The 144,179-nt window shown below is 37.5% G+C and overlaps 5 protein-coding genes and 2 pseudogenes across 9 annotated transcripts; 4 read left to right on the top strand and 3 right to left on the bottom strand.

Moving 5' to 3' along the window:
• LOC114285458 (glutamate receptor 2.7-like) overlaps positions 1 to 191 on the top strand; it is a 2,037-nt pseudogene extending 1,846 nt beyond the window's left edge.
• A 61,443-nt stretch (positions 192 to 61,634) lies between these two features.
• Positions 61,635 to 70,834, top strand: LOC114285450 (glutamate receptor 2.7). Its single transcript, XM_028228501.2, has 5 exons — positions 61,635 to 62,032; positions 67,487 to 68,820; positions 68,907 to 69,219; positions 69,592 to 69,986; positions 70,064 to 70,834. Exons 1-5 carry the CDS (start codon positions 61,747 to 61,749, stop codon positions 70,742 to 70,744), a joined length of 3,009 nt encoding a protein of 1,002 aa, XP_028084302.2. The 5' UTR covers positions 61,635 to 61,746; the 3' UTR covers positions 70,745 to 70,834.
• Positions 70,835 to 71,359: 525 nt separating this feature from the next.
• Positions 71,360 to 78,642, bottom strand: LOC114285449 (histidine kinase 5-like; annotated as a pseudogene). The gene is made up of 12 exons (XR_014348146.1): positions 77,674 to 78,642; positions 77,348 to 77,404; positions 76,765 to 77,142; positions 76,374 to 76,467; positions 76,080 to 76,286; positions 75,499 to 75,629; positions 75,073 to 75,122; positions 74,085 to 74,449; positions 73,877 to 73,980; positions 72,591 to 73,406; positions 71,936 to 72,100; positions 71,360 to 71,617 (listed from the first exon to the last, which is right to left on the bottom strand). The product of XR_014348146.1 is annotated as a histidine kinase 5-like (transcript).
• A 13,330-nt stretch (positions 78,643 to 91,972) lies between these two features.
• LOC114285456 (WRKY transcription factor 22) lies at positions 91,973 to 92,554 on the top strand. Its single transcript, XM_028228509.1, has one exon. It carries the CDS (start codon positions 91,973 to 91,975, stop codon positions 92,552 to 92,554), a length of 582 nt encoding a protein of 193 aa, XP_028084310.1.
• A 760-nt stretch (positions 92,555 to 93,314) lies between these two features.
• LOC114285448 (ubiquitin carboxyl-terminal hydrolase 18) lies at positions 93,315 to 105,867 on the bottom strand. The gene is made up of 11 exons (XM_028228500.2): positions 105,020 to 105,867; positions 100,733 to 100,916; positions 100,550 to 100,638; positions 100,319 to 100,404; positions 100,066 to 100,228; positions 99,352 to 99,475; positions 98,170 to 98,327; positions 97,614 to 97,698; positions 97,003 to 97,215; positions 96,402 to 96,463; positions 93,315 to 95,114 (listed from the first exon to the last, which is right to left on the bottom strand). The coding sequence occupies exons 1-11, from the start codon at positions 105,310 to 105,312 to the stop codon at positions 93,917 to 93,919; spliced, it is 2,655 nt and encodes an 884-aa protein (XP_028084301.1). The 5' UTR covers positions 105,313 to 105,867; the 3' UTR covers positions 93,315 to 93,916.
• Positions 105,868 to 119,457: 13,590 nt separating this feature from the next.
• On the top strand, positions 119,458 to 127,680 carry LOC114285447 (B3 domain-containing protein REM7). 4 transcript variants are annotated; one of them, XM_028228496.2, is made up of 8 exons: positions 119,468 to 119,610; positions 121,928 to 123,144; positions 124,796 to 125,141; positions 125,374 to 125,510; positions 125,610 to 125,847; positions 126,058 to 126,191; positions 126,305 to 126,551; positions 127,441 to 127,680. In XM_028228496.2, exons 2-8 carry the CDS (start codon positions 123,031 to 123,033, stop codon positions 127,485 to 127,487), a joined length of 1,263 nt encoding a protein of 420 aa, XP_028084297.2. In that variant the 5' UTR covers positions 119,468 to 119,610; positions 121,928 to 123,030; the 3' UTR covers positions 127,488 to 127,680. The 4 variants fall into 4 exon arrangements, 3 of the variants coding, with proteins under 3 accessions (XP_028084300.1, XP_028084297.2, XP_028084299.1); XM_028228498.2 differs by lacking the exons at positions 119,468 to 119,610; positions 121,928 to 123,144 and adding an exon at positions 124,194 to 124,401; XR_014348137.1 differs by lacking the exons at positions 125,374 to 125,510; positions 125,610 to 125,847; positions 126,058 to 126,191; positions 126,305 to 126,551; positions 127,441 to 127,680 and adding an exon at positions 121,575 to 121,705 and having other exon boundaries at positions 119,479 to 119,610; positions 124,796 to 125,292.
• A 463-nt stretch (positions 127,681 to 128,143) lies between these two features.
• On the bottom strand, positions 128,144 to 133,080 carry LOC114285446 (putative cyclic nucleotide-gated ion channel 14). Its single transcript, XM_028228494.2, has 7 exons — positions 132,588 to 133,080; positions 131,936 to 132,503; positions 131,021 to 131,233; positions 130,626 to 130,927; positions 129,828 to 129,939; positions 129,289 to 129,525; positions 128,144 to 129,164 (listed from the first exon to the last, which is right to left on the bottom strand). Exons 1-7 carry the CDS (start codon positions 132,614 to 132,616, stop codon positions 128,433 to 128,435), a joined length of 2,193 nt encoding a protein of 730 aa, XP_028084295.1. The 5' UTR covers positions 132,617 to 133,080; the 3' UTR covers positions 128,144 to 128,432.
• Positions 133,081 to 144,179: the final 11,099 nt, after the last annotated feature.

Here is a 144,179-nt window from a genome sequence, read left to right as displayed (position 1 = left end):
CGACTTCTTCAAATCATACAGATGGGAATTTTACTTCTTTTGGAGGAACTCCTTCCCGTGAATATGGAGATCCAATTTTGCAAAGGCAGAGAGCACAAGAGGTGGTGCCAGACATTGAACTTGCTAATCCAATTCAGGATATACAGCAAGTTCTGTGTCCACAAATGAAAACCACTGATGTTAATGTGTGATGATGGCATTGCCATATCTGATTGTATATTAATGTTGTAGTTGTACCTATGCATTCTGATTAAAATATAGTTAATAACCAAATTGATCTGTGTCTCTAAAACGTATATGCATCAAAATTAACGCCACTTGTCTAGAAAAGTAGAACTCGCTTTTTGGGTCAAGTTATTCTCAAATTACAACCTCGGCCCTTTTCAAACCCTTTATATATACGGGCCCATAATGATCCTTTTACATTTCAGTCCCCAAAACAACTATTTCTGGATAAACTCATACAGCTATTTTTGGATAAACTCAATAAAAGACAAATGCTAAATTAAATTGGTTATAATTATCAAATCGATCTAATTTTTTGTATAAATAAAATACACAAAGTATCTGATAAAAAAACAATTCAGATATCTGTTATGAGCCTCACAAACCCAAACAATACCCTCCTCCAATCCAGTTTATGGATAGGAGAAATCCACCTCCTTTTAGGACATTGTAATATAACACATTTCCATTAGAGAATTAAATTAAAGGAAAGATATGTAACACCATTATGATTGATCATAAGCATGACAATTTACAAACAATAATGACTCAAACATTCATTTTCAACATAAAAAGTATATTCAAAATTTATACTATGGAGATATATTTTCTGAGTACAAACACTTGGCCGAGGTGACACCGACGTGTCAGTCGAGGTGCCACGTGTCCTGATCAAAACGCCGAGGTGATCTCGACTAGGCCAAGGTTATCTCTGAAGATATCAGAATCCGGGATAAGCGGATAAGACACAAGAGTCCTAGAATGAGGAAGAACTTCAAGATGGATAAGGATAACACTCTTAGGGAGTTTATCTTTATCTCTTGGAGAGTCCAAGATAAGCACTGAGCAGAAGTCCATTAAAGCTAGGTTTCTATGGGGACTGGGATTGAATTAGCTATAAAAGAAAGGCACCCCCGATGGGTCTAAGGTACGCAATTTATATTCTGAATAGTGAGTTAAGCACTATTGATTATCTTTGAGAGATATACTGACTTGATCGTCAGAGTGCCCCCGGGTCGACGAACCACCGCCGGATTCTTCTCTTTCTGTTGTAGGTCAGCCAGGTGTCATCTATTCTGCCAGTACTCTCCAACTAATTACTAAGTTGGTAGTGTGGTCAGAAAATCACTCATACAATTTGGCGCCGTCTGTGGGAAAGAAAGGAGAATAGATGGCCAACGACAGACAGAAGGAGAAGGTTGGGGATACCACTCCTACTGGGAGTGGGAGACCTGGTGACGTTGACGTCGATGAGGACAATTGCAACAAAGACCAGAATCACGGAATGAAAGACATCGGCCAAGAAGGTGACGTACAAAAGAAAGCAGATCAAAGCGGATACTACAACGAAAGTAACCTCCAGGTATGGAAAGATAAATGCCTGCGGAGGAATGAAGAGGTGAAAGAGATGGCAAACAAGTTGGCGGACCTGCAATCGGTCGTCAACTTCATGATGCAAAACAACGTCATGCAGCCACCATTCCTGCTGCAGGACATGCTGATTCCAGCGGCCAACACCCAAAAAGAAGGACAGAAATCTATCCCTGCAGTCCCCCAGCATGCTAGGGGTGAAAGACATTCTCATCGGCCTTCAAGGGAGGTCAGGCGAGGAGAGCCAAGAAGGGAAAAATCTCGAAGGACACATCGCACCAAGGAGGCAGACCCCAAAGAACATCGTCATGTTCAAAGGCAGGAGTTGTGCTTCGATGCGACCAATGGAGAGAGGTCAAAAAGGGCTCACAACGAAGCTAAAAGTAGTGCACCTATAAGACTGAAATCAGGAGACAGCCGAGCTCCTGGCCGGACCAAAGAGGACTTAAGAGATTACCTCAAGAGGAAGCAAGATCATGCCGAGGTAACCTTGACTATTAAACCGAGAACATCATTCTCGGTAAAGCTACACAAAGTTGAGGTCTCGAAGAGATTCAGCATGCCGAGGTTCCAGCTATACGATGGGAAGTCGGACCCCAACTTTCACGTCGGATTATACCTGAGCACGATGGCGTTATACACTGGGAACGAGCCGTTGCTCTGCAAAGTGTTCCCCTCATCATTCGAGGAGATTGCATCGGATTGGTTTCACAAATTGCCGAAAGGAAGTGTGAAAACCTGGGAAGGCCTGGCCGAGATGTTCGTGACTAGGTTTGTGACAAACAAATTACAGCCCTTGAGGGTAGACGCCCTAATGGCTCTGAAGATTGGCGAGGACGAAAGCCTGAGGGGCTACGCCAAGAGGTATTATGAGGTGTTCAACCGAATAGCAGAATGCAACCAGGAAGTGGCCATCGTGTCATTTAAAAACGACTTGAAAGATGGCTGCCTACTCCAAAAATCACTGGCAAAGACATTGCCAAAAAGCATGAAAGAGCTCATGGCCAGAATCAAGAAATATGCTAGAGCCGAGGAAAATACGCCAGGAACAACGGCGATAAAGTAAGAAAAAGGAAACGGCTCGCCGAAGCGAGGCCGAGGTAACAACGGATCTAACAAGCAAGAGGTAGGACTAAGGGCTGCACAGGCAGTCACAACTGTGTTCCGGATCCCCATTCACAAAGTCTTGGATAAAATCCAAACCCAACCCTATTTCAGAACATCAGCAAGGGTACCAGGAGAGTTTATGGGACGAAGCATTGGTAAGCATTGTGCTTACCATAATGAAGATAGGCATATGACCCACGGTTGCAGAGCCCTGAAGTCACACCTGGAAGACCTGGTAAGGCAAGGCCATTTGAGGGACCTTGTAGATGAGGCCAGGACAAGAGAAGAGCAGGCAAAACTGCCTCAGGCACCGGCAGCTCCACCTCCCCCAGCACAGCAACTGCAGGCAGGCGGACCTCGGGTGATTAATGTAATTCACTCGAAGGTCAACGAAAACGAAATACGAGGGGAGACCCAGAAGGTGAGGCACTTGCAGCATGTGTACCATGTCGGGGAAAAGAGACATTGGGCAGATGAGTACCAAGGACCAGTAGTGTCCTTTACTGAAACCGACCTGGAGATGGTCCAGTATCCGCACAAAGATGCCTTGGTAGTATCCCTCCAGGTTGGGGAGTGTCAAGTGAAGCGCATCCTCAGCGACCAAGGCAGCTCTTGTGACATCATGTATGTCCAATGTTACAAGGAACTGGGCCTTCACCCTGATGATATGGAGCAATCCAACGGCCCGATGGTCGGGTTCAATGGAACACTGACATGGCCACTGGGCGCAACAAGCTTGGAGGTGCAGGCTGGCACCAAGAAGATAAAGAAAGAGTTCACCGTGATCGACACGCCCTCCCCTTACAATATTATCTTGGGAAGGCCATGGTTGCATGCAATGGGAGTTGTTCCCTCAACATTGCATCAACTATTACGGTTCCCAACAGAGCATGGGATAGAGGAGGTCAAAGGAGATCAGCTGCAGGCAGAGAACTGCACCATGGCAGCAATGAAATCCACCTGCAGCATACGAGAACCACAGAAGGCAGAGATCGAAGATGAGGACGTGGAAGTCCTAGAGGATGTCAGGAAGGAGCCAGCCGAGAAGAGTGAAGAAGCACTAAAGAAAATCATCGTCCAAGAGGGGGATGAAGAACGCTTCTTTCTTCTCGGCTCGGGCTTAGCCGAAGAAGAGGAAAAAGAATTAGAAGCTTTCTTGAGAGAAAATATTGAGGTGTTTGTTGGGACGCCTTACAAAATGCCTGGCATTGACCCCGAGGTCACTTACCATAAACTGAACGTTGATAGGTCGGCAAAACTCGTAATCCAACGAGTAAGAAGACCGACGTTGATGCACGTCGAAGCAGTGAAAGAGGAAGTAGACAGACTTCTGGAGGCCAGGGCCATTTGAGAGGTAAATTAGCCGACATGGCTATCAAATACAGTGGTGGTGAAGAAAAAGAATGGTAAGTGGAGAGTCTACGTGGACTTTACCAGCCTGAACAAAACCTGTCCCAAAGACAGCTTTCCTCTATCCAAGATTGACCAACTGGTAGACGCCACTTCAGGGCATGGAAGGATGAGTTTCCTGGATGCTTACAGGGGGTACCATCAGATAGCCATGTACCCCCCAGATGAAGAGAAGAGTGCGTTTATCACTCCCAAAGGGTTGTACTGCTACAAAGTGATGCCTTTTGGGTTGAAAAATGCAGGAGCAACTTACCAAAGACTGGTAACCAAGATGTTCAAACACCTGATTGGCGGAATGGTGGAAGTTTACATCGATGACATGGTCATGAAGACCAAGGAACCTGAAGGTCATCTGGTCGACCTAAAAGCAGTCTTTGACATCCTTAAAACATATCGGCTCCAACTCAATGCATCGAAGTGTGCATTTAGAGTGAGATTTGGAAAGTTTTTGGGATACCTGGTGACTAGAAGGGGCATTGAGGCCAGCCCAGATCAGATTAAGGCCATCCTGGAATTAAAGAGCCCGACGTCGGCAAAATAGGCACAAATGTTGACTAAAAGGGCCGCAGCCCTAAATAGGTTCATAAACAGAAGCTCAGACAAATGCAAACCTTTCTTTAACTTAGTGAAGAAAGCCACAGACTTCTTATGGATCGAGGAGTGCGAAGCCGCCTTGGTCGACTTGAAAAAGTATCTAACCACGGCTCCAGTTCTCTCAAATCCAGAACCTGGAGAGGAGTTGTTTTTGTACTTAGCAGTTTCATAACACAAAGTAAGCGCGGTGGTAATCCAAGAAGAAAAAAGGGAGCAAAGGGTTGTTTACTATGTAAGCAAAACCCTGGCCGATGCAGAAACGAGGTATCTACCCTTAGAGAAATTGACACTGGCTTTAGTAATGGCTTCAAAGAAGCTGAACCATTACTTCCAGGCCCATAAAATTGTGGTGCTAACTGAACACCCCTTGAAGTCCTTGCTGCAACAAGGAGACCTGACAAGAAGAATAGCCAGACAGGCAGTCGCCTTGGGCCAATATGACCTGGAGTACAGACCCAGAACAGCAATCAAAGGCCAAGTTTTGGCCAACTTCGTGGCGGAGTTCACACCAGAATCCATCAAACATCGGGCTCTGTTGAGCCAAGGTGAACGATGCCTAAACAAGCAAAGAAGAGCCCAGCCAATGGCAAAAGAACAAAGGAAATAAGAAAAACTCAAACCCTGCAGCATTTACATCAGCGACTCTTTTCGACTGTTTGTTGATGGGAGTTCAAACCGACAAGGAGCAGGGGCAGGAGTAGTACTGATATCCCCAGATGGGCAGGTACTAGAACAATCGATTCGTTTGGGCTTCAAAGCCTCAAACAATGAAGCAGAGTATAAAGCACTCATCGCAGGACTGAAACTGGCAGCAGCAGTACAAGCAGATGAGGTAATAGTCTTTTGTGACTCACAACTTATAGTCAACCAGACAACGGGAGAGTTTGTAGCCCGAGATGAAAGCATGTCGGCCAACGTAAAAGAGGTCATCAGGTTAGCGGCCTTGTTTCAAAACTGCCGACTACTTCAGGTTAGCCAAGATGATAACAGTCACACCGATGCATTGGCCAACCTAGCTAGTGCAGTACAACCTGGAAAAGCAAGGACAATAATGGTTGACTATTTGTCAGGCCCGAGCATCGAACCACTGACCACAGAGCGTGAAGTAATATGTGTGGACATGGGACCAAGCTGGATGGATGCAATAGCAGCATTCCTAAAAGAAGGAAGATTGCCAGATGATCACAAAGAGACGCACAAGATCAAATTGAAGTCGGCAAGGTTCAGTCTGACAACAAAGCGACATCTCTACAGAAGATCCTTCACTGGACCCCTTTTGAGGTGTGTACATCCTTTACAAGTTGAAGGTTTTTTATATGAAATTCATGAAGGAATATGTGGAAGCCACGTTGGGGGCAGATCACTTGCCTATAGGGCCATTACCCAGGGGTATTGGTGGCCCTACATGCAGAAAGATGCAGAAGCCTATGTGAAGAAGTGTGAAAAGTGCCAAAGGTTTGCACCTCTAATACACTAACCAGTAGCAAACCTGAACCCAGTATCCATTCCTTGGCCGTTTGCCCAATAGGGCATGGATCTTGTTGAACAACTCCCCCAAGCAACTGGACAAAGGAAGTACCTGCTGGTGGCAACAGATTACTTCACCAAGTGGATAAAAGCTGAACCCCTTGCCAAGATTCGAGATATGGATGTAAAGAGCTTCATATGGAAAAACATCATCACCCAGTTTGGGATTCCAAAAGCAATAGTTGCAGACAATGGAACGCAATTTGACAATAAACTAATCAAGAGCTTCTGTGCAAAGTTTAAATCAAGAATTACTTTTCAACCCCAAGCTTTTCCCAAAGCAATAGACAAGCAGAAGCATCCAACAAAGTGATCTTGGATGGGATAAAGAAGACGCTCCAAGAAGCAAAAGGAAAGTGGGTGGATGAATTGCCCAATGTACTCTGGGCATATCGGACTACGCCGAGAAGACTAACAGGGAAATCCCCCTTTGCCATGTCTTATGGCACAGAAGCCATCATTCCACTGGAGGTCGGCATCCCAGGGAGCAGAAAACGGGACTAGCGATATACTCTTAGCCCGAGATCTGGATTTTCTAGAAAAAAGAAGAGAAAGAGCTGCAATTCAGCTCACAGCATACCAGCAGCAGCTCGCCAGAGCTTATAACAAGAAGGTCAACCCAAGGGAGTTTCAAATCGGTGACCTCGTCTTGAGAAAAGTCGCCAACAACAAAAAAGATCCTAGAGAGGGGAAGCTTGGCCCAAATTGGGAAGGATTCTCCCTACAGAATCATCTCGGTACTAGGAAATGGGGCATATCGGCTTGAAGATAATGAGGGCAAAGAGTTGCCAAGGCTTTGGAACACTTGCAATTTGAAATTTTTCTATCATTAGAATTTTTGGTTCTTTTGTCATTTGCCGAAGTAAATAAATAAAGTTTTAGCTTGTTTATTTGTTTATACACTTGTGACTGATAAAAATACATAACGTTGTTTCTGGAATACATGTATAATGAGAACCCAAGTGGAACTTAGATTCACATTAGGGGGCAGAGAAAAGAAAAATGGTTTTAACGCTTGTTAAAACTTTAGAAAAGTTTACAAGTTGAGGTTAAACCGAGATCATGTTTAACACTTGTTGAAACTTGAGGAAAGTTTACAAGTTGAAGTTAAACCGAGATCATGTTTAACGCTTATTGAAACTTGAGAAAAGTTTACAAGTTGAGGTTAAACCGAGATCATGTGTAACACTTGTTGAAACTTGAGAAAAGTTTACAAGTTGAAGTTAAACCGAGATCATGTTTAACACTTGTTGAAACTTGAGAAAAGTTTACAAGTTGAAATTAAACCGAGATCATGTTTAACACTTGTTGAAATTTGAGAAAAGTTTACAAGTTGAAGTTAAACCGAAATCATGTTTAACACATGTTTAAACTTGAGAAAAGTTTACAAGATAAAGTTAAACCAAGGTAAAACACTTGTTGAAATTTTATGAAGAAATTTACAAGTTGAAACCAAGGGTGTGCCAAGAGAGGTACTTAGGTATTTGCCAAGGTAAATTATCAATTTGTATAACCAGGGCGTGTCACCCCAAGAAGGTTACACAAGACTGAAGTGTATATTAAAGATATGCAAAATATTCTAAGTGTGGAATCAAACAAGGGCAGTAAAGAGAAGACAAAGATACAAGCAGGAAAGTTGTATTAACGTTCAAAAGAAGGCATGTCGGCCAAAGCTTACAAATTGTTCCAAAAATAAGAAAAACAAAAGTACAAAATACAAAGGAAAAAAACATCAAAATTAAGACTCCTCAGCAACAGCAGATGGTTGGTTCAAACGACTGCTGGGAAGACATTTCGGCAGCCTTCTCGGCCGCAAGCTTGGCATCGATTTCTTGAAGGGTTTGATCGAGGCTCTTGTCGGCGAGACGCACGTCCGAAGATGCCTTCTCAAGTATAGCATCCTTGGGCACCTCCTCACTCTCCTCATCCTGAGTTAAGTCCAGGACTTGCTCATTTGGAGTAGGGGACTTGGCCCCAGCAGCCTCCGTTGACTTCCTCACCAGAACCTCCTCCTCAGACTTAGAATCGTCGTCGAATTGGCTTGGAGTTGGGGGGAATGGCAAAGGAAGGACGTCGGTGTTCCTGAAGGGGAAGTCATCAGGGATTTCGAGCTTTTTAAGTAAAGACATCCAACCAAGGGTAAAACCCTTATTGCATGCCTGCTTTACTTATTTTTCGTAATCCGCCGTGACATCGGTCACCCCCTCATTATACCCCTTCTCGTCTGCGGCCTTGACTTCAGCCTCTTTTATTGCCAGAACATCCTGAAGTTCTTTCTGGGCCTGGGACATCTTTTCCTCGGCCTCTCCTTTTTGGGCCTCGAGAACCTTCCTAATAGCCTTAGCAGATTCTGCCTTTTCTTCGGCGACATTTTGAGCTTTGATAGCAACCTCAGCTTGATCCTCCAAGGTCTTCATTTTTTATTGCAAGTTTTTATTAGTCTTTTGCAGACTAGCAACCTCCCTCTTTTTGTTGGCCAGCTCCTTCTAGTTCTCAAAAGATTGTACTGAGAAGGAGTAGGCATACTGGATTGCCTGAGAGAAAATTAAACGAAGCAGAAGTTATTACAAAATTTGCTAAAGTATAAAAAATAAAAAATAATAAAAAAAAGTTACCAAATAAAGACACTTACTTGAACGGAGCGCTGGAGCATCAAAGCATAGTTTTCATATTCGCTCAGCTCGGCGTTTCGGTCGAGATCGCCGAGAAGAAGCAGAGCGGTACTAAGGGCAACACCGACATTAATGTCATCAACGCTATCGCCAGCCCTAACTGGCTTGTCCTCCAGTACGATTTTGGGGGCCCAGGGGGCATCATACTTTAGGGACCCCGAGGTAGTTGCAGATGATGACCCCGGTCTTTTTGATCTGGTGGATTCGGATGGTTGTGTTTCAGCAGACCTCTTCTCGGGGACAGAGGTGGTCTTCTCACTCTCAGCCAATTTGGAAATTGGCAAGGTGTCCTCAGAGTCAATCTGAGTCACCGTTGCCTTTGGCTGGCCTTTCTTTATCCTTTTTTGCTTTGGCTTTGGAAGCTGGGTTGGTGCTGGTTGAGCATCAACTGAATCAGGAATATTGGCCAAAAGATCCTTAGCGACTGCTTTTTGGCGGCCCATTTCAGCAGCAAAAACTGTTCGGCATCGTCGACGGCGTTGGGATATTGGGATCAGATATAGAGCCGAGGTAGACGGCTGCTCAGCTGGATCAGAGGTCGATCCTTGATCTGGCCGAGATGAGGAGACAGCTTGAGGAGTTGTGGCAGAAGGAGGTGACTGGCTCTTCTTCTTCTTCTTTGGGACGTCGGGCAGCGCCGATTTGTAAGTTGGGATGAAATTGAGTACCAGAGGGGCTCTCCGTTTGTGAACTGACAGATCCAAAAGTTTCCTCAAGTCTTTGCTGGAAAGAAAGACTGACGGAAGCCCTTTGGTGGCTGAGGAAGAGCTGCAAGAAAAACAGACATTAGAAACAAACAAAGTATTGAAGACTTTAAAAAAACAAGCTAGCACGAACACAGGGCTCTTACCATTGCCCTCTACAAAAACTGATCGAGGAAGAGGGTAGAGATGGAGGTCCTCGTCTGGAGCGAACTCCCAGTTCCCCGAGGTAATGAAATAGTCATCCTCAGCTCCCTTGTTAGAGTCAGGGAGGTCGGCGACAATTTTGTACTCTGTGGACCTCGGCTTGAGGTAGTAAACGTAGCCCGTATCTTTTTTGAGGCCACACATGGTGTAGCAGTATTGGATATCGGCTAAGGTAACCCTAGCGCTTTCTTGCTTGGCTAAGGCAATTATGCCATTAATGACTCGGTAGAAGTTGATGGCAAGCTGCATCGGGTTCAACTTATAATAATGAAATATCTCACGGAAAAGGGTATTGAATGGGAGCCGAAGTCTGCACTCGATAAAGGCTACAACGGGAAAGGGCATAGAATCAGTTGTGGGCATGATAGAGTTATCTTCCCCAGCCAACCTTAGATGAACGTCGGCCGGGATGTCGAACTCTCTCCTAAAGTGCTCTAACTTTGTCGGGGTGTCAACCCTATACTTCCACATACCTATGATATCGGCTTAACTAGAAAGAGTTGAAATTCAGAAAGGAATGTTTTGGAGGGTTTTAGGGACCTCGGCTAAAAGCTAAAAATATACAAAATCAGTGGGAAATCGTTTTAGTTTTTTCTAAGAATCGTAGGTTTTACAAACAAATCCCAAAACCTAGATCTATGGAAACGAGCATTGAAGGCACGAATCTGGAAAAATCACAGAGAAACAAGAAAAGCAAGAATGTGTTTTAGAATCAAGAACACTGTGGCAGAATGAGCGCAAAAGTGTAAAGCCAAGAACAGTAGCAAAAGTGCAGGAAAATCGTGGGCAGTGCATGTATTCAAAACATGAGCAAAGCAAAGTCATGAAATAGACATACTCAGATACATGATTCATAAATCGAATGTTTGAGCAAAGCAGTAATGGCAACGAGTAATGGAGAGCATCAAAAACTGAAACTAGGAGAAACAGTAAACTCACCGAAGAAAAGAAGCCGGTATAGAGTTCGCCGAAGTCAGACGAACGGCAGCAGCAGAAAAGATTAGCAAGAACCTCGCCGGAGGAGGTGGACGGCGCAAGTTGCAGAGCTTTAGAAGCTTGAGCAATGGAGGATTTGGAAGAAAAAGCTAAAGAGAGAGAAAGCCTCAGAAACGATAAAAAAAAAGTGAAAGGATGGAAGAGGGGGAAAAGTTTTGTTAAAACTTGAAACGGCGGCAAAGTAAAATTAAGGAGCCTGGAAAGATGGATTTGTCAGACGGTGCATGCAAGCGCGAGACGACTTACAAGCGCGTGTGGAGTACGATCCAGTAAGGAGAAAACACGTGGCTAAAACGGTTGAGTTATTATGCTTGACAGCTCATATGCATGAATGAGCTCATGGAATTCTTGTTCTTTAAAAAAACAGACACGTCGGCCTGTATAATAATCTCGGCTGAGAAATTTTAAGCCGACGTGCTAGAATCAAGCAAAGATATAGGTTCCATCACCTCAGGATGCAGAGGTAATAGAACCTAGGGGGCAGTTGTGGGGATATATTTTCTGAGTACAAACACTTGGCCGAGGTGACACTGACGTGTCAGCCGAGGTGCCACGTGTCCTGATCATAACGCCGAGGTGATCTTGGCTAGGCCGAGGTTATCTCCGAAGATATCGGAATCCGGGATAAGCGGATAAGACACAAGAGTCCTAGAATTATGAAGAACTTCAGGATGGATAAGGATAACACTCTTAGGGAGTTTATCTGTATCTCTTGGAGAGTCCAGTAGGGGTGTACACGGTCCGGATTGGTTCGGTTCTGAGAAAATCCAAGAACCGAACCAATCCTAACGGTTCTGTGATTTTGAGAACCAGACCAGACCGTTACACTTGTAAAACCGAACCAGAACCAAACCGAAAAAACGGTTCGGTTTCGGTTTGGTTTACGGTTCCAAAAATTTCTATTTACAAGAATAATTTATTAATATTAGCAAAATAATTATTCAAACTAATTACATTTAACTCATGATTAAAACTAATAATATAATGGCATTACTTAATATTACATATATATACCATCCTAATATCATTAAAATTATAAAAAATCAATTAATAAAAATAAAACTTGATATTATATCTATATTTTTTATTTTATTTTTTTAAATTCGGTTCGGTTCGGTTTGAACCGCGGTTTTTTCATAAAATCCATTAACCGAACCGTTTTTACGGTTCTTATATTTCTTAATCCGTAACCGAACCAATTCTTAATAGAACCGAACCAAACCGTATAATTCGGTCTGGTTCGGTCCGGATTACCGGTTTGAACGGATTTTTGAACAGCCCTAGAGTCCAGGATAAGCACTGAGCAGAAGTCCATTAAAGTTAGGTTTCTATGGGGACTAGGATTGAATTAGCTATAAAAGAAAGGCACCCCCGATGGGTCTAAGGTACGCAATTTATATTCTGAATAGTGAGTTAAGCACTATTGATTATCTTTGAGAGATATACTGACTTGATCGTCGGAGTGCCCCCGAATCGACGAGCCACCGCCAGAATCTTCTCTTTTTGTTGCAGGTCAGCCAGGTGTCATCTATTCTGCCAGTACTCTCCAACTGATTACTGAGTTAGCAGTGTGGTTAGAAAATCACTCACACATATACATTTTAATAAAACATAAAAAGTTAATCCTTATAATATTAGTATAAGGATTGACTATAAAATTAGAGAATTAAATTAAAGGAAAGATATGTAACACCATTATGATTTATCATAAGCATGACATGTCATGAAAGAGATCCAAGCCGACCTAAAAAGCTTTTCAAAACAATCCAAAGGAAAAAGACATTGTTATTATTAATATATTATTAGTGCAACATGAATTTCTACCCACCTAGTCCCTGACTCCAGTGGCGGATTAGTGGGGTTTTGATAATTCTACCAGTACAAATATATATATATAAATTAACTCTTATATATCTTTTATAAAATTAAAATAATGCATTCCTTAAAATTGTCATAGCGCTCCTTTATTAAGGATTTTTTTTTTAATTACAAAGATTCTTACTAAAATGAATCATTCTACCATATATTCTCTAAAAAAGTGTATCATATATAAGTTATGATATTTCATATTGTTGATATCAGAAAGTGTTATAATTAAATCATTTTCAATTATAACTAAAATGACCACAATAGATAATAACCAAACACCATCTCTTCGGTCATAATCTAAAAATAATTTTAATAAGTTATAATTAAGTCATAACTAATATCATAATGAGTCATAATCAATAATTATAACCAAAATAATAACCATAAGAAGCCAAATATAAGTTACAACTGACACCACGATGAGTCATAATTAATACCATAGTATGTCGTAACCAAAGACCGCCAAGATCATAACTGTGACATATAATACACACTTTATTTGTGATGTGTTTTATAAATAAAAAAAATTACTAAAATATATCATTTCTATCTCAACTTATTTTCTTTTATAATTTTCCAATTTACCTATAATAGTTACTCTCCTATATTTTTATAATTAAATATTTTCTAATTATCAATCAATCATCTTCTTAACACATCACTAAATTTAGAAAGTGAGTCTAATTTTTAAACTTAAATAGCAATATTCTTATTCAAATGGACTCATAATATTTAAGTTTAATAATATTTTATTGTTGTTTATTATAAATAAAAAAAATTAATATTATCTTTAATTTGTGTCCTCTTTGCTGAATTCATGCGTCGGCCACTGCACCCTCCGCCTAAATAATGATCATTTAAGCACTTTTAAAAGCAAACCAAAAAAGATGGCAAAGTAAGGCCTCGTTTGGGAACAGACTAATTTAGTAATTTTTTGGTTATTTGGTTAAAAAAGTAGGTAAAAAAAACTTGTATGTTTGGGATGACTTTTTGGCTAATTACAAAAAGATGTGCAAAAAGTAGAGAGAAAAGAGAATCTTTGACTTTTTGGTATGAGTTGTTGACTTTTTGATTAATTTAGTAACTTTTTGGCTAATTGGCTAAAATAGCCTCTTGCCAAACGAGGCCTAAATGTCTCATCCTTATATTATTTTTGTGTTCTATCCCTCCGTCCAATCATATGTGATATAATTTTAAATGTACACCACATTTTATTTTGAGGGTATCTATTTCATTTTTATATTCCTTATTTTTGTTTTTTTATAAGATCTCATTTGACAATAAGTTATTTTAGTAATTTTTTGATTTTTTATTAAAAAATATATATAAATAAAATAAAGAGAGTGATGCGACAACTTATAGTGATTTTTTAACTAAAATAGTTACTCCCCAAATAAGACCTAAGTAGGAGCAAGAGAGAAAGAATTGGTCAACATGGCTCGGAGATTGGTTTTATGCCAAGTTCCTGGAAATGAAATACCACTTAAAAATAAGAATTAGAAAACTGAAGTTTCAAGTTGAATTATAGTTAGTCGTACATCATCTTTGTTACTCAAAGAACTCCTTGACCGATCATCCCTATATTAAGCCTGTTTGGTAGAGCTTATAAGTTACTTATTTCAACTTTTAACTTAATTTAAGTTAAAATGTTGTGTTTGATGCAACTTAAGTTAACTAGTTTATAGTTTAAATTAAGTTATTTCTCAATTTATCTCAAAAACTGGTCAGGGGGTGCTTAAGTTTTCGACTTAAGCGCACAGGTGGTGTGGAGGGGCTAAAATTACTTAAATGCCCTCATCAATACCCAAATTTTAATATTAATATTAATTAAAAAATAAAAAAATTGTATATTTCTGAAAAAAAAGAAAAAAATCAATATTAATTAAAAAATAAATATTAATTCGTTTTAATTATTAATAAATTCATATTTTATATTTTTATATTAATTAAAAAATAAAAAAATTTATATTTCTGAAGAAAAAGAAAAAAATCAATATTAATTAAAAAATAAATATTAATTGGTATTAATTATTAATAAATTCATATTTTATATTTTATATTAATTAAAAAATAAAAAATTGTATATTTTTTAAAAAAAGAAAAAATCAATATTAATTAAAAAAATCAATATTAATTGGTATTAATTATTAATAAATTAATATTGTATACTTTGTAATGAATTAATTATTGATTGATACTAATTAATAACAATTGTTGATTATTAATATTAATTGATACTAATAAAAATTAATTATTAATATTAATTTATACTAATTAATAATTTTAGTATTAATTGAGACTAATTAAGCCATTAATTGATACTAATTAAGTAATTAATTGATACTAATTAATTTATAATGGAAAAAAATTGTAACAATAATACTTCCATTACATTTTTATCAAATGTATCAATTTTTATATTAATTGATACTAATTAATACTAATTATATTAACTTTTATTAATGAAATAATTTTTTTAAATTAAAACTGAAAAAAAAATGACAAAATAATCATTTTTATATCATATAAGGGCAGAAAAGACAATTATACAGTAAAAAGCTATTTTACAGCTTATTAACCAAATACTACTCTGCTGCTTAAATCCATAATCTCACAACTGCATCAAACAGATTAACGGCTTATATTCACAGCTATAAGCCATAATCTGTTGAGCTATAATCTATAATCACTTTTCCACAGCTCTACCAAACGGGGTCATTATAAGGCTGTTTGGTGCGATAGGTGGTTATATATATATATATATATATATAATTTTGTACTTGAATATTTGATATAGTTTTTACATATAATTTATAAAATAGAAATAATTGAAATAAATTAAAATAATTTTTATTTTTATTGACTAAATATCAACTTAACTTGATAAAATGGTTATTAGCTATGGTGTGGTTGTTGTAGAATTGATTAAAAATATAAGAGACAGCAATAATATCAATAATGTTACTTATATAATAATAGACATGAGATTCAAGACAGAGAATCCAAGTGATTAAGAAATCAGTTAAATTATTTTTAAAAGCAATAAGAATTGTTTTTAAAAGGAATGAGAATTTCATTATTAAGACTAGCAGTAAAATTCATGTGACAAAACTATTCAAGCATTTTATTTCACTATAATTTTCTATGAAAAATTTATAGAAATTCAAATATTGTGAGTCTAATTACTTCTTTTTTTTTAATATATCTTAAATAGTTAACATTTTTCTAAGAATATGACTGTTGGCTACATATTTTGTAAAAGCCAGTTACAGTTCGACACGTGGCATAGTAAGGGTAATAAAGGAAGGTTATTCAAACCTTTAATCCTGATCGTACACGTGGCAATAAATATTGGTCCTCACATGATCTGAGTAACACTAGATCAAATAACGGGATGCAAGATGACGTGTCTTCAACGGTTACTCATATTCAAATTCAGTACAAGAGGGAAGCTCAACTGCCAGTAATGGCGTAATGGAGCTACTTTTAAGGAAGCATGATCAGCGATCATGGAGGAGCAGTTCGACGGATCGAAGTGCAGTTCGAAGGTCATCACTGACGAGTATAAATAGTAGAGCAGCCCCCAGGAAGACGACGGACTCAGATCATACAAACCAGTCATTTACTTCATATATTTTCTTTTCCAGTCATTTACATTTCCATTCTTTAAATACATGTTCTTTAAATACCTGCACTTTAAATACCAGTACTGCACTTCGATTCATAGGAGTAGCTTCAAGTAGATTCAAGTAGATTGCTGTTGTAAACCTCTCTGAGGCTGAGTTCGGACCATTGTAAGTGTTCATTTTTATGAAATACTTCAATTGTTCTTCATATTACTGTTATTTTCTATTAACTTCTCCTAAATCAAGCCACCAGTAAAAGTCCTCTTCATTGAGGCTGAAAAGAACTAAAACACAATCGTCTGATAATTGGTTGGCAATCACAATTTCTGTAAGGACTGATTGATCCTTGCTGGCACGCTCACATTCACAAAAATACCTTTCGAAAAGCCAAAAAGCCAACATATATTTTTGGCACGCCCGGTGGGACTTAATTAAAAATGGCTAGAAGAAGACGACAAGGAGAAAATGAGCGCTTCGAAGAAGGCGTGGAAGGAGAGGTAGAAATACCAAATCCAGAGGATAATGTAGTAACACATCCTGTGGAAACTCCTATATTGTCAGAACCTATGGTCGAACAGACCAGTACTTCTGGACAAGAACCATATGTTCATATTATTGGACAAAACCAAGGAATTGGACCGTCCACTGTGCCATTTATTCAACCAACAAATCCATGGGATGGTTTAGTAAATGCCATGGGACAACAATTAATGAACACAATGGAAAGGTGGGCAACATCCTTTTTGGATCGAATGAATAACCACCAACCAACAAACACAAGACACACGGAGGAAGTCGTAAATGTCCCCCAACAAAGATTGGCTAGAGAAAAACAGCCTATGCAAGTTAATGGACATGCTAATGGTCAAACTAGTACCCAAAACTTTGAAAGACCATCGCCTCAGTCTTGGTATGAACCCATTTCAAGGCCTATAGCAGGCCAAAATGCCTCAGTACTTAATAATGAAGCCACACAAGTTGGTGGATCTGGCCAAGCACAAGAAACTGGCATAAGAGTGGTTACAAATCCCATGTTCGAAGCCATACCTGGCACGAGGGGGTACACTAATCCCTTATTCGAATTTACACCCGGGGGGTTGGAGGGTTTTCCCACAAATGGCAGAGACACAACACCTGTTCCAGCACCTTTTGCAGGTCCTTTCGTGGGTCATGCTCAAAGAGGTTACCCATACCCTCAACAGCAACCTGCATTGCAAGGACAACCAGCTCCAAATTTACCGCCTTATGGACCAAGAGGACCACAAGCACAAGTTTGTCCACCAAATCCTGTGTTTGCCCCTCCAGTAGTGGTTCAGCAGGCACAAAATATGGTCCCTAGAGACCAGATTGCTGATATTGTTAGGGAGATATGTGGACCAATGGCTCGGGGGGTCCAGACTCCCATATACAGAAAACCATACCCAGAATGGGTGGATAGGGTACATGAATACCCGAGGGGGTTTAGGATACCAGATTTTACCCTTTTTTACGGGACTGGAAATCAATCAACGATAGAACATATTGCTAGGTTTGCTGCTCAATGCGGTGAGTTTACTAACCATGACTATATGAAACTGAGATTATTTCCAAATTCCCTAACAGGGGGAGCATTTGTATGGTACATCAACCTTACACCTGGCTCCATTCAAAATTGGCAACAAATGGAAGAGGCATTTCATGCCCAATTCTTCCAATCAGAGCCAGAAGTATCTATGGCAGATTTGGCTAGATTGAGTTAAAGGCCTGAAGAAAAGGCTACTCAGTTTATTGCCAGATTTAAAAGGGCTCGAAATAAATGTAGAGTTATCCTGCCAGAGCCAGAATTCGTCAGATTGGCTCAAAATGGTTTGGAATTCAGGCTTCGAAAGAAGTTTGATTCAACTGAATTCAGAGATTTGGTCGAACTGACCTATAAGGTGTCTCGATATGAAGCATTATTAGAAGAGGAACAAGATCGAAATAATGCATCATATAAGACATATTATAGAGATCCTAATTATGAAATAGATGCAGCAGAGATTGTAGGCAAAGAACCTGTAATCTGTGAAGCATTAATTCATAAGGATACAATTATAGACCAGCAGTTTAAAAAGAAAGACTTTCACAGAAAATACTCTTTCGATTTAACAAAAGCAGATGACATCTTTGATCATTTGCTCGCGGCTAATTTCCTTAAGTTACCTAAAGGAGTAAAACTACCATCTCCAGATGAACTGAAAGGAAAAGTATACTGTAAATGGCATAATTCTTGGTCTCACTCGACTAAAAACTGCATTGTTTTTCGAGACAGGATCCAAGAACAGATTCGAAAGGGAAGTTTGAAGTTCTCAGCTAAAACAGAAAAAGCCATGGGAATTGACAGTGATCCCTTTCCAGAAGTTGGAGAGGCAGCAGCCAATGTCATCACATCAGACTTTCAGAACTTGTCCTTGACAGAATTGGAGGAAGTCAATGTGCAGATGCATGTTGCTAATCAAACCAACATCAAGAAGAATGCTAGAGGCCCACCAGTTATTGAACAAGGTTTCTCGCACCAGAAGGAACACTCTGATGAAGAATCACTGGATGATGATTCTTTAGAAGCAGCGGTGATGCAGAGAATGTGCCCCAGGTGCAGACTCAGTTACAAGTGGTTGAAGGGGCTCCCAACTGATGGGAAGCAATACTACAGGGATGTTCAGAGACGTCCTAAGTCAACCAATGCTTACAACAAAAGGCCGTATCCGGCTAGTGATAGGCAGAGACCACCAGTGGTTGAGCCTATGGTGAACAGAATGCATGACAAAGGCAAGAAGCTCTTGCATGAATCCAGGCCACATAACTATTATAGAGTGGAGAGTAGCCATTCCGAAAGAAAACTGGAGAGAGGTTCAGTTCACAGAATCAGAGCCAGAGATTGGCCCCCTAGGCCAGTTTCACGCAGGACAGAAAATGGTCACCCTTATCGAAGATCTGAATCAGATTCAAAACATGAGGACAAAACCAAGCACTTACCTTCACGGCCAGTTTCGAAGATGGCTTCGAAGGTGGAAAGGGGCAGTTCAGCGTCTGAATCAGCAAGTTCATGGGTACCTGGAGTCCCAGACTGGTTTGTAATGCAAAACAAACCTAGAGAATTGCCTGTTCGAGGAGATGTTGTAAACCAAGGCAGGATGATCAGGCCTCCTATGGTAGCTCCGAATAGCTGGGTGCTGCTTAAACACCCAAAGACGAAGGAACCAGGAATGGTCCCAGTCATCTCAAGGTCACAGAGAAGAAAAATTCAGCGCAGGTACACCCAATACCAGAAAGATCTGAAGGAAAGTGGAGAAAATTCTTCACCAGTCAAAATGGAAGGAAGGAAGAACCCAAAGTCAGACCATGCTCCAAAGCCGGTTCCATAGAGCAAAGTGGTCTGCAGCCGAGAACAATTGGCTAAGGTTCATGCCGAACTAACAGCCAGAGAGAAGTCTAGTCTTGTTGGATTGGAGAAGACTCTGATGGAGACAGATAGCGAGACCGAAGAAGAGAGTAGCGTAAGCCAGAAGAAAGAGGTCGTGGAGGAAGAGATGTTCGAAGCCTTCATGGCTGAGCAAACATTTCTGACTGAAGAACCAGTTGAGAAGGATCCTTCGAATGGATCAGTTAGCAATGAAATACCAGAATGCATCATGCAGGATGTTTCTGAGGGAGTCGACCAAAGTAACCAAAAGGGGGAACAAGTACAGCCAGCCATCCAGTTTGGCTCGTTTCCCCCAGTCTCAGTGAACATGGTACACATACTACCACAGGAATTCCGAGCTGGAGATGAAAACCAAGAGGGGCAGGAAGCTGATCCAGTTCAGATTTCTAGTGAAGACTCGCAAGCAAGCATGGTGCAAGATAACTTCGAAATGGTTACACCGATGGAAGATGAATATGAAAGTGAGGAAGTGGTAAGCATCAATCTATCGTATCCATTCGAGTACCCCTCAGATTCGATGACGCAGCACGTCAGGCCTTTGTACATCAAGGCTTTCTTTGACGGAATACAGCTGAACCGAGTCCTGATAGATAATGGGGCAGCAGTAAACCTACTCCCGAAATCTTCTTTGAAGAAACTAGGAAAAAAGAATCCCAGGTTGATACCAACCAGCACAACCATTGCTGGTTTTGCTGGAGATAAGCAAATGGCTCAGGGGATTCTTCCCATTAATTTAAGTGTGGGAACCAGGGATTGTATGACAGCATTCTTCGTAATCGACAGTAATGCTAAATACAATGCTTTGCTTGGAAGGGATTGGATCCACACTAACAAATGTGTGCCTTCTTCTTTACATCAGAAAATCATGATGGCTCTAGGCAATGGAGAGACAGAGGAAATCGATGCAGATCCTCAACCCTTCATAGCCTGTGCAGACTTTGCGGAGGCTAAATTGTATATTGAGGGAGTAACACCTCTCAGTATACTGATGAAAGATGACAGCTCAGCCGAAGTGACGGCTGATGAGGAGGTGACACACCTGAAGCACTTAGTCCAAAAAGGTGCTGATGAAGAGGTTGTCCTTAGAGATGACAATGATGCCTGGTTATAGGCAAAGAGAGGAACCGCAAGAAGCCAAGTCCTTGGCTTTGATTAAATTTTCAGCATTGGACATGAAAGCAATAGTCCAGAAAGTTCAGGAGCAAGAGAGAGAGGCCATGATAATTGGCCGCAAACAGCAGAAGCAACAGGCTGGAGTCTTGACTCTTGGTAAGTACTGTGCATTGGACATTGAAACAAAAGTCCAGGAGATACAGGAAGAGGAAGCCTTGTGGACAGACTTTGTCTACGAGGAGGAGGACAGAGATATTGAATTGAAGAACCTGGGGGCAGAACCAAGCCTGAAGATCACTTCAAAGGTAGCAGAAACCAGAGGGAGTTTTCATGCACAAGACCCTTTAGAAGAAGTAAATCTAGGGGAAGGTTCTGTACAACAGCCCACTTACGTAAGTACTTGTTTGAATGCTCTAGACAGAAACCAGCTTTTGGTTGTTCTGAAGAAATACAAAGATTGCTTTGCATGGTCTTATAATGAACTACCAGGATTGGACAGGTCATTAGTGGAACATAGGCTCCCTATGAAGCCTAATTTCAGGCCATATAAGCAGAAACCAAGAAGGATGAGTCCAGAAGTAATTCAGAAGGTCAAGGAAGAGATCCTTAGACTCCTCAAGGCAGGTTTTATTAGAACAGCCAGGTATGTCGAGTGGCTATCTAATATTGTGCCTGTAGTCAAGAAGAATGGCAAAATGAGGGTATATATCGATTTCAGAAATTTAAATCTGGCAACTCCCAAAGATGAGTACCCTATGCCTATAGTGGACTTGCTGGTGGACAGTTCAGCAGGTCACCAAGTCTTGTCAATGATGGATGGGCATTCCGGCTACAACCAAATCTGCATTGCAGAGGAAGATATCCACAAGACAGCATTCAGATGTCCTGGGAATATTGGCACCTTTGAGTGGGTTAAAATGCCATTTGGTCTAAAGAATGCTGGAGCTACATACCAAAGAGCCATGAACACTATCTTTCATGATCTTATTGGAGGATATCTGGAATGTTATATTGATGACATTGTAGTTAAATCCCAATCCATGGAAGAGCACCTGTTTCACTTAGAAGCAGCTTTTGAAAGGATGAGGAAGTTCAAATTAAAGCTCAATCCTCTTAAATGTGCTTTTGGTGTATCATCTGGAAATTTCTTGGGTTATGTTGTTCACAAGAAAGGAATACAGATTGATCAGAATAAAGCCAAAGCAATCATTGAAGCCAAACCCCCATCAAGTAAGAAAGAATTACAAAGGTTCCTTGGGCAGGTTAACTTTCTTCGAAGGTTCATTTCTAACACTGCAGGGAAAACTAAAGTATTTTCTTCCTTGTTAAGGCTGAAAGATGAAGAGGAATTTGTGTGGACAGCAGAGCATCAAATTGCTTTCGAAGGTATCAAGGCCTACTTGGCTAATCCTCCAGTGCTAATGCCACCAAAGGGGAACAAGCCCTTGAAGTTGTACATAGCTGCAGCAGAGGATTCATTGGGAGCTTTCTTAGCCCAAGACAATGAAGAAGGCAAGGAGCAAGCTATTTATTACCTTAGTAGGTTTTTAAATTCTTGTGAATGTAAATATTCAGCTGTTGAAAAGCTGTGTCTTGCTTTGTATTTTGCTGCAATAAAATTAAGATATTACCTTTTGCCTACAACTGTCTTGGTAATTGCAACCACAGATTTGGTTAAATATATGTTATCTAGACCAATGTTGAGGGGAAGAATTGGCAAATGGATACTTGCCTTATCAGAATTTCATCTAGAATATGTCCCTCAAAGGGCAGTAAAAGGGCAGGTTTTAGCCAACTTCTTGGCAGATCATCCATCTCAAACTGAGAGCCAGGAGATAATGGAACTTGGTATGACCAGTGTTGAGCCATGGCAAATGTGGTTCGATGGGTCAAAAGCAAATGGGTTAATTGGAATTGGTATTGTAATCAAGTCTCCACAGGGGACAGAAACTACCCATGGTTTTAGAGTGGATGAAGCTACCTGTTCCAATAACCAAGCTGAATATGAAGCCTTAGGCCTCGTTTGGCAAGAGGCTATTTTAGCCAATTAGCCAAAAAGTTACTAAATTAGCCAAAAAGCCAACAACCCATACCAAAAAGTCAAAGATTCTCTTTTCTCTCTACTTTTTGCACATCTTTTCGTAATTAGCCAAAAAGTCATCCCAAACATACAAGTTTTTTTTACCTACCTTTTTAGCCAAATAGCCAAAAAGTTACTAAATTAGCCTGTTCCCAAACGAGGCCTTAATTGTGGGACTAGAGATTCTTATTGGATTACAAGTACATGCAGTTGACATATTTGGAGATTCTCAATTGGTGGTTAACCAAGTGAAAGGAATTTTCAAGTGTCAAAGCATAAGTATCCTACCATATTATGTTGTTGCATTACATTTGCTTTCTCAGTTTCAAATAGCAAATGTAACCCATGTTCCAAGATTCTTGAACAATAGAGCCAATGATGTGGCTCAAAAGGCTTCGAACTTCAAGAGAAGGGATAATACCCAACGGGACATAAGCCAAACAACATATCAGAAATTAATTCAACCTTTGAATAAAAGGAATGTGATCTTGGAAGTCAATCATAATGACTTACAAGAACAAGATTGGAGGCATCCAATAATGCAGTACTTGGCTGGTCCATCTTCGAAGGCCAGTAGAAAAGTTAAATTGCAGTCTATGCAATATATGATATATGGTAATGCTCTCTACAAAAGGGGGGGAGATGGCTTATTATTAGAATGTCTAGGCCCGAAAGAAGCATTAACAGCCATGGCTGAGGTTCATGAAGGCATCTGCGGTGCTCATCAGCCTGGTGTAAAAATGAGATGGTTGCTTCGAAGGCATTCCTATTATTGGCCAACCATCCTTAAAGACTGCATAGAATATGCAAAGGGGTGTCAGGCATGTCAAAAGCATGGCACAATAAGGCACGTGCCCATAACTGACCTACATGCAGTAGTGAAGCCTTGGCCATTTAGAGGTTGGGCCATGGATATGATGGGAAAAATACACCCACCTTCTTCGAAGCATCATTGTTTCATTCTAGTGGCCACTGACTACTTCACTAAATGGGTCGAAGCTAAGCCATACAAGGCTGTAGACCAAACAGAAGTTATTGGTTTTATTAAAGACTTGATCCATAGATTTGGCATCCCGCAAACCATAACAGTTGATAATGGAACTGTGTTTGATGGGAAAATGGTGAAGGCTTTGGTGGCAGAATTTGGAATTAGCCTTGTTAATTCCACACCCTATTATGCACAAGCTAATGGTCAAGCTGAGTCATCCAATAAGTCTTTGAAAAAAGGAATACAAAAGGTTGTGGATGACAATCCCAGGGATTGGCATAACCTATTATTGGATGTTCTGTGGGCATATAGGACCTCACCGAGGTCAAGCACAGGAGTCACTCCCTATGCTTTGGTGTATGGACATGATGCAGTCTTACCAGTAGAGATTAATGTTAAATCTTTGAGAGTAAGATGTCAAGATCAATTGAATCCTGAACAATACCATCAAAGTATGTGCTTAGAATTAGAAGGCATAGATGAAGCCAGAATTTTGGCATTAAATAGCATTCTTTTCCAAAAGAAGAAAGCAGCCAAGAATTATAATAAGAAAGTCAAACACATTGGCTTTGATGAAGGTGATTTGGTATGGAAGACAATACTCCCAATTGGGATTAAAAGCCATAAGTTTGGCAAATGGTCACCTAATTGGGAAGGACCATATCAAATTCATAGGGTTCTGCCTTTTGGAGCATACCATTTAAGAAATTTGAATGGTTATGTACATCCCAAAAAGATTAATGGCAGATATTTAAAACCTTATTTTCCAACCATTTGGGAAACACAAGGGATAGAGTGAACACCATATGCAAAAACACAAGCTTGTTCAAGTAATATTCAAAATGTTGTGCTTTCATAAAGAATTAAGTACATTGTGCCACAAATTGGCCCAAAAATCATTACAATGCTTTAGTTGTTTTTGTACAATAGCTTTCCTATTGCTAAGAGAAGGAAATAATTGAATAGCCGCAGCCATGTCTTCTTTTCGATTAGCCAGCCCTTGATTGGTGATGTGCAGTTTCTTATCAGTTCGAACCAAGGCTTGGTTTACCGCGGCTAACTCCTCTTCGAGCTGAGCTTTCTTCTCCAGAAGTTGGACTCGAAAGTGGGAGGCAGAAGAGTGTTGTTCTTTCAGAGATGATACTTCGGTATGCACTTGAGAAACAAAACTCTGGTCCTTAGCCAGCTTATCATCCGCAGCCTTAGCAGCATGGCAAATGTTGAGATAAAAATCAATAGTAGCTGCAGCCTGAGATAGATGACTTGAGACACTCATGGCAGACTGCTCAGCAATATTACAGCATTGAAGGAACCCATTCCTGATGATTGGCCTTTGTAAAGCCTCGAAGGGGATCCTTGAAAAGGAAGTCAGCAGTTGCAAGCATGTGTCCAAATCTACTGAAGGTACAAAAGGCTTGTTACTGGAGGAAAGAGAACTCTCGAAGATTTCCAATAAGGAGTTAGCCAAGGCTAATGGCTCAGCTTCAGCAGTAGAGGTGGGAGAGGTAGAAGGTATGTCAAAAAGACTAGCTAGTCTTCCTTCAAAAATGTCTACCTCATCCCTTGACATTAAGGGCATAGAGAGTGTTGTGGTGGAAGACGCAAAGGGCTGCATAGGGATGGGAGAAACGGATGGAGTATCTTTGGCAGCCTCTATGGTCTTGGCCACCAGCAAATCAAGAGAAGAGGGACTGGAAGTGGGCATTGGTGATGAACCATGAATTGAAGGGCTACCAGTATCTTCTGTGGAAGAATCAACTGCCATTAGGGATGGAGTAGCAGTTGGAGTCTCTATAAAGGATGGAGAAAGAGCAAGGCTAGAAGGAAAAGTAGATTGAGGAAGGTTACGAGCCAAAAAAGAGAGGTATGGCTTTAATCCAAGAAAAGGAGATGCAGGAATACTGGAGTCTAAAGAAGGTATGACAAATATAGGCTTTTGAAGTGGAAGCACGACTCGAACAACCCTGACATTCTGCATTTGGTCAACCTCAACCGAAATTGTTGAAGGTCTCATTGGAAAGGTGAGTGCAGTAGTTGTCGCTACAAAAGGAGGAAATGCAGAACAATGTTAAACTTCAATACCACAAGCTGACAAAAATAAAAAAAAAATAAAAAAAAATAAAAAATAAAAAACAGCAGAGGTATGAAAGAAATTACTTGTTCCAGAGGCACTGATACTGATGGGAGAGCTGTGGAGAGAATAGTGTCCAGCAGACCGTTGTTTTCTGGCTAGTTCCCTTTGCAATGCATTGGCAGCGGCAGTTCTCTCTCTTAAAATTTGTTGTTGCCGTCTTTTCTCAACCCTTTCAAAGACGACTATGGCTTTGGAATGTTCTTGTTCCACGGCCTTGGCGGCTGCCTCATGAAGGGGATCTTCAACCAAAGCAGTAGTTGAAGCAGTCATTTTTCTTCTCTTTCCTATGGCTTGGGCAATTGTCTCCGAATCAGAATCCTCATCAAAACTGGAAGGGGAGATATCAAACTCAGAAGGAGAGACAGTAATCTTTCTTCTCCTTTTTCTTTGAATTGGCTTTATATGCCCCTCAATTGTTTTCTCAGCCCCTTTAGCCTGAGGTTCGGATCCCTTAAAAATAATCTCCTCCTCTACTTTCCTAATGGTTGTCTCTTCTTGGGGCAAATCAATCGCCTTTTTTCTTCTCATCAAAGGTTCAAGCAGTCTCTGTTTCTTTTGTTTCTGATTACCTTCAACTAAATAAACTTCCATATTACTCACCCACCAACTCTGATATCTCTTCAAAAAGGAGCCGTGAGGTATGAAAGGGATATACTCAAAAGTGGCCAGATCATCCATAAACTTGAAAGCTGCCTCTTCTAGCCTTGACTTTCGAACCTTCAAATCCCTCTTGGTCAGAGTTAGGTTGGTGTTGCTGCAGAGAGGTATTGGAACTCCTTGTGTGAGGCCAAATTGTCTAGCAAATTGAGCAGGACAATAAGGCTCAGCTATGCATTTATAGGCTCTGGGGTTGGTGGTCCCAATAAACAGTTCTCTAGGGATCAGTAGGGAAGCCCACATATCTTTGTGAATAGGCAAGGCACAGAGCCTGTCACTAAGGAAGTGATTCAACCAGGCTGGACCTATGCTAGCTTCGAAGGGACGGAAACGGTGATCAGGAAGAGCAGCTGGTAGTTGATGAAAGAAGGAGAAATAAAAGGAAAAAGTAGCTGGATAGAGAGAAGCATTGGCTAGTCTTATGCCATGAGTGAGAGAGTGTAGCCCAGAAAATTTGAGGCATTTGGATTGTAGTTCAGTAAAGTAGGCAAAGAGCCAAAGCTGAAGGATCCAAAATGGTCCCCCTTGACTAGCATCTAAAGGTTTCTCACAAAAGAGGGAACAAACTCTGTATACATGACCCAGAATGTATGGGGCTAAGGCCACTCTTTTCTGCAAAACCAAGGCTTTGGCAATAGGAGCAAATTCAGGCATGATTCTTTGGGAGGAGGTGCAGAATAAAAATTTGCAAAGCCAATATAATAAAAAGGAAAAGAATTCCCTATCAGTTACGGGACCCACTCTTTTGTTCTCAGCTCTAACAAAATCACTGTAAGATGAATTAAGAGAGGGGAGGGAGAAAGGGACTGCTAAGTCAGGAAAATCTGGTGTTATGAGGGTACCAATGGGAGATACTCCTAATAGATGGCAAATATCAAGAACAGTGGGGGCCATCATCCCACATCTGAATTGAAAGAAATTGAAGACGGGGTTCCAAAAGCACAAAGCAGTAGGAACTAGGAAAGGGTCCTCAGAGATAGTTACCCTAGATAGACGAAGGGCATCGAGGAGGCAGAGCTCCTGGAGATCCAGTGTCTTAGCAGGAATGATCCGATCATACCATTCTTGCCATTCCAGTCTTATCGTGGGCCAGCATCGATGAGGACGATTGCTTTTCCAGTTCTTCCAGTCAAGGCCACCTTCATAAAGGAGACGTTGGTCTTCCAGACGCGGATAAAAGGTTGGGAGCTCAGTAAGGACCTCCTTGAAAATTGGTCCGAGCACGTAGTTCTGCTGCTCATGATGGCGAGGGACGAAGATACGCCCATCGATGGCGCTTTTCTCTCCAGCCTTGTACTTCTCACATTCTGCGTCAATAAGCCTTTTCAAAGCTAAAGATGAGCCTACGCGCTCTGGGGCTGGCACCTTTTGTGAAGAAGAAGCCATTGATGATACACTCTTCAGAAGATGAAGACCAAAGCAAAGAGGAACCAGTAGAGAGAAGGGTTTGTAAAAGGCAAGAGATTTCGGAACACAAAACGAGAGGGTTTTAAAACCTTTGTGTCCGAAATTATACCCCGTAAGTCGTTAAGTACAAAAAGTACGAATGCGAGGAATTTCTTCCAAATTGATAGTTTTGGAGGGAAGAGCTTATTCCGGGGATTGGGGCCAGCTTCGAAATGAAATATTTGGCTTCGAAAACAAGATCTTGGCGTCAGAAAATCAAATAACAACGGCTTCGAAATACATAAGTCAGCTTCGAAGCCTAGTATCTGCTTAAAGGTGCTAAATTGCTTGATTATGGGTCTGTTTAGGAATCAAAGTAACGACCTTCGGAGCAAACCCTAGTATTCTCTGAGTATGAGAAGCGCTGTTCAGAGCATACTACATGCTTAAAAATGCCTGAATACTCAAAGTATTGGTCTACTTCAAAAAATCCAAAGACCCGTTTGAAGGTTATCAGTCAAAATGACTCTTTAAGGAAGAGGGGCACTGTTCGAAACATCCAAGACCAATCATTGGTTTCTGTATGAGCAAGTGGGAATTGCCATAGGTTGCCCTTCGAAGCCAAAAGAGATCAGTTTAAAATTAATTGGCTATATCAACCATGACCATATATTGGTTACAGTTAGTGTTGAAAAAGTAAAGTCATTGAAATCAAAGTACTAAAATAATATCTGCCAGAATTGTCAATTGTACTCCATGAATTGGACAAAACATGATTGGTTCTTTTAGTTCTTCATTAAACAGTTGATTCGAAGGATGAGATTGTTCAATTCGAAGTTATGAGTTAGCTTTTAGAGATGAAAGGAAATAGAGTCAAACAGTGTTGAGTACAGAAAGACTTTGTTTATATTAAAGCCAAGATGATTACATTAAGTAACTCTATCTGGGCACAAATTCAAGCTCATAAAAATAAGGAATAGAATAAATAACAAGGTCATGAAATTTTGTCCAGCAATGGTCAATAAATCTCTGTTCTTTCTTTATTATTTCTTCTATCTCTTCTAAAGTTGATTGCATAAGCTGATGAGCTCTCACTTCATAATAGAGTTCTTCAGCCTTTGCTTCGAAGGCCTCTTCCCTTGATTTTTGTTCCAATTCATCTATAACCAAATCATCCCAGTATTCAGAATCTTTATTCTTGAAGTCATCGAACTCTTTGATAAAATTCTCTGCTTCATATTGGGCATGAATTCGGAGAGATAAGAGTTGATCCAGATTTTGGATGGTGATTTTAGAATTTCGATGCCAGTAGAGGAGCACTGGGAGTTGGTCCAAAAACAAATGAAGCTCTGCTTGGGCAATAGGGTTGAGAACATGACCTCTAGTCAAGATATCACAAGCCCATTGAAAGTTCTTAAGAGGAATGTCATCCTCAAGAACATTGAAGGGCAGATGGGAGAAAGCCGCGAGCAAAAGTTGAGCTTGCTTTCGCTCGGCTGAAGAAGGGGGTGACGGAGGTTGGTAAGGTGGAAAGACTTTGTCCATGGGAAGGGCAAGCCTTAGTTTCTCTGTCCAGGAAAGGATGGGAGAAGGAGAAGGAGAAGATGGTTCTGCTTCAGAAGACGAAGGGGAAGGAGCAGGTGTTTCTATCTCAGAGGATGCAGATGCAGAAGAAGGTGTGGATGCTTCTATTATGGGAGATGGCACGGGAGCAGATGGAACAAAGGCATTAATGTAGTCAAGCCAATCAGAAGAACAAATCTTCGCCTTTTTGGCTAAAAAGGAAGGGGTGTACCCTTGTGCTTCTTCTGGACGCTGGGCAGGGTGCATTATCTTCGTAGGCATGGAAGAAGTATACCAAGCCACAAGCAGATTCTCCTCCAAGCTACGTCGAAGGTCAATGGGCACGTAAGGGTAGACCACTGAGCTTCGAGCGTAGGAGGGAAACTCCAAGGGGTCAGTAAACTCAACAAAATGGTGATTGATTCGCTCCCTTAGATCATAAGTCTCAGGAGTGGACCAGCTTGTCCAGCCAGAAGCTCCAGAGGATGAAGAGGTCACAGTTTCATCCCATGCAGAGGTCTGTGAAGAAGAGTTTCCTAGATCCATATTTGCAACTTGTCGAAGCAAAGGCTCGAGGGTAGTTCGGTCAGAATACAAAGGGAGCTTAGGGGAAGAACTCTTTGTATCTGTAAGTTTGTAAACCAAAGGATTAAAGGCAATGTGTTCATAGTCCAAAGGTTTATAATCTGCAAAAGCCTCCATTACCTGAATATAGGAGGGCGGGTAAAGGTGGCTAATGAATGCGTGGAGGTTCTTTCGAGGGGGAACAACATCACTCAAAGGCTCTTCATATGCTTGATCAATAGAAAGGGAAGTTGATGCAGCCATAGCCTGTTCGAATACTAAGGTATTGGGATGTTCGACGAGTTAATGCAGATGATCTCCAAATAGATGACGGTTGTGTTTCCAGAATATGGACTCCATACACGTTCTGGAAGCGCGGGAAAACTGCAATCCACTAATATCACCAAGTATTGGGTATATTAGTGTGGGGGGTAATGTTGGCTACATATTTTGTAAAAGCCAGTTACAGTTCGACACGTGGCATAGTAAGGGTAATAAAGGAAGGTTATTCAAGCCTTTAATCCTGATCGTACACGTGGCAATAAATATTGGTCCTCACATGATCTGAGTAACACTAGATCAAATAACGGGATGCAAGATGACGTGTCTTCAACGGTTACTCATATTCAAATTCAGTACAAGAGGGAAGCTCAACTGCCAGTAATGGCGTAATGGAGCTACTTTTAAGGAAGCATGATCAGCGATCATGGAGGAGCAGTTCGACGGATCGAAGTGCAGTTCGAAGGTCATCACTGACGAGTATAAATAGCAGAGCAGCCCCCAGGAAGACGACGGACTCAGATCATACAAACCAGTCATTTACTTCATATATTTTCTTTTCCAGTCATTTACATTTCCAGTCTTTAAATACCTATTCTTTAAATACCTGCACTTTAAATACCAGTACTGCACTTCGATTCATAGGAGTAGCTTCAAGTAGATTCAAGTAGATTGCTGTTGTAAACCTCTCTGAGGCTGAGTTCGGACCATTGTAAGTGTTCATTTTTATGAAATACTTCAATTGTTCTTCATATTACTGTTATTTTCTATTAACTTCTCCTAAATCAAGCCACCAGTAAAAGTCCTCTTCATTGAGGCTGAAAAGAACTAAAACACAATCGTCTGATAATTGGTTGGCAATCACAATTTCTGTAAGGACTGATTGATCCTTGCTGGCACGCTCACATTCACAAAAATACCCTTCGAAAAGCCAAAAAGCCAACAATGACATTCTCTGGGAATTGGAGAAATCAGATTTTGATTATTGTTAGAATAGATAACTTGGAATCAACTTCATATTCCAATCAATTCATATCGTATTCATGATGTTCAAAACCATGTTCCTGTCAAACTTATACAAGTCTAGTCATTTTTTAATTGAAATAAAAAAAAACTAAAAAAGGAATTAAATAAGTAAAATGAAAGTAACAACATTCACTATTACACAACCTAAAATAATAAAAATATTAATTTAGTTATTGTGAAGTAAGACTATAAACCAATTAAGTTAAGTTAGTAATATGTTGTTTAAATTTGATTTAAAAATTTAACGAGTTTTAAAATGGGTTAAGAGTATCACTTGTTTAAATAACAAGTTAATTTCAAATGAAATTTTAACGTGCTGGACGAAGTCAAATTCAAATAGTTTAATTTTTTTTATAATGTACATGATAATTAAAAAAGTATTTAAGGTTGAGAAAAAAATTTCTTAGCGAGTTAAAAATAAATTAAACTTAAATAATTTAATTTTCATAATGTGTATAGTACTTTCTCTATGAGATGAAGTTTCTTGACCATTTTTTTTTTTGAAAGTCAATTTTTAGCGTAACAAAGAAGTTTCCTAGAAATGAATTAAGGTATATAACATGGTGTGAGTTATTGATGTGATCAGAAAACCAACGCCAGCTATAAAAAAAATATCTTATACTAATAAGTTTTATTGGCTGAGAATTTTATGAAAAAATCACTGTTCAGTGAAGGTTAGAAAAAAAAAATATTATAAATATCTTATAATTTTTGACTTGCATCTCACAACAAAATCAGTTACACCCCCTAATTTTATCATTTTTAATGTAGATTCATGGATGCCATTTATTCTTAAGTCAATAGTTTGATATGGTCAAGGCAAACTATAACACATGGTATATATACAGACAAATATTATCTTTGAGAGGGTCCAACTGAACCTTCACCTACATTCAATAAGGTTTTTTTTTTTTTTTTTTTTCAGTACATCATTGAGTAAATTTCAAATATTATCTCTTTGAAGTATATAATGAAATTTCAAATCAGTAAAAGTAAGCAAATTATTTTGGAAAAATTATAAATCAGTACAATAATGAAAGAATATTTGAATTTTTATTGTGTGGGTAATTTTCTTACCACACTGCCCGCCTAGTAATCAGCTGGAGAGCACCGGCAGAATAGATGGTTTTAGTAACCTGAAACAGAAAGAAAAAGGCTCCGGCAGTGGCTCTTCCACCCGGGGGCACTCCGACGATCAAGTCAGTATATCTCTCAAAGATAATCAAGTGCTAAACTCACAAGCTTAAGTATAAAACTGTGTACCTTAGACCCATGGGGGTGCCTCTCTTTTATAGTTTACTCAATCCAAGTCCTACTAGAAGCCTGACTTCTATGGACTCCAATTTAATACTTACTTTGGATTCTTCAAGAGATAAAGATAAACTCCCTAAGAACTTTATCCTTATCTTGGCTAAGTCTCCTCTTTGTCCTAGGACTCTTGTCCCTTATCCGCTTATCTCGGATTCCGATATCTTCGGAGATAACCTCGGCAACTCCGAGATCACCTCGGCGTAATTTCCACGACACGTGGCACCTCGGCTGACGCGTCGGCGTCGCCATGCCACGTGTTGGTACCCAAAAAATATATCCCCACAACTGCCCCGTAGGTTCTATTACCTCGGCATTTTGAGGTGATGGAACCTATATCGATATTTCTTTCTATATAGTAGTTCAAAAACTGTTTGGCCGAGATAATTCATTTTCAAGCCGATGTGTTCTCTTCGAAGGACAAGAATCCGAATGAACTCCACCACGCGCATGAGCTGTCATGCACATCTAACCGTTTCCTTTCACGTGCTTTGTCTTCATTGGCCCGTGTCTGTGACGCGCCTGAAAGCTATCTTTCACTCGTCTGCGCCGTCTGACGCGTGAGTTGCTCCAGGCGTAATAAATGCCCTGCTTTTGCTGCCGTTTCAAGTTTTTGATAAAACTTTTCTTTTCCTTTTCCCTTCTTCACTTTTTACATTCTGATTTCTTGCTTTCTCTCTCTCCAAAAGCTCTAGCATTCTTCGAATCTGTCATTGCTCTAAGCCCCAATTTCTGCGACCGTCCTTACTCTTCATTCCTGCGAAGCTTTTGTTACTATTACAACTGTCGTCTGGTCTCGGCGAATATCGCTCCGGCTTCATTTTATCCGGTAAGCAACGGGCCCCCTTACCCTCTTTTTCTAATTCTTGATTGTTTCTGAAGTTTCTTGCTATTACTGTTCTGTTTAAGCGTTATTTGTGAATCATTCACCTGAATGCGTCTTACTTCATGATTTTTTCACATGCCATGAACACTTGCACTGTTTCACTACTGTTCTTGGCCCTTGACCCTTTGTATTCTTCGTGTTCTTGATAGCCCATCCCTGTTCTTGTTTCTGAAACCTCGCTTTTGTTCTCTGTTTTTTGTGTCTTTACCAGATCTGTGCCCTCGATCTTCGTCTTTATAGTTTTAGGTTTGGGATTTGCCTGTAGAACCTTCAATCTTTAGGAAAAACTAAAACAAACCTTACCAGTCCTTACCCAGGTTTTGAAACAGAGGTTCTAGCAACCCTTCTGAAATACCTATCTTCTGAAACAGCCTTCTTTGTTTAGGCCGACGTAATGGGTATGTGGAGACACTGGGTGAACACCCCAACTAAACTTGAATTCTTTAGGCAAGAATTCTCCATTCCTGCCGATGTCCACCTGAAACTGGCTGAAGATAATGACTCTATCATGCCCACGGATAATTCAATGCCTTTTCCTATAGTAGTTTTTACTGAGTGCGGACTCCGGCTTCCACTCAATCCCCTTTTTCGTGAGATTCTTCACTTCTATAAGTTGAACCCCATGCAACTTACCATCAACTCCTATCGAGTGATTAATGGTATCATAGCCCTAACTAGGCAGGAAAATGTTAGGATTACCCTTGCCGATGTACAATACTGTTATACCATGTGCCCCCTTAACCTGAAGGAAAGAGGTTACGTCTACTACCTCAAGCCGAGGTCTACTGAATTCAAAATTGTAGCCGACCTCCCGGACTCCAACAAGGGAGCCGGAGATGACTTTGTCATTGCTTCGGGAAATTGGGAATTTGGTCCAGACGAAGATGTTCACCTCTACCCTCTTCCTCGAACAGTTAAAGAGGGCAAGGGTAAGAGTCCAGCATTAATACTTAGTTATTTCTTGCCCAAGTCTTCAAAACTTTGTCTGTTTCTAATGACTGTTTGCTTGTCCTGCAGATCTTCATCAACCACCAAAAAACTTTCGCCAATCGTACTTCCCAGGAAAAGATTTAAAGAAGCTCCTTGATCTTCCAATCCACAAGCGCAAGGCTCCCCTGCTACTAAATTTTATCCCGACATACAAATCCACACTACCCGACATCCCAAAAAGGAAGAAAAAAAGTCTTTCTCCACCTTCTGCCACAACTCCTTCCATTGCTTCCACATCACGAGCAGACGAAGGATCCACGTCTGACCCAGTCGATCTGCCATCTACTTCAGCCCCATACTTGATCCCAATACCAGAAAGAAAATGTCGGCGACGCCTTGTCAAAACTGTCGAAATGGGTCGCGCAAAGCCAATTGCCCAAAATCTCTTAGCCGACCTTCCGACTGATGCTGATGTTGTACCAACCCAACCAATGCCCCCACCGAAGCCAAGAAGAATCAAGAAGGCCCAGCCTAAGGCCAAGGCTACTGAGGTTGAGGTTGAGGATACTTTGCCTATCTCAAAACTGGCTAAGAGTAAGAAGACTTCTTCTGCTCCTTCAAAAAGGTCTGCCGAGACCCAGCCCTCCGAGTCCACCCAATCAAAGAGGCCGAGGTCTGCCTCAGCTACTACTTCGGGGTCCAAGAAACTCGATGTCCCCTGGGCCCCAACGTTGACTTTGGAGGATAGGCCAATTATGTCGACTGAGAGTGCCGACGACATTAATGTCGGTGTCGCCCTCAGTACTGCTCTTCTTCTTCCAAGCGATCTGGAGCGAAATGCTGGGTACAGCGAGTATGAGAATTATGCGTTAATGCTCCAGCACTCCGTTCAAGTAAGTGTTTCCTGTTTTGTCTTTTCTTTCTGTTGCACACTTAGAAGATTTTCTAACACTTCTGTCTTCTTTCAGGCCATCCAGCACGCCCATTCGTTTTCAATGCAATCTTTTGAAAATCGGCAAAGAGTGGTCGATATGAAGAGGGAGGTTTCTGCCCTCAAAAAGGAGAACAAAACTATTCTGACGAAGATGAAGAAGCTGGAAGATCAGGCCGAGGCTCCCACTAAGACCCAACAGATGGCTGAAGAAAAATAGGAGTCTGCTGAAGCCATAAAAAAAGTTGCCGAGGCCGAGAAAAAAGATGCCGAGGTAAAAAAGGCTCAAGCCGAAAAAGAGCTCGAGCAGGCCCTGGCCACTAAAAACGCCGAAATTACTGAAGCCAATGAAAAAGCTTACGCCCAAGGAATGGCCGATGTCACTGAGGAATACAAACTTCAAGTTAAGCAGGCATGCAACAGGGGCTTTTCCCTTGGTTGGATGGCCCTTGCCAAAAAACTCAACATCCCAAATGACTCGCCGTTGCGCAAGGCTGAAGCTATTCCTCTCCCATTTCCTCCTGTTCCACCTCCAAGTCAGGCTGAAGAAGAATCTGAGTCTGAGTCTGAAGCCGAAGATGAGGATAAGGATGACGGTGATGCTCTAGTAAGGAAGCCCAAGTACGCCGATGAGATCCAATCTCTTCCTCAAGATGATCAAATCCTAGACCTGACTCATGAAGAGGATGAGGAGGTTATTAAGGAGGCAACTCCTGAACAAGCATCATCCGACGTTCCTCCAGCCGAAAAAAATCTTGATGAAACGCTCACAGAGATTGACGCCGAGATTGAAGCAGAAAAGATTGCCGAAGAGGTTCCACCAGAGTCTCCCGAGGTCCCAGCGCCTCCAGCTGTTAATGCTGAAGAATCCTTATTTGAATGTCTTTATTTCCTTGCCTATGTACTCTGTTTTATTTTCCGAACAATGTAAACTTCTTTTTATGGCCGATGTGCCTTCCTTTGTATATAACTGCAATTGTGTGTTTTTTTTTATGGATGCTTCAACCTTTTAATTTCTTTTTGATTTGCTTCTGCATGGTTGTATGCCTTCTATATTTTGCCACCTTTGTGCAATCTCCTCGGGGTTACATACCTCAGGTATAATAACATCAAACTTTATTTCGGCAAGATTCAGACCTGAAAAACTTTTGATAAATTTCAACAAGTGTTTAACATATACAATTTCAATGTTAACTCTGTAAGATTCTTCTCAAGTTTCAACAAGTACGTAATCAGTAATTTCGGTCTAACCTACTTGTAAATTGCTACAAATTTCAACAAGTGTTAACATATACTGTAGACTGTTCTCAAGTTATAACAAGTGTTAAATAATGGTCTACTTGTAAATTGCTGCAAATTTAAACAAGTTGTTTGAACAATATACTTAGCTTTTACTTCAACCTGTAAATTGCTGTAAATTTCGACGGATGATCACTTGTCGGCTTAACATTATCTTGTAAATTGCTACAAATTTCAACAAGTATTAAGCATCTTCTTTGGTTATCAACCTGTTGATTTATAAGTTACAAACTATAACCTCGGCTTCACTTCGACTTGTAAATTGCTGCAAATTTTAACAAGTGAAGTGAAACAGTAATCTCGGCATATCTTCAACTTATAAATTGCTACAAATTTCAACAAGTGAAGATAAGGAATCAGCTTGACTCCAACTTGTAAATTGCTACAAATTTCAACAAGTGAAGACAAGGAATCAGCTTGACTCCAACTTGTAAATTGCTACAAATTTCAACAAGTGAAGACAAGGAATCAGCTTAACTCCAATCTTGTAAATTGCTACAAATTTCAACAAGTGAAGATAAGGAATCAGCTTGACTCCAACTTGTAAATTGCTACAAATTTCAACAAGTGAAGACAAGGAATCAGCTTGACTCCAACTTATAAATTGCTACAAATTTCAACAAGTGAAGACAAGGAATCAGCTTGACTTAACTTCGGTTAAGCATCATCTCGGTTTAATTTCAGTGTAAACATTATCTCGGTTTAACCAACTTGCAAATTGCTATAAATTTCAACAAGTGGTAAACGTATTCTTCTTCTTCCTGTCTTTTTCCTGCCCCGAATGTGAACCTGAGTTCTACTAGGGTTCTCATTATTCATGTCTCCAAAAACATCAGTATGTAATTTTATCAGTCATATGTGTTGAAAGAATTCTTGAAAAAACTTTATTAAAGACATCGGCAAAAAATACTGCACATCTAATGATAGAAGAATTTCAAATTACAAGTGTTCCAAGGTCTTGGCAGTGCTTTGCCCTCGTTATCTTCAAGTCGATAAGCTCCTTTGCCTAATACCGAAGTAATTCTATAGGGTCCTTCCCAGTTTGGGCCAAGCTTGCCCTCTCTGGGATCCTTTTTGTTGCCGACGACTTTTCTTAAGACTAGGTCGCCGACTTGAAAATCTCTTGGATTGACCTTTTTGTTGTAAGTTCTAGCAAGCTGTTACTGGTATACTGCTAGTTGAATTGTAGCTTTTTCTCTTCATTCTTCCAGAAGATCCAGATCTCGGGCTAAGAGTATGTCATTGGTGCCATTCTCTACTCCCTGGGTCCTGATCCCTGGGATGCCGATCTCTAATGGGATGACTGCTTCTGTGCCATAAGCCATGGCAAAAGGGAATTCTCCTGTTGATCTTCTCGGCGTAGTCCGATATGCCCAAAGTACGTTGGGCAATTCGTCTACCCACTTTCCTTTTGCTGCTAGCAGCCTCTTCTTTATTCCATCCAAAATTACTTTGTTGGATGCTTCTGCTTGACCATTACTTTGGGGAAAACTTGGTGTTGAAAAATAGTTCTTGATCTTGAATTTTGCACAAAAGTTCTTGATGAGTTTGCTGTCAAACTGTGTTCCGTTGTCGGCAACTATTGCCCTTGGAATGCCAAATCTGGTGATGATGTTCTTCTATATAAAGTTCTTGACGTCCACATCTCGGATTTTGGCAAGAGGTTCTGCCTCTATCCATTTGGTGAAGTAATCTGTTGCCACCAGCAGGTACTTTCTCTGCCCAGTTGCCTGGGGAAGTTGCCCGACAAGATCCATGCCCCATTGGGCAAACGGCCAAGGGCTGGACACTAGGTTCAGGTCAGCGGCTGGCTGATGTATTAAAGGTGCAAACCTTTGGCATTGTTCACACTTCTTCACGTAGGCTTCAGCATCCTTTTGCATGTAGAGCCACCAATACCCCTGGGTAATGGCCCTGTGGGCTAGTGATCTGCCCCCAGCATGGCTTCCACAAATTCCTTCATGAATTTCATAGAGGAAATCCTCAACCTGCAAAGGGTGTACGCACCTTAAAAGTGGTCCAGTGAAGGACCTTCTGTAGAGATGTCCATCTTCTGTTAGATAGAATCTTGAAGATTTCAATCTAACTTTGTGTGCCTCCTTACGATCTTCTGGCAACTTTCCTTCTTTCAGGAATGCAATAATTGCATCCATCCAGCTTGGCCCCATGTCCACACACATTGCTTGCTGCTTTGTGCTCCCTGGTTCTATGCTTGGGCCCGACATGTAGTCGATCATAATTGTTCTTGTTTTTCCAGTCTGTATTGAACTTGCCAGGTAAGCCAACACGTCGGCGTGGGTGTTGTCATCTCGGCTGACTTGCAGTAGTCGGCAGTTCTGAAATAGGGCTGCCAATCTGATGACCTCTTTTGCATATGCCGACATCCTTCCGTCCCTGGCTGCAAATTCTCCTGTTGATTGGTTAACAATAAGTTGTGAATCACAAAAAACAATTATCTCATCTGCTTCTGCTGCTGCTGCCAGTTTTAGCCCTGCAATTAATGCTTCGTACTCCGCTTCGTTGTTTGAGGCCTTGAACCCCAAACGGATGGATTGTTCTATTATTTCTCCATCTGGAGATATCAGCAGTACTCCTGCCCCCGCTCCTTGACGGTTTGAACTTCCATCGACAAACAGTCTGAATGAATCGCCGATGTAGATGCTGTAAGGTCTGAGTTTTTCCTTCCTTTGCTCTTTTGCCTTTGGCTAGGCTTCTCCTTGCTTGCTGGGATACTGCTCATCTCGGCTCAACGGAGCCCGATGTTCGATGGTTCTGGGTGTGAATTCTGCCACGAAGTCGGCCAAAACTTGGCCCTTTATTGCTGTTCTCGGCCTGAACTCCAGGTCATATTGGCCCAGGGCCACTGCCCATCTTGCTATCCTTCCTGTTAAGTCTCCTTGTTGCAACAAGGACTTCAGTGGGTGCTCTGTTAGGACCACAATCTTGTGCGCCTGAAAATAATGGTTCAACTTCTTTGAAGCCATTACTAAGGCCAACATTAATTTCTCCAGTGGTAGATACCTTGTTTCTGCGCTGGCCAAGGTTTTGCTTACATAGTAAACCGCCTTTTGCTCCCCTTTTTCTTCTCAGATTAGTACTGCACTTACTGCGTGTTCTGACACTGCCAAGTACAAAAACAGTTCTTCCCTTGGTTCTGGATTGGAAAGAACCGGAGTTGTGGTCAAGTACTTCTTTAGGTCGATTAGAGCGGTTTCGCATTCTTCTGTCCACAGAAAGTCTGTGGCTTTTTTCACCAAGTTGAAGAAGGGTCTGCATTTATCTGAGCTTCTGCTGATGAATCTGTTTAGGGCTATGGCCCTTCCAGTAAGCATCTGAACCTGTTTCGCCGACGTCGGGCTCTGCAGCTCTAGGATGGCCTTGATTTGGTCTGGACTCGCCTCAATGCCCTTTCACGTTACCAGATACCCTAAAAACTTGCCTGATCCAACTCCAAATGCGCACTTTGATGCGTTGAGTCGGAGCCGGTATATTTTGAGTATATCAAAGACCTCTTTTAGGTTGGCAAGATGACCCTTAGATTCTTTGGTCTTCACGACCATGTCATCAATGTAGACTTCTACCGTTTTGCCAATCAGGTGCTTGAACATTTTTGTTACTAACCTTTGGTAAGTTGCTCCTGCATTCTTCAACCCAAAAGGAATTACCTTGTAACAGTACAAGCCTTTAGGGGTGATGAACGCAGTTTTCTCCTCGTCTGGTGGGTACATGGCAATCTGGTGGTACCCCCTGTATGCATCCAAAAAACTCATCCTTTCGTGCCCTGAAGTAGCATCTACTAGCTGGTCAATTTTGGGCAGAGGAAAGCTGTCTTTGGGGCAGGCTTTGTTGAGGCTGGTAAAGTCTACACAGGCCCTCCATTTACCGTTCTTCTTTTTCACTACTACTGTGTTGGACAGCCATGTCGGATAGTGAACTTCTCGGATGGCCCTGGCCTCCAGAAGTTTGTCTACTTCTTCTTCTACTGCTTCGACGTGTGTCAACGTCGGTCTTCTGGCTCGTTGAATCACAGGTTTTGCCGACCTGTCGACATTCAGTCTGTGGCAAGTGACCTCGGGGTCAATGCCAGGCATTTCATAAGGTGTCCAAGCGAACACCTCAATGTTGGCTCTCAAAAAATCTTCCAGTTCTTTTTCCTCTTCTTCGACTAAACCTGAACCGAGAAGAAAGAAACGTTCTTCGTTGCCCTCCTGGACTAGGATTTTCTTTAGTGTCTCTTCACTCTTTTCGGTTGGCTCCTTGCTGACATCATCTAGGACCTCCATGTCCTTGTCTTCAATCTCTGCCTCTTTTGGCTTCCGAATGTTGCAAGTGGACTTTGTTGCTGCCATGGAGCAACTTTTTGCTTGCAGTTGATCTCCTCTGATTTCTTCAATTCCATGCTCTGTGGGGAACCGTAGTAGTTGATGCAATGTTGAGGGAACTGCCCCTATTGCGTGCAACCATGGTCTTCCCAAGATGATGTTATATGGTGAGGGTGTGTCAATTACCATAAATTCTGTTTTGATCTTCTTAGTACCAGCTTGTACTTTCACGCTTGCGACGCCCAATGGCCATGTCGGCGTTCCATTGAAGCCGACCATAGGGTTGCTGGATTGTTCCAGGTTGTCAGGATGAAGCCCTAGCTCCTTGTAACATCTGACGTACATTATGTCACAAGAGCTGCCTTGATCTATTAGGATGCGTTTTACTTGGTATTCCCCAACCTGGAGGGATACTACCAAGGCATCATTATGCGGATGCTGGACCATCTCTAGGTCGGCTTCAGTGAAAGTTATCATTGGTCCTTGGCTTTCTTCAGGCCGAGGTCTTTTTTCCCCGATTTGGTAGACATGCTGTAAATGCCTTACCCTCTGGGTCTCTCCTCTGACTTCGTTCTCGTTGACCCTTGAGTGGATCACATTAACCACCCTTGGTCCTCCTGCCTGTGGTTGCTGTGCTGGAGGTGGTGGAGCTGCTGGTGCTTGAGGCAATCTTGCCTGTTCTTCTCTGGTCCTGGCCTCATCAACAAGGTCCCTCAGATGGCCTTGCCTTACCAAGTCTTCTAAGTGTGCTTTTAGGGCTCTGCAACCCTGGGTTGGGTGCCCTTCTTCATTGTGGTAAGCACAACGCCTACCCATGTTTCTTCTCATGAATTCCCCTGGTGCTCTTGCTGGAGGTCTGAAATAGGGTTGGTTTCGTATTTGATCCAGGACTTTATGGATGGGGATTCGGAACACCGTCGTCACTGCCTGTTTGCCCTTCAATTCCGTTTCTTGTTTGGGTGGTCCGTTGTTACCTCGGCCTCGCTTTGGCGAGCCGTTTGCTTTCTCCTGCTTTATCTCTTTGTTTCCCAATGTGTCTTCCTCGGCTCTGGCGTACTTCTCAATTCTTGCCATGAGTTCTTCCATGCTTTTTGGCAGTGTTTTTGCCAAAGACTTCCGTAGTGGGCAGTCATCTTTCAGGCCGTTTTTGAAAGATACGACCGCCACTTCTTGGTTGCATTCGGGTATTCGATTGAACACCTCGTAGTATCTCTTCGCGTAGGCCCTAAGGCTTTCTTCTTTGGTGATTCTTAAAGCCATCAGGGCGTTGACCCTCAAGGGCTGTAGTTTGTTTGTTACAAACCTAGCTACAAACATCTCGGCCAGGCCTTCCCATGTCTTTACGCTTCCCTTTGGCAGCTTATGGAACCAATCGGATGTTATTTCCCCAAAGGATGAGGGAAATACTTTGCAGAGCAACGGTTCGTTCCCACTGTATAACGCCATTGAGTTCAGGTATAGTCCAACGTGGAAGTTGGGGTCTGACTTACCATCATAAATTTGGAACCTCGGCATACTGAATCTCTTTGGCGCTTCAAATTTGTCTAGTTCCACCGAGAATGGTGTCCTCAGCTTAATTGGGAAAGTTACCTCGGCTTCAACATTCTGTTGCCTCCTCTTGAGGTAATCTCTTAAGTCTTCTTTACTCCTTCCTGGAGCTCGGCTATCTTTTGATTTCAATTTCTTCGGCACGCTGCTTTCGGCCTCGTGGTGTGGTCGTTTTGATCTCTCTCCATGTGTTGTGTCAAAGCAAAGTGCCTGCCTTTGAACATGGCGATGTTCTTTAGGCTCTGGATCCTTCGCGTGATACGTCCTTTGGGACTCTTCTTGTCTCGGCTCTTCTCATCCGCCTTCCCTGGAAGGTCGGTGAGAGTGGCTTCCACTCCTGGTGTGCTGAGGGGCTTCGGGAATTGCTCTTCTTCCTCCCTTCTGGGTATTAATTGCTGGCATCGGCGTATCTTACAGCGGGTATGGTGGCTGCATTACATTATTTTTCATCATGAAGTTGACAACTGACTGTCGGTCCACCAACTTGTTTGCCAAGTCTTTTACTTCCTCATCCCTCCGTAGGCACCTATCCCTCCATACCTGAAGATTATCTTCGTTATAGTACTGGCCTTGGTCTGTTTTCTTTGAAGTGTTGCTCTCCTGGCCGACGTTTTTCTCGACGTGGCCTTGGTCATGCATTCCTGCATTATTGTTGTCTCCTTCAACATCAAGGTCGATTGGTCTGCCACTCCCAGCAGGAGTGTTGCCCCCAATGTTTTCCCTCTGTTCGTTACTGGCCATCTATTCTTCTAAGATTCCCACAGACGGCGCCAAATTGTGTGGGTAATTTTCTTACCACACTGCCCGCCTAGTAATCAGCTGGAGAGCACCGGCAGAATAGATGGTTTTAGTAACCTGAAACAGAAAGAAAAAGGCTCCGGCGGTGGCTCTTCCACCCGGGGGCTCTCCGACGATCAAGTCAGTATATCTCTCAAAGATAATCAAGTGCTAAACTCACAAGCTTAAGTATAAAACTGTGTACCTTAGACCCATGGGGGTGCCTCTCTTTTATAGTTTACTCAATCCAAGTCCTACTAGAAGCCTGACTTCTATGGACTCCAATTTAATACTTACTTTGGATTCTTCAAGAGATAAAGATAAACTCCCTAAGAACTTTATCCTTATCTTGGCTAAGTCTCCTCTTTGTCTAGGACTCTTGTCCCTTATCCGCTTATCTCGGATTCCGATATCTTCGGAGATAACCTCGGCAACTCCGAGATCACCTCGGCGTAATTTCCACGACACGTGGCACCTCGGCTGACACGTCGGCGTCGCCATGCCACGTGTTGGTACCCAAGAAATATATCCCCACATTTATGATTATACAAATTTTCTGTGTGTGATACAAATCCTTTTTGTACTTGGTGTAAAATCTTTTTATGTCAAAATTCTACCATAAAATTTATAATGTAATTAACATTTCATTGTTTTATTGATTTGTATCTCCAATTATTTTCATATGGTACAGGTTATTCTTTTGAATTTAATGTAATATTTTCTTGTGTCAAATTTGCACTTAAAATTTTTAATGTGTTGTGTAATTTTTTAGACTATCACACTTATAATTATAATTGGGTTAAATTACCAATAGGTTCTAATAATTAGATTTAATTCTCATCAAATTCTATTGAAAATATAAGAAAAATCGTTGCTAAAAATAAATTTTTGTGATGGTTTTTTTCAAAGTCTCTAAAAAGTGACAATTAGTGACTTTTTTTGTTACGATTTTTATAAATTATCACTAAAACTTACAATTAGTAACGTTTTTCTGTGACTAGTTTTTCAAACTGTTGCTAAAAGTTGAAAATTAGCAACTTTTTTTGTGAAATTTTGTTTAAAACTATCGCTAAAACTTATAACTAATGACATTTTTTGTGATAAAATTTTCAAACTATCACTGAAAATTAACAATTAGTAACATTTTTTAATAGTATTTAATAAAAAAATGTCATTAATTATCATAATAGTTATTAGATAATAAGTCTATTTATTAGAACCTTCACGTAAGTTTCCCAATTAATTGTTCCTTTATATTTATAAACGTGACTATAGTGAAAGAAAGGTGAATGCATGCCTCATGCAATTATTACTTTCTCAAAGGAACTGGCTTCACTCTTGTTCATGACTTGAAGAGGTTCAATTCGAGTCTTTAGACTCCATTTTGGTCCTATTTCAATAATGATTTAATATGTTCATATTATACTCTTTTAAAAGTGTGCGGTTTAGACCATTTGAGGGAAATAATCTCAAGCAAATCACTCTTGGTAGTTTTATAATTTTTTTAACTTGCCACCAATTTGCACAACCTCAAAATCAACAAATTGGTTTGAGTATTTTGATGGTTTTGAACCAATGGGTTTGGCGGGTTGACAAGTTATAAATTGTTAATTGTGAAGCTATAAAATAAAAATAAAAGAAATGTTTGATGACACACATCTATGTAGAAAAAATTGATAATAATCTAGCATTTAAACATGTGATGAAAGTTTTAAAAAAAATAAAAAAAATTGTTCATGGTTGAGGCTTTTTCTTTCTTTTTTTTTTCTTTTTTTGGATAAGTAAGTCATATTATAACCAAAAAAAGAAAGATATACAATAAAGTGCAATACACATCTTTTCTAGGGAGTACAAAATAAACAAAAACAAACTACTCCCATCAAAAGACACAAAATTAAGCCTATAGAAGACAAAAACAACATTCACAACAAAAATGGTTCAAAATTTCCTTCTAGCACTCTTCAACTTATGAAGTTTTGCTTTGAGTTTTCTTTTGTTATCCTCCTTTGTAGTCTCCTAATTACTGGAGTGTAGACGTCCCCAAACGTCCCGGGAGGGAAATCCCGATTTATTCATTCTGGGCTTACTACAGTTCGGACTCAAATTGTCACGGTTCTAAATCTGAACCAAAGAGTCCAAATCTGGTAAATCGTTTTGGAAAACAGATTTTTGTAAAGAAGTGCCAAACATGAACTGCTTTGCCAGATACAGAGTCGCCACATAAATATTTATTTTGGGGGAATTTAGGAAATCCTGACTCGTTGCCTAAGGCCACGTGTCCATCATCACCAAAGTTGCCTCGGCTCGGGAACTTGGGTATGATTGGGGAAGGTCAGCTATGAGCACCCCCGCTCGCCCGATCAAAGATCGGCCTCTACTAACCATGATATCGAGTTTTGAAAACGTTATGTGGTCTTATTCCGGTTATTAGCCTAGATTTACTATGTGATGCACACAGCACACAAGTATAGACCAGATCGCCTAATTTGGAACAAAGTATTGCATACCCGTTTGTTTGGAAATGTTTTGAAGTTTGCTACTCGTAAGTAGGCTAAAATACGGATTTCAATGAATTGTTCCAATTCAAGCAATCCAACCTGCACCCACAGGCATTCAGGCAGATATATCACATAAGCATATAGCCACATGGTAAGCCTGCTGTCATGTTAACACTTACACTCATGCAAGGATGCTAAAACATAAATGCTTACTGAGTACTCCAAGCCAAAACAGAAACTAGTTAATAATTGTATACATGATCCTAGTTCATGTTAAGATGGCTAATGCAACACATACAAGATGCAACTACAATAGGCTCGGCTATTCTAAGATGGCATGTGATGATGCTACAACTAACACGTATTCAACTTGGAATTGAAATACAATGCAGTTAGTATGATGCGCCGAGCCCAGTGCATGCAATACTGATGAATGAATGCACGCATGCATAGCATAAGGTATGCTAAATTAAATATGCCCTAGTACTAACCATCAAAAGCAGGTAAGTAAAAGGGAGAAAGAAATGGGGGTTGAAAGACATGCACACACACACCCACACTTATTACACATTCGCCCTCGCTCGGAGGGACCGAAAGAATAATACAAATTAACTAACTAACAAGCTAATTAATTATTACACAACACTTAACTAATTAACAAATTAATTAAGCTAAGAAAACAGAAAAGAGGCCTCGGGAAGAGGGATGAATGCATGCATGCTCGGCTCCGCTCGGAAATCCATCGCCATGTCACATGCTGCCTCTGTTTACACTGCTTTGCACCTCTGAAAGCGACATAAGTCTCCAGGATGCTTCTGAACCACCTTCTGAGCACTGTGGAAGGTCACCGGCCAACAGTAAATGCCACCGGCCATCCATCGACTATGGATATTGATATCGGCCACAAATGTTTGGTCAATCGATCGACACTGTAGATGGCCATATCTTCCTACAGAAACCTATTTTGACAGCAGCAGAGGACAGACAAGGCATGGCAATGCATTTCAAGGCAAATGTTTGCACAACCACACTCCATATCATGTTTAAGACTCAAGGGAGTATGGTGCTCGACCCTCGGACCACCAATCACGTATTTCAATGCATGATGGCCCAAGAAGCCAAAGTGTGCAATTTCAATATGGAATGAAATGCACAACAAAAATAATGGGTCCCAACCTCTATCATAATCAATTCAAGAGGCAAGAGATGCATGCTATGATATGCAACCTAAACATGCAAGCTAAGCATGCAAATGAGCATGTGAACATGCAATATGTAATAGGCATACAACCTAAACATGTGGACGTGTATAGCATGCAACAACATGCACAATGAAACAAGCATGCAACAACATGGTGAGATGGACTTAAACTAACATGGGTAGCTCTCAAGCATGCCAAAATCAGTGGCCAACCACGATGAAAACTAGGCACCAAAATGCACACAAGCATGCACCATGCAAGGGCTCAAGCCTAAGGCACAAAACTCAACTCTCCAAGAGCATAGCAAAGATGAAACAATGAACACAATGGCATATATTCCAGCTCTGAAATAGCATACAAAATGACTCTGAAATGATGCAACAACTCACACGAAGCATGTTGGATGGCCTAAGCATTGAAACTAGTGAAGTGTGTTACACTATAGGTATGCAAAGCAAGCATCATTCGACCAAGGGGCCTCAAAACCAGAGATAAGGCAGCCCAAATTATTAACAAAATCAGTTTAAAAACATGGCCAAAACATGCTAGCATCAAGGGCCAAAACAACATGCAATGTGAGATAGTAAGCATGGTTTACACTACAAGCATGTGAAGCAAATGAGGGACCACCAAACCAGCCAAAAACAGTTTCAAGGCATGCCAAAAATAAGCCCAAAAAGCCACTGAAACATAGTCAACACATACTAGAATGGGGTGCTCCATTGATAAGCCAAAAAGGGAGTTACTCTACACATGCAAGAGGCAAACAAAAATGGACCAAACCAGCTATGGAAAGAGTCTATGCAAGTCCCAAAAGTCACCAAAAAAGGCTTGAACCAAGACTCCAAATGATTTAAGCATAAGCCCCTTTGTAAGGCCAAAAATGTCAACAAACAAGACAACAAGGGAGAGGGTCACCCCTCTCTAATTTAGGCCCTCAAAACAGCAAGCCTACCACCGAAAATCCACTAGATTTCAGTAGCTAGGAGGCCAAGCAAAGACTAATACAAAGGCTTCAAGGTATGGCACAAAACAAGGCCGAAACAAGCATGCAAGAGGGTAGACGACCCCCGACAGTAAAATGATCTTAAACAAACATCAAAAGGGACTCAAAACAAGACTTTTTTCAGTTTATGACAAAGCTCAAATATGCTTGCAAGTATGGCTAAGATATGGATCAAAATAAAGCCTTAAAAGGGAGATGAAGCATACAAGGGGGTAGATGACCTCTAACAGAAAAATGTCCTTAAAAAAAATTCAAGAGGAGCTCAAAATAAGACATTTTCCAGTTTATGACAAAGCTCAAAAATGCTTGCAAGTATGACTAAGCTATGAAGCAAGATAAGCCTTAAAAAGGGAAATGAGTGTGTTACCCTTGTAGCCAAGAACTCCAGCAGCCTTTGCTCCCAAAAACTATTCCCTTAGCCTCTGAAAACAAGCTCCAAGATGCTTGGATGGATGATGGAGAGGTTAGGTTATGAGGTGTAGGGTAATGGTGCCAAGAACCTTACACTTTGAAGCTAAAATGGAGGAGATATAGAGAGACAAAGAGGGATATATGTGTATATGCCCTAACCAAGTTCTGAACCTGGTATAAGGAGAGGGGAGCCTTCCTTTATAGAGCCAAGGGACTAAAGCTTCTCTTAGAAGCTTCAAACCAAGAGCAAAGATCCTCCATACACGTGTATGGAGGATCCAGTCTGTGCCCTCCAGCTGGCACAGCTGGCATCCATTCAATCTGTAGAATACACCGGAAGGTCGTCGACCAGAAAAAATGGTCGGCCTGCTACTTATTGGGTCAGCCGGCACATTGTTCTGGTCGGTCGGCACAATGTTTGGTCGGCCGGGAGGAAAAATCTACTCTGCAGGTCCAACTTCAAACGGGCATAACTCCTTCATATGAACTCCTTTTCAAGTCATTCTTGTGTCCAAATTGAATCCCCAGAAGTAAGCTTTCCAATGGAACCAGCCTTGCATAAAAATTATGCTTGTTTTGGTGAAGGTTGCTCAGTTTCGGTCCAACCGGGATGATGCCCAACTTCAACCAATCATATCTCCCCCATCCAGACTCGGCTTTAAGAGATTCTTGAATGCAAAAATGAAACCCTGGAAGTCTTCTTTCCAACGGTGGTAGCCTCATAGCTTAAATTCAAGTGCATAGACAGATAAGCCTGATTTAGCGAGGACCGCTCAACTCTCTCTTAGCGGTTCATACCCAACTTCTTCCTCAGCTAGGCTTCTTCTCTCTTCTCCTCTTTTCTTCAACTCCAAACCCCCGAACAAGGTGTTTTGAAAGATTTTTCAAAGATTTCATCTCTCTTTCATTCATTTCCACTTTGTCCTTGCTCGGTTTATCGAAAAGCGCATCATTTGACAAAATGTGAGCCTCGGAACATTATAGAAACTTTATTTCAAAAATGTTTTGAAAGAGAGGGTTTTAAGGTCTAAAAACCATCCAAAATAGCTTTGGTCCAAATGGGGTGTGAAGTTGAGATTTGTCTCTCTCCTTGCCGAAGAAACTGAGTCTTTGCCCTACACACCTTTCTCCACCAAGTAAACCATCAGTAATGCAAGTCTTGAGGGGGGTCAAAAATGGGGTGTCTACAGTTGCCCCTCTTTGACAGAGCTCGAAAGTCATGAAATGACGTGAGTGAATGTCAAAGCCCAGAGGCGATCCATTTTTGACAAGGCCGAAGACTTAGACAAACAAACAAAATACCGATAAATAAATGGTTGCGCCCGTAGGCTGCCTACGTATCCCTTTGCAAGGAATCAAACCAGCGTAGTTCAGGGGCAGGATGCAAATGATATGCAAGAAGACTTTGATAATTGGACTTATACGCTACGCGAAGCCGATTTGAAAATTGGACTTATACGCTACGCGAAGCCAGTTTGATAATTAGGGATTTATTCCATGCAATGCAATGTAAAAAAAATGCAATGTAATAGCTAGAAAGCAAAGGTACCTTACAAGGGCAATTGGCAATGACCTACCTCATGCTACTGGGGACCTTCCCCTTCTTCTTGGTTAAACTGCAGGTACTACTTTTCTCCCTGGCTATGGCCGTAGCTTTCCCTGTTCTCCAACAGGGTGACGGACTAGGTTGGATCAGTATCCAGAATTGTGGTGCATACAGATGCTATCTCAATCTATGGGGCTGCCATACAGATTTCAAGCCGAGGATATATCCCTGGGTATTTAAACCAGACTTTAGTCTCGAAAATCCCGAACCTTTGTGTTCTAGGCATGAGCCATTCGAACTCTAGTTTTCACCATCTCAGTTGGTCTCCTAGGAACTCACCGCAAACATAGGCAGGTGGCTATACCAGACCACCGAAAGTCGTTCAGACACGACAAACACCAAAGGAATTGCACCTTTAGAGGATTTAAGGTCTCCTAGACCAGAGAGTGCACAAGAAAGTGCGAGTGAAGAGTGAATGCACAAAACAGTGCTAAGAAGATGCACGAAACAGTGCGATGCAATGTACTAACAAGTACAGGTTAGGTGCGCAAGAAAGCGCGATAAAATGCATGCAAAATGCAAGTAAGGTGCACAAAACAGTGCGATGCGCAAGATAGCTCGATAAGATGCATGCCAAATGCAAGTAATGTGCACAAAACAGTGCGATGCAATGCACTGACAAGTGCTACAAGCATTTTCTACGCAAGATGAGAGAGAGCATGTAATGAAATGCACAAGATAGTGCGATGCGCAAGAGAGCGCGAGTGATAAACTGCACAAAATAGTGCGATGCGCAAGAAAGCGTGAGTGATTTGAAATGCACAAGACAGTGCGATACGCTAAATAGCGCGAGTGATTTGAAATGCACAAGACAGTGCGATACGCTAAACAGTGCGAGTGATTTGAAATGCACAAGACAATGTGATACGCTAAACAGCGCGAGTGATTTGAAATGCACAAGACAGTGCGATATGCTAAACAGCGCGAGTGATTTGAAATGCACAAGACAGTGCGATACGCTAAACAGCGTGAGTGATTAAACTGCACAAAACAGTGCGATGCGCAAGAGAGCGCGAGTGAAACACAACCACGAGATGCACAAGACAGTGCAAATAAGATACAAAATGTAAGTGCACAAGACAGTGCGAGTGAATGCGTGTTCTATGCAAATGAAGTGCACTTTCTATGCAAGTATGGAAGAGTGCATTTTCTATGCAAAAGATACGAGCATTTTCTATGCAAGTATGGGGGCACTTTCTATGCATGAAGCAAGCATACTCTATGCAACTTTTGAAAGCACGTTCCATGCAATATTGAAAGCATATTCTATGCATGAGACAAACAAAGCATATTCTATGCAAAAATTGAAAACAAGCATATTCTATGCATGAATCATAACGACGCGCGGCACGCATGTAACAGAAATGTATATGAAAGTGCACATTCTATGCAATAGAGGGACATAAAACATGTACTCTGGTGCCTCTGATTTATCTTTCGGAGGGCTTTGTAACACACTCAGCTCAAAAAGGGGGAATGCAGTCTCGGAATTTGCCGAAGCTGAAACACACTAAGATGCTCCAAATTTTCCTTTTTTTCTTTTGCTTTGCAGTCTGGAACCCACATAGCTTCAGATAGGTCCTTGTTTTACTGTTCACACTTATCGGGGGTGGACCCTGCAGTTTATGAAAGAAACAATCCTGTTTTGCACAAATGTTGAGAATGACACAGCACTCTGAGCATAAAACGATTTATTTTTTTGAATTTGAGAAATGAGAAAAATTTTTTGACTGGGTATTGAGCCTACGACCGAACACAGCACACAACGACTCGATAAAGAAAAACAAGAGGTAAGCAACCTAAACACATCGAGAAACACTCGAAACGACTCAAAACAATAATCGAGACAAAACAAAAGACACGACACTCAGACGTGCACAGGGAGCCTGTTTCTTCGAGTATTGTTTCCTACCCTTTCTCATTTGTGATTCTCACATCACTCGGCCCTCAGGCTCTGTTTTTCTAAAAAAGCCCTTTTCCTTACTTTTTCTCTCAGCGCACATCTCTCTATTCTTCAATCTCTCATTTTTTTATCCCTTCCCTGGGTGGTTGATGGATAAACAAGAAATTGCGGGCTCTTGCCCCTAGCATGCTGCTAGATTCTCTTTCTTTTGCTCACAGCCAGTGAGTTCCTCCCACAGAGGGGTTGCGCTACAACTAGATGTGTAGCAAATCTGCAGCTGACATCGATTGACGATGCTCTGCTGGGGAGTTTGGACGTGATCAGATCTGTCCAGATGAGGGAGTGGAATATCTTGATTCATTCTAGTTCGTGCTTCGCACTTGGCTTGATACCTCGTTGCTTGGAGGATGTGAGAGATTTCTGCCCTTTTGCGGTCAGCTTCAGTGGTGCCCTTTTCCGGCAGGTATGGTGCCCTTTTTGGCAAGCATGTTAACAATGGGAAAAAGACAAAACACCTGACTCAACTGTGCCCCTAGTTCATCATTTTGACCATTCTTTGTTTTGGTTTTCTACTAAACAATTTTGACCAAAATAAGAGTTAGATTAACATGCTTGTTCAATTTTCTGATTTAAAATCATGCAAGTCAGGCTATGAGCACTGAAAATTTTCCTTTTTGGGTCCAAGAAATGGTCCAGTTTTGGAAAAGATGGAACAATTTTTGAGAAAATTAGTCAACCTCAGTAAAAATTCTCAAAAACTATTTTTGCAAACGGTCACTGCTCAAAGAGCACAGAACGTACTCTCGAGATGCGTAACCTCGGATCCAAAACAATGGAAAACTGCCCCTTGTCTAAAGGACACTGCATGGCAACGGAAAGTTGCCCCTTGTTTGAATAGCACCACAGCACATTAAAAGCCAACGGAAAGTTGCCCCTTGTTTGAATGGCACCGCAGCGCATTGTAATCAGTCCTCAGAGTGACGATCATAGCCGAACTCTCGGATACAGAGAAGACAAAGATGGTCAGAACCATTACATGGACACAATCGAATTTGAAGTGTTTATGGTTGGACTTCAGAATGAAGTTGCCTACGTATCCCAAACATGGGAATCAAGCCTTACGTAGTTCGGGGAAGGTATACTCGTGTATTAACCCTCACTTTTTTTACGCTTTAACTTTTGTCAAGGCTGCCTTTCTGGGTTTTCAACCTTGCGAGCTTTGTTTTTCTTTTCTTTTCCATTCTTTTGGTATCTTTTCATTCCTTTTTCTTTTTCATCTTTTCTTTCTTTTGCGTTTTTCTTTCTCTTCTTTTTTTTTTTCTTTTCCTTCTTTTTTTGTATTTTTCTCTTGCTCTAACTTTTGCCTGGGTCGCCCTTCCGGGTTTTCGGCCCAGCGGCCTCTCAAAGGGTAAAAGTGTAACAAGTCCATACCAAATGGTTTTAGGGTTTTGAAGCCATCCGTATCCAGGAGAACGACTGTTGTTCACTGACGATGCAGGAGTCCATCCAATGGGGGCTGAATTTGCCCCTAGTGTTGTGGATAGGAACTCGGTTGTCCTTCAGCAATACCTTCGTCTTTCCTCCCTTCTAGGATTTGGAATTCTTGCCGATCTTTGTTGATTTGCAGAATGATCCATCTTCGGATCTTCGAGCACAATCTGACATCTTTCGCCCCCTAGTTCAAGGGGTGTTCCTGATCTAGTTTTGCAAGCTCCCTTTGATCACATCTGACATTCTCGCCCCTAGTTCATGGGCTGCTTTTGATCTGGCCACACGGGCCTTACATTGTGGTTGACCGCTGAACATTCTGAATGCAAGTTCAAGGTTTGAAAGCAAAGGGGTTGAGTCTTGAGGCTGAGAGCGATCCTAAGCTGCATAATCTCAAGAGCAATTCCACACAGGTCTTCGCAGGACGGCGCAAAATAGTTTTTTGAAATCTTTTAAGAAAGTGACTAATCGCTCGTGCTGAAGACAGTGTAGAACCAATCTGGATCAAGCCAGGATCCTTCTCAGTACTCACACTAACAAACGTGATCTCAATCATTAAAAATCTGGTGCATTTCGCCTTATACTTGTCAATTGACCCACCGGCCTTCATCTTCCTTTTAAAAATCCATTTGCAGCCTAAAGGCTAAAGGCTTGCAACCTGGAGGTAAATCTACCAACTCGCAGGTGTGGTTCTGTAAAATGGAGTCAATCTCACTTTTGATCGATTCTTTCCATAAAGGACTCTCAGGAGAAGTCACAGCTTCATGGAAAGTTTGAGGTTCGTTCTCAACCATATAAGTCAAGAAGTCTGGACCAAAAGATTTGGATATCCTAGCCCTTTTACTCCTTCTGGGCTCATCTAAAACCTCAATTTGATCATCACCTGAATCATCAACATGATCATCCTCACTAGCAAGCTCATCAAATTGCTCCAAAGACCTTGGAACCCCTTCATGGGTTCGGCAAGGAAAAATGTCTTCAAAGAAACATATATTACTTGACTCCATGATGGTATTCCTGTGTATGTCTGGGATTTCAAACTTATGTACAAGAAACCGATATACACTACTATTATGTGCATAACCAATGAATATACAATCCACGGATTTCGGGCCTATCCTAACCCGTTTCGGTGTAGGAATCGCCACTTTTACAAGACACCTCCACATTCGTAAGAATTTATATGAAGGCTTAACGCCTTTCCATAACTCATACGACGTCTTGTCCACCTTCTTCCGGGGTACTTTATTCAGAATGTAATTTGCAAAGAGAATTGCTTCCCCCCACAAGTTCTGTGGCAATCCAGAACTTATCAACATTGCATTCATCATTTCCTTTAGCGTCCTATTCTTCCGCTCAGCAATCCCATTAGACTGAGGAGAATAAGGCACCGTGGTTTGGTGGATAATCCCAGATTGAGCACAAATCTCAATAAACGGAGATTCATACTCACTACCACGATCACTTCTTAAAGCCTTAATCTTGCGGCCTACTTGATTCTCAACTTCATTCTTATAAAGAACAAACTTGTCAATTGCCTCATCTTTGCTTTTGAGCAAAAAGACATAACAATATTTAGTGCAGTCATCAACAAAAGTGATGAAGTACTTATTGCCACCACGTAATTGTATAAATTTTAAGTCACACACATCACTATGCACTAAATCCAACGGTTCTGAACTTCTTTCAATAGAATAAAACGAAGATCTTGTCAACTTTGCTTCAACACAAGTTTCACACTTGTGTTTCGGATTAATCTTAAAAGATGGTATGTGATCTAACTTGATTAATCTACGTAAAGATTCAAAGTTCACATGTCTTAGTCTACCATGCCACAAATTGGAAGACTCAAGCATGTAAACAGAAGAAGATGCACATTTATTCATCTTTGGGATAACAATCATAACATTGAGTTTAAACATACCCCCCAACATATAACCCTTACCCACATACATTCCGCTTTTGGTAAGAACGACCTTGTCGGACTCAAAAACCATGCGAAAACCATGTTTACTGAGAAGAGACCCTGAGACAAGATTCTTACGAATGTCCGGAACATACAGGACTTCGTTCAAGGTCAACTCCTTTCCTGACATCAACTTCAGGACCACCTTTCCTTTCCCCTCAACAATCGAGGTAGCAGAGTTTCCCATAAACAACTTCTCACCGTTTGTAACCGGTTCGAAAGTTGTAAACAGCTTCTGCTCGGAGCAAATGTGGCGTGTAGCCCCAGTATCAATCCATCATTCTCTTGGGTTTGAACCCACGAGATTCACCTTAGAGACAACGGCAGACAAGTGCATATCATCCTCCTCATGGGAGTGCTCTTGTAACTCTGCCATATGAGCACGAGGTTTGGTCATGTATGGCTTCTTCTGCTTGCGGTAGTCACTAGCCTGATGCCCCTCGTTACCACAGTTATAACACTTCCCAAAGAACCGATAACCTGGTTCCTGCGGCTTGTAAGCCGACTTCTTTGCAACACCACCCCTTGGCCCCAGCTTAAAGCTCTTGTTAACAGGTGGCTTCTTCCTTATCCCAAAAGATTTGCCATGCTCAACGACATTGGCCTTTACTGAGGAGGTACTCCCTCATTTCTTTCTATTATCCTCCTCAATCCGGAGTCAGACAACCAGCTCTTCAACTGACATTTCCTTGCGCTTGTGCTTCAAATAATTCTTGAAATTCTTCCAACCATTGGGAAGTTTCTCAATGATTACAGCAACTTGGAATGACTCGTTCAAAGGCATCCCCTCAACATGAATATCATGCAAGATCACTTGGAACTCCTGGACTTGGCTTATCACAGTTTTAGAATCTACCATTTTAAAATCAAGGAACCGGCCAACCACAAATTTCTTTGTCCCGGCATCCTCAGTCCTGTACTTTTTGTCCAGAGATTTCCATAATTCTTTTGCTGAGCTCTTGGAACAAAACACACTATAGAGTGTGTACGGGGAGCAAATATTCAGGCAAGCCCGTATTCCTTTCTTCCAAGTTCCTGTCTGTCAGCATAAACCTTGCTGAATATCACCTAATCTCAACTGCCTGCCTTCTTAGTTGGAGCTCGGCAGCCGAGCTTCTCTATCCACGGTCGTGCTGTGCTTCATACCCAAGCACTTCGCGGGCTAAGCCCAAGGAGGACCGGGCTAGGCGGCATCTCGGCAAAGCCTAGCCCGGGGCACCTCCTGTGGTCGGCCTCCATGCCGATCAAACGATTACCTCGGCTGACGACGCCTTTCCGGGCGCCGGTCACTCTGCTTGACTGGTTCCACCATCGCCTGATCAAGCAGCTCGGTCCAGCCGAGCACTGCCTTGCCGAGCAGCTTCTTTGCGGTCTGGGGGCGGCACATACTTGGCCCAACTCCTGCCCGGCCCAAGTCTTGGCAGCCCATCTCCGGGCGGATCGCCGGTCATCTCGGCCCCATGCACCATTAGGCTCTCAACCTGCTCGGCCGTTACCTCGGCCCAATTCCAGATCATAAATCTCCCTCTCAGAGTGAGTCTGCCAAGCTGTTGAACACATAGTTCTGGCAAAGATAGTCTGTCTGCTTCCATGTGTCAAGCGCCATGACTTTCTGCCTGTCAGGCTCATTCTCTGCCACGGCTGGAGGATCCTCACTCAAAACCTTGGCAAAGTTAAGCGTGGTCAAGTAAAACAGCATCTTTTGCTGCCATCTCTTAAAATTTTTCCCAGCAAATTTTTCTGGGCGCTCATGATGACTAAGCGGTCCTCCCGGAACGGCCAGAGTAACACCAGGGTTGACCACAGAGGTCACAGTAGTAGGGGTTGGTAATCCAATTGCCCCGGGGTTCAAATCCCCACCAACATTAGCAGTAGCAGCAGTATCAGTGATAGTTACCAATTTCTGAAAATTACACCGGAATATCACTTCTGTGTTTCCAGAAATTAAACTTAACCCTTAGAAAATCCCTTAGAAGAAAAATTAATTTAAAACTTAGTCTCACCACAAAACCTAGAATCGAACATGGTCAAGAAAGTTCCCAGGAAGACTGGAGGGGTCACATCAGTCCCACTTAAAGCCCAGTTAACCTTTTGACAAAACTTTTAAGAGCATGTTAACTCCTAGTCCATGATAAACAATTTTAAGAATTAAATTTTCTTATGGATGAATTAGGTTAAAACAAACCAAGGTCCAAAATTTTTACAAGCAATGTAAAATGATTGCTACAACAATATAAGCAAATAAAACTTGCTACTACAAATTGGTAAACAAACCAACTACATCTCAAGCAAACATGCTTCAAACATTTAAATAAAATAGCCAATCCATAAGGATTTGATTTAGTCCAAAAGCCTTTCCACGCTTAGGTATTCCTATTCAACACAAAAGTTAGTAGTTCAAACATTTTTGTTTTTACATCCCAAATACTATTCATTGGGTTTTATATTTGTTTTTCGCATTGGTATCCCTACAAAGAAAGTTAGTAGCAAACCACAACAAAATACAAACAAATAATCTAAAAAATTTAATAAATTAAATGAAACCATCTAGCCAATTTTTAATTATATAAGTAACCAATGTATTAAAATGCCAATTAAATTAAAACTTTAAAATAAAGTTCTATACTCATGGGTTATGAATGAAATTAATTCATAATAAACATTATTAACTCCAAATAAATAAGTTAAATTCAAAGTTAATGCACCCAATTAGATAATTTAGATTAATGCTCCCAATTAGATAATTTAGATTAATGCACCGACTTAAATAATTCACATGAATGCACCCAATTAGATAATTTAGATTAATGCTCCCAATTAGATAATTTAGATTAATGCACCTAATTAAATAATTCACATTAATCATGTACACAATTCATAAATAAAAAATAAAAAAAAACTTTATGACTCCAAAATATATTAAATTATGTAATCTAGTCTAGAAAATAATAAATATGTAACAAATTAAAACTAGAATAGAATTAGCATGTCAAAATTGCAACATCCATAAATTATATTTTATAACCTTAAAATTCATGCAAATTATAATAGAGAATTCTAACTAAACTAAGCAATTGGAGAGTACCATTGCATAATTTACAATCATTGAAATAGTGAGCAATTCCGCAACAAATCCTAGTAACATTATACAAAGCTAACCTAATAGTCTATATAAATCTATTCGATCAATTTCATAGAAAATATATATATAATCTGTTTTAAGCTTGTTGTTCAAATTGTGAAATTAAATAAATAGATTTATGAAGAAATCAAATTATGTACCAAGAACATATGCTGATAATTACAATTAAATTTCAACAGAAATATACAAAACAATAAAAGGGTAAAGAGACGAAACCGAAGCCTACACGGAAGCAGTTTCCTTAAAACAGATTTCGCCGCCTCACGGGTCGAGTGCTTGAGGAATCCCGGCGTCTGTCTCCCAAGATACGACGGTCAAAACCAACTACGGCAGAAGCACTTTCTGTCGAAGCCTGTACGGAAGCAGTTTCCTTAAAACAAATTTCGCCGCCTCACGAGTCGAGTGCTTGAGGAATCCCAGCGTCTGTCTCCCAGGATACGACGGTCAAAACCAGCTACGGCAGAAGCACTTTCTGTCCAGCTTAGCGAACAAGAACAGTGGCAGCACTCTCTCAATGTAAGAACTTTCTGGCAAACTGACTTGTAAAATGGAAGCAAAAAATTTCTATATTGAAACTTGATAGGAGGGTCTCAATTTATACATATAAAGGGGAGAGAAGAAAAGCCTCCAACCTTTAAGGCTGGACAATAAAACACCAAGCATCCATAGCCCCTTTCCAAAAATATAAAAGTTTGGATGCCCAAAGGATTCACACCCTTTAGCCAAGAAAAAAGATTTAAATACTCTTTAAAATCATATTCATGAATCTAACATCATGAGGCAATTTCTTATTCAAAACCCAATGATTTTTGGCTCACTTTGACCTAACACAATAAAAGGTTGGGACTCACTTTAATATTTAATTAAAGACACCACACTTTAATATTAAATTAAAGTCAGCAAAAATCATTTTTTCTAACAAATAGATCATATCACATGTATTTATGACTTTCCCAAATGCAGAAATTAATGTTTTTCATTTTTTATTTTTATTTTGTACTCATAAAATATCGCTACCATCATATTATAAAAATATCACTACCATCATCCATTTATTCAATTTCATTGCAGAACCATTCATTTTAGAGTAAATCATAATTTTACCTCTAAAATATAAATTTTTTTCACTTTAATCTTTTAAAAATAAATTTTCTCATTTTGATCCTAACCTATTAGATTCTTATTTGGTTGTTCAAATTTCAATACTTATCCTTTTGTGAAAATGCCGCGTGACATGAATTGACCTAGACTAAACCCCAACTATATTCAAGGACAATCTATACATTATATTATACTTTTCCTTCAGTTTTTCTTCTCTCCTGTCACTATCGATCACTTGCCATCCTTCACTAGCGATCATTCATTCTAAGTGGGAAAATAAGTGAGAGCACTAATTAGTGCTATCACTAATGATGTGGCAGTGGGCCTCACCAGGAATGATTTGATGTTTTAGTCTTGGTGTTGTATTTTTTTTCTTTTTTTATTGAGTTCCATATCATTAGTGATCTTTTAGAACTCCAAAATTAATGGTCTCTATCATTGTTATTCTAAGTGAGCATTTGAGATTTTTTTTTTTTTTTTTTTTTTTGTGATTTTGTGATTTGTTTTGTCTTTTTTTAGTTAATGTATTTAGAAAGTTGCTAAAAAAAAATTCTTATGAGTAAAAAAATTGATGTGACGTGCCGTCAAATAATTTATTAATTGTTAAGCTTTTTTAATCATAAGGTGATTTTTTTCTTTAATTGCCAAACAACCTCTAATAGTCACACAAACCCAACACGTAACTCTTCGACGCCAATCCTCCCGACTTTGATTTGAAACTTTCTACTTCGAACTACGAAACAAAAAATGGAACAAGGACGAGAATGGATCTAAGGGGTGTGGGCGGGTGGAGTCGCTCTCCAAATTTTTTTAAAATTATGTATATTATATCAGTAATTAATAAAATAATTTTAAATTGAGTATATCGCACTCTCAAAATTTTAAAAGTTTACACCTTCCATATTATTTACATTACAAAATTTTAAAAATAATTTCTAAATTGAATCTTATCAAATATTGATATATTCTATTTGTTATATGTATCATTTGTTATATTTCTATATTGTTTAGAATTTTTACTATTTGTTTTTATTTATTACTATTCTTGTTTTCTATTCATATGTCATTTATGTTTTTTTTTTTTTTTATAAATCACATTTTAATTTGCTTATGTATTGTATTTTGCATTCATTATTATTTGTTAAATCTCTATATAAATAGAAGTATTGTCTGAAAATAAAAATATTATCTACTTCAATATGACATTCTTAAAAATAAGTTCATAATATTTAATATTGTTTATTGAAATGGAGCGTCATTATACTCATAAAAACATACATTTCAATTATAAGAGTTTTCAAAACTAAATTGCATGAAAAATGATTTTGTAATAAGTTACTTGATCATATTTATTATGAAATATATTACTTAAGATTTTGATGTCGAGCCTATCATAAATGTTTTTATATATATTATAAAATGTGGTGATTACGACATTTTCAAATAGTAATTTTAATAGGAGAAAACATAATAACAGTTAATACTTTTGTTAAGTTAATGCAAACAAAAGAAATATGTCCAGTTATATTTTTGTTTTCAATTATGGTGACAAAAAAATGTCCAATTAAAAGTAATATTATTCATTTTTTTATTCCAATATAAGCCAAATTTTATAATAATTTTTTTCTTTAAAAAGTTACACGTTTTTAGCTTCCTCCCAAAACTTGAATCCTAGATCCATAAAATTGAAAAATAACATATTTTAGGGGTGAAAGTATAATTTTATCCTACATTTTAATGCGTGGCCAGTTGAGCCGTCCCTTATTTGTTAGCTTCTAGTCCTTTTGTCCCTACTTTTCCAATCACAAGGTACTATATATATGTCATCTGTCTGAGACCATTATGGCAAGAATTTGAAAGCTCTACTCCAGCAAGAGGTTCAAAGATGAGCAGAAAACCTAACAACCAACTACTCTTCTCTCTCTTCTTCTTCATTTTCTTTATTCTCTCTCCAAGTAACCTGTTCACTAAAATGGCCAAGGCTCAGAACAACACAATCCCAGTGAATGTAGGGGTGGTTCTTGACATGAATACATGGGTTGGGAAGATGGGTCTGAGCTGTATTACCATGGCTCTCTCAGACTTCTATGCCTCTCATGGCCACTACAGGACCAGGCTTGTCCTTAACACCAGGGACTCCAAGAAAGATGTTGGTGGTGCAGCTGCAGCAGGTTCTCTCTCTCTCTCTCTCTCTCTCTCAACTTAAAACAGGGCCGGCCTTGACTTGAAACAGTTCCAAAATAATAAGAAACCAAATACAAAATGAAACACATGATAAGTGAGAATTGATTAAATTTTATAAAAGTTACTAATACTACTAATTTTAAAAAATATTATCCATTCAGGTACATTTATTCTTAGTTTTATTGAAAATATGTAAAAGTTAAGCTCATCATCAATTATTTCATGAGAATGTCAGTGATATTATAAATTCAAAAAATTACTTATTAATATTTTTGAATAATTGACATTGATATTTTTAAATATTTTTTTTTAATAAAATTTCTGAATTGTAATATTACTGTTTTTCAGACACAACTCAATTACTACGTGCAGTCATTGTTTGGTAGATTCACAAAGGATTAGAGATAAGTCCGCCATAGTTTTGGAGACGTTTTGGAAAAGTCTTCTTTTTTTTATTTTTTATAATAAGTTTTAAGAAAAGATTATGTACACCCTATGGTACACACTTTAATTATAATTAATTAAGAAAATTATTTAATTTTATATACTTTCTAAATTATAATTAAAAAAATAATATTATAACTAAATACTACATAAGATATAACCAAATATCTCATGAGTTATAGTAATAGAAAAATTGATTATAACTAAAAAATAAAATAGTATAATTAGAAATACATATGGTATCAGAGAATCTATATATTTTCTCATTTTCTATTCTATGGCTTGTGCTCTAATTTTAAGTATCAAGTTTTTTTTTTATCTTTAAAAATAAAAATTTTATTATAAAAAATATCACGATAGTACTTTTTGGTCTCTTAATTTGTCCCTAAAAATAAAACGATAACACATTTTGTAATTAAAATATTTCGTTCTTAAATTTTTATTTCTAAATTCTTAGTTTGTTGTAGTGAGTATATGTTTTTTCAAACAGTATTGTACTAATATAAAAAGTTAAATGTACAATTAATTAAATAAAAAATTGAAGAATAGTACTTTAGTGGAAATGGCTTAAAATAACACTTGAAATCGTGGAGAGGCAAAGACAAAAAAAAAACATCAATTGATAATAATAAATGAATAATTTCGTTATCTAAGTTCTATTATTAAACAATGATGGAAATGTTTAAAAATTGAAGATGCTATGACTCATAAATCAAAGTAGCTTGTATTAAGTAATTTCGTTATCTAAGTTCTATTATTAAGAACAAGGATGGAAATGTTTAAAAAATTGAAGATGCTATGACTCATAAATCAAAGTAGCTTGTATTAAGTGATGAAATGTTTCAAGCATATCACATGATGGATGAGCAACAATAAAGTTATAATTAAAATTTTATCAAGTATTTATATAGATGTTGATGTTTCATGGAATAGAATATTAAATAATTAAGAAACAACACATTTTCATAAAATAAATATAATTGATGTTAAGATAGATTTGTAGTAAGGCATACAAAAATTTTAAAAAGAGTTGCATGACGTAAATGAAAGTTTTTGGAAGTCAGAAAGATCTAACTTACATGGATGTGGTAGTAAAAATTATATCAATTTCGTTATTTTAATTAAGCATCTACCTTTTAACATGGTGATATGGCAAAAAATAATTTATATAATTAATTTCACATATGGAAACACAATTTAATTTAATTCACATAACTAATAGGTCATTTAATTACATGAGTCGATTAACATCAATTTTAAAATGTGGTCAAAGATAAGACTATGCATGATATTACTCTTACAAATTAAAAATAACAAATTCATGAACAAGTGAACTCTCTAATTGTATTTGTAGGTAAATCGTCTTCAAAAATTAGGATATTGTATAAACTATGCTTGTTGACTAAGAAAAGTTATCAACCAATAAGGGAACCCAATGTTTGTCATAAAAAGTCTGGGTTAAAATAGTCACAAAAGATAAAATAAATTAAAAAGTTAATAAGATAAAATATCACATTCAAATCATAATCATTTCATTTTTTCTCTCACAAAAGTTAAAAAAATAAAAAAACTCATTCCAAACAAGATTTTTTTACTCCAGACTAAAATAACCAAAAAATTAAAAAGTTAAAAAATCAACATACATCCCAAAAAAGGCTAACTTGTTTAGTAATAAGAAAGTTTGAGTTCTCAGAAAAATATATAAGAAAATGACTCAGAATGTGAGAAAGTTTGAGTTCTCGGAAAAATATATAAGAAAATGACTCAGAATGAATGATAAATCAAATATGCATATTTGAAATTATTATTGTGGGCATAAATAATCTTGGCCAATGATCAAGAATTTTGGGTAATATTTGATTTTTTTTAATTTTTTATATATCCACGTTTTGGTTATAGGTTATTTTAAAAAGATGGTTAAAAGTCATTTTTTAATTTTTAATTTATTTTAATTCACATCATCACTCATAATTTTTTACACGTCTTTTAAAATATTAAAAAAATAATTTTTAACGTTGAAGAACCAAGGAAAAAAGTATGTATGATATATGCCTCCGTTTGGAAAGTGGGTTGATTTTTTTGACTTTTTGACTTTTTTGATTATTTTAGCCTGGGCTAAAAAGCTTGGTTTAAGAAGGACTTTTTAGTTTGTTAGTTTTTTTGATTTTTTTTATGAAAGAATAGTGTAATGATTATGAATTAGATGTAATATTTTATTTATTGTGATTAAAATAATTTATTTTATTTTTTATGACTAAAATAACAAAAAAATTACAAACTCATCTTCCCAAACGGTGCCTACTCCAAGCTTTTGTCGACAACGTTTGACTTATTATTAATGCATATTAAAAATAAACTTGTATACTATTAACATATGAATAGAAAATTTAGGACCACACGGTTAGGGCACACACGGTTTAGTACTTGGTTTGACAAGACTAAAGAGTTGTTTAGAAATAGATTATTTTAATAATTATTTATTTTTTATAAAAAAATATATAAAAAATAAAGAGATAATAGTGATATAATTAAAATAAGATAAAAAGACAATAAATATTATTTTCGATTGTTTCCAAACAATCTCGAAGTAAAAACCTATACAAATATATAGAAACACTATTCATTCTTCTAATTTTCCTTCCCAAATTTCATCCCTAATTATAAGGAATTAGAGAAGGCTAAAAGATGAGAGGAGAGAAGTATAAAACCACTTCATATGAGTCTTTTGGTTTAGCATAATCAAAAAAAATCAAAAAGTCACTATTCTATCTAAGTCACATTATCTTATTTAAGTCACATCACTTCTCTATTACATCACTTCAAATCCAACTCATACCCAATTCATATTTCATAAAAAGTCAAAAAGTACACTTATTTAGGACACTCCAAACAACCCCTTAACCACTCATTAGAGGAGGAATTAAAAAAATAAAATTAAAGGGATGTAGCATTGTTCAATATATAATTTATCTCATAATCAAGTGATAAACTATTTAGTAAATTATTACTTGGAATTATATTTTTTTTAATCTTATTATATCCTTTTTTCTGGCCCATTTATCAATTATTTTCTCTTTAGTTTTCATTAATTTGACACAATTTTTTGGGTTATTTTCATGTTTTTGAACTTTTTTTTATTGGCATTGCGGTATCCGGATCAAAACCCGATTAATCCCTAGGGATGCATAGGCCCTCGGCAAAAAGTTTTCCGCAAATCCACTACAGTTAATTTTTTTAAAAAATGCCAATGGCCTCAAAAAATTACTAACACCTAAGAAGTTTCGATTCCTAAACCTTGAAAAAAGTACACCTCCAAAACCCAAGCTCTTACCACCAAGCCAACATATGGGGAATATGTTTTTGAACCTTTAACTCTCAAATTGCAATAAAACAACCTCTATACTATGAAAGAATGTCCATATTTGAATGCATATGTATTTTTTAAGGAGGAATGCATATATTAAACTCTGCATTTATGTATACACATAACATATAACCTCTATTTCCAATTATATAATAAAAATTAAAAATTAAAAAACTTATAAATTCTCACCATTTGAATTGTCAAGGCAGTTGGCTTTCATTTGAGAAACAATTATTTCAGTATAATGTGTGATAATATATTAAAACTCATCTAATATTATTGTAGCACTCCATCTAAAAATAAATAAAAAAATAAAAACTAGTTTTCCCAAATCAAGCTAAGAAAATTAGGGTTTCGTGGTTTTGACGGTGAAGAAGATGTTAAGCTTGACAACTAGATGGCGTGCATTTAAATACACACAATAATACATGTAAGGAGCGTAAAAAGAAATATGATACGTACATTTAGAGATGTTTTAGAAAAATAGTTAAAAGCTGACTTTTTTATTTTTTTAGTTATTTTCACTGTTTTATGTGAAAGGTGATATGACCCAAAATATGTCAAAATTGACGTTTGACTTTTTTGACTTGTTACCAAAACAACCCTTAGTATCCGAAACTCATAGATAGGATGGTCCCAAATGTAGGATGCATGATGCAAACAAATGAAATAAATACATTTCAATGAATTAGATAATGTAAAACAGAGGAACACTGAGCTCGTCAATTTCACAAACAAAAGTCAACCAAAATTTTGGATTCAAAGGAGGAACTTGAATTTGAATTGGTCAAAATTTAGAACCCCAAAAAGAAAACCCAAAAAATAATAATAATAATAATACAAAAGGGAGAATAGTCAGATCTAAAATTCAAAATAATAGAAACTTGCAACTTAAAATTTTGGAAAATTAAACCAGATTTTGGTTTGTGACCTTGACTTGTACCATTTTTCTCATAATCACCATTTACTTATTTTTGACAATGTGACAATTTATGATTCTTGTTGGACCTCTACGGTTAGTCCTAAGATCAAAAATCTAACGCTCAAGCCTTACCCAACAGCTTCACCACCAGGGTTGGTGGCCTGGTGAAGAATGCAGTGCATTCCCCAGCACAGAGTCAGGATCGATTCCTGGGAGGGAGTGTTTGAAATCTCTTCAAGAGAACACGCCCTGTACTCCCCTCGACAACTTGTCCTTTGTTGGGGCGTGTAGTTGCGCTTCATTAGTGCCCTGGTGGTGGGTCCCCGACTTGGTGGCGGTTAATTCTTAGCTGGCAACCGGTTACTCCAAAGTCAGGGCCCACGGGGCCGTGATGACACCTCAAAGCCTTTTTTTCCTGGTTCAAAAAAAAAAAAAAAAAGCCTTACCCAACAGCTTCGGCCCTAGACGAGCTAATGGCCCGGCCTACATAGGCTAAGCCCAATAGGCTGTCTATTTCTTTTTCTTTTTAATTTTCTGTTTGGTTTACAAACTGGGCCAACAGACAGTCTCCCACGGTCCAACGGAAAAGGCGGATTTCAACACGTAGGCCCAGCACCAGCCAAAGCCTAATTCAAGTTGTGCTACGGACCTTCGGGTCAAATTATGGCCCACTTAATCTATAGATTCTAATAATTTTCCTGTAAAATGCAGCTCTAGACCTGCTCAAAAATGTTGAAGTGCAAGCCATCATAGGACCAGAAACATCTATGCAAGCTGACTTTGTAATTGATCTTGGAGAAAAAGCTCAAGTACCCATAATTTCATTTTCTGCAACAAGCCCTTCTCTCTCTTCAATTTGGAGTCCATACTTTGTCCGAGCTGCCCTAAACGACTCATCTCAAGTGAAAGCCATAAGTGCTATTGTTCAAGCCTTCGGATGGAGAGAAGTTGTTCCAATTTATGTGAACAATGAGTTTGGGGAAGGCATTATACCATATTTGACCGATGCATTGCAAGACATCAACACACGTGTCCCCTACAGGAGTGTCATTTCTCCATTGGCCACAGATGATCAAATTGTTGAAGAGCTTTACAAGTTAATGACAATGCAAACTAGAGTTTTCATTGTGCACATGAATCGAACTTTGGCCTCGCGACTTTTCATTAAAGTGAAAGATGTTGGAATGATGAGCGAAGGCTACGTTTGGATCATAACCAATGCAGTGACAAACGGTTTGAGTTCAATGGACCCTTCAGTCATTGATTCCATGGAAGGAGTATTAGGTGTTAAAACTTATTTTCCAACAACCAAACAACTTCAAGATTTCACCGTTCGTTGGAAAAGAAAGTATCAACAAGACAATCCTACTGTATTTAATGCCCAATTGAATGTTTTTGGACTATGGGCATACGATGCTGCAACTGCACTAGCCATTGCAGTGGAGCAAGCCAGTGTTACAAACAGCAAGTTTCAGAAGGCAAACATTTCAGGAAATTCAACAACAGACCTCGAAAATTTTGGAGTGTCCCAAAATGGTCCAAAGCTTCTCCAAGCTCTACTAAATACTAAATTTAGAGGCCTCACTGGGGATTTCCATATAGTTAATGGGCAGCTTCAATCATCAGCATATCAGATAGTCAATGTGATTGGCAATGGGGGAAGAGGAATCGGATTTTGGACAGCAGAAAATGGAGTTGTTAGAGATTTAAATGTCAAAAGTACCAATTCCACTTTAAATGCCAATCTTGGATCTATTATATGGCCAGGTGACACTACATCTCCTCCCAAAGGTTGGACGATTCCGACAAATGGAAAGAATTTAAGGATAGGGGTACCAGTAAAAGGGGGTTTTAGCGAATTTGTGAAGGTAACACCAAATCCGGGAACTAACACGGCAACAGTCACTGGATACTGCATAGATGTGTTTGATGCTGTAATGGCAGCATTACCGTATGCAGTTCCTCATGAATATGTTCCATTCGGAACTCCTGATGGCAAGAGTAATGGGACTTATGATGACATGGTGTATCAAGTGTATCTTGGGGTAAACTCTCTCTTCCCTAATGTTTAAATGTATCGGTATTTCTTTCATTAGTAGTAATAATGTTGTTTTATGTTTATGATGAACAGAAATTGGATGCTGTGGTTGGAGATACTACTATTATTGCAAGCAGGTCACAATATGTGGACTTCTCATTGCCTTACACCGAGTCTGGCGTGTCTATGATGGTGCCAATTAGAGACAACAGGAGGAAAAATGCATGGGTGTTCTTGAAGCCATTGACATGGGAGCTTTGGGTGACAAGTTTTTGTTCTTTTATTTTCGTAGGGTTTGTGGTTTGGGTTCTTGAGCATCGGATAAATGAAGACTTCAGGGGCCCTCCTTCCCATCAGATGGGATCGATCTTTTGGTTTTCCTTCTCAACCATGGTTTTTGCACATAGTAATTTCTCTTGCCTCTCTTTAGAATAAAAATAAATAAATTAAAAGACTAGCTTTGCCTATGATTTTCTAAAGCTAAAATATTATTTTCATAATGGCATGGGATTTCAGGACAACATGCTATAGAACAACAAAAATTTGCAGCAAATGTGCCAAATTACTACTTTATGTGGCCTAATTGCATGTGTTGCATACTCGAATTATCAATATTTGGAGTCATTTCCCAATAAAAATCCACAAACAGTCCATGAGATTATGACTGCTGAGTAAATTTCAGGATGGATTTCCAATGTTGACATTATATTGGAAATAAATATATAGAATTCGCATTGATGATTCAACAATCACAAGTTTTATTTTATTTTTTTATCAGGGGAGAAGGTTGTGAGCAACTTGGGTAGGTTTGTGGTGATCATTTGGTGCTTTGTTGTCCTAATCCTAACTCAAAGTTACACGGCGAGCTTAACTTCAATGCTAACAGTTCAACAGCTCACACCTACTGTTACTGATGTAAAAGAACTTATAAATAAACGGGAAAATGTAGGCTACCAAAAGGATTCTTTTGTTCATGAACTCCTGAAACGGATGGGATTGGATGACACCACGCTTAAGGTATATGGCTCTCCAGAGGAATTAGATGAACTCTTTTCAAATGGGAGCATTGCTGCTGCTTTCGACGAAATCCCCTACATTAAGCTCTTTCTCGCCAAATATTGCTCTAAATATACAACGGTCGCACCAATATATAAAACCGACGGCTTCGGCTTTGTAAGTAACTTATATCTCTCACTCTCTACCTAAAAGTTTCTGGAGGGTGTCTGTCTTATATATTTAATGACCTGCAGGTCTTCCCAATTGGTTCGCCACTATTGCATGATGTTTCAAGAGCAGTCCTAAATGTAACTGAAGGGGAAAAAATGGTAGGCATTGAGAGAGCATGGTTTGGGCAAACCAATTGCCCAGACCCAAGCACCTTGGTTTCTTCCAACAGTCTAGGCCTCGAGAGCTTCTGGGGTCTTTTCCTAATTGCTGGGATTGCTTCACTTTCAGCTTTCATAATATTTACTGTTGTGTTTGTGTATAAGCATGAGCATGTACTATTGAGGCATTCCGATCCTAATTCCTCAATTTGGGGAAAGATTGTGGAGCTAGCTAGACACTTTGACAACAAAGACCTATCTTCCCATACTTTTAGAAAGAGTGAACCGCGAGTCAAAAATGGTACTGACATTGTGGATAGTATGGTTGCACCACAAGCCTCTCCTAATGTTCATGGCCCTTCAAGTCCGTCAAGCTTCTCACTCCATGCCACCCCTAATTGTACCTGCCCACCAAGTCCATATACCTTTTCAAACCATACAGATGGGAATTTTGATTCTTCCGAAGGAACTCCTTCTTATGAATCTGAAGATCCAATTTCGCAAGGGCAAACAGCGCAAGAGGTGGTGCCAGTCATTGAATTTGCTAATCCAAATACACAGCAAGTTCCGAGTCCACAAATGAAGACCACTGATACTAATGTATGATGATGGCATTGCCATCTCTAATTGTATATTAATGTTAGAGTTGTACCTATGCATTCTGATTAAAATATAGTTAATAACCTAATTATATTATTTTATGTTCTTCTTCCCTTGGTAATTGGTCCCGTTATTTCTTTTCTTTTCTTTTCTTCTTCCTTTTCTTATTATTATTATTATTATTATTATTATTATTATTTTAAGATTGTATATTGCAACTGTCTCCCCATGTTACATTATAACTTTCTATGAATCCTATGTATAACGTAGTAACTCATTACTTTCCATGTAACGTCCAAACGCCCACAAATTAAATAATTCATAAACCGTCAGTAAGTTTTTTTCCTTCCCCATCCTAAAATGTTTTAACCTTTTCATTTTATTTTCATATTTTCTTTTTTTATGTCAAAAATGAGAATCATTTTTTTTTTTTTTTTTTGGGTTGGATATAAGCATAACTTCTTTGATAAAATACTTTTAATTAATCATTAGACTATAGTAAGGTAAATTTGCATTTAAAGGCTTTGTTTACCTCTCATGCTGCATTTCGTAGGGAAATTTTACTGCCTTTTTTCTCATATTCTTACAAGGAGAACAAACTATGAAAGAGTTGTTAGGGGAAAAAAATCAAAAGATGATATTGATATACATGAGGTAACAGAGATCCTAAAGGCTGAGCAAAAGACGATAGATTGATTACAAAACTTTTTCTAACACGCATTTGCTTTCTATACAGATGCATACACTAATGAGATAAAATTAAAAATATTGGTCAAGGTATTCTTTCAACTTTTGAAAAGTAACAGGTTTTGAAACAAACGAGTCCATACCATTTGCAAAACACTCATCTGCACTCTCTGCCAATGTGTTTGCTGTCATCTACAATTACACCACCAATATTCATCAATGGATATACATACAAATACAAGGATATTCGTTATGAAGAAAAGTTACTAATTTTCGAAATGCTATTATTACTTTCAAATGTCAGATGCGCGTATATCTTGTCTTCCAAAAGGACATTCATTGGGCTTGTCTCAAATTTAACCATCCTTTTCTTTTCTTTTCTTTTCTTTTGTTAGTAATGACTTCCCGATATTTACTCTAAGTCAATGTAAACACATTAAATGTTGTATTGAGCAAGATTCTCATAAAGAACACTGGCTACACATGGAAAATAAGGATTCAAATGCTTACAGCAATGATGGCCATCCTTTTTTTGGATGACTCAAATTTTTGATCATTTGGAGGCACAAATTGTTCAATTCCTGCTTTCACTGCAGCATCCCAACTACCAGTTTCCTCAAAAGAACGAATTAGTCTTGTGGCTTGAAGGCCATCCATCACTGGCATACATACATCCTGCACATGGTTACAGCTTCAATGTATTAGGATAAGACTACAAATCTATGTGACAATGTTTAGAAACATTTAAATGAGTTGCAAGGTTTGTTTATACAATTAATCTAATTTCCAAGATAAACTCCTCCGAAATGTTTTGTGAACATGTAAGTATATTAAGGAAGTTTTGGGATGGACATCTACATTGAACTATTGGCTTTGATGGACAAAAAACTATTAAAATTTTGGAGATCTAAAAAGGAATAAAAAGTAAAAGAGAAAGCAACTATAGGCTTTGATAATGAAGAAGAGAAAAGAAATAAGGCAATCAAAATGATGGCACAACCAGTGACAAACCATAGCAATGTAACAACTATTGGGATAAGCTCAAACACTGTCCTGATCTTAAATTGAAGTCTGAAAAAGAAAAGGATATGCATAACAAGTGATTAAAATGGTAACTAAAATAATAACCATAATCGAAAACATTTTTTAATTCTAGAAAAATTACCATCAGAACGAGATCATAAGTACAGGACTGAACTGCACGTACAACTTCAACTCCATTATTCACAACATCTATGGTATGGCCCAACTGCTTCATCATTGACCGTGTCACCATCACATTAATCTTGTTATCTTCCACAAGAAGGATCTTAGGTTTGAACATCGATTTGGGAATTTCTGGATTGTTGCTAGGACTGCACTGGGTGCTTCTATTAGTTCTCTCCCACATCTCACTTGCTTCTTGGGAGTCTATTGCCTTTATCGTTTCCCCAATGTTGCTTTCCCTTGAAGGGTGAGTGGAATTCATATCAGGATTCTGGAATTTACCATTTTCTTTATTGTGACACTGTATCTCACTAGCACTACCAACTGCAATTTTCTTAGCAAAGTCTAGGATGTCCCTCATTGAAGATTCATGTTCCAATGATGTATTAGCACCATCAACCGAACAGGCATCCTCTAATGAAGTTACCTCTTTTGTTGCAATGTTGCTAGAGGGAAATGAGTAGGAATCTTCTAACAAACCATTAAGTTTATATGAGGCATTAAAAGCAACATTGTTTGACAATTTTTTAGCCCTGCCAGGACCACTAGAAGCGAAAAGAGAACCCAAAGTGTGTGGTTGAAATTGAAAAAATCCGAAACTTGTATCATCATCATTGGCATCATCCGGAGCATCATGATCAGCCATATCTGAGAGTTCATCAGGATCATCTGAATTATCAGCTGCAGGTGAAACCTTGTATGGAAGTATAAATGTAAATGTAGATCCATGGTGCTCTCGACTGGAAACACTGAGATGACCTCCCATAAGCTCAACCTATTTCATACGCATATGAATGTGAAGAGTAGAACATCAGCTAAGAAAGTTTATATCAAAGCGACAAAATGAAAATTCATGTCTCCATATGAAATGAAAGACAATTTGAACTTCAAGTTGCAGATAGACTGGAAATTCACATAGAAGTTTATATCAAATGAAGTGGTATGGACGATAGGCTTGGAATAATTTAGAATGGGATGCTCAATTTCAGTAATTTTAAATTTCTATTGGATTTCTTGCATGTAAACTACCTACTCTCGTATAAAAAGTGATATAAATTGTTGTTTCTCACCGCAGGTACAGATGTTTCAGGAAGAAGATTAATGTGATTTAGTGGAAATGTCTGCCTATGAATATAATGCTTGTGGTAAATATAATTGAAACATATATGCCTTCTAATGCCCATTTCACAGTACAGCATGAACCCTAGTCAAGAAAAAAAAAAAAAAAAAGTTTAAAATGATCACCAGTTGTTTGCAGATTGCTAGGCCTAGCCCAGTCCCACCATACTTTCGTGCCATGTCTGCACCTACTTGCATGTATTTCTTAAATAGAGTAGGCAAAGCATTCTCTGTTCCATTGAAATGAAAAGTGAGATTCTAAGAAATAGTAGCAAAATAATTAATAATAGCTTGTACTCAATGTTTCGAAGCATATTTCAAGATGTGAAATTACCCGGTATTCCAATTCCCGTATCATAAACATCGCAGCATATCCATACTATTGTTTCATCTGGCTGAAGGTGGTTCTCTTCACCTTCATCTATCGAGGCCCCATTTCTAACTAGGGTTTTGGGTTCATCATCAAGTGTATGGTTTTTGTAAGGACCTTTCCCGTGTTTCTCTTCATGAAAACCTTTTTGATCACAGCAACTTTAAGACAATGATATGTATTTATCTTGTTCGTGTATATTTACTGAAACTGTTGACCTGTCTACAGTGATCTTCTGATTAAATCCCTCTTCCATACCCAAAGATGGGGCTAGTACCACATAAAGCTTCATTCCAACCTTCCCTTCATGGGTAAACTTGATTGCATTGCTGGAAAAATAAAATCTTATAAATTTTAAGCAGAACCCAACAAGTTGGGTAAATAATGCAAGAAAGGTGCTACAAAACCAGAAAGAATGTTGCATATTCATTTTAGTTGTGACAAATGCTCATATTCACAGTGTTGTAAAGAGACACACTACTCATTGCTGATCATCCTAATCTAAGGTACTGGGAGAAGTAGATTGGTGTTACATTGTCATTGCATTTAAGAAAGCCACTTTTGTTAAATATTATGGATAAAGTAAAACATTCTCACCTCAAGAAAGGCATTATAATTTTCTTTTTAACTAAGGAAAAAATAATATACACCTTAAGTTTACAAATTTCTATAACATCTGTCGCATAATTGTTCAAAGGAACAATTCCTTGGTTCTCTTGACAAATATTTCGCAAATCCGGGGAAATCAAACATCATGACCTCTGTTGTCTTTTATTGTGATACAATCACTTTCTAATCATATCAAATAGGAATTTCTAGAGGAACAACTATGGAAGCAGAATGTTACATATGGAGCATAATGTTGGACAAGCAAGTAGCAGAAAGTGCACAAGGCTCTAAACATAGCTAAAACCTTCCATATAATCTACAAAGGAGAATTTGAAAACAGTACGTGATTAAATTTGTGAGAATCTGTCGAATCCATAGAACATCTCCAATAACCTGAAATTGATGCATACGGGGTTAACATGTAAAATAATTGCAATATAGAACAAAATGCTAGAAAGTTTTCCAATATGTTTAGATCATGGATTTCAATACGAATTTGGAAAGGAAAAGGGAAATGGAGAAAAAATTTAGCTTATATTTCATTCATATTTCCCTCCCCTTTTCCCTTTCCCTTTCCCTTTCCCTTTCCAAATTCCGACCTAAATCCGTGATCCAAACACGGCGGTGGTAGTATTAGTCCCAAGGTTTCTAGATTTGGGTAGGGATTACTTTTCACTGTGAGTAGTAGAGCTTGCATTGTGCATCTAGACCATGTCATGGATCATGTAATTTGTTAGGGCTTGGTAACAGTATGTAGTAAAACTCTCACCTCCGCAGGAACATCATCTACTACATGACCTTCCAAGGTTAGTATCTTTTGCAATAATGCTGTAGCAGTCTGGAGTACATGCTTTACTACCTCTCTTGGCTTGAATTTTGCAGCTTCCAACTTCATAACTCCTAAAGGAGAAAAGAAAATAAAAAATCAAATCAAAAATTGTAATTAAAATCCTAGTAAGATCAGCTTTACAGTGGAATGCTAGACTTTATTGTATGACTAAGATTCCACCGTCACCTAGATTGAAGCCAGATTACTGACTATAAGGAAGACTCTCATTCACTCCCTCACATCCGACCCCCTCTTGTGCATAGAGAGATAGACAAACACAGAAACCAAACTAGTAGTGTACAAACAAACATGCAAGAGTGCACAATAGCATACTATTGAGGAAACAAATACATACAACAAGACTTGAACCTAAGACCTCCTGGAACCTAAGTTTTGATACCTTGTTAGATAGATCACCAATTGATTAGGGAATTGGTCTAGGAATGTTGATCAAGTCTCATACAAACAATGTAAACAAGGATAAGAACATGTAAATATAAGGGAGGGATGAAACTTCAAACCTGATTCAACTTTGGAAAGGTCAAGAATGCCATTTATAAGTTGAAGAACTAAATCTCCTGAAGATAACATGACACTCAATAATTGTCTTTGCTCCTTGTCAAGGTTTGTGGTGGAAAGAATCTAAGCCATGCTTACAACTCCTGATAATGGGGATCTTATCTCATGAGACATGGTTGCCAGCATTTGTTTTGCTCGCATTGTTTCCTCTGCAAGAAGAATCAATTGGTAAAAAATGAATACCCTTTTTCTTCTAATGCTTATTCAAACCCACCAAGAATAAATCCAAGAGAAACCCGTCATATGAACTGTTTTGTTTAGCTGTGTCTCCTTGGCTTTTTGTACTGCTATTTCCTCTCGAAATTTTGCCATCTTTTTCCTTTTTCTCACCTGTCAAGTAATAAGGCACATATTGTATTTTTTGTTGTCATATTGCTTAAAGACTTATAAAACTTCTAAATTTTTTCTTTAAAAAAAAAAAAAAAAAAAAAAGGAAGAATAAAAGGGCATGGTGACATTGGAGGAATCATATAACATAGGTCAAACCAAAACATTGAACATAAAAATTCAATATAATCTAGTCCAGCATTTGGACAGGATATATCATGAAAAATGAACTGTTTCTCTAACCTGTGATTCACAAAATCTGAATACTAAAGTCTTTCTTCTCTGATTCAGAAATACAACCATTGATTAGTACATAAGAAGAAAAGCTAATAAGATTTTCTTTTCAAAATGGTAGTCACAAATCAATTTATAATATTACATAGTGTTGAATTTAATTTTGAAGACCACCATGGCACTATACAGACTGCTGAATCTTATAAATGAACTCACCTGATCAGTTACATCCATTCCCATGTAATTCACACCAATAGTATCCCCTGCCTTGCTGAAGACAGGTTCAACATATATCAAAAATGTCTTTGACCCAAATAGTTCTGTCTTAAAAGTAATTTCCCTTTTTGCAGGTACCCCTCATTCCAAAACTTCTCTTTTGAAGTCTTGAGATTCCTTTACACCAGAACCAGTGAATATCTCCACATCCGTTTTTCCTATAATGTCCTGAAAAATCAGTGAATTTGAGGAATGCATGTGCCAGATTCTGCAAACAGTGCTTTACAGAAATTACATGAATTACAAAAGTGAAAAAATCAATAAGAAATGAAAAGTGCATATTGTCAGGTTTCACACCAGCACTGAAATAAAGGATGCAACTTGTAGCAAAAAATAAAACCGCAGAATAAGAAAATCACTGGCAGTCAATTACCTCCTCGTGCAAACTCGGAAAATGATTATAGATGAAACGATACCGCAACTCTTTATCCTGAAAGAAATGAAAATGAGCGCTAAGATATAGATGATGACTTTTCAAGAAACTTATTGTAGATAATAAGAAACATTAAAATGACTGCAACAAAGTGGAGAAAATTTTAGTCAAGAACCACAGTTAGAACAAAATCTTATATCAGAGTTCATCCCCAAATAACTACCAGTTAAATATTGTGTCCATACTGAGTTGCATCCATATGCACTGATAGCATTGCGGCAAAGCAACAAACTGAAGGATTTAAAATGAAATCTATTCTAAATTACCTGATGGCCCATGACAATTGGTTCATTCTAAATAATGAAATGTAAGAAATTATCGGCTCTTTTTAAAAGTTGGGACAATTCTTCCACTGGTGAAGCCCGCCTTTCCAAATTTTCTATGTTTTCTTGCAATTTCTCCGTAAGTATCTGCTCCCGCTGGATGCTAGCCTTCAACAATTTCTGTAAATGCATGGCCCTCTGCTTCCAGTATATGACAATGTCATACTCAGCTTCTATTTCTAGTCCTTTATTTTGAACAACCATGTCATTTCTCCTCCGAGGAACATCTGGCAATATATCATATATGGTATCCAATATAGAAATTGGGCGCTTATCACCACTATAACTTTCTTCCTCAAAACGATATTCCTCAAAAATCCCCAATTGCTTAAGCTCAACCTCTTGCCTTGTTTGCTCAGGTTGTCAAGCTCTTCTCTGAGAAGTCGATCAGCATTAGCCTGCTTATACTCCCAGTTTTTTACAAGATGTGCCAACTGAGACAAACCCTTCTCACTGTAATTGCTTAGCTCTGAAAGACGTTTGAAGTCAATTATAGTCTTTTCTTCAATGATTGTAACCTCCTCTAACATATCTTGATCTGCTCCATGCCTTTCTACATTGAATTGCTTTCCAGCTTCATTTATATCTTCAGGCCACATTGAAGAGAGGACTTCAATGCCCATTTTTTCTACACTGTCGTTCTCTATTTCACAAGCCATTAATGTCACTTATGTATCACACCCAATTCAGGTGTCTAAGTGTCTACAATGTAGGTGAACATCAAAATGATACTAAGCCATGCTTTCTTGCCTATATATTTACATCTGAGCCAAGTCGAGGTTATCACTATTTAAAATTGAGTTCCACAAACCAGACTTAACAGAAAAATGGGCGAAGTGTGAACGCTTCACTGGACCTTCCTACCAAGAATACGTTCCAAATAAGATTGAAGCATGCAAGACATAAAGGTATAACCGTATTTTAAGAAGTAGGTAGGTAATCAAGTAATGCGACATAATCAAATTTTACTATTTGGAGAATCTTCTTAATTCAACTCGTTTGACCTTTTTATTTTTAGAATTGTTTAGTTACAGATTATTAGGCTTAATTCTAGGCTACATCTTTGAGAAATCCTTGATTTCAACCATACAACTTTTTGACAAAAAATATATATCTTTTTTACTCTGAAAGTTCCTTCAAACATTGACCAGAGTCCCACCTACTTTGCCATGACTCATAAAAAGGAGGATAATTACTTTCATAGATCATGCCTCAAGTGAATCTCAAATCAAACTCAACAAAGGTATAAGGTAGCCTCTTCGTGCATCAATTGCATAAAGTATAGGCGAACCCAAATTAAGAATTTTTCTTTTGGCTTATCTGAATTCAACCCCTACAGTTTTCTAACAGACAAAAAACAAAAAATAAATAAATAATAATAATAATAATAATAATTGATTGTTGTAGAACAACCATAGCTAAAATGAAATATAGAAGACCAAGTCCTATCTTTCAAATTGTGACCAAGTAACCAGAAAATTGGTAATATTGTCATCTAAAAACAGTTCTTAGAACCCTTATAAATCCCCCGGGGGGGAAGGAAAAGTGAAAAGGATTGTAGATTATGTGACATTAAACTGAAACATTGAAAAACATATATACTCAAAATTTCAAGTATTTTCATTGTATGTAAAATTCATAAACTTTGTCCATTGAAACACAATAAATTTTGAGCTGCCTCACATCAAATACAAAGCACAAGAAATAAGAAAAACCTATCAAAATCAGTCTATTCAAAGAAAAAAAAATTGAGAAGACTGCATTTAAACAGATAGATTAACACAAAACACAAATTATAGGCAATGAAGTAAAATAGATTCAAAATCAACACAGGTCAAAAACACAATGCGTAATGCAAATTGCTTGTGATGATGAATACACGAATTGTAGAGCCACAATTTGAATCGAAATTCAGAACAGAGATTGAAAAAGGCAAGTAAAAAGCTAACCTTTGTGATCCGAGAACAGTTTAGCACACACACAAACACACTCTCTCTGTTCCAACAACAAATGAAGGTCTGGCTCAGCAGCCCCTTCCTTTTCACTGTATATCTGAAAGAATCTTTTGAGAAAGTGGTCGGTCAATGAAAAAAAAACTACCAAAGTTTTTGGACCATTTATATGTATATGTATATATATATGGATATGGATATGGATATGTATATGAGAGAGAGAGAGAGAGAGAGAGGGGGAGAGAGAGAGAGAGAGAGAGGAGTGCATGTGAGGGAAAGGAAAACAAAACAAAAAATAAATAAATAATGGTGAGGGGAGAGAGGCTCAAGAAGCCATGTGAGTTGGAGGTCAAAAATATTAATGTAATGCCAAATACAACGAGGAAATCATAAACTTTTTTTACATGTGGTTTTTTTTATGGTACTCTCTTCGTTTTTTTTTTTTTTTTTTTTTGTTGATGTATGTATAGTATATGTATAGAGTAGAGTCTCTCTGTTTCAACTTTAGACTCCCCATTTTCATAGCTTTTTTTGCACTCTCTCTCTCTCTTGTTGTCTCAGCAGATGATTCATTCAATCAAATTGATTTATTTATTAAATTATGCTATGAATCTTAAATAATTTATTAAATATTTTATCAAATCTCTTAAGTTATGTGAGATTCACATAGGTGGATGTGTGAATTTGTATAAGTTTCACACCCATATAAGAGATTTAATAAAAAATTTAATAAATTATTTAGAATTCGTAACATTTTTTTATTTATTTATTTTTAAAGAAATGTTTGGACCCTTTTGGGATTCCTTTTTAGTAACATATATATATACATATATATATATATATAGAGAGAGAGAGAGAGAGTGAGTTTTAAAATGTGCTCTCTCCCGCCCATTACGAGGTAACATATTACCCCAACGTTTGAGAAGTTATTTTATAAAGTTAATCACGGCAAGACCCCTTAACTATTTGAATATATTAACTTATTCTACTCATTCATGAGCTTATTCATTTTGATTTCTTCAAATATAAAAATGTATCATTTTTTTTTATCAGATCACTTTTAAAAGACATGTATTCATATAATTTTTATAATTGAATGAATTAATTTAAACAAATTTATACATAAGAAAGGTAATCCTATTTTTATTCCCTATAAATCTAGAAAGACAAAATTAATCACAAAATCAACCATATAAAATATAAGTGGAGAAATATGAATGAAACTATAAATTTAAAGATGGACCACGGTTGGCCAAGTTTATTTTATGTGATTGGTTCTGCAATTGATTCTATAGACTTGTAACGAATATTCTTAATATTAAAATTTGTATAAAAAGTGTTTTGAAAATATAAAAAAATAATAATTAATCAATAAATTTTTCTTTTTGTTTTTAATTGTATTCTTGTGGTCAAGTGACACTTTTTACTTAAGCCTTAATCATAGATTGGGATGGTTTAGTTTGTTTTAAATCATAGTTAAGACGGGCATGTTGCCTTATTTATTTTAAACTAACAGCTCATAATATAATTTAAAAGGAAAAAATATCATAATATATAAATAAAAGTTAAAAGCAGCACACTTGTCAATTTTAAATTTATTTAAATTATTTTTGGCATGAAATACTAATAAATCTTAAATAATAATTTTATGAACTATTTGATCATTTCTTTTTTCTTATGGACCCAAATGTGTCATTCTAGTGTGAATTACATAAAGGGTCAAATATAAACGCATGTGTTATATGTTGAGAAATAAATGTGCGATTTGTCATAATGTTGAAATTATTAAACGTAATATTTTACAAAAAAACACTTCTTAATATACTTTTTTCAAATATAACACTCTAATATAACACATTAAAAAACTCCTTATGATACTTTTCTCAAACTTAACACTCCAATGTAACATACTAAAAAACTCCTTAGTATACTTTTCTCAAAAGTAACAACGTAACATTTCACAAAAATATTTTTTCCAAACGTAACAATGTAACATTCCAAAAAAACTCTTTAGTGTATTTTTTTTCAAACGTAACACTCTAATCAATGTAACACAATAATTGCTTAATGTATTTTTTTCAAATGTAGCACTCTAATATAACACTCTAATCTAACACCAGAAAACTACACTAACAGAACTGTAGATTTTTATGTTCGACAACCAACACTTCGGCCACCAATCCCTTCAAAAAGAATATTTCACGTCTCACATTTCTATTCTCCTCCCAAAAACGATTCAGAAAATTAAAAAAATGAATCATAAAGGACATTCACTTAAACTTAAATGTCACCAAATCAAATGAATACAACTTCCAAAAAAAAAAAGACTAATTGATTTATAAGAAAACTCTTAAATGAATTAACATTCTTTATATGAGATTTATTTATGGGTAAATTTTCCTTATTTTTACTACAAAACTATATAAATAATTTAGTACATAATGCTTTTAAAAAGTTATAAACAAAATTATTTTTAAAAAAAAATCATAAACACTTTATTCAAATTACAGCAAACCTTAATTTAGCCTCCTGGTCCTAGAATGTATACATTTATCAAGGCAAGTGGCATGGCTGTGGGCTACAGACTTAACAAAAGTGATTTTAATCTATAGTTGAACTAAATCCCAAGGCCTCTACCATTTTTTGGATTATTTTATCACCATTTTTTCACAAATAAATGAAAATTATGGAGTTTTCATTTCTTTTTTAATTTAGAAAAAATATTCTTCTTATTAAAATAAATTGTGGTTTTGTTTTTGTTGCTTTGTTAATTTATATACGATGGGAAGGGGAGTATCATTTAAAATAATCAAATATTAAAATATAGAAATGTTTGTAAAGCAAATGATTTGGGCATAAAATATAAAGAGTATTTGAAATTTGAACTTTAAATTGATTATTCTAATCAGAGTCACTTTTATCTCGTGAAAGAAAGATGTTATTTTTAAAATCATTCTATTTTCCTTTCATTTAGCGGTAGTACTATATGCACCAATTAGTGTACTAATTAGCCTGTGTTTGGCAAGTGGGTTTGCAGGCTTTTTTAGCTATTTTAGCCACAAAAAACAAAATAGGCTATTTTAGCCATAACAAACAAAACATCACATCTAACCCATAATCATTACATTCTTCTCTCACAAAAAAACTCAAAAAAGTCAAAAAGCCAAAAAGCCCTTCCCAAACCAAGCTTTTAAGCCCAGGCTAAAATAGCCAAAAAAGCCAAAAAGCCAACCCACTTCCCAAACCAAGCCTTAGTATATTAACATTAGTTATGACATTATTATTGATCTCACTCATTAATTACATTATAAATATCAAAAATTTCTTAAATTATGTCACATCATCAATTGGTACGTTAATTGGTACACTAATTTGTGCATATAGCATTATTCTTCATTTAGAGTAGATTAGAATTAAAAAAAAAAATTCAATTAACATTCTTCATAATGATATGTGAAGTAAAAACTATATAATTATTTTAAATTTTATTAAAAAAAATTTAGAACACTCATTAATAACACAAATTCTTATAAATTCTTGAGAAGAAGTTTGTCAATTAATTAATTGATTGGTCACATTTTACTTTTTCTTGTGTGAATTTGCAAAAAAATTTTTTAGAGTTGCAAAATTCCTTGATCCAACAGGCAATTCCCACCTACCAAGTTTAGAAGCTGGTTATTTATCGATAAGCAATATGGTCAATTCATTCACCTCTAAACCATATGATATATAGATAATTATTTAGTAATTTCAAAATATCATATTATATTATTTAAATATTATTTTAAATCAATTTTGTAGTGAAAAATTTACGAAGGGAATCACTCACTTAGTATGCATTACGGTTTCTTATTTACCTAAAATATCTCGTAAATAATGTTACATGATACTCTAAAAATATTTATCGATTTTTATAAATTATTATTGTTATGTTTTTTTAGATAGGATATAAATTATTATTATTATTATTATGAAGAATATATATGAAAATAACGACTTGGCCCATCATTAACTTATTGTTATGGATTTGAGTGTTGAAAAATAATAAGTTAGGATTAAAATTACAAATATCTTATCCTTCGTAGACTGCTCTTTAACTGGAAGCTAGTCATTTTTACTAATCTCTTGACATATGCAAACATGAAAGTTTTTCAAATTGTTTGACTTAGATAATTGTAAGCAAAGAATAATTTTAAGCAAAATTTTCGAAATTATTTGACTTTGATAATTGTAGGTAGAGAATATTGTAATATTAAAAAAAAAAAAGTTACATAATTTCATTGTGTCAATTGGAATGTGTTTCATAATATAATAATGTATATATTTTCTTTTCATCTCATATTTTAGTTTGCAATAGTACCATAAAATGAAAAGAAAAAATGTTTTGAGTTAATAAATATTCATATTTAAGAGAAGTTTGACAAAAAATTTTACGACAATTCTCCTCCTTTATGTGTGTCAATTTTATACTTTTTTTTCACCAACTTCAAATAGAAAATCTAATTACCTTTACGTTATACTTTGATAAAAATTAATCCAATTTTTTTAACAATTGCATTGACCTATATATTTCATTTGGAAAACAAAAACGGGCATTATTAATCAAATTAAGTTCAATATAGATTGCAAGTAAAATGAGTTGTTTTACATTAGATTATTTGTGTCAAAAGCAATTTGCTTATTTATTTATTTATTTAATAAATTTTAAATTTGGTAATGGGGTGGTTATAGTGATCAAATGGAATCCTTTGGGAAATTTAGTATAACTTTTGAGGGAAATCAAATTATGAATAAAATAAAAGAAGCCTGGAATAAATTATTATTTCAACATCGACAACTTGAAATTAAATTAGTTGGTTGTGGTGTGTGATAATAAATAGGTATAATTAAGTAGAGCTTATTTTAAGGACAAGTGTTCATAATTTATACGAATTGAACAACTAAGCCACCTTTGTCTGCCGAGTAATGTTAGGGACACTAAATTTTCTACCAAACAAATGACCAAATGTCTCACATGGGTGTGGGGTCCGCAATTTTGTGGGCCCCACACCCATGTGAGATATTTGGTCATTTATTTGGTAGAAAATTTGGGACCTCTAGCATTTTCCTTGTCTGCCACTTGACCTTTGTCTATGTAGCAATTCACCATGTGACAATCTCTGCTGACTCACCATGCCACATCATTTATAGACAACCACGTGGACACAAATAGAAATTGACACATGGCATACTCCACATGTAGTAATGTTAAAGGTGCCGCCAATTAGTGCAATTCATGATTGATGTAAAAGCATAGTAACAAAATTCTTTCAATTATATTACTTGAACCATATTTTCTTCTAAGATGTTGGCGAATTTGGGAATATGATTAAATGTTAATTTTTAGCTTTTAATCTGTTTTGTATCATATTATTTCTTTATTTTTTTATACGTTTTTTTCAAAAAAAGCAAAAAAATTAGTTTTTAACCAACTTTCCAAAACAACTATTTGTCTATTGTCTGGGTTGTCTTGAAAAATTGGTTTAAAATTGACTTTTTAACTTTTTTTTGGCTTTTTTTTTTTTTTAAAAAAAATTATAAAAAAAAGTAGAAAGATGATATAATTCAAAATAAGTTAAAAATCAAAAATGGACTTTTAACTATGTTCCCAAATTGGCCCCTAATATGTATTCATAATTATTAATAGGGAAAAGAATCATTAAATCCCTAATTTAAGAATGTTAACCCATTTAATTCCGAAAGTTTTTTATTGGAATAAGTCCTGTTTTATGTGTAAAGACATTAGTACCCATTTATTTACATGTCTAGGTCAGTAATTGAGGGGGTAATTTTGAATTGGTGTTTATGTGTAATTTACCAAATTGCCCAAGAAACTTACTATAGGTCTTTTAATGATTTTCCTTCTTTTCAAACATCAAACATTATTCATTAAACATCAACCATTAGTAACGTCAGGATTATTTATCAAACATCAAGCATTAGCAACGTCAGGATTATTTCTATAATGTTGGTGAAAACATTAACAACGTCATAATTATTCATCCAACATTAAACATTAGCAACGTTAGAATTATTCATCAAATATCAAACATTAAACATTAGGATTATTCATCAAACATCAAACGTTATTCATCAAACATCAAATATTATCCCACATCAAACATTATTCATCCAACATCATATCCATTAATCTAACATCAGATTCATTGATATTTGTGAGTGTTTCAACGTCAGATTTATTTAAAAAAAATTAAAACTATTGTTCGAAATCCATCATCAAATTCATTAGAACATCAGATTGGGTATCTTCGAAATTATATGGTCTAATAAATTGATCCCATCAATTGGGTTCTCTCTCTCTGTCTCAATCAATCAAAAGTCTATGAAGACTTAGACCATCACCACCACTGCGCTGCACTGTTTGTTTGTTTCAGAAATGGCTTCTTCAATCTCCGATGAAGTAACCCACGATTTCTCTATCATAGGCCTTCGAGTTTACAAAGACAGCCGAGTCGACAGATTCAAAGGCACCGATGCAGTCCCTCCCTCAAATCCAGCATCAAACATGGTTGTATATATTGCATCTACAGGAGGAGAGAGAGAAATCTCGAATGAAGAACAAATGTGTTAAAATATTTACCATCACCTACCACACACACTTACCATCACCTACCACACACTCACCTACTACACTCATCTACTCCTCACCTACCACCACCATCTCCACTTCACATCTCCTATATATAGGAATCAATGTAAACACTACAATATATCAATCAATACATCAATCAATAATACATACAATTTATCTCTATCAATATATTTTACATGGTATCAGAGCTATAACATTTAGGTCTATACTGCTTTCTTTCCGGCGGGCAGCCGGCCAGCAACCTTGCCTTCGCTGCCCGCTGGAATTTTTCCACACATACCAGAAACTCTTCTTTCTATCTGGGATCTCTATTTTTCTTCACAGGCTTGGTTCTTCTCTCCTCTCCTCTAAAAAAAAAAGTAAACGCACTTGGGGATTTGTGTGGTGCTTCCCCTCCAGATCTTGAGCTTCATGGACAATTACTGCAAGCAAACCACCATCATCAGGAAGTTCCTTCCTCAAGACCTCATAATCTCTAACAGCTTCAGCCCAATGCTCAAGCTTGCTGTTTGAGGCAGCCCTTCTAAGCAGTGCTTTGGTGTAGTTAGGTTGGATACGTAGAGCTTGATTGCAATCATCAACCGAACGCTCCCAAAGCCCAAGCTTTTACCAACAAGCTGCTCTGTTGCAGTAGAGAACGGAGTTTGTTGGGTCAAACCTGAGGCCTTCACCATAGGCAGAGCAGGCTTCAGTAAACCTTTCGGATTTGAAGAGATCATTGCCACGGGCACGAGCTCTCGACACCAGCCTCACATTGCTGCCTTTTGCTTCTTTCCTTTCTTTTTCTTTTACTATTTACATTCACTTTTGTCCCCCACTTTCTCTCTCTTTTTTTTTTTTTTTTTAAAATAATTTCCAACGGGCCATGCTACAGATCCCAGTGGGGTGACCCCACTGACGACCCCCAGTAACGTGTCGCACTGGGGTTGGCCGAAAATCCAAAAAAAAAAAAAAAAAAAAAAAAAAATAATTTTTTTTGTCCAATGAGAGCTGACCCCAACACCCCCAGCTGGGGTCTCAGTCATTTTTCAATTTCCAACCCACCGCCCCACATGTACTTTCCTCTTTTATTTTATTTTTTATTTCCACCACCTCTCTTTTCTTTTTTTTTAACCCAATATTTTTGACCAGCCCACCCAACCAACCATGTGCTGGTATAAACCAATATTTTTGACCAACCTCCTTTGTTTTTTGTTTTTTTTTATATATATATCTCTATCTTTTTTTTTATCTCCTATATCTCCTTTTTTATTCTACTATAATGGTATAATAAACTATTACACCTTACACCAACCCCTGCGTCTCTCTCTCATCTTTCCATCACACCCAACTTTTTCTTTTTATTTCTTTATTTCTTGTTTTGCTTCAACCCAGATCTTTTCATTTCTTTTTCTTTTTCTTTTATTCACCCATCTCTGCTTTTTTTCACTCTTTATTTTATTTTCTTTTATTTCATTTCCCACACTGATTTTTTTTTCATATACTCTATCTCCTCATATTTTTTTTTTATCTCTTTTCTTTATCCCTTGTTTTCTTTCCTTTTCTTTTTATTTTTACACAACACACTACCACCATACAACCAAAAAAAAAACAAAAAAAAAACAAAAAAACAAAAAAAAAAAAAACCAAAGAAGAAGACGGACTGCACACCAAACTCATTTTATTCATGTCGGGGTTCACCCCGATCACCATTTTACATCCACAAAAAAAAAAAAAAACAAAAAAACAAACAAAAAAACCAAACCACAACAACCACACCCACCGTGGGATTTTTCTTTTCCCTTCTCTACTCTGCCGCCGGTCTTTTCTTCTTGCCTCCGTCCTGGGCGGCCCTTGCCGGTGTTGCCTCCGTGTTTCCCACTCCACTGGGCATGATCACTCCCCCATACTCCTCCACTGCAGCATATGGAGGCCCTCCAAATCGGAACATCACGGTGGCCTTCCGCTTCAGCTCCTTATTTTCTGCTTTCAGCACACTTATCTCTGCTCGCGCATCCTTATACATGCGTTGGAGCAGAGCTAGTTGGGCGTTTAAATGCTGCACCTCATTTGTCCTACTCTGCAGCCGGTTCGACAAGTTTGTGACCGCCGTCATGGTTTCCACACATGACTTCAAGGTATACTGATTGGCCTCCACATCTGACTGCACTGCCATTCTTTGCTCCACCGACCGCATCGGAAAGTTCAACGGAGCAAAATCCGGGGCGCTTGGTCGAGATTCCAGTGCCACCGCACCAGTTCTCTCTCTTGTTGACTCGTTGAGGTCGGGAAAGAGGGTGAGCAGTCCACGGGAAGACGAGGACGAGGCCATTTTCTGGGCAACAGCGTGTTACAGACTATCTCTCTCAGCAAAACGCACTATCTCTCTCAGCAAAACGAAGAGTTTTTTTTTCAGAGGTTTTTCTCAGTTTCTTGCCTCAGCCTTCGCCTTCATTTATATAGAACATGACGAAGAGACCGACACGCGCACTGTCGATCACGTGCATCGCCGCGTGTCTGGCGCGCCTTTTGATGGCTCGTCTTTTGATGCAGTGGGCACGCCTTTTGATGGCACGCCTTTTGACAAAATTAGGCACACCTTTTGAGGGTGCAACTTTTTCAACGGTCAGCTGCTACAACGGTCCGACATGACCCCATAAACTGTCCCGACATTTGATTCCGGTTAGCATTTTCAACGGTCCGACATGACCCTATAAACTGTACCGACATTTGATTCCGGTTAGCCTTTTTCAACGGTCCGACATGACCCCGTAAACTGTCTTCTACAACGGTCCGACATGACCCTATAAACTGTCCCGACATTTGATTCCGGTTAGCATCTCCAACGGTCCGACATGACCCCATAAACTGTCCCGACATTTGATTTCGGTTAGCATCTCCAACGGTCCGACATGACCCTATAAACTGTCCCGACATTGATTCCGGTTAGCATACAGTGTCCCCTACAACGTTATGACACAACCATACAGTGTCCTCTACCACGTTATGACACCACCATACAGTGTCCTCTACAACGTTATGACACCACCATACACTGTCCTCTACCACGTTATGACACCCCCATACAGTGTCCTCTACCACGTTATGACACCACCATACAGTGTCTTCACCAACGGTCTGACACGACCATACAGTGTCTCCTATCCTCTTTTATTTTTATGTATTTTCTTGTTTTGTAACTCTCTCCAAACTCAAGTTGGTTAGTTTCTATCCTCCTTGAGTTTGCGGGGGGCTGTTAAAATATTTACCATCACCTACCACACACTTACCATCACCTACCACACACTCACCTACTACACTCACCTACTCCTCACCTACCACCACCATCTCCACTTCACATCTCCTATATATAGGAATCAATGTAAACACTACAATATATCAATCAATACATCAATCAATAATACATACAATTTATCTCTATCAATATATTTTACAAAATGGTTCCTCTTCTACCAATTCAAATATCTTTCAAGATAGACAATCAGGGTCGTTCAGTTTGGAGACCAAATCAGGATCATCATGGGTTGCGGACATCAGAGAACCATCATCGTCACTCTTCCGAGGCAAAACCAGATTTCCTAGGAGGTTGCAACGGCAAATGAGTGAAAGAAAATTAGGGTCTCAAAATCGAGATGGGTGAGATTGATTCAGATGTTGATGATGTTGTCCATTGGTTATATATAATATATCAAAAATATCCATCATATTAAAAATAAAAAGGATTAAATGGTTTAAGGAAAAACACTTAAAATTAACTAGAGCAACACTTATTAAAATGGAATCTATGAGTAATTTTTTATTATTAATATAATGAGTCCATTTATATTTGCTAAATGAGAGTATCGCAAAACAAAACCTGATTATTTAAAATATATATATAAGCCCACATTATTGAAAATTTTAAATATATTATATTTATATGTATGGCTTGTTTTTTTATTTTTATTTTAGATAGGGTATGTATGGCCTGTGTATATGAAAAGATTTTTTTTATAGATGAAGTGTATATGAAGAGATTGAATTAGGTAATTCCAAGATTTTAGAGTATGGTCATGAAATAATTTGTTTGTTAAGAGGAAAAGGAATTTTTATTTATTTATTTATTTATTTATTTATTGGTTTTTTGTAGACAACATAAAATAAGAAAGGATCTTTGATTGACATAGTCGTAAAATTGGTTATAAATCTTTTTTTTATATATATTTTAAATGACAGACAATTTTTCAAATTAAAATCTTAGATACTGTTTTTTCTAAACACTTGGTAGCTATAATTCTCTGAATCATCACTGCACTAGTATCAGCTAGACTTCTACCTCAATCATAACAACCATATTGAACGTAATCACATTACATATATAACAAAATAAATACATAAAGTAATAATTTTTTTCTCTAGAAGAGTATTCTTCTAATGTATATTATATACACCTTAATAGCTCATAAGTTCAATTTTGGCGATTCAAACGGTTCATTTTATATATAGTTTATCGAACAAATCATTTATGTAAAAAAATCAAATTTATCATGATTAATTAACTAAATCACATTTATCTCAAACAAAACGAACGATATATTCTCAAAATCATACTACTAGAAAGTTCCATTCCTGTTTTCTTACTACCAAATACAAAAGTAGCAGTGATAGAAAATTTTAGTAAACTAAGAAATCCATTTATATATAGCATTTTTTTCGTAAGCTATGATTCAAATTCAACACCCCAATCCTTTCTTTCTCTCTTTAGAAAGAGTGAATCCATGAAGATTTTTTCTGTTTTTGGCTATGATTGATCCATATAGATTTTGATTTCATAAATAAGTAGTAAACAAACTAGATGAGTTGTTTTCCTCTCACCCACCTCCTCTTCTCTCTCGCCTTATACAATCATAGGAAAGGAACACGGTTCATTGCTTGGTGAAGTTGAAGGAAATCCCCACAGCATTCTTCATCACTGAAAATGGATGAAAATTGGGATTTGTGGGCTGTGGTGAGAAGTTGCTACACTCCTGCCACCACATCCGCTTCTGCCACCGCCACCAAGTATGTTTCCCCACCAGAATACCCCATACCTGTCTCAGCTTTTATGGTTTTTGAACACAACAATTGTAACACTTTTGGGAGAAGAAACAATGGTTTTGAGGAACTAGATCAAGTTTACAGAACTTCCTTTGCACACTCACAACCTATCATCAACCCTCTTCTTGGTGGATTGAGTCACCTAAAACAACCACAACCCATCAATCCTAATAGCAATCCCCACACCCTTTGGTTCTGTTCTTAGTGGATTCAATCACCAAAAACAAGAACCACCACTACCACATCCCCAACCCATGAACCCTAATATCATCCACACCACACCCTCCAGTTATGTTTTTGGCAATTCTAGTAAACCAAAAACACACTCCATGATGAACCCTAATATCATTGATCCAGAAGACGAGCAAAAACCACAACCCATCAACCCTAATATCATGGACAAAGAAGATAAAGCAGAACAAAACCCACAACTCATCAACACTAGTACAGTTCTTCTACTTGCACAAAAACCACTAGACACAACAATCTCACATGGGTGTGAGATACACAAAAGGGCTGAACTCACCTCATGAGAGAGAGTTGTATATAATACTATGGTAATATGACCACCGCGCCGTCTATTTTTGTTCTTGGTGAGTCCAGTAACCAACAACCACCACCAACAAAGAAACAGCACTATCAGAAACATCCACAACCACCACCAGCAAAACCAAATATACTACCAGAGCAATGTGGGTATCAGTATCAGAGGAAGAGGAGTCAGAGGACAGCGGTGGTGGAGGTGGACGTTGAAAACCTCCCAGAGGTGGATCCATGGAACTGGCGTAAATACGGAAGAAAGCCCATCAAGACATCGCCATACCCGCGAAACTACTACAAGTGTAGTAGTGAAGGAAACAAGTGCGAAGCAAAGAAATATGTTGAGAAGAGTCTGGAAGATCCAGAGAAATTCATGGTGTCCTACAGTGGCAAGCATCACCACTCTCCTCCATGCCGCCGCAATACTCTCTCCTGCACTACACGATTGAAATCATCCACCACCATCAAGAAAGCTTCATGTTCAAACGAGGATGCAGTGCATGACAATGTTACGATAGAGGTGGAAGATGATGACGACAAGGAGGACATATTGAATTCGGAAAATGTTTTCATGGGTCTTCAAGATTTGGTTGGAGGCTTCTGAATGACAGGGAAGGTTGACATAGGTTGATTTCCCAAGCTTGCTTTTTTAGTAACTAAATTTTCTTCATTCTTTTTCTTTTTTTTTTTGGGTTCGATGTCGAGTTGAATTTTCGTCAGTTCAAGGACTCGTTTGGGATTATTTCATAAATCATAATAGAAGTGGGTAGTTTTTGATTAACTGGAGAATGGAAAAGAATAATCATTTAGTCTCACTAAGTTTTGGAGAAGATAAAATAAATAAAATATTTTTTGGTGCGCATGCTGCAATATTCTCCTCACATTTTTTGTTCTAATTGTGTACCTAGCATTTTTATAAAAACAACATAATAATATTAGAAACGAACAAAACACAATAAAAATGAAAGAAAAAAACAAATCCTTCTCGACTATAACTCACATTCCTGTCCACATATACATATATATATATATATATATTTAATAGCACTGCTCTTTAATTCTGTTCCTCTCCTGCTTCTCTTTGTGGGTACAAGTCCCATAAGGATGAACCCTGCAATCCCAAGTCTGTAACTCTCCATTGTCGAACTCAAGACTAAAGCACAAATATATACATAAATTATATACACATAATATACATCGAGATAAAAAGACAAATGGCAAGAGAGAAAGGGAAATTTTTAGCAGTTCTGGGTAAATCTTAATGTTGGTGGGATGTTAAATCATGCATCGTTTGTTACATCTCTCTTTAGCCCAAATCATCAATAGATTGTCCTCGTAACAAACATTTAAGAGAAGCGCAAAAGTTTAAAATGAGAATGCAAACTATGATTCAGCAATGTTCTATTTAAAAAAAAACTTCCCTCTCGCTAGCTAGCTAGCTAGCTACACACAATTTGTGTCTTTGCATTTTCTCACTTTCAGGAGTTATTATAACTAAGAATAGTACAAGAGCAGAGCATCCAAAGGTTTGTAAATAGTGAAACCTCGGACGAAATTCCCAACTCGACCATTTGGCCATGGGATGATCATTCATGATTCAACAATTATGAACAAATATATCACGTGAAGAAAAGAATCGCACCTTAAAACTATTACCATGAACCATCATCATTGTCCATTATTCTAGCTCTTCCATTTCCATCTCCAGAATCTTAAGAAAACCGCTACCTGAACCATCCAATCTAAGCACTGAAACAATCTGCCCCTTCCTTGCCACTAACCTCATTTACGTATCAACAACAATTTCCTTGGGTATGGGGACTACTACCATCTGTTTTGCGTTTCTTTGCCCTTTGGTCAAGGACCGTCAAATTTTACTTTTCAAGATTTAAGTCTCAAATGCAAATCCATTGATAGCGTAGATGCTTCAAACAAAATTTGAGTTGTTGAGTCATCTTCACTGAGATTACAAGTCACTTTCCACCGGTCTTTCAGAATCTGTTCTGATCTTTTCGGGTGTAGTTTCACTCTCATGGAGCTCCTCCTTGTAGCTCGAGGTTTTCCCTGCCAATTGTTGGTCATCCCCACTAATATAGCTAATGCCCTCATCAGAAATAACAAAAGCACCAGAATCTCCATTGGAGTGATTAAAATCACCAGATCCACTGAGCACCATAACGTCCTTGTCCAAGTGATTCCCAACTCGTTCTTCAAAAGTAGGAGACGAAGAACTACTGCACTTAGAATGAGACTTTCCCACATCTTTTGTCCTCACACCATTTTGATTAAGAAAACCAGGTTTTGCAAATCCACTAATGATTTTATTAGGATTGTAAGAAGATGCACATTCAGCTAGTTCTGAAGGAGCTTTTGCTTTCCCACCTCTCTTTGGAGAATTGTTGCCAGAATGCTTTCTGAGAAAACCTGGAGGAAACAGAGGCTTCAACTTTCCTTCAGAAAAATTTCTACTAGCCAACTTCCCTGTGGCATCCTTAGTACTGCTAGATGATGGCAAGCCCTTTCCAGGCTCCATTTTTGCCTGCTCACCGTTGCAATCAACAGGACTGATCTCATCAAGAAGTTCACCTGAGCTTAAATTACCAACAGGAGCATCATGAGAAATTTTTCCCCCCTCACAGACACCATTCTGTATTGGCTGAGCGCTTTCACTTGAAGATTCAGTCAACCTTTTGGCACTACTTCTCTCAGCTGCATTCTCATCAACAGCAGAATGAGGAAAGTCTGATTCAGAATTCTGAGAATAAGCTTCAGGCTTAAACATCTCACTTAGAGAAGAACCAACCGCAGAGACTAATCTATTAGCATGTACAACAGGAGAAGCGGTGTCTTCAATCGCATGAGAATACCCATTGCCATGTACTTCAATATCCTGTGGAACAGATGAACTTGACTCAGAATCTACCATTTCAATGTCCTCTCTCACATCTTCAGAATTAGTTCTCTCCTTTTCGCAAGTAGAAACTTTTTCTTGTGAGTCGCTATCAGATGACAAGGAACCAGAAGTACATATGCCATTAATTGACTCGGCTGTAGTAAGGAATTCAACTGATTGTTTGACATGGGGCTCCCCTTCTTGAACTGTTTGCTGCTTCCCCTTAGTTAAAGATTCAATTGGCTTCAGACATGATGGTCGGGCACAAACCCTGAAAGCAACAGCAAACAAGATCATTTATATATACATATTATTAGGTATTCAACAAAATTGATATTGCCCAAAATTAGACTATATGCATAATTTTTGTGAGAGGCCTCATGCTTTTGTGGGCTTAAAAATATGTTGTAACAATTTTCAATATCTTGGGGTCATTGCAATAACTTTTAGCTGGAGTGGAGGGTCCAATGGTTGATCTCCTCCAGGCTCCAGCAGGAATTCATGGGCAGCCTTTGCAGTCCATTCTCATAACTAGAATCCAATTACAGAAACAACCCCAATTTAATCGGCATATTAGCTCCTTATGAGTGTGCTTAGTGTGCAAGTGTTAAATATAGGGTTTTGTTGTCAGAGTTTTCAAATAGATGCTATGAAGTGCCGAATCATTGAATGAATTTCACATATGATTCTCCCTAACCAGAAAATCAACCAAGTCTTTTTAAGGCAACAAGCTTTGTAGTACTAATAACAGTCTATTTGTATGGGATGATTTGGAGAGAAAAGAAAAGATAACCCCTTATAACCTACTTTTTGAATCTCCCCAAAAGTGGAGAGATTTGAAGAAGCTTCAAAAGTCAAGTTACAGGAAAGGATCGCACATATAAATGGATAAAATAAAAAATGAGTATCGTGCTGTTTTCAAGAAGCCTTATTTATAATATTGCCTATAATTCAAATCAAATTTTGGCAAGTTTTGTTGTCAAAGAAGTCACTAAAAAAAGGTTGAATATGCAATGAATGTAATCTTTTTAAATGATATGTTTAAGATAATGATCAAGAAAAAAAAAAAATCATACAGTAATACTAGGATGAGGGTCATATTAAATAGCATGTGACGGAGTTTTAAGACATAAGAAAGTAGTTTACTTAACAGGAGAAAAAAGAAAGACATAAGAAAGTAATGACTAAATAAGAAAGTATTTTAACTTGTATTAGGATTAACACAATTTCATTAATGAATGAGAGAAGCCATAAGGCTCAAAGGAGAAAGCAATGAGCTGTCTTTCACCATTGGTGATAGGTCTGCTCCTCATCTACTTCTTCCTCATCAAGGAGATGTAGGGTTAGAGGTTGTTACAACTTAGCCTTTTCCTCAAAATAGGGCTTGCCCATATGTTTCAAATCACATTTTAAGACATTATTCCACGTCAATCATGAACATGTGTATCCACTAAATTTTAGGTGATAGGCCATCCTTGAGTAAAAAAATGTATGACAATTACTCTTATATTGAAATTGACAAGTCACTAATAGTAGGGAAAGTAAGAAGATTAGCTACCTGCTATACAACAGCATATAAGCCCCCTGCGAGAGCACCTCTTCCAAATCAACCCTCATGACCTGAAAAAAAAATTGTGAATCAAGTTAGATGAAACTACAAATTCAAGTAGACTAACAAAAACAATACACGTTTCAACAAGACCACATAAATATTGCATTTTCTACTGATGTTTGTCTTGACCAGAATCAATTATGTCGCATATTTTTGCATAATGAATAGAGATTTACAAACTAAATGGCGCACTGACAATGAACCAGCAGTAAAATTCAAAGAGAGTGACACAGACGAGAGAGGAAGCTTCCATGGAGGACATTCTCAAAATGCAATGGGATTTTTTTCGAAGAAGTGAGATCACCAAGTCTTACACTAGGTGTTATCAGATAGATGCCTTGGCGAATGGATGTCAACACACACACACACACACACACACATATATATATAGAGAGAGAGAGTTTAACATGGAGTAACTGGACAGAAATATATTCACATATGGGACACATGCTCATCTGTACATGTGGTACTGGTCCATTTTCCCCACTTTCTTTTTTCTTTTTGGGTCCCTGGGTACACACAGAGAGAGAGAGATAGCTATTTCTACCTTGCAGTCATCAATCCTGTACCATTTTCCACAAAAATCCTTTGTATAACAAATGTAATGGCCGAAAAACGATGCATTTAGCATGTCAACATGGACAACCACTGCATATAGCTTGTAAACATCGTTACCATCTCCTACTTCACTCATGTAAGGGCTAAGATCTAAAGTCTCAGGGAAAGTCACCCTCTTGTTAAGTTTCCCAAACCTCCCGCTCTGCAACAAATATGTGCATAAATTAGAACTTATCAAACAGAATAATAAAAATTTCAAACTTCTTCAAGCATTTAATTCACAAAACCAAAACTAAAATTCTGCCATGGACTAATCACCAATTCAAGATGTAGGTCAAAATTTAATCAGATGGCAAATTAATGACTACTATGCTATGCTATTTCCACAACCTAAGTATTGGCTGCTTCCACAAGAACCTCACTAGGTGGGCCCAACGTGTGAGTTGGTGCAGTGCCACCAAAAAGGTGTGGAAATAGTGGTTCTCCCTTGAAAATTGTTGAAGATATACCACAAGGAGGGAGGAGGAAAAAAGGAAAGACTACTAATATATATATATATATATATACCAAAAGTGAAGGAAAGAAAAACTTATCACAAACCTGAAACCTCTTTAAAGCAATTGTAAGAATGTTTGGGGCCCTTCGAACAGTAAGACGCTTCCATGCCATGACATACTCATTGCATCTGCAAAGAGATTGGCATATTATGATCTTAATACCATTGATTCAGTGGTGTTTACAGCAGAACATTTGCGGCAATATGTTTACAAGTAATCATTTATATTAATAATTATTACTACATTAGTGGAAAAATCAAACCCCCACAATGGGATATCATTGAATTGGTCCTTCTTCACTAGGCAAAAGAGTTGGCATCAGTAAAGATTCAAATTCAAAGACAAATAGAACTATTGTGTCCTGATGTACCATATATAAAAAATAAAATAAAATAAAAAAATAAAAGGCCACGCTAACGAGAGCCCTATGAGCTGTCATTAAGGTGGAGATCATGCCAAAATAGTTATGGGTCCCAATACATTTTTCACATATCCGTACTAGAATAAATATAGCATACCAGTGGTAGCCTACAAAAAAAAAAACACACAACAAGGCAATGTATCTCTATGTTTGACATGAAAACAAGAACAACCCTTACCCATCACATTTATACATATTATCTCCGTGAAGCCGCTCTCTGACAGTGAATAGGTCCAAGCATTCCTCTAAAGATGTGGCATCCCCTTGAATTTCAACAGTTAGATCCATCATATTTTCATACTGATTTGAAACATTATTGCATTTTGAACAAATCACCTGGGAAATAAGAGAGAGAAAAAAAAGGAATTAACACATTCAGGACAGAATCAAAGAAAAATGGTTATAGCTAGATGCAAAAACTATTTTCATACTGATTTGAAACATTATTGCATTTTGAACAAATCACCTGGGAAATAAGAGAGAGAAAAAAAAGAATTAACACATTCAGGACAGAATCAAAGAAAAATGGTTATAGCTAGATGCAAAAACTATAGGGCACACAACGTTATGTGGGTGTTTGGGAAGTGGGTTTTTAAGTAGATTTTTTTAATTGTAGGATATTATTGGATAAAAATTTTTTGGTGTTTGGGAAGATAGTTGGGTTTTTTTGTGGTTGGATGTGATGTTTGTGAGAGAGTGAAATGATTATGGGGTTGGATATGATATTTTGTTTGGATTTGTTTTTTTTGGTTTTACAAAAAATTTGTCATTTAGTGAAAAAAATAAAAAAAAACCCAAACCCAAAACTTGCCAAACACCACCTATAAAACAACAAATTCACTTCAAGTCTAAGTGTGACGGGTTATAACATTTGAGGCACAGCCACGAAGTGAACTGTCACTCCTCGAGGCTTGCCTTATGCCCAGTTATGATCTGAACAACTACACCAACTTCCAGTAAGCAATTAAAATTCTTTTCCCTCATAGTTTTATTGATTTATTTCAACTAACATTCTATTTATAACTGTGCAGCACATTCAAAGTTTTTAAAGCCCATTCAGCTGTTATTTGACACCAGGAATTGCCAGATAAACTTTAATCAATGATGCAGAAAATAATTCCTTACAAAGTCAAGGGACAACAAAGCCACATATGACTGTAAGAAAAAGGTAATGACATTATCATGATGGATATGCTGGAATCATAAAATAATTATGTCAAGAATCTACCACCTGCATGCTCAACCAACGTAGAAACAAGAATGGGTAGATCCTAGATACTTGCAAGTCAACAGAATGTCAGAATCTATAACGGTGCATTTCACAGATTAATATCAAAACCTCAGTGTAATTGCAAGCTACCTGAGATTGGAGATGACCCCCAAATATATGTTGAATAAGGGTTGTTTCTTGAGTGCTAGGATGAAGGGCCTTCTCTCCGCCAAATTCATCTAGGCACACTGATTGCATAGTATCGATAGCAAACCTGCAAAATGAATGAACTTAAGGCTCCATTTGTTTTGACGTAAAATGTTTTTGTCTAAAAAATTTAACTCATTTTCCGTTGTTCAGTTGAACAAAAAACAAGTAAAATATTTTTGAAGGAAAATATTTTTCCATCATTTTCTCAAAAATGACTTACCTTTAAAAATTTCGCAAGTCAAGTTTTACAAAGTTAACTCTCACTCACTACCTTTTCGACATGTTTAGCCTATTCAAATAAATATCTTAGCTCACTAAAAAATCATAAATGACACTTTATTGGATCAAAATTTCTCTTTTAGGCACTAAAATGTTTTTGTTTCAAGTGTCAACCAAACGCCGAAACCAAAAAGAAAAATATTTTTTCTCCGTAAAATCAATTTACAAGAAAAATATTTTTTTGTGAAAATATTTTACATTGAAACAAATGGAGCCTAAATCAAAATGAAACGTCTAAAATTTGTTACTGAAATCAGTAAAACTTTATCATATTAAACCAACATTGGCCATCAAATACACGAGGGTTCATGATAAAGTTTTCTTTATAGATAAAGACAAACTACGTTAAACTAGGAGTAAAGCAAGTAATAGGACCTCATGAACTCATGCGCATCCTCTTGTTTTCCATAGCCAAGGTCACCACCAATATTAGGTAACCGCGAGAGAATATTAATTGGTGAAAAGGGATGCCGACTTTCACTGGATCTTTCAACGTGGGTTTGAAATTCACAAAGGAAGCACCAATCATTCCGTCTGCCTGAGCAACAAGAAACAACAAACAAAAGAGTGAGAAATTGTTTGATCATCCATAAAATATAGGCCACAAAAAGTTCTGGTCTGCATTTACATTCTTTCCGATGGCCTTTCTCCAACAAGTAGGCAACAAGGGGCCGAGTGTACACAAGACATTGTAGAACCACATTAGCAAAGCAGCTGCACAAATACAATAACAATATAGCACATTGTGAGTTAAAACTGGATACTTAAGCATGTGCACTTTATGCAATTGAAGCTCTCAAGCCAGTGAAACCATCTGAACAATAAGTTTAGAACAAATAATGGAATGGTAAACACAAACCTGTTTCCACAATTAAGAAGCCCACATGGAGGAAATCCTCGCTTGTCCCAATTAAATAGTTCCACAAAATCCTCATAGGGGAAAAGAATCTGAAATGTTACTGCACATTACTGGTGTCCTTCCCAACCAAAAGGCATACTAAAATATATGAATATAAAGATCAATAAAAAGGAAATTATTTACCTCTTTTGACTGTTTGATAATATTAATGGTTCCACTGGAAGGAACCAGTGCAACTGCACTAGAATCTCTCCGTCCATGTTGCATATATGCAGACTGCATTGATTTTACCTGCCCAGACAATTGAAAGTCCTTGCATTTTGTCTTATGCCCAGATTTCCAATGGGAAGTTTGGCAAGCTCCGGAGCTGGGATAAAGGAAGAAAGATTTAAAACATTAAAAACTCATATGAAATATATAAAGGCAAACCTAGCAACAAGTCACGTGCAAGAAAGCAAGAAGACAAGATCAAACTCTTATGACAAAGAAGTGGGAATTAAGACGAAGCAGCAATACATAAAACCATAGGTTAATTACAAAAGATCCTGAGGTTAATGCCAAGAACAGAAAATAATACAGGAAACTTAAAGAGGAATAAATAAAAACAGAAAGTGCTGCCAAATAAGCTTATAGCAATTACCTCCTGAACAAAAAAACAAAAGCAAGACACACACTGAAATTTCTTCCGTGGGAGTCACTTCTCAGGGTGTGTTAACGAAGGAACAAAAAAAGGTCCACATAAAAAAGAAATGTCTACCCAGAAGGATCAAAATGATTAAGGTCCTTATTCAGACTAGTTACAGATGATTGCTGACCAACCTAAAACTTCTAAGCGTTTTTTTTTTCTTTTTTTGATAAGTTCATCTAATCCAATATCAAATCCATACTATTACTTCAATAGTAAACAGTTATCGAGAATGGTTCTGTCCTCTCACTGTTCATCAAATTTTATAAAGCAAAATTTAATGTTTGAGGAAGAAAGGCAATTTAAACCTTTGGCAAAATATCACCGACAGTTGTACAAATAACATCAGTTATTTAAAGCCAGTAGTTTCCTTTTAAGGACATCCTGCCACATGAAAAGGCTTGTCTCTTCAATTTGAAAGAAGCCAACTGGATTGGGACACAATGATAAATCTAGGTTTTCAAATTAACCAGCTGAGCTGCTCAATAAGTAGCCAATCTGACTCTTGAAGGTGAGGGTAGAGCTTACCTCAAGCTGAAGCCCCAAGTCAAGCTCAAGCCTAGTATGGAAGTTTGAAAATCTTAGCCTGAGTTCAGTGATAGAGAGGGGATGAATAGGAAAAATCTAATATTTCCCTTGACACCCAGTTTAAGCATTGTGGATCATTTTGGTATATTGCATGTGTTGTCCCCAATAGGGTTACTAACTTTAAACACTTAAGCCAAGTACTTCGAGATGAAGATGTTTCATTGATTTCCTTTCCAATCACATACTAAGTCTTTCAAACAAAACAACCACATTCAAGTAAATTTCTTAATTGATAATCTACAAATAATCATTAATTAAAGATGGATCAATTTAAACCAAGCATTCATCTCACACATTCAAACCAGACAATGTGCAAATAATGTAAACAAATGAACAAAAAGATTTATAGGGGTTAGGCACACCCTTGCACCTACATCCACTCCAGGATTCACTTGCCAACATTATTTACTATACCAAATGGATTTTCCCTAAATTCACCTAAAACCAATACAACACACACAAAAAAATAATAATAATAATAATAAATAAAAATAAAAATAAAAATCCTACAATCACCTAAAACCTATACAGCATACAAAATCACAAATACAAAGAAATATAATTTTCTTGGCTCAACACAAAGTCAACAACGACCAAAACAAAATCTTAGAGTCAGTTGAATAAGATAGCTTACTGATAGCTCCTTATTATTTCTATGTAAGACTTAAAAAGTTAAAAGTGTAGGTGAGTGATGACAGTGTTTTGAAAAGCGCGCCTAAGCTCAAGGCAAGGGGAGGCGAGGCGCAACTCTGCGCCTTATGCATGGCTAGGCGAGGCAACATAGAGGAGGCGCAGTTGAGGCGATGAGGTGAGCGCTTTATGTTGAGGCTCGAGGCGAGCACCTTATGGGCTTCGCGTTTCTTCCTCTCGTTGCTTTCGCTAGTCTCTGCTTGCTTGCTGCTCGTTGCTCTCTGCTTGCTGATTGCCGGTTGCTGCTCGATGGTCAGTGCTCAATTCTCTTCTTCTTCTTTCGATCTTCTTCGATCTTCTTCTTCTTTCCTCTGTCTCTCAGTCACTCTCTCTTTTTCTTCTATTCTGTCCTATCCTCTCTTTGACTTTTCTTTCTTTCTTTCTTTTTTCTTTTCTTTTATGCTGGTTGATTCTAACTGCCCCCCCTCCCCTTCTATTTTATTTTTTTTTTTTTTCTTTTTTTTTTTTTTGGCTTTTCTGCCATATTTATTTAATATATACATATATATATTGCTGATTAGTTTATAAGAATAATTTTTTTTATTAATTTTAATGAAATGTGTTTATTAATTTTATAAGGATGATCTTAGTACATAAGGTTTTCAGTGGATGTGAATGTGATACTTTATACCTTTTGTTGGATATTATATTTTTAATATACTACATATATTTGTTATGTTAAAAAGTTTGTCTATTTTATAATTTTACTTTGCTTTTACTACGTGTACCTCGCTTTGGTGAGGCGCGCGCCTCGCACTTAGGCTATAGAAGACCTTATCGCCTCGGTGCACCTAGAGCCTTTTAAAACACTGAGTGATGAGATTAGTGTACACAATTAAATATAGCTATGAGAGGAGACCTTCAAAGTGAGAACTCCAAGGCTCCAAAGGAGTAAGTCCTCCAACCAAGTTTGCAAAAAGGTACCACATGTTCACTCTTACTCACACAAGGGTGCAAACCTCTTTGAGATGTGATCTAGTTAATATCAAGAGTGCATGCACACTCCAAGAGCTTTTTCTCATCAGATCTTACCAAATGGGGCACTTGGTATTTATAGCCCCAATTTATAATGGCTATATTTTTAAATTTTCCCCATGCACGATTGACCATACGATGTCATGGTCAATCACTAGCCATCATGGTCGACCACATCCACACAAGGACGATCGACCACATCTGTCAAGATGGTCAACCATACTATAGACTTCTTGGAACTGCTCTTTAAATCTACCTATGATCAACCATGCTCCATATCATAATCAACCAAACTGACACACCTTGGCTTATGCAGTCTGGCTTGTCCTAATTTGGTCCTATCCTTACCCAAAACCTTCATCTCAATGAAATTCCCCATACCAATCCTCGGGTTCTACCAAAGGTTGCACACACAAGTCATGAAATTGTCACCTTAATGCTAGTCCTAACTCCTAACACTGACACTAACACCAACACTCATGACACTCAACTCGGATTAGCTCAAATCATTTGAAGTGCAAACAAATTGAACTACTCATGAAGACATGAATAACTCATGTTCAACTTGTTATTAAGGTTGGACAAACTCATTCCTATAAAAACAAGCCCAAGCTTAAACCTAATTCGAAAGCATAAGAAGCATGGACACGAATGCAACACTAGGATTAGGCACTAGCACAGTGGCCAGCCCAACCTAGGCTTGGGATTTATATTTCAGCCCCAAGGCCAGGCTAGGTTAAATTTTCAAACTTGTTTATTAACTAGGCCGGGCTTCGAAAAAGTCCTTCAGGCCTAGTCTAACCACATTATTATTATTAGGCAAATTATATACTATATACAAATATATACTAACATATAATACATATAAGTTATAACATATGTAAGAAAATGGACCAACCAAAGTTTGAATGCTAGCATTCTTGGAGATCCAATAAAATTATATTGCCTCTCAGTGGCTCAAATTTTTATTTTTTTTTTTAACTATTTGATTATGAGAGCATATATCTTTCTTGCCATTGAAATCTACTACTTCCCCCCTCCACTCAAATTTAAGATTAGTACTGACTGACCTCTTTCTTTTATGAATTAATTTGCAGTTTATGCAGAATTCCTAACAGCCAATGACTACTCAAAAACTGCTCTATAAAGTAGTTCCTACTAAACCCCATTTGGCAACCATACTCAACCCCCCCCCCCCCCCCCCCCCCCCCCCATTTCGGGTTGCATATAAAGTATGTAAGGTACAAGTACACTGCTATAAACATGCAAACTGCTAGAAATACCAACTTGCACCTATTTCCCATATCTTTACTCTTCTATTTAAGTAATTAAGAAATATACTGTTGAAAACCGCTTAACCATCCGAAAGACTGAAAGCATTACGCATCAAGAAGCAATCAAGAAATGGAGCAATTCAATAATTCAAATTTCAGAAATTTATATACAAATACAAACTAGTTAAAATTATGACAAATTGAATAAAGAAAACAAACATATAGAATGTTAATAATTTTTTTAAAATTAATGCATACCAGTATCGGACCAATTTGCATCCAGAGCACTGTTTCGTGGTCGAATTGCCGCAAACGACACAGGAATCGGCGGCGGTGGCGGAAACTCTGGGCATCTTGCGGCCTTCTCCTCCTCCTCTTCCTAGAGGCGGCGGTGATGAAGAAGGGTCGGGGGAGTCGAAATTGGCGTCGACCATGAAGTATTTGGATGCGGTGTTCTTGACCAGGTGAAGCAATCCGAAGGCAATAATGAATGCTGTGACGATGAATTGAAGGAACCAATTGAGATCGAGAGGAAATCCGGAGACATGCATCGACAACTCTGCCTCGGTTCCAGATTCCAAATTAGGGTTTTCATTGATTCCCTGAACTGAATAGCCTCAGAGACTCCATAATTGTAATAATTCTATATTCAAAGCCTCTTCTGTCGTTGTCTCTCTCTCTCTCTCTCACACTCTCTTAGATTAGGGTTTTTTTAGCAACATCATATATGTATTTATACATACATATAGGCCTTGCACACTCTTTTCTCTCTCTCAGGTTTTTTCATATAAAGTTGGAGTCTTTGGGCATAGAAACAAGCTCGCTCTCTCTCTCTCTCTCTCTCTCTCTCTCTCTCTTATGTGTCCCCTTTTTGAATAGCCTTCAGTTTGTGCACTTTTGGGTTCTAATGGAAAGCAAAGCTTCAGAGTTTTGGGGAAAATAAAAATAAAAATTAAGGAAAATGAATAATAAAATATGGGGACAATAATATGATTGGTTTGAAAATGTCATAAGCTAAGCAAATTTTTGTTTTTTTTCTAATGTTAGGGTCGTAAGCTAGACCATTAACTCATGAGGTTGGGAGTTCAACCTCCAACACCCTTTCCCTTGATGGTAGACTTTTTGAAGTTTTTAAATGTATCAAATAAAAGTTTAGAAAATATTATGGGATTTTGTTATAACTAAAAAATTATAATATAAATTTTTTTTTTAGATAATTGAGTAATAGTGTAATCATTAAATTTATTATTAGCATTTGATATGTCATCATTGCAATATTATTATTATTCGACACCCTTAGACTTTTTGAAGTTTTTAAACGTATCAAATAAAAGTTCAGAAAATATTATGGGATTTTGTTACAACTAAAAAATTATAAAATAAACCTTTTTTTTAAGATAATTGAGTAATATTGTAATCATTAAATTTATTATTAGTATTTGATATATTATCATTGCATTGATGTAATCAATGGATTATTTTGAAAAGTTAGTTAATTTTTTAACTTTTCTTTTTTAATTGTGTAAAAAAAAAAAATAGAGAAGTTATGTGATTCAAAATAGTTTAAAAGTCAAAAATTAACTTTTAACCATATTTCCAAATTAAGCCAATTATGAGTTGTTTTGTGAATAGGTTAAAAGTTAATTTTTTAATTTTTTTGACTTTTTAAAAAAAAATGTGTAAAAAAATTAAAAATTGATGTGATTAAAAAAAATTAGAAGTTAAAACTTAAATTTATTATTAGTATTTGATATGATTATAAAAATTGATGTGATTAAAAATTATAATATAAACTTTTTTTTAGATAATTGAGTAATATTGTAATCATTAAATTTATTATTAGTATTTGATATGTCATCATTGCAATATCAGTGTGTTTGGTTTGAGTTTTCTGGATTAAATTTTTTGAAAATTGATTTTTTTGATTTTCGTGTTTTTTATTTTTAGTGAATATTTTTTTAATTTTAAATATTTTTTTACTTTTTTAGATGCACCTTACTTAGATGTATCTAAAAAGTAAAAAAATTATGAAAAAATATTTTAAAAAATTAATAAATACATAAAAATACAAAAAATGTATTGAATTCTTGTATTTTTTTGTATTTTTGGTATTTAGTGAATTTTTAAAATATTTTTTTACTTTTTAGGCGTATTTATGTTAGGTCTGTCTAAAAAGTAAAAAAATTGCTTAAAATATTAAAAAAATTCAGTAAAAACAAAAAAATACGAAAAATAAAAAAATATAATTTTTTGAAAAGTATTTTTTGAAAAGTTCAGAACCTATCAAATAAAAGTTCAGAAAGTATTATGGGATTTTGTTATAACTAAAAAATTATAATATAAACTTTTTTTTTTTTAGATAATTGAGTAATATTGTAATCATTAAATTTATTATTAGCATTTGATATGTCATCATTGCAATATTAGTATTTGATATATTGTCACTGCATTGATGTAATCAATGGATTATTTTGATAAGGTAGTTAATTTTTTTTTTTTTTTAATTGTGTAAAAAAAATGTAGAGAAGTTATGTGACTCAAAATATGTTAAAAAGTTAAAAATTGGCTTTTAACCATATTCTCAAATAAGGCCAATTATAAGTTGTTTTGTGAAATAGGTTAAAAGCTAATTTTTTTATTTTTTTATTTTTTTAGAAAAACATGTAAAAAAATTAAAAAATTATGCAACTAAAAAAAAGTTAAAAACTTAAAAGTTAAAAGCTAAAAGCTAAAAAGCTATTTTTAACCTCGTCTCCAAAAAAAGCCTATATTTTTTGTACAAAATATTTGATAATTCTAACATGATTGCGTATAAAGTCAAAAAAATTATTATTATTTATTAAAAAAATTGAAAACTTTATCCAATTTCAAATTAGATCTTAGAGCAACTGGTGAGGTATTGAAACTTCTATTACTATAAAATAGCATTAAAAGTTCATTTTTTTCATATCTAATAGTGAGCTATTAGAATTGTTAAATTATATTTTGTTACATCTTCTGTCAAATTTAACATCAATTTTACCTATAGTTAAAACTACCAACACAACAATTTTGAGAAATAGGCGATCAATGGGGTAGATGACTGGTGATCAACCACTTAGTGGAAGTTAAGCTATAGAATTTTGAAGCCCTCCAGTCATATATCTGGTCATCTGATCGGTTGTTCAATTAAACTAAAAAATAACAATTTCACCGTTTGAATAACATTGCTATTTAATAACCTTTTTTACAATGTCCATTGCTAAATTATAACTTTAACTAGCTTTTTATCAATTGACTGTTGAAGTTACTCTTAAATCTTACAATTTTCAAGTCGTATGTCAATATCAATGCTCCTTTCAATATGTAGTGTCAATTTATATTTAAAAAAAATAAATTAATATCCCAATAACCTTCTAACAAGATTTGTGGGACTTCAATCTTCTCATTTGATGAGTAGTTCCCCCATTTTCTCTCTCTCTAAGTTTTTTTCTCTTAAGGTTTTTTCAGAGTGTGCTGCTTGAGAGGGAGAGGGGGGTTCCAGCCTTCCTCTGGCCAACTCCCTTCTCTCTCCTCTCTTTTTTCTTCTACTTTCTACAAAATAATCTTTGGAAGTTCTTTCTTCCCAATCTCTCCCTCTTTTTGAGGTATTTCTTCCCCTTATGGTGGATTTTTTGAGTTTTCTCCTCCTCCCCCTCCTAGCCGGAGCAAGATCTGCCGTTTCTCGACGCCGGTTCTACAGCCCTTTGCTGTTTCTCGCCGCAGAAGCCATCATCACCACGCCACGACCATCCTCCACCAGATCTACTAACTCCCTCCCTCCCTCCCTCCAAATCTATACCACATTCCGCCTTCTCTCGCCACAGCAGCCACCTTCACCACGCCGCGACCATCCTTCACCAGATCTGATAACTCCCACCCTCCAGATCTATGGCTTCGGTTTGCTGTTTCCGTTTTATTTTATTTTATTTTATTTTATTTTTTCAGTTTGTTTGTTTGTTTGGACTCCATGGGTGTGTTATTGGTAGCTTAGCCTCTCTGGGGTGAAAGCTTCTGTGGTATCTCTGACTAGCCCTAGTGTTGATGTCTTATGATGGCTTCTGCCTTGCAGTACGGGTTAGGATCTTGTTTTGATCATGTCTTTGATGTTATTTTAGCCTTACCTGTGTTCCTCTTTGCTCATTTTTCCCTTTGCTTAGTGTAAGCTCTATCTGCTTGGGCATGGAGTCCATTGTAAGTGTCATTTGGCTTCTCCTTAATGGATTTTACCACGTTCAAAAAAAAAAAATCTTTTCATTTGATGATGAGACATTAATGGCGCTCTTTGGCAATGATTTTTTTTAGTTAAAATAGGTAATAAAGATAAAATAAGTCAAAATTATTAATAAGATAATGTCAAATTTAAATAATAATAATTTTACTTTTTTTCTAACAACTATCAAATTAACAACAACACAAAAAAGTCCACTAATTTTCTAAACATATCTTTTTTTAGTCAAATTAAAATAACTAAAAAATCAACTAAAAATAGCCAAATTCCCAAACCAGCTCAATATCAACATTTGATTATATATATATAAACTATTCAGATTGCCCAATAATCATATGGCACAATTTGGTTTGGATACATTATGAGATTTCATTATGGTCATTGTTAACAGTGATAGTTTATTGTCTTTAATATTATGAAATTGAAAAAGCTGCTGGAAAATCAGGTACTTCACTATCCGAACATAATGAAATTTTATTGTTTTAAATAGTAAATTTTCCAATTAGAGATTTAAAATTAGGGATTTGAGAGCTAATTGCATAAATTAGATAACTAATATGAAAACTAGGGTTAAGAAAATCAAATTTAGTTCAACTCAATTCAATTATCGAAGTTTATTTAAAACAAATAAATTTATATGTTCTCTTAAAATAGAGAAATAATCAAAATTCATATTGTTCAAGATATACATATTGAAGCAAATAATACTTTTAAACATATAGAAGCAAATAACACTCTTAAACAGGGATTTTTGAGCAATTTTTTTTTCATTAAAAATTACTAGTTAATAATTGCAATTTAGTTCAGCGGTTTATTTTTACTTTTAAATTTAAAAGAGAGATAACTGATGGAAAGTCTAAATTGATGAAACTATATGTTATTTATCTAAGATTTAATCTTTTTTGAGATAATAACAAGTTGAAAAATTGTTAAAAAAAGTCGTCGAAAAATCACTTCAAGCCGACAATGGTGGTTGTGTTTGTGACGCCCCAAGATTTGAGAACATCATAATAAGATTTAAAACTAAAAATCAATTTTGTTAATAACTAACCCCTCATCAAAGCTGTCACCAATATTGCTAGCATTAATTAACAACTCATAAATTAAAAGTTCTTAAATTACAACTCCAATAAAAACTTAAAACTTAGTCTTAGTACATAAAAACAACATGAATATAACAACAACAAAAAAAAAACAACTAGAAACTTAGAAAAATGGTTCATGGATCTTGGGCATTCTTCAAGTTAACCAAGGCTGAGTGTCGCCTTGCAAGATCTCGGTGTTTCCTTTGGTTTCTTCAGTACCTGGCATAAAACGTCAGGGCAACGGGAATGCCAGTGAACGACGAACTTAATAAGATACTACAATCCAAAAATACCCACCCCGATAATAATACTCACAATTTATGAATAATGTGTAGTAACAGAATAACAAGTAACATTTACTAAGTATAAAAGGAATGTTATCAGTTGAAATAATAACAATAGATAATAATAAATCAAATAAAAAAAATATAGCAAGCGGAAGCAGTATTTCATCATAAGAAATATGCCCACCTTTCTTTTTAGATTTTCATAGATTTAGTTTATCAGATAAATTTAAGTAACTCCCCGCAGAGTACTAATTCCACTCAACCGCTAAGCAATGGCCACGGGCAATTCTGATCCCCCCTTGATCAAATGTTCAAATGTTACTTACTGTAACTACCAATGATGCCCACGCACCAAGGTTACATACCCGAGTCATGACATCACGGTCTACCCCAAGGGAACGGTCTATGTTGCGACACACGCACCACCAACCTTATATCGCCTACACCGATAAGAGCCGAAATACCTTCTTATGCCATGTTAGGGTTCGCAACTCACTTGCGCAAGATTCTAAACCGGGCTCACCCCATCACTTTTAAATTTTAATGTATCATTGGTTAAATTTCGTGTTTCTTTACTTGTTAAGATATTCACAATAACTCAACATCTAATAACCAATAATGTTATACCAACTCATTAAAATTTCCAACATAAAATATTACACATGTCACACAATAGTAAACAAATGTACAAAATTTAAATAAACAATTTATTTAAACCATGGTATGAAATAATAATGTAAATACCAAAAAGAAGAAATAAATCATAATCACACACATGCATATATTTTTAATTTACAAGATTAGATTAACACAATATTAAATTTTTGTCCAAATAAACAATTGAAGAGATAATTTTTTTTTTGATTCCTCCTTAATCTGCCAAGTTTTTTTTTTCAGAATGTATATCTCGCAATTAAAATTATAAATAAATTACTTATATAACTCTAAAATTCATATAAATCTATAAAATACTCAATAAACATGTTATGGTCATTTTTCAGAAATAATTTTCCAAAACTAAATTATAAATAATTCCGAAAAATTCCAAGAAAGTTTATGACACAGATTTGTCACATTTTCTTAAATTAATTCCATACTTAAATTTATAAATCAATTCCATAATGTAAAAATTTATTATGAAACTAGACTTCTCAAATTTCATTTTTTGTTTAGAAATTACCAGATTTGGTTTAATATAGAATTTTTAATAAATTTTCAAACATATAGTAAATATGTCTTTGCAGCTCCAGATTTAATTAAAAAATTTTATAAATTCGTAAAAAACTCAATAATTGTTGAAAAATTTTGTGGATGAACTAGACATCATTCTCAACAACTTTGTCGAAGAAATTATCTCAAAATTTTGAGTGTAAAATTGTCTAAAAATTCGTACAAAGTTTCTGGCAGATTTAAGGGTCAAATAAAATCTTCAATTCTCTCTTTAATGGTATAAACTACACATGCAAGCTTATTTCCACAATAATAACATGACTTTGAGACTATTAATATCTTCAAATATTTGATATACACATCACAAAATTTATATACATATATATATAAATTTCTATCTAAAAGTTAGTTATTTTATCATATGAATATAATCTGAAAATTTCAACAATAAAAAAAAAAAAAATGAGAGGGTTTTCTTACTTAATTGTAGTGTTGAAATGGTAGGAAATATATATCCTTCTTAATCTCCTCCTCCTCTTATCCTCCTACTCAATTTGGCAAATTTTCTTTTCTTACCTTCTTCATCAAATGCAAGCATGCATGTATATATATATATACAATGCATTCAATATCACCAGATTCTTTTGCTGAGCACCCTCTCTCTCTCTCTCTTTTTCTTTCTTTTTTTCCTCTTTCTCTTCATTCTATCCAACCTTTCCATTTCCAAGAAGCATAAAGGGGCTCTCCTTCCTTATACTAATATGCAAACAAACATGTGAAAAGTTGCCACCAAAAATCTGCAAGGTTTTATTTTATTTTTATTTTTTTTTGTATTTGTGTGAGTTTTTTAAAATTGATACACTAAGATTTTTAACTAAGGTATTTAGTAAGAATAATTATCATATTGAATCCTAATTAAAATATTTTATAAACAACAAATATTGAACACCCACAAAATTATTATTCTTAATAATGTCTTTGTTAATGATTGAATTGGGTTAATTTAAAACTAACTTTTACACTAATATATATTTTCAGATAGACTCTGGATAAAATTAATTAATTTATTTATTTATTTATTTTCTTTTAAGAATAATTAAATGTGAGTTTTCACAGTGTTGGCACATAAATAAATAATTTTATTATTAGTTTTTGTTTATATAATTGCAAGAGTGCCACAATGGTGGTTGTATTGGCACTATAAATAAATAATTTTATTATTAGTTATTATCTATATAATTGCAGAACATATGATACTCTCCTACTTATTTGGAGGTTATGAGAAGTTATGAATCATTAAACACATGTGAAAAGATGATGGAGGATAAAGTGGAGAACATAGAATATGAATTGAAGGTTAAAAGAAGTTATGGAGACATAGAGATGAAGTGGAAGATCATGGAGTGTAAAGTGTGAGAAATGGAAGGATATAGTAATTATTGGACAGTTTTTTCCTACAAATATTTGCCTATAAATAACCATTCATGGTTACATTGTAAAAGACATCCAAAACTCAAATCAAAGACAACTGATTTATATTTTTCTTGCCATTTATATTTTATGCACTTTATTTTATGCATTTCATTTTCAAAGCTTAGGAGTAAAGATAAATTTTCTGCACTTTATTTTATGCATTTCCTTTACGAAACATAGGAGTAGAGGTAAATTAACGGTTAGTTTGATTGTTCACTCAATCATCTTTCTTAGTCGCACTCCTTCTTTTAAGTTTTGTTTTCTCTACACTTAACAATTTTGAAGTCTTCTTCATTGAGGCAAAAGAACTGTCAACACAATTGCTTGATAATTGGTTTGTGTGGGGACATAATTTTTGAATGACAACACGTGGCCGAGGCGTCACCGAAGTGCCAGCCGAGGTGCCACGTGTCCTGGTCATGACGCCGAGCTAATCTCGGCTAGGCCAAGGTTATCTGCGAGAATACCGAAATCCGGAATAAGCGGATAAGGGACAAGAGTCCTAGAATGGGAGAAGACTTCAGTTTGGGTAAAGATAAGACTCTCAGAGAGTTTATCCTAATCCTACTGGGAGTCCAAGGTTAGCAGTAATCCTAAGTCCATTAGAGCTAGGCTTCTATTGGGACTAGGATTATGTTGGCTATAAAAGGGAGACGCCTCATGGGTCTAAGGTATGTCTTTTATGCTTTTGATATTCTGTCTAGTGAGTTAAGCACTATTGGTTATCTTTGAGAGATATTGAGTACTGATTTGATCGTCGGAGTGCCCCCGGGTGGATGAGCCACTGCCAGAAACTCTTCTTTCTGTTGCAGGTCGCTAAGGCTTAATCTATTCTACCGGTGCTCTCTAGCTGGGTACCTATTTGGCAGTGTGGTCAGAAAATCACCCACACAATTTGGCGCCGTTTGTGGAAAAGAAAGGAGAATAGATGGCCAACAACGGACAAAAAAAGAAGGTTGGGGAGGACACCCCTACTAAGAATGGGAAACATATTGACTCAGACGTTGAAGAAGTCAACTACAACAAAGAGACTCGTGATAACAATCACGAAGGAAAGGACGTCAGCCAAGAGAGTGACGAACCAAAGAAAACGGACCGGAGTGGGTATTACAACGAAGACGACCTCCAGGTATGGAAGGATAGATACCTGCGAAGGAACAACGAGATAAAGGGAATGGCGAAAAAATTGGCGGACCTACAAATGGTCGTCAATTTCCTGATGCAGAACAACGTCGGGCAGCCACTGTTCTCGCTACAAGATGTGCCGATTCTAGCGGCCAAGAAAGACGCTCAGAAAAGAGGGCAGAAATCGGTTCCTGCAATCCCTCAGCATGGCGAGACCAAGGGACATTCTCACCGGCCTTCACAGGAGGTCGGCCATGGAGAATCCCAGAAGGCACGATCTCGGCCTAGATGATTAGCTCCAAGAAAAGAAGAACTCAGTCTAAAGTAAGCAGATCCCAGATTCTAGAAGGCAAGATCTCGGCCCAGATGATTAAATCCGAGAAGAGAAAAGCACAGCCTGAGTTAAAGACTTTTTTCTACAAAGGAGTAGGTGGAAGCCATATAGAGGGCTGGAGAATGATGCTTGGGAGTTGGAATTTTCAAGCCCAGATCGATTTAACACTTGTTGAAACTTGTGAAAAGTTTCAAGTTGAAGTTAAACCGAGCTGATGTTTAACACTTGTTGAAACTTGAGAAAAGTTTACAAGTTGAAGTTAAACCGAGATGATGTTTAACACTTATTGAAACTTGTGAAAAGTTTACAAGTTGAAATTAAACCGAGGTGATGTTTAACACTTGTTGAAACTTGTGAAAATTTTACAAGTTGAAGTTAAACCGAGATGATGTTTAACACTTGTTGAAATTCTGAGAGAATTTACAAGTTGAAGTTAAGCCGAGATCATGTTTAATACTTGTTGAAATTTTGAGAGAATTTACAAGTTGAAGTTAAGCCGAGATCATGTTTAATACTTGTTGAAATTCTGAGAAAATTTACAAATTGAAGTTAAACCGGAGTCCTGATTAAAGGAATGAATGATTTAGGTTCCATCACCTCAGGATGCCGAGGTAATAGAACCTAGAGGGCAGTTGTGGGGACATAATTTTTGAATGAAAACACGTGGCCGAGGTGTCACCGAGGTGCCAGCCGAGGTGCCACATGTCCTGGTTATGACGCCGAGCTAATCTCGGCTAGGCCGAGGTTATCTGCGAGAATACTGAAATCCAGGATAAGCGGATAACGGGCAAGAGTCCTAGAATGGGAGAAGACTTCAGTTTGGATAAAGATAAGACTCTTAGAGAGTTTATCCTAATCCTACTGGGAGTCCAAGGTTAGCAGTAATCCTAAGTCCATTAGAGCTAGGCTTCTATTGGGACTAGGATTGTGTTGGCTATAAAAGGGAGGCACCCCCATGGGTCTAAGGTATGTCTTTTATGCTTTTGATATTTTGTCTAGTGAGTTAAGCACTATTGGTTATCTTTGAGAGATATTGAGTACTGACTTGATCGTCGGAGTGCCCCAGGGTGGATGAGCCACCGCCGAAAACTCTTCTTTCTGTTGCAGGTCGTTAAGGCTTAATCTATTCTTCCAGTGCTCTCTAGCTGGGTACCTGTTTGGCAGTGTGGTCAGAAAATCACCCACACAGTTTGAATTTAATCTGTAAGAATATTTTAATCCTTGTTGGCACGCTCGCATTTATGGTATTTTCCTTTGTAGGAAAAATAAGCCAACAATTTTTGGCATGTCCAATGGGACGTCAAGTGTATGAAATGAAAAACGAATTGGATTCGTCTATTTCAAATAGCCTAGATGAAATCTTTTGGTGTAAACAAAATATTTTGGATCTTCAAAAGAAATCTATTTTCTTGATGAAACAAATTTCCATCCATTACAATATTATTTGGTGGAAGAAAAAAGATGCGATTTAATTGGAGAAATTCATAAACTTAATAAGGAAGTTCGCCAATAGAATGATGAATTGTCAACTCTCATTACCAAGTCTTTAACCGAGGCTTTAATGACCAGAATTGGTGAGTATTTTCAGAATTCTTTCATTGTTGAAAATGGAAAAAGGAAAAAGATTATTTCATCAATGGCTTAGAGGTTTAAAAAACCATTTTTAAAGAGTCAACTTATGAAAATAACATGGCTAAAAAGCTTGTTGCTGAGTCAAACATGATTAAAAACGATGTTCCATATAAGGCTTGGAGGTCAAAAAACTCATTCTTAGAAAGTCAAGCCATGGAAGTAACATGTTTATGAAGGATTTTCATAAGCCATTAATGGGTAAAATGAAAAATAGTTCCATTTGTTAATGAATGATGAAAGTTTTTTAGCCAAAGAACATGTTCTTAGATTAAACGTGATTAAAGATGTTGATCAACCCACTGTTGATGGATTTAAAATATTTAACATTATTGAAAATGTCAAAGCATTTAAATTTCCAAGGTTATATTATGCCATGACTTTCGGTGTTCAAAACCTATTTTGGATTTGTGGGCTGCATCAAAATTTAATTTTGATGAAATAACTAATAAAAAAATCATCTTTAAACATTGTTCTTTTAAAGCATTAAAATATGCCGTGAGCACCATCGGAGTAAGGTTTTGGTTCTTTTTTTAACAAAATTGAATCATGTTAAAAAACTTTTGAATGCGTGTTTCCCTTCGAATACATTAATTAATTACCAAATATGAATTAAATTGATGTACAACTCTTTATGAATTCGAGGTTTCACATTTTGAAAGAGTTATGGGAAATAATGTTGGCACCATTAATAAATAATTTTATTAGTTATTATCTATATAATTGCAGGATATGTAGCACTCTCCTACTCATTTAGAAGTTATAAGAAATTATGAATCATTAAACACATGTGACAAGATGATAGATGACAAAGTGGAGAACATGGAACATGAATTAGAGATTAAAGAAAGTCATAGACACATAGAGATGAAGTGGAAGATTATGGTCCATAGTGTAGGAGAGGGTTCAAGAAAGGAGTTGGAAAATTCGAAGATCTTCGAAGATCCTTGAAGAACAATTTCGAATTCTCTAGAATATGATAAGAGGCTTAGATTCTTCAATGGTCTCAACTCAAGAACACAAAAGAAAGGAGATGATGGAGATAAGTGATTGGGTGAAGAAGAAGGCAAAATGGCTAGAGAATAGAATAATGGCAAGGCTCTCCCATTGATCTCCCACTTTCACTCTCAAGGTTGATAATGGAGAAGGGAAATTAGTTCTTTCCCAAGAGTTAAAAATCTCCAAAATCCATCCCTTGTAAAGCTATGGGTGGGTGCTATTTATAGACACCTCATGATGTAGGATGGAGCCCATGTGCAAGGCACATGGGGGATATTCTCTCTAACCACCTTGTCCGAGGAGGTGACCTCTCCGAGGAGGCGACTTCTCCGAGGATGAGAAAACCCCGAAGAGGAGATCAATCCCTCGGCGAACCCTTCTTCTTAGCCATACCTAACCAATGATCCCCAATCATCCCAAAGGGTCAGGGGTAGTCCCAGAGGACGTCCTGCCGCAAAAATATTGCCGAGTCTCATGGACCCCCCGGGGTCGTGCCACCTCGACCCGGGTATAGGCTAGTTTAACCGAAGAGTGAATTTATCTCCACTCACCGTCCTCGGGATCGGGTCCTTTGTTCGAACTCCATTACACCCATGGTTCTGGTGCGTAGATCCCGGAAAGCTCCGAGCCCGCAAGTGTTCTGGGACTCATTAACGGAGCGACTTCTAGATTGCGTCTGAATCCGTTCGAAGCCAAGTGTTTCGGACCTCTAGGTTCGTGAATCCGAACCCTTTCGAGTCCGAGTGCCTCGGATCTCTAGGCTTGCTTAATACCCTTTCAAGTCCGGGCCCGAGTAAGTCTCTAGGTTCGTGGATCCGAACCCTTTCGAGTCCGAGTGCCTCGGATCTCTAGGCGTTCTTAATACCCTTTCGAGTCCGGGCTTGAGTAAGTCTCTAGGTTCGTGGATCCGAATCCTTTCGAGGCTTAGAGCCATTCAGCCCGTTTGACGGCGATAAATCCAAGCCCACCAATCTTGGACTTGCGATAAATTCGGGCCCACTAATCTTGGGCTATTGGGCCTAAATAATTTAGTGGGCTTAAATTAGCTCCTCTTACACATAGTTATTAAACAGTTTTTTCCTACAAATGTTTGCCTATAAATAGTCATTCATGGCTACATTGTAAAAGACACCCATAACTCAAATCAAAGATAATTAATTTCTATTTTTCTTGTCATTTGAGCTTGTTTGGTAACCATTTCGTTTTCAATTTTCAGGATATATTTACATAAATTTAAAAAACTGTCATAAAAACTTATTTGATAATTTTTTTGATTTATAAATGGTTGTCTCAGTTTATAAATTTGAGGAAAAAAACGTAAACTCAAAAAATGAGTTTACATTGGTTTTTAAACAGACATAAGATATTCTTGTATTCCAATAAATCTTATTATTTAAACATTTGATCTACCAAATCCTAAGTCTCATATTTAAACTATTTTATGAATATTTTTACCCTTACAAATATTTTTTAAACGGTTAGCAATTTAGTAATGTAAACATTTATATTTTACAATGTGAATATTCACATTGACGGTGTAAACATTCACATTATGAAACATTCACACTGTAAATATGAATATTATTAGGGGTATTTTGGAAACTATGTCATTCATAGGAATTTTTTTTTTTATCGACAACTTAATGGAATATAAGAAAATAATGTGGACTAAATGAAATATAAGTAGGTGAAAAGGAATTTATGAAAAAATGCCCCTAAAAAGTATAATATTTGTGGAAAAAAAAAACTTAAAAAAATATGTTAAATACCAAAAAAATACGAAAATTCAATACAGTTTTCGTATTTTTGTGTATTTATTAAAATTTTAAAATATTTTTTTATAAATATTTTACTATTTAGATATATCTAAGTAAGGTGCATCTAAAAAAATAAAAAAATTGTTTACAATTTAAAAAATATTTACTAAAAATAAAAAAATAAAAAATTCAATTTTTCAAAATTAAATTCAGAAATTTTAAAAATGTATTTTTGTCCAACGTATCATAAATTAAAAACAAGTATCTCCAGGACCCTTGTTAATATTGGAAAGGTCCCAAAAAAAAAAAAAAAAAAAAAAAAAAAAAAAAAAAAAAACAATGATTCATCCCACTAAAAACATCACCACTAATAACACTAATGCATTAAAAAAGTAAAAAAAAAAATAAAAAAATACAATTCCAAGACCAAAACATCACATCATTAATGGTGGGACCCACTGCCACCTAATTAGTGCTCCCAAGCATTTTTCCAAAAAAAAAACAACAACATCATATTAGAAAAGTATACAAATTATAAAATATTTTAAAATTTATTAAATTTAATAATAAATGTTTCGAAACTGACATATTTGTGTCATTTTGTCATCTCGTTGTATAGGGCCTTGTTAGCAACACCAAAAACAAAATAAAATCCCCCCTTGAATGACCGAAAGAAGAAAAAGAGAAGAGAGAGAAGAACAGCAGTCGAGCTCATCAATCTGAGTTTCCACAATTAATCAGGTGATTTTTTTCTCACTATTTAGATATGCAAAAACACACAAATCAGACGATTTTTTTCTTTGTTTAATTCATTTGTTGTTTTGTTGTTTTTGTATGCTTAATACCCACCAATTGTTTGATGAAATACCCATTCTAAATACAATTCATTAGACTGAGAAAGACTCATTCACTGGATCTCTAATTTCTCTTATCTTGTTTGAGTCTTATGTGATAAGAAGTTGCAGTTGGAAATTGGGTCAACTACAAAAACACTACATGAATAAATAGTATCATGAAAATGCAAAGCTAAATGGAATTGGGTATGCTTGGAGAAAGGGTAACGTAGAGATTTCAAATTTATATATTAGGCAAATTACAATTCCACTTTGGTTCTTATGTTTCAATTGAAGCATTGTTTTCATCTGGGTTTGTAACGAAATATTGTACTTCAATTAGTTCCCGTTAAAAGAAGAAAAAGAAAAAGAAAGATGGAAATTGATCACACGAGTGGGCACATAGGCTGCAATGACGGGGATTGAAAGGAATAAAATTACATTTGAAGCGATAGGGAAGAGAGCGGAGCAAAATCAGGAAGAGAGAGAGAGAGAGAGAGAGAGAGAGAGAGTAGCATAAGAGTGAGTGAGTGAGTGAAAGAGAGAAACACATGAGAGCGGAAGCAAAGTGCATGAGAGTGGCTGCCGCGGTCAGTGCTGCTGATGGGGAAAATGGGTTGTGGCTGAAATTTATTGAGACAGGAGAGAGATTCATGCAGAGGTTAAGAAACTGAAGATAGAAGATAATGGTGTAATGGAGAAAAAAAGGAGGGAAAGAAGCATTGAATTGATGATGATGGACAATGATTCCACTGAGAGGAGTGTCGCGGAGTCAAATTGGGTAATGGAGGGATTGAAAAGAGGTTGAGGAAATAGTTAGATAGAAGGGATTGAGGAGGAGAAAAGTGTGGAAGTGATGAAGAAAAATGAATTGGAAGCTGCAAAGGCTGCACTCAATGATGGTACTGAATCTGCAAAAGAGGAACAGAGGGTGTGGGCTAATGTAGCCGAATTGGAGAAGAGTACGTGGAAGGTGTGGTGAAGGAGATTGATGTTTTGGTGATAGAAAATGAGTAAAGGGGTTTTGAGAGATTGATTGAGGAAAAGAGTTTGGTCAAGAATGGATGACCAGAAGAAAAAAATGGATGAAATAGTTCAACCATCTATGTCTGCGTTTCAACAATTTCACTCTCAGTTCTTTCACCTTCTCAATCTCAATTTTCCTTTTCTGGGTTTACTAATGCATGGAAGAAAAGAGTTAGGCGAATTCTGTGAACAATTTGCCCATGATACAAAATTACAGTATCCTCACAAATAGAAAAAACAAAAAATTGAAAAGTCTTCCAAGTACTTTTCCAAGAAATCCAGAAAACATAAATATACAAAAAATCAATTTCAGCAACAAATACCTTCAAAAGGAAAACAAAAATATTCCAGAAAAAAATCTAAATCCACAATTAAATGTTATAAGTGTGGACAAATCGGTCATTACGCCAATCGTTGTAAATCCAAAATACAACGAAAGCTTAATGAACTATCTTTAGATAATGAAGTTCAACAACAGATTCTCAGAATACTTTCTGATGAATCCGACACCTCATCTAATGATGAAGATGAAATTGCAGCATTATACTCATCAGATAGTGAACCGAATTCTGATGAACCTCCAGAAATTTGTGAATGTAAAACTCACATTAATCAAAAGTTGATATGAAATCAGGATGTTGGCAAGTCCAGATCGCTGAACAAGACAGATACAAAACTACTTTTACAGTACCTTTTGGGCATTTTGAATGGAATGTCATGCCATTTGGTTTAAAAAATGCTCCATCTGAATTCCAACATATTATGAATGATATTTTTAATCCATATACAGAATTTTCCATTTGTTATATTGATGATGTTTTAATTTTTTCCTCATCAATTGACCAGCATATGAAACATCTTAATAAAAAATTGGTATAAGCTTGAGGGAAAAAGTTTTGAAAACGGAGAAGATGATTGAAGAAACACAAAAAGTGGTAGCTCAAAAGGAAATCCATACCAGTAATGGAGTTATTCAGGTTGGTATGCTGAAAGAGTGTTAATTTTGTTGGTTGTAATTGAATCTTTCATACTTTATTGCTTCATTCATGAGTAGGTTAAGTTTATATTCTATGATGCTAAACCGTTATATTTTGATAGCTTAGGACTACACATTTTGCAAGAGGAATTTCGGCCATTGATCATAACTTATTATTCTATCCTTAAAGAGTTTTATTTATTTATTTATTTATTTTATACAGGTAATGGCGGATTGGTCCAAACTGCCAGATGAAATCTGGAGGCTAATTGTAAAAAGACAGCGTTTAATTGAAGATTATGTAAGGTTTGGTGGGGTTTGTAGGTCATGGCATTTGATTACTCTTGAGAAGGAGAACTATTCATGTTCAGAGCTTCCGTGGGTGATGCTCACTGAAAATGAAACTAGTAACATTCGTGAGTTCCATAGTATTTTCAGTAATAAGGTTTACAAACTGTACTTGCCAGATATTCGTGGAAGGCGGTGTTGGGGCTCTTCTCATGGTTGGTTGGTCACTGTTGGCACTGATCGAGAGATGAACATATTAAATCCTCTGACACGAGTTCAAATTCCCCTCCCACCATTACATAAGTGCCCAAATTTGAAAAAACTAATTTGCACCCCTAAAGAATTTCGCAATTATTTTGTGTGCAAAGCTGTTCTATCCTCAAATCCATCTGACCCAAATTGTATAGTTATGGCTATTTATTCAGATCATAGGAAGATGGCATTTACAAAGCTAAGTGGCAAGGCTTGGACTCCATTGGAGTGTTCTCCTGTATGGCTTGAGGACATTGTTCACTTGAATAATTATTTCTATGCTGTTGACTCTTTCTGTAATGTGCTGGTGTTTGATTGTACCGGCTCTCATCTAAAGACTATATCTTTTACAATGTTGCAAGAAGAAAGGGAAATGGACTACGAAGCTAAATATCTTGTGGAGTTAGGAGCGGAGATATATATGGTCCTAAGATGCCTTTATGACACTAGAATTGCTGATACCCCATATTTGAAAACATGGGGTTTTGTAGTGTACAAGTTGGATTTATGCAGTGAGAAGTGCGAGGAAGTGGATGGTTTGGGAGATTGGTGCATCTTCTTGGGCAGTAATTATTCCTTCTCCATATCAGCTTCTTGTGCTGACTTGAAGTGTAGGAAAAATTGCATTTATTTCACAGACGACTATTATGGAATGTATAGCAGACAGGGAAGCTATGATATGGGACTATATGATCTTGACAGTTGCAAGATGGAGCCTTGTATTGTAGAGCATGTCTCGCATTATGATTATTCTGTACCCCTTTGGATCAGGCCAAGTTTGTGGTAATGCTTACCGATGACTTAAAGCAGGAAATCCCATTCCAGACGATCATGTCTCTTCATCATATAAAGTTTGAAGATGATATTGGCTCCATAAGTATGCTAAACATCTACTTTTTGGTATGTCATTTTAGAAGGGGCTTTTTTTTTTTTTTTTTTTCTTTCTTTCTTTCTTTTTTCCATTTAAACTACAATATTTGCATCTCTGTTATTTGTTAGATAATCTTTTTGTAACATGTTCTGAAAGTTTGAGACATGATGTTGGTATTTGAATGATATTTGCTAAATTTAGAGGTTTGATTATTCACTTATGTGTGGATCTTTTCTCACTTTCATTAAGGTGTAACACATAACCAAAATCTAAAATTAATGGTTTATAATGATTTTTCAAGTTTTCTAGATCCCAATCATTAGGTCTCATCTCATTACTTTGGGGGATTTTAATAATGACTTCTAAAGATTTAATGTTTTTTCACTAAACCAATGATCCTCTAACAGGTTGGCTTCACACCTAAAGCAATGAAACTCCAATCTTCCCTGAGCTATTTGAAGCTAATAGTAATAAAAAAAAATTAGAGAGTTCTTAAATAAATAAATAAAAAACTACAATGCCCTTACATCTCAAATAAAGGTCTTCGAAGGCTAAATCAACTCTATAAAAGGTCCAAAAAGAGTTGCCGAAAAGTTAATAGGCAAAGTGATGCTAGCAAAAATAAATAAATAAATCTTTAGTTCAATAAATTTTATTTTTACTTTTCAAATTAGAATAAAGTTTTTTTTTTCAATAAAAATATAATTACTTTGAGTGGTTTCTTATTAAATTCAATTTCTCCTAATAAATTTTACAATGTGCGTAAATAAATAACAACCATGATACAGACCCTCGTTACCCCTTACACACGTAGGAGTTAGTGATTGGAGAAAGAAAAAAAAAAAAATTGATCAATGATCGCCCACTGGGGGTCTTGGGGGTCTCCCAATGGGGTCCCAAGCATGATGCCATAAATAAACATTATTTAAATTAATATTTAAATATATAAAAACTCCATTTGAGATTTTAGGCCCTCAAAGTAGGAGAATCACCGTATCTCTCAAATAATTTTGTTTACTTTGATTGGACTTCCTAATGACCAATGACTAACAATCAAATATAATGGCCATTAACTCAATTCAACAACCCCAATCCATCCATCATGAAAGTTCTCATCATCATAAAAGCTATAATAAACAACATGTATGGAGATCATATAGAGTCTCTTCAAATTCTTGCACCATTTTCTGTCTTTGTCCATGGCAACAACAACAACTACTACCGGAATCGTTCCAAGTAAACCCCACTTCTTCAAGCCCCTCCTTCCTGGTTTCCACCATGGACTCGTAATTACTCTCTCTCTCCCTCTCTATTTCTCTCTCTCAACTAAATCAACTAAGTTGATTCGAGTAATAAGTTGTTCAAACTTAAAATGAATTGAAACTTGACTTGCTTACTCATGTTGAGATAAAATAAAATTTAACTAAGTTTATAACAAATTAAATTAAATTTGAGTACCTGGATTTTTTATAATGCATATAAGTTTATTGAATCAAATATAGTAACTTATTCAACCTTGGTTTGAGAACTTTACAAATTTCAAACTGTGTTAGAGCTTAACTTGTTTTTCATAATGAACCAATCTCGAACGAGTTTTTGACAAGTTGAACACGAATCAAGCTTTTGTAAGTTTAGTTCCTTTTACAGCTTTACTGCTAACTATATGCATTTTGTTTGCAGAAGATCCCTGTTTCTTTCTTCAAGTACTTAAACAATGAGAACTGTGAACATGCTGTACTGAGAACCAGTTGTGGGATGTGGCAAGTGAAGATCGAAGGTGATCAACGTTTCGAAGGTGCAGGTTGGACAGATTTTGCGAAGAGACATGATTTGCAAGTGGGTGATTTCTTGGTGTTCAGACACGAAGGAGACATGGTGTTTGATGTTATGGCGTTTGATCAAAGTGCCTGTGAGAGAGAATATCAACCCTTGGATGTCGATGATGATGATGAAGAAGATGAAGATGAGGACGAGGACAAGGACGATGAAGAAAGTTCAGAGTCAGAGTCTTCCAAGGACATAAGCCGTAAGCTAATTTACTGCAATCTGCTAAATAGGAAGAGCAGTGATTTGAGAAATGTTTATACAAATATTTATTCAAAAACAACAATATTTCATGATGTATCCTAGTAATATTTTGGTAAAAATAAATAAATGATACATAGCAGTTCTCTAAAGTAATTATTTCAACCCCTACATAAAATTTATAGTTTGGCCTCTACATGTAGATTGTGTGTTTGATTAGTGTGTGGTTGTAGAGTCAAATAAGATCTTTAACAATTCACCAAAGGCTTCTCATCCAAAAGGAGGAGGAGGAGGAGCTTCTTGTTCCAAACCGAGTCACCCTTATTTTGTGACCATTTTAAAGCCCTATAGTTTTGAAGCTTCTAGATTGGTAAGTGTTTTGAAATATATGTACTTGAACTTTGAAGCACAAGAGCATTTAAAAAATAGAAAATTGTTAATAATATGGGCTGTGTTTTTGTTGTTGCAGTTCATTCCACGTGGCTTTGCAAGGTCAGAGGGCCTAATCGACAGACGTTGTGAGATGATCATCAGAGATGAACAACAACAAAAGTCATGGCAAGTGAGGTTGAGCCACAAGTGTGATGGTCAAGTTTATATTGGTAGAGGTTGGCGTGAATTTCGAATTGCAAATGGGCTTAAACAAGGAGACACTTTGTCCTTTGAGCTCATTTGTAAAGGGACGAAGCCTGTTATTGGTTTCCATTGTAAGTTTTGCATATTCCTACCCCATCTTTATATGTAATGGTGCTTTTTTTTTTTTTTTTTTTTTCAAGATTTAAAGACAAAATTAAATAAATAAATAAATAAAATTTTGTTAAAACATTTTTGCTGATATGGAAATTGGTTCAATTTTGTTACTTCTTTGTGAAGAACTAACATGGAATTATTTCTGATTATGTTGTGATCTCTTGAAGGGTTGAAAGGAAATTCGAGAGCTAATGAGATGGTAAATGCTAAAATGGAAAAAAGCTCTACAAATACAAAACTCACAACACCACAGTACTTTATTGCCACTCTGACTCCACATAATTTCAAGTGTTCTGAATTGGTAAGTATATATATATATATATGATGGATGAGATTTTTCTAAAATTTGATTGAATTGAGTTTCTATGCACAATATAACATATATATATATATGTTTGTTGGTTGGTGTTGTAGTATATTCCAAAGGAGTTTGCAAGGCTGAATGGTATAAGCAAGTACAGCGAGATGACCATAAAAGATGGAAAACAAAGAGAGTGGGTAATGAATATGAGGAGACAGAAGTGCGGTAAGAGATTGTACATTGGACAACAAGGTTGGAAAGAGTTTGCTGCTGCAAATCACCTCAAAAATGGAGATGTTATCAAGTTAGGCCTCCTCAAGGCTGGGAAGAAGACGCTTACCATGAACTTCACTTTTTTTGGTTGGTACTTTCTTATTTATTTGAATTTGGCTTTGGACTCATAATTTTTGGATTGGACAGATCAGTAACTAGAGAGAACTTCAACCACACCCACCCCCCCCACCCCCCTCTTTTTTTGGGTAGCTAGGGGGAAGTCGAACCCTTTTTATTTATTACAAAAAAATGTGCACATAAAATAAATGTGGGGCCTAGATTTATTCTAGGTATGGTCTTCCCCAAACTCATAATGAATATGAAATCACACATTAAAAGGTAGGTAAAGTTTAAAAAAAATATTGTTAGTCTTACGCTTTTGACAAAATTATATTGATTTTTAAATAACCGAAACTAATGCAGATGGTAGGTAGAGATTGAAATAAACAAAGATATATATATATATATATATATATGTATATATGTTTTGGGTACATAGTAAAAAGTCAACTTTTTGGTTTTTAGCTTTAAAAGTCACCAAAAAAACCACAAAAAAAGTAGATTTTTTAGCACACAAAGCCAAAAAGTCACAAAAAAGTCAAAAAAATAGCTTTTTACTAACTTTTCAAAACACCACAATATCATTTTTTCATTCATGTGACTAACAAATTACTGATGAAAATAAACTAGTGTAATTGTATTAAAAGTGTGAAACTACCTGTATTTTTTTCAAATTTCAGAGAATGTGAGTTTAATGTACCCTTAATTTCTCTTAAAAAAGTGTAATGTGAAAAAATTGCACAGAAAAATTAACGTGTCACCGTGATGTATGTTATGAGTGATTAATTTTGAGTCACCTTGATTTATTATGATAAATCACACTCATAATAAATTAATGGCACATGTAGCATTGCCTATTTTATAGGGTTGAGTCACCTTTTTTTGCATGAGACTGAAACAACGAATATGGTAACAGGTGGATCATCAAGAACAAAGGGCTTACACAATGGGAGCAATAATTAATACCATGAAGTACAAGTAGAGCTCCAAAGACTCTTTTTGTCATCATATATGTATATATTAGGTACTAATGTGGACATGCTCTTGCTTTATGAATTATGTAACTGTGTTGTTTAGTACTGCCGTAAGTTTGTGTGTAATGATACAGTACGTACTTTTTAAAAGAAAGATGGATATCATGTGCTAAGTTTATGTATTATTATTGTGTTGTTAAAGTCTGTAAAAGAACATAGTTTAGCTACTCATGTTGAGCCAGTAACTCCACAGACAATCCATTTCCGTTGAGGAACTGGACAAAAGGGGCTTAGATGGGCCCAACAACACAGTGATTGCTGAGGAACTGAACAAAAGGGACTTAGATGGCCCCGACAACACAGTGATTACTGCGCACGAGGAATAAGGAGGTGCTCCCTCAAGAAAAACAAGTATAAATCAAAAGCTACTTTTATCTCTCCCTGTTAACATTGCTAAACTATTGCTGAATCCTACTTCAAATGAGATTTGCTGTAAGCTAGTTTGGGATGCAGGTTGATTTTTTGACCTTTTGACTATTTTAGCCTAGTGTTAAAAAGTCTTGTGTGGGATAGATTTTTTTAACTTTTTTGATTTTTGTAAGAGAAGAAATAAAAGAATTATAGATTGGATGTGACATTGTCATATTTGACTAAAATAATCTATTTTGCCTTATATAGTTATTTTAGCCCCAAGAGGGCATGCCAAACGAAACAGTACACAATCTAATGAACATCCAAATCAGAAAGCCACTTCCCCCTACATGGTTTTGCACAACAATACAATCAAAGCAATCATACATACCCAAGCCTGATGAATGTTTTCTTCTATGGAAAATTATTCGATGCCTTTTGGAGTTTCTCTGAACTTCTTCTGTAACGGTAATCATTCTTGGCAACGCGAGTCGTGGTTGTCAAATGATCTAGCAGAGTTGGCCTAGTCATCGTCTGGTTCAGCTGAGAAGTCTGGCTCTTCTGGCTTCTGCAACTTTGGTAACTCGACATCCTTGATCTTCTGAGCTCCTCTCCTTGTGTTGGCAGCGAATCTTGACGCAAGTATCATCACACCCAAGTTCTGTTTTGCCTGAGAAGAATTTGCAGACGGAGTATTGTCCTTTTCCTCATCTTGTTCATTTTCATCAACCAGTCGGTCGTCACGAACAAAGAACGACTCGCTCATGCTAAGGTTCTTTGCCATCACTCTCCTCTTGTATCGGTGCCAAGCAGCCTGAATGAAGCACGCTGCCCATGTCCTCCAGTGGTAAGAGTAGAATCGGAATGTGTGTTGTAGCTTTTTGCTGTGAAGCCGTCTAAACTGATTTGCCACAAACCTGAGATCTTCTGCTCGCAACGCGAAAGCTTCTACTTCGACAAGAGCTTTCACGGTTCTAGTGGAAGAAGGCAAGTTGACAGTTGATTTTGGAAGCAACGCCCACGCAAGTAGTTCCTCCCCACAGAAATCACCCGGTCTTAATGTAATTGAATTGAAGAAACCCGTGCGCCCTCCATTTGTGGTGGAGCTCTCAAGTCTCCCTCTGATGATAAAAAGCATCTCTGTGATGGGATCGCCCTCACGAACTATGTATGTGCCTTGTGTACTTAACGATGATACTAGGCGCTCGCATATGGCATCAAGCAATTGATCGTCCATCTGTGAGAAAAAGGGGACCTGAAATTGGGGGGAAAATGCAAGTCAATTAACCAGCGATAAGTGCAGTAAACCATAGCAACACCAAAGATTTCTGGGATAAAAGCATATAACACATCATTAAAATGTAAGGGGAACATCTTACACGTCGAACAAGGTCCAAACAAAGGTGGCATTGGATGTCTCGACGGAGATCTACAGGTAAGGCACGCAATATTGATTCTTCATCGACTCCACGTGTTGCAAGCCACTTGTATTGAACGAAACGCCGCACACGAACTTGCAAATCATGAGGGAGCTGCCGATGTTTCATCCACTCCTCAGTGTCTCGTCTCTTGAGTCTCCACTCTTCAAGCCTCACAGTTATAGATTGCAAGTAGGTCTGCAATTAAAAGGACATGTACAAAGGATGGGGTATAAAACTTCAAAAGAATGTAAAAAGGAGGAAAAAAGTGCTTTTATACCCCAGAGAGAGAGAGAGAGAAAGAGAGAGACTAGGTTTTGAGCTTAAAATAACAACTTTTTTATCAGCAACAAAGGGAATATTATTAATAAGGAAAAATAAGAAGGAGCACAAGCGAGACAAAGAATAATTGAGCTGTGGACTTTAATTTACTTTTGAGGACAAGTATAGTCATTGAGACTTCAAAAGTAGTAAAAGGGAACAAGGGATCCTCATAGTACCTGCATGTTTCCAATCAAATGGGCAAACAAAACCAAACCCACGATGGCGATGAGTATCGCAAATGAAGTTTCCCCAATAAATGTGCTTGTAGACAAGTTCTGGCCGTATGAACTGCAAAATATAGAAAGCAAAAGATATGTCAAAATTTTTAGTAACCAAGAATGATATTGGCAGCAAATAAGAGGAATTTCATAGCAAGAAATAAAATTTCATTTCATTTCTATCAAAACAGTTGAAATGTTCCTGTTTTCTAGGAAACCAAAATGCAACATTAGTGGAATGCCAAAACTCCAACGTTTTCACCGAAGTGTAGTGTTTCAGAGAACATATGGAAACTACGAGTTATTCGACACCTATTAGGAATATGGTCATTTCTGTTGTATCTTTTTATCAAAAAAAAATATTTGATGAACTAGAAAGGAGAAGAAGAGAGAGAGAAAAGAGAAGATGAAACAAGTATGATTGAGCCACTCATTCTCTTTCTTTTTTCATTCCCGCTACTAGTGGAATTTTGCAAAAAAAAAAATTCTCTATATAATAGAAAACCCTTTCCGACCTTTAAACCTTTTGTTTATAAGCCTCTAATATTCATATAAGTCGACATATTTACAAACCAAAATATACTTGTTTTAGTTTTGTTTCCAAACATTTACGTAAATTCTAAATTCTCATCATTTCTCTTATGTTTCCAAAATGTTTTTGAAACATCTTCGTTTCCAAGCTAACCAAAACAAAATTTTGATCCTTGCTCTAGTGTGTCCGCAAATAGATAGCTTCTTGGGATAATCATATCATACCTTAAATTCTGTAACCCCCACCACAAACAATATAAGTACTTCTCAAGGAATTCTGAGGAGACGATGTTGTTTGAGACTGCATTTTGAAATATACCATAATTGAAAGTGATTGTGTTAGCAGGATCACAATTACTGAACACTGCAGTACGATTTGCCCATTTTATACGATCCTCATCGTCCAAAGTACCACAATCCAGAAAACGGAGAGAACATCTCAGAGGGCTGAATTCATGTCTGCAGGCTGATTTCCAGCATGTTGCATACCGTTCAATTGACAACAAATACCAAGATGCCCCTAAGATCTACAAGAACAGAACCTTTAATTTAGCAAAGGCCACAAGGTGTGATTCAATTTGAAAACAGGTTGGAGAAAAAGGGAAAGAGAAGCTACATACATGACTAGCTAACATATAAAGAAGGAGATTGTATGCAGCACCTGACCAAGCTGTCTTCGCAACTAATCCTGTAGCTTTAATGATTTCAGAACTTAATGGGAAAATTAGGTAGAATCGAGGAATATACTGGAGGAGAACAATCAGTACAAGGGCATTGTTCGTGTGATCGGCATGGGAACTTCTAATTGCAGGTATAATGAACCATATGACAATCTGCCAAAGCAAGTTAACCAAAGTTTTATTAGGCCATTATATTTGAAAAGCAAAAATCGATCATTAAGTCAAGAAATTGATTACCACAGTATAAAGAAGAGAAAAACAAAAAACAAAATAATCAAAAGACCTTGTTATTGTGAGAACACGATATTACATCAAACACTAATATCTCATAGCAATCACTACAAAGACTATGAAGCTAAAATTAGGATGTCATGACTCATACTAGGTTTGAGCTTAGTATAAGAACTTTTTTTTTCCCTTTTTGATGAGCAACAAAGGGAATATTATTAATAAAGAAAAATAGAGTAGAGTACAAGAGAATGATAGATAAGAAGTCTGCCATAGTAAACAAAAGAGATGAGAAAAGCAAAATCTCATCAAGACCACAAACTACAAATTACACGCCGCTCTCCAATCCTTAGAAATAAAATATAATGTAATCCCCTTAAAAGGTTTAGAAGCAAAAACCCAAAAAGATGATGAATAGCACACACTGTCCTATAAAAAATCAGTGTCCTAATAAACCCTTGCATAGGGCTCCAACCAAATTCCCATCTCCAATCAATTTTTTGTTTGGTGACTAGACAAATTTTAACTGAAGACTCTATGTAAACATAAACAATGCAAGCTTCACATGAAAATCAAATTCCCCAAAATTGAATTGAATCACATGACATCAAATTCCAAATCAAGTACCTGAGGAAGAGGCAGTGTGGCAATCACATCAATGAAGAAATCGGATTTCAAATACCGCCTCGCAATCATCTTAGGATCCATGACAAGTTCACCTCTGCCAAACACCCTTGAGCTTGGAGATACATAAGCAGTCCTAAACTTTATAATTACATGCAACATATAGAATATATCGGCAATTGTCCGAAAACAAGTCACAATAATTCCAAGATTCAGATCAGTGCTCATACAAGATGAATTGCCATCATTCACAGCTGAAGGAAGATAGAAAAACAATGGATCAACAAAAAGTGCCACCATACAAGAAAACATGAAAATCCTGTTCCATTGCAAGACAATTTCACTCCCCGGATCAAGAATCCTTTTCCTCCACGGTTCATGATTTTCCGGGAAAATCTTGAACCCACCCTCGAATTTCAGATTCCCATTAATTCTAGCTTTCTCACCGATTCCACCTTCGGGCTTCAACAAAGGCGCTGAAACTTTGTACAGAGTTGAGGGTTTTTCGAGGTTTTGGCTATTGTTTGTTTCCCAGGAATGCTCAAGATTTTGCTTTTCGTCATTGTAAAACCTATGAACTCCCAAACCCATTAGTCAATCCACCAAAAAAAAAAAACACCCAGAAAAAAGAAAAAGGATAGTAGTCGAAAATTACCTCACTAGCTTCTCTTTCTTGAACTCCATGGCTTGTAATTAGGGTCAGATACACAAACCCAACTCGAGAGATGGTAACTGAAGATGAGAAAAAGCATTGATTGGAGCTCTACCCATTTTGAAGTTCCTTTTCAGGATTTACAACGCTGTGTTCATTGGTTTGAAATGGACCCAGAAACGAAGAGTTTGCAAAATCGACAAAAAGAACTGTTCATTTAGACATATAGGAATACTGGTTTCAAATGCCGAGAAGTTTTCGAGAGAGAGAGATGTGAATAAGGGTTGAACTGAGCTGACTCTTCATGTGGTTTGTCACCATGCGTTTGACCTCTCTAACAAATACAGTAAAGCACACCACCACAGCTGGAATGTAGCAAGCATCATCAATCTGAGAGAGAGAGAGAGAGAGAGAGAGAGAGAGAGAGAGGGGGGGGGGGGACGTGAATGCCAGAACTAAGTAATTAAACAAAAATGTTAGAGACATGAAAAAAAAAAATTATTAAAATTTTTGTCAAAAATTCTCGTATAAGAACGAGGTATAGCGTGAGTCTCGCACACATATAAAATATTTAATAAAAATTTTAATAAATTTTTAAAATTTTTATTTAATATAATTCTTTTCACATTTGAAAAATTATATTTTTTTTTCTCTGAGATTTGTAATCTCATTACAAATTACACTTTGGATTTTAAAATTTTTTAAATAATCATATTGCCATTTTTCTTACTATTTATTCTTTCTATCTTCGTGATTACATTTTACAACTTTCTATCATTAAATTCTATCTAAACATATTTTTATTGAGTGATGATATACAAACATAAATTTTATATAAAATTTTCAAATATAATGATATAACGTAATGGTGACCTTTTACTTAAAAATAAAATATTCATAAATATGATTTATATTTACAACAATATCACTATCACAACATTTTTATAATTTTTTATATATGAATATAATTTTTTATTTTTATTTTTATTTCCTGCATTATATTTATATTAGATTAATTTAATCTAGATATATTTAAAAAATATAAAATTTGTGCAAAAATTTTTTAAAAAATCTATTGAATACAACAAAATAAGATAATGTATTGAATTTTATATTTTTATATTTTAAAAAAAATCATAAAATATTATACTTCTTAAGTATATCTAGATTAGGTGTCTCTAAAAAATAAAAAATTGTTTAAAATATAAAAAACAATTCAATAAAAAAATACGAAAAATAAAGAAATCAATTTTTTGTGTGAGTTAAACAAAAAAATATGATTGTTATTTTCCTTGAAATGACATGAACAATATATATATATATATATATATATATATATATTATTTTATTATTTTATATATATAAAAGGTTAATGGGCAAATATGTCATTTTAATCTGACAGAGGGATAAATGTAATTTTTTAAATGTGAGGAAAATATGTATTAAATAAAAACCTCAGGGGGTGTCAATGTGATTTATCCAAAAAATAATATTTATCAAAGTTTGCAGAAAATACAATAAATCTTACGTATTTAGTATAGTTATATTGAACTCCCTAAAATTTAATTCATATAATACTTAATTCTCTTTTATTAAAAATTCATTAGATATATGAATAAAAAAAATTATGTTGTCATATTTTTATATTTAAATATATTTTTATTTTATTTATTTTTGTGTTTTCATAACATCTTTATTAATTTTAATCTTTTTAATCTTAGCAAAATAAAATTGATATTATTATGATGTCATGAAACTACTACTCAATTTTGATTATTTGTTATATGGACTTTGTTAAAGTGTATGTGAGAAAAAATAATGAGTTCCACTTATATTTTTTAATATGAACTCTATTGTTTTGTATTTAATAATAAATAAATAAATAAAAGATTTATTTATATAATTTTACTCTAAAACTTTTAGGCTTAGTTTGGTTTAATTTTTGAATTATGATTTGAGTTTTGAGTTTTTGAAAAAAGAAAACTTATTTGGTTATGAGTTTTGAAAATAGTTTTGAGTTATATTTTCAAATTTTTTGATTTTTTAAATATTTAAAAATTTTCCTAATTCTATTTTTTTAGGATAAATAATTTTGTAAATATTTTTTTTAAATGCGCGGTGTATTTACTACCGTATTTTTTAAAAATATTTTAAAATTAATTTTTTATTATTTTTATTATTTAAAATTTAATTTTTATTTTAAATATTTTTATTTTTATTATTTTAAATATAAATATTTTATTTATTTATTTTAAATATTTTATTTATTTTAAAAATATTTTATATATTTTTTAAATTTTTTATATATATATTTTTTCTTTTTGAAATATTTAATTTTTTTTAAAAAAATTAAAAAAATTTGGATCGCTCAGATATATCTAAATCATAACAATTATTTGGCCAATTCTTCAAAAAATACAAAATATTTTTTCTAAAAAAATAAAAATAAAAATAAAAATGAATTGAATTTTTTTCAAAAAAAATAAAATAAATAAATAAATAATTTTAAAGAGCAAAATAAAAAAAAATTGATTTTTTTATTAAAAAATTAGAGTTTTGAAAAGAGTTTAGTTATAAGTTTTGAAAAAAAAATTTATATTATATTTTGAAAACTTTGTTTGATTATAAAATTTGAAATTTTTTTATATAAATCATAATTTTAATATATGACCAAGCGCTACCGTAATGTCTTGCCTATGTTTTTCCTTTCTACAACACGAGTTGTATGCTGTGTTTGGTTGAAAGATTTAGGAAATGATTTAGAAAGGAAAAGAGCAAAGATGTGTAAAACTATGTCAAATATAGGCATATTTTATTCATATTTCACCTATTTTTTCAAATTTCTTTTCCAAATCATTCCTCAAATCCCCTAACCAAACACACCATTAGAGTATCTCTAATAAATTCTCCAAAAACTCATTGAAGTAAAATATTATCACAGTTAACGATATTTTATATTTTGTTTCCGATGCACGTTCCTTCTTGTTAATTACTTTTGTTAAAATAGTTGCTAACTATGACTACGGAAAGAGGGAAAGTGGCGATTTCTATAGTCTTTTTTGGTAAATTGTCGATTATTTTTTTTTCTCTTTAATTAAATCACACTCATACATATCAACTTTAATTATATTACACAGTTGGAACACCTATTTACTTCTTAAATTAAGAAACATTTTTATTTATTTTTAGATAGGGGAAAAAACAAAATTAGGACCTACTAGGCAAAACATCTAAAAGGACAACATATTGAGGCTAAGTTTGGGATGTTCCAAAAAAGTCAAAAAGCCAAAAAGTTACTCAAAAAGTTAAAAAGTTAACACTATTCACCAAAAGTCAACAATTACGGCTGCACAACTCCCAATTCAAATTTTTCCCTACAAATCAATTTTTACAATTTTTTATTACACATTTTCCAATAAAAAGTCAAAAAGTTAACCCAAACATCCATATTTTCAACCTCAATTTTTTAGTCCAAAAAGACAAAAAGTGCACTTATTTAGTCTTCCCAAACTTGGCCTGAATCAAAGTTGAAACATGTAATACAAAATTATATACTACTTGTACGGGGAGCAAATATTTCGACAAGCCCGTACTCCTTTCTTCCGAGCTCCATTTATGTCCGATCACCTGCGAGCAAATAACGGTGAGCTACCCGGCGGTGTGTGGCCGGAGAAACCCTCCGACGGTCAAGTTAGCACACATCTTAGGATAGAGAGAGAGAGAGAGAGAGAGAAAGAGAGAGAGAGAGAGAGAGGGGAGGTGTTTTAGTGTAAGAAAATCCTTACAAAGTGTTCATCTGCCGCGTATGGGGGGCGCAGACATGCTTATATACCCTCTGTGCCCCATATCTACTCCCAGTCATCTCCTGACACGTGGCTCCGCTATCCCATCTGTCAGCATAAACCTTGCTGAACATCACCTAATCTCAACTGCCTGCCTTCACAGCTGGAGCTCGGCAGCCGAGCTGCTCTATCTGTTGCCGTGCCGTGCCGTGCTTCATACCCAAGCACTTCACTGGCTAAGTCCAAGAAGGACCGGGCTAGGCGACATCTCGGCAAAGCCTAGCTCGAGGCACCTCCTGTGGCCGGCCTTTCTGCCAGACAAACAGTTACCTCGGCTGACCACGCCTTTCCGGGCGCCGGTCATTCCGCTTGTCTTGCTTCGGCCATCGCCTGGTTGAGCAGCTCGGTCCAACCGAGCAGCTTCTTTACGGTCTGGGGCGACACACACTCTGCCCAAGTTCTGCCCAGCCCAAGTTCTGGCAGCCCATCTCTTGGCGGATAGTCAATCATCTCGGCCCCATGCACCGTTGGGCTCTCAACCTGCTCGGCCATTACCACGGCCCAACTCCAGATCATAAATCACCCTCTCAATTGCCCCTTAATTCCGTCCGCGAAAGCGTGACTGAGATTACTTACTTCGACCGAGATAACATTCCTCCGGTCTCCAAGACGAGAAAGGGCGACCGGGCTAGTTAACATAACTGTCTGCGAACTTGACCGGTTGTACGCCACGGCTGACGTCCTCTTCTTCAGAAGTAGCTCGGTTGGCTCTTCGACTCTTCAACCCGTCGCTTCAGTCCTGACGTTCCATAAATGGGGACACGTGGTGGGCTGTCATTGGTCATCGAGCAGCCAACCCGCCGTTTTTGCCAGAATTTGAATTTGGGCGGCCTCTCGTGCTTACATATACAAGACCCCCCTTATGCCATTTCTTCCTACTGCCTCTTCTCTACCTGACGATTCAGAGCTCAAGCCATTTCCTCTCATACTCGACTGCCATTCTTCGTGCTTGGAAGAACAGCTCCAGCCCTTCACAGGTAAGATCTTCAATCCCTCTTGAGTTGCTATTTTCTTTCATATTACACACATTAGGGCACAAAAACGTAGTTCTAAGGGCATAGGCCATAGAATCCGTCCCAAACCTCCCACTGTTCTTGGTGTTCTTCATCTCCATGAAGAACACTGAAGAACTGGGGCGAACCGGGCTCCCGGTCTTCTTTTGATCCAAAAAACCATTCTGACCGAGCAAATAACGTGTTTGTCTCAACCCCGGCAAAAACCGAGATAACAAAAGGAAATGGTCGCTCAACCGGGCTAATATCTAGCCTGCCTGGGAGACCGAGCTCTTTAGTTAGCTTAGGAGACCGAGGTGGTTTGGCACCCTTAACGACCGAGCTACAGACTAGCTCCTTCCGCGCGACCGCGCTCACACTTACACTTGCCCTCCTTTTCCTGCAGAGTCCAAGGGGACCACTGTCCATTCCTCAGGTTCTCAAGACCGAGCGATTAACAATTGCCATTGTGCCAAACAGCTCAACCGAGTTATCACAGTCCGGCCATAAATGGGGAAATTCCGCTTCCTAGTGGATACTCCGGCCGCGCTAGCTGCTTTCAGAGAGGAGTACGGCATCCCGGCCGACGTCCATCTCGAACTGGCTGAAGAGGAGACAACACCCTGGGGCAGACTAGACCAATGCCCCTTCACTGTGCTCTCAATTGTCGAAGGGGGCCTCCGTTTCCCGCTCAACCCACTTATAACCGAGTTCCTCCGCCGCACCGGGCTGGCACCCACACAAGTGTCCACCAATACTTATAGAATAATCAACGGCGTTCACGAATTGAACAATCGGCTAGGCACCAACTTGGGTCTAGCCGAGATATTGAGGCAATACACAATGGGCCACACCGGGGATGGTTTAGCTTATTACTTGAAGATAAGACCGGGCAAGGAAAAAATTGTAACCGGCACCCCGGATAAAGATCTTCACGATGACGATTTTTTCTAGGTGTCGGGCAATTACGAAACAGCCAAGGTGCCAGGCTGGTTTATAAACAAGGACTTCAGTTCTTCATGTAAGCCACTCAAACTTGCTCGGTCAGCCTAACTCTTTACACTGTAACTAACCGGTTTTCCTGTTTCTTTTGCAGCAATCCAAGCCTTACAAGCCAACTATCAATTTCCCAACGTTGAGGCAATTCGGACCGTGCTTCGGTATTCTCACCGAGATTACAACGATTTACTCGGCTACACCCCGACCTACAGGTATTCTGCTCCGCACCGGAGTAGAGTAACTGACTTCCTCCGAGCTCCTTCGCCACCTCCAGATCCTACCCTTCCAGACGTCCCCTTGATCCGTTTGACAGAAGAACAGGAAATGGCTAAAAGAAGCCGCATCAAAAACCTTCTAACTGCAACCTCGGCCGAGATACCGAGCGTTGTCACCCGCTCCCCGGCTGGTGGTCAATCAAGTGTCGCCGTGGTAGCCCTAGCTTCTCCAGCCGCCGGACAGTCTGCAAGAGAAACACGCCGAGCTGGAAAAAGACCGCGGGCAGATCCCTCTGCCGAGCTCGTCGCCGAGCTGACAACCGAACACCCATCTGAAACTCCTGTCCCCGTGCCAGCCTGGCGTCCACAGCTGAAGCACCGGGGATAAGATATCCCAGCGACGGCTTCGATCAAGGCCGACAAAGAACATTTGCTCGCCTTCGATCTCTCCAAAGCTTTTCTTCTACCGAGCGACGTGGTCGGCAACGATCACGTCCCTGACACTCGGCTGGTAAAATCCTCAGTGAAGTCCATGGCCAGGGTAAGTCGATGTTCCTCTGAAAATTTCACAAGTGTTTGCCCGGTTCCTCATCTAATCGACTTTGATTTTTGCAGGCCATTCAAAAACAACACCTGGTTTTGGAGCACATCCACAGACTTCGGCAAAAGGCCAACGACACAGCCAGCCAAGTCGAGAGCTTTCAAGCCAAGCTCGGCCAGGCTAAGTCTTCCCTTGAGATGGCCAACGCCGACAATAACAGACTGCTCGGTCGGCTGGATGCGGCCGAGAAAAAACGGGATGAGCTCCAGACCGAGGTGGACACCCTGAAAAAGTCGAAAAAGAAAGCTTGCCGGGCTGCCAACAACGCCGGTTTTAACGAGGCCGAGCAGAGCTACAAGAAGCAAGTCTTTGCAACACAAGACATCTACTTCAAGGCCGGCTGGAAGTCTGCCTGCGAACACCTCGTCCAGGGCTCTAACACCAACGTATTTGCCAACCCTCCTCCAGCTTCGCTACCGGTCTACCTCGTGCCTTATGCAAACGACGTCTTCAGCGCTTTGCAAGCTGAGGCCGAGGAAGGACTTGAAGAGGGAGACGGTGAGACAGATTCTGAGGCAGAGGAGGCCGAGGTGCAAGAGCAGCCCGGCAATGATGAGCCCGGTGCCCAAGACGCAAGTCCAACCATCAACCTTGATGCTGGCGAGAACGAGTTCACCAATCTCTCCCCCTTAGTTTAGTTTTATTTTCTTTTTTGTATTTTTGCTTTCAACGCTTTTGATGTAACCGGGCTATGTCCCCACCTTTTGTATTGATTTTCTTATCAATGAAAAAGCCAAATTTTGCCAAGTGTTTGCGCGGTTGCCATCAATGCCATTTTCAGCAAAGCATCTCGGTATAAGTCATTGTTTGAACAAAACACCTCGTCGACCGGAATTCATAACTCGGTTGAAGTACTTAAGCAGGACAAAACAAATTCATAAACCGAAATGACCATCCCGGTTGGTAATAACAAAGTTGAACAAATTAGCAACACTTCCAACCGGAGTACGTCATCTCGGTTGGGAATCCGAAGTTGGACAAAACACCAACTCTTCCAACCGGAGTACGTCATCTCGGTTGGAAATCCGAAGTTAGACAAAACACCAACTCTTCCAACCGGAGTACGTCATCTCGGTTGGGAATCCGAAGTTGGACAAAACACCAACTCTTCCAACCGGAGTACATCATCTCGGTTGGGAATCCGAAGTTGGACAAAACAGCAACTCTTCCAACCGGAGCACGTCATCTCGGTCCTTAACATTAAATGAAAGTCCAAGTGCTAAAGCAAAATTTCTTCTATAAATTGACAAAAAGAATTACATGCTGTGGTGCAAGTCAAAAAATTTCTTTGCACAAGAAAAGAAAGCAAAAGCTTAAAAATAATACAGTTTCAAGTTGGCCGCATTCCATGGCCGGGGTATTGCTCTTCCCTCTAAATCCTCCAAGTGGTAAGCCCCCTTGCCCGCCAAACCGGTGATCTTGTAGGGTCCTTCCCAATTTGCCCCTAGTTTGCCTTCTCCTAGCACCAGGGTGTTGCCCATAATCTTTCTCAAAACCCAATCACCAACCTTGAATGGTCTGGGGTGCACCGTCTTGTTGTATTTCTTGGAGAGCTCTTGTTGGTAGGCGGCCACATGGACGAGGGCCTTTTCCCGACGCTCTTCCACGAGGTCCAATTCCAAGGCAATAGCTTCGGCATTCAATTCGGGCTCGAAACTCTCGCTTCTAAGGGTGGGCATGCCAACTTCCAGGGGTATGACCGCCTCCATGCCATAAGCCAAAGCATATGGAGTTTCCCCGGTAGAACGTCGCGGGGTTGTTCGGTATGCCCAAAGGACGCTGGGTAATTCCTCAGCCCATTTTCCCTTTGCCTTTTCCAGTCGTTTCTTCAACCCATCCAGTATAGTCTTGTTTGATGCCTCGGCTTGACCATTGGACTGCGGGTAAGCCGGGGTGGAGTTGTAGAATTCTATCTTCAAATCTTCACAAAATCCTCTGAATAGGCGACCGTCAAACTGGGTGCCGTTGTCAGAGATCAAAATTTTGGGGACGCCAAACCATGTGACCACGTTCTGCCAGACAAACTGCTTCACGTCTTTCTCTTTGATGGTTGCCAAGGGCTCAGCTTCAACCCATTTCGTGAAGTAATCTGTGGCCGCAATAAAGAATTTCCGGTTGCCCGGTGCTGTTGGCAATGGCCCCACTATATCTAGCCCCCACATGGCGAAGGGCCAAGGACTGGTAAGGGGAAGAAGTTCCCTAGCAGGCTGATGGATCTGATGGGCGAATTTCTGGCATTTTTCGTACGTGCGGACGTACTTTTGTGCGTCGGCCTGCATGCATGGCCACCAGTATCCCTGCGAAATAGCTCGGTAGGCCAAAGACCTGCCCCCTATGTGGCTGCCACAAATGCCCTCGTGAATTTCGTACAAGAAGGCCTCCACACTATTCGGGTGCACGCACTTTAGATAAGGACCATTGAAGGACTTCTTATACAACGCGCCAGATGGAGAGAGCCAAAACCGCGCTGACTTCACCCGGATTTTGTGTGCTTCTTTCTTGTCAGTTGGAAGAGTCCGGTCTTTGAGGAACAAGATCAAGGGGTCCATCCAGGAAGGACCTAGCGCGGCGCAGAGTACATCAGTCTGCCCGGCATCTTCAATGCTTGGCCGCGGAAGAAAGTCAATCAACAGGGAGTTTGGGGACCTACTATCTACCATGGAAGCGAGGTCGGCCAGTTCATCAGCTCGGCTGCTTTCTTCCCGGCCAATCTGTTGGACTCGGATTGCCTCAAACTGTTTGATATGTTCCCTGACCAGAGCTTGGTACTTCGCCATCCTGTCGTCCATTGCTTCATAAATCCCAGAGACTTGGTTAACCACAAGCTGGGAGTCACTGTACACCAAGAGCTCGGCAGCCTTCATTTGAATTGCGCTCTTGAGCCCGGCGAGAAGTGCTTTGTACTCAGCCTCATTGTTAGATGCTGGGAAGCCAAGCGTGATAGAATGTTCAATGGTTAGGCCATCCGGGGAGATAAGAACGATACCTAGGCCGGCACCATGACGGTTGGACGCTCCATCAACAAAAAGCTTCCACATTTCTCTCACAAAAAGCTTTCAGCAGTCTGATGGGTCCTGAGAGTTGCGAAGGGCAGTGGGATCATCATTGCTCGGCTGTGCGGTTCCAAGTTCTGTGTTCACCGGTTCCAATTCAATCCCCCTTGGCGATTCGGCACCGGACTCAGCAAGTTGTTCTATAATGCTCAAGTCCGTGGGCGAATCATCAGGTGGCGGTGTTAAGCCGGCCGCAGGTTCTGAGCTGTGTAGATCCATTCCTTCCCCCCTTGATGATTCGGCACCGGATTCAGCAAGTCGATCTGTAATGCTCAAGTCCGGAGGCGAATCATCAGGTTGCGATGTTACGCCGGCCGCAGGTCCTGAGCTGCGTGGCTCAACGTCTTCCCCCCTTGGTGATGCGGGACCGGACAGAGTGGATGGGTCGGTGATACTCAACTCCGTCATCGCATCACCGGGTGGTCTAACCGTGCAAACTGAGGGTGCTTCACTGGTGCGCGCAAACTCCGCGTCGCTACTCTCAACAACTCGTTGTATCTCGGATGGTCTTGCGTGCACCTCATCATCTGCCACGGTAATGTCGACCGGGCACACCGGATAAATGCCAGGCGAGAACTCAGCGACGAAGTCGGCCAAAGTCTGAGCTTTGATTGCAGTGCACGGATGGAACTTCACCTCAAACTGCCCCAACTCCACCGCCCACTTAAGAATTCAGCCTGAAAAGTCCGCCCGTTCAAACAAGGCCTTGAGGGGAAACTCGGTCAGTACGACGATGGTATGGGCGTGAAAATAATGCGCCAACTTCCTCGAAGCCATCATCAATGCCAAAGCAAGCTTTTCCAGCGGCAAATATCTCGTCTCAGCCGGCAGCAAGGTCTTGCTGACATAAAAAATTGGGAAGTGCTTGATTCCTTCAGCGCGGACAAGCACCGCACTGACCGCGTGCTGGGAGACGACAAGGTAAAGATAAAGTTCCTCTCCCAGCTTTGGTGTAACCAACAGTGGCGGAGTAGACAGCTATTCCTTGAGCTCGGCCAAAGCTCGGTCACACTCTGCATCCCACGAGAACTTTGATTTCAATGCCTGAAAGAAAGGGCGGTAGCGATTTGATGACCGGCTTATAAACCGATTAAGCGCGGCGGCCATCCCGGCCAGATGCTGCACGTCCTTAGCCGAGCTGGGCTGCTTCAATTCTTGCACGGCTCTGATCTGAGTAGGGTCTGCTTCGATGCCTCGGTTCGTGACTAAGAATCCCAAAAATTTCCCGGATCCCACGCCAAATGCGCACTTTGACGCATTCAAGCGCAGCTTGTGCTTCTTTAGAATGGCAAACATCTCAGCTAAGTCGGACAAATGGTTTGCTTCAAGTCGGCTCTTTACCACCATATCATCGATGTAAGCCTCCATTGTCCGGCCAAGCAAAGGAACAAACATTTTGGTCACCATCCTCTGAAAGGTTGCCCCGGCGTTCTTCAAACCAAAAGGCATGACTCGGTAGCAGAAGAGTCCCCTTGGAGTCGTGAAAGAGGTGATCTCTCGGTCAGGCCCATGCATGGCGATCTGGTGGTAGCCGCGGTAGGCATCCAGAAAACTGAGCCTATTATGTCCAGCCGTCAAGTCCACGAGCTGGTCTATTCGCGGCAAAGGGAAACTATCTTTGGGACAAGCTCGGTTGACCGTCTTATAGTCAACACAAACTCGCCACTTTCCATTCTTCTTCGGCACCACAACTGTGTTGGAAATCCACCGAGGGTAGTGCACTTCCTGGATTGCTCGTGCCTCAAGCAGGTTCTTCACCTCCTCCGCAACTACCTCGGCGTGATGCAGTGCCAATCTCCTTGTTCGCTGGATGACTGGCTTTGCTCCAGGGAAGACGTTGAGGTGATGACAGATAAAACTTGGATCGAGGCCAGGCATGTCGTAAGGCGACCA

Source organism: Camellia sinensis, chromosome 13 (genome assembly GCF_055761805.1).
Source record: "Camellia sinensis isolate YWXY chromosome 13, ASM5576180v1, whole genome shotgun sequence".
Lineage (NCBI taxonomy): Eukaryota > Viridiplantae > Streptophyta > Magnoliopsida > Ericales > Theaceae > Camellia > Camellia sinensis.
The sequence above is the reverse complement of the archived record's forward strand: the minus strand, read 5'-3'. Positions and strand labels throughout refer to the sequence as shown.

What these genes read in the sequence shown, in the direction of transcription:
- LOC114285450 (XM_028228501.2), top strand. Translation starts at nt 61,747, where the DNA reads ATGAGCAGAAAACCTAACAACCAACTACTCTTCTCTCTCTTCTTCTTC. An exon ending in TGGTGGTGCAGCTGCAGCAG is followed by an intron (nt 62,033 to 67,486) that starts GTTCTCTCTCTC and finishes TGTAAAATGCAG; the next exon opens with CTCTAGACCTGCTCAAAAAT. An exon ending in AACCATGGTTTTTGCACATA is followed by an intron (nt 69,220 to 69,591) that starts GTAATTTCTCTT and finishes TTTTTTTATCAG; the next exon opens with GGGAGAAGGTTGTGAGCAAC.
- LOC114285456 (XM_028228509.1), top strand. Translation starts at nt 91,973, where the DNA reads ATGACCACCGCGCCGTCTATTTTTGTTCTTGGTGAGTCCAGTAACCAA.
- LOC114285448 (XM_028228500.2), bottom strand. Translation starts at nt 105,312, where the DNA reads ATGCATGTCTCCGGATTTCCTCTCGATCTCAATTGGTTCCTTCAATTC. An exon ending in CTTCTTAATTGTGGAAACAG is followed by an intron (nt 100,405 to 100,549) that starts GTTTGTGTTTAC and finishes GTATTTGTGCAG; the next exon opens with CTGCTTTGCTAATGTGGTTC. An exon ending in AATATGTATAAATGTGATGG is followed by an intron (nt 97,699 to 98,169) that starts GTAAGGGTTGTT and finishes ATCTCTTTGCAG; the next exon opens with ATGCAATGAGTATGTCATGG.
- LOC114285447 (XM_028228496.2), top strand. Translation starts at nt 123,031, where the DNA reads ATGCTTACCGATGACTTAAAGCAGGAAATCCCATTCCAGACGATCATG. An exon ending in TGCTAAACATCTACTTTTTG is followed by an intron (nt 123,145 to 124,795) that starts GTATGTCATTTT and finishes TTTTGTTTGCAG; the next exon opens with AAGATCCCTGTTTCTTTCTT. An exon ending in GTTTTGAAGCTTCTAGATTG is followed by an intron (nt 125,511 to 125,609) that starts GTAAGTGTTTTG and finishes TTGTTGTTGCAG; the next exon opens with TTCATTCCACGTGGCTTTGC.
- LOC114285446 (XM_028228494.2), bottom strand. Translation starts at nt 132,616, where the DNA reads ATGGAGTTCAAGAAAGAGAAGCTAGTGAG. An exon ending in TTTATATGTTAGCTAGTCAT is followed by an intron (nt 130,928 to 131,020) that starts GTATGTAGCTTC and finishes CTGTTCTTGTAG; the next exon opens with ATCTTAGGGGCATCTTGGTA. An exon ending in GTTTGGACCTTGTTCGACGT is followed by an intron (nt 129,165 to 129,288) that starts GTAAGATGTTCC and finishes CCCCAATTTCAG; the next exon opens with GTCCCCTTTTTCTCACAGAT.